The 144,179-nt window shown below is 42.3% G+C and overlaps 1 protein-coding gene across 1 annotated transcript in view; it reads left to right on the forward strand.

The window, feature by feature from the left end:
* The first annotated feature begins 135,241 nt into the window (after nt 1-135,241).
* LOC122810529 (piwi-like protein 2) overlaps nt 135,242-144,179 on the forward strand; it is a 709,331-nt gene continuing 700,393 nt past the window's right edge. Inside the window, exon 1 of the mRNA XM_044082112.1 lies at nt 135,242-135,394. Within this exon, the coding sequence (XP_043938047.1) occupies nt 135,242-135,394 (153 nt within the window). The remainder of the gene's footprint in view (nt 135,395-144,179) is intronic.

The raw sequence follows: 144,179 nt of genomic DNA on the forward strand, positions 1-144,179 counted from the left end.
CTTAAAGGGATTTTTTTTGTTGAGGCCTCCAGTCAAAGACATTGTACCACCTTGGGACCTATCTTTAGTTCTGCAAGCCCTTACTGCTCCTCCCTTCGAGCCTGCAGCGTCTACAGACCTGAAGTACCTTTCCTGGAAGACTGCCTTCTTAGTAGCTATCACTTCAGCCAGAAGAGTGTCTGAACTTCAGGCTCTATGCGTCAAGCCGCCTTACCTTTCCTTCTTTCCAGATAGGGTGTGCCTCAGGACCAATCCATCTTTTCTTCCAAAGGTCTCTTCAGAATCTAATATCAACCAATCAATCAACTTACCTGTGTTTTTCCCAAGTACTCAAACAAAGGAGAATACAAACTGCATTCCTTGGATGTTCATAGACAATTACGATTTTATATTCACAGAACAGCTGGTCACAGGCAATCAGATCAGCTGTTCGTCTCCTTTGCTAAATTTGCTTTGGGTAAAGCAGTTTCTAAAGTCACACTATCGAGGTGGATTGCTAATTGTATTCTGCAGGCTTATGACACTTCAGGTAGACCTGCTCCTCAGAGGGTTACGGCTCATTCTACTAGGGCAGTCTCCACGTCAGCCACCTTTAAGTCCCGTGTGTCATTGGATGATATCTGCGTGGCAGCCACTTGGGCCTCACCTCATACCTTTATTTCTCATTATAAGGTGGATGTTGTTTCCAGAGAAAGAGCATCCTTTGGCTCAGCGGTGCTCCGAAACATCCTTCCATGACGGCCGCCCAAGATTCAGGTAGCTGGGGACTCTGTCCCACAGGTTGCAGACAAATGAAGTCTGCCTACTTCAGATTTAGAAGTTATGTACTCACCATAACGTTCCATCTGAGTAGGTGACTTCATTTGGATGCAACCGTCCCCCCCCTCCATCCCCCTGACCTTTATACAGCGAGTATTTTTTTGCTTTGTTCAGGTACTGTTGTCAGTATAATATAGGCAAACTCAATCTGAGGTCAGTCAGGGATTGGCAAGGGGTTATGGGTAGAGGGAGGAGCTAGGAGCTCGGAGCCTAAGCTTTTGAAATGCCGGCTCGGATCCGAGGTCGGATCCGATACCCACAGGTTGCATCCAAATGAAGTCACCTACTCAGATGGAACGTTATGGTGAGTACATAACTTCTAATTATGTGGCTGTATCATTACTGCTGGAGTTGTTACCTTTGTCATTCTTATTATGACTGACATTAGTCTTTAGGTGATAGGATAGACATGACAAAAACCTGTTTGAAGAAGTTTGCCTTTGAAATTATTACAGTTAATGATGCTTTCTGAGCTCTTCTACTAGTGGAACTGATCTATTTATTTAATAGGAATACCAAGTCCCTTTTGTTGAACTCCAATGGATCCAACCAGGCTTCCTTTCCGGGGTTCCCCATCACGTTTGCAGTTTGGACCCATGCCAGGGCCTCGCAGACCAGTTCCAGCATCAGAGGAGCAAGTGCCAAGCAGGGGTCTTCCATTTTCTCGAGGCCCAAGATTCGATATGAAAGGAGAATGGACCAGTCATCAGGAAGAGAAGCGAGAAGTAAGAACATTCTTTTGTTATACTTGAGTTCTATAGACATTTCTCCCAGATGGAGGGTAGTGCTTGTTACGCTTGTGAATCAGTCTATTTTGTTAAGATTTTCATTTCTTTAGTTGCAGTGGTTTCACATGGAATAATGTAAAGCAATGTTACTGATGTAGCTTGGGTGTTGATGGGCAAATTGGTACTCTAGACTTTGCACTATATGCTTTATAGAAGGTGATTTAATAGAACTATCTTTTGACTTCTTGAAAATTGGCTAATATACTATTTAAAAAAAATGGAAGGGCCTATGTGTTTTGAAGACAGGCATTTAGTACCAAAGTCTTTTAAAGTGATTCCTAAATAGTGTAAGCTTGAATCAGAGGTGTATCAAGCAGCTACAGAATTTACAGTGGTGTTTTTATTCTTGCAGTAACACATTGCCATAGCTGCATTAGATTTGGTGGTAGAAGGTAGAGCTGTACTTATAAAACAGTACAGTCTACTTCTACACCTGGTAAGTCTTATGATGGTTGGATTATGCACATGAACATAACTGTGAACATGAGTACATCATGCTACTGTCATTGACTGTACCACTGAGAATTCCTGTACTACTTTAGGGGAAGTTCTAGGACTGTGCTGCTTTATTTAGGATGAAGGTCAGGATCGTGCTCACCAGTTGAGCTGGCACACTACATTTATAGGTATGCTGACTGTTGCACTGTTCATAGTTCTTGTTGTTATTAAAAAAAAAAAGAATTTAATAAAGATGTTCATCATTTATGACATTTGATTATATAAATGAAAACAAACCATATTGACATCTTTTTAGTTGCAAACATACATCACTTACATTCTATCCATTGTCATTCAAACAGTGTTTAATTCATTCAAATCCTTCTTTCTTGTAAACTTCATTCCTCTTCTAAAATGTTATTCTGTATGTACTGTTCCCATAGTTTCCATTTTTTTCTATGTAATTTGTTCCTACCCTTTTCCAAAGCCCCAATTTCCAGTTTCCTCGCTGTTACTATATTCACTACTTCTAATACAGTTGCTTTAGACTTGGATTTACATTTTCTAGTAATTGCTTTTTTGGCAGTCACCATAATTAGACTCATAAAGGCCTTACTATGTCTAGGCAATTCCGATTCTCTGTCATAGCACAAAAAAATTATTTCCTTAGCTACACCAACTTGCTCACCCAATATTTGTGATAGAGTAGTCTGTAGGTAATTTGTGAAGACTGCTAACTCATTACACTCCCAAAAAATGTGTTCCCAGTTGCATCTTTCTTCTCCATCAGACTTCTAACATTTATTATCTACCTGAGGAAAAATTCTTTGGAGGCTACTTTGGGTATAAAAATACTTGTGTAAACACTTCCAAGCAAAGATCCTGTATCTTCTAGACTTTGTTGCGTATTTGGGCAACCTACATATATCCCAATTGTTTGTGAATTGCTTATACAGACACTTTTTCTAATCCTTTCTATCTTCCTCTGATTGATTCTTGTAGTTATCATGCAATATTTTATATGCTCTACCAATTATCCTTTTTTTAACAGCAGCTTCTATTTTCGATTCTACTAAACTCTACCAGTGCTGGTATTTCACTTAGGAGCCCCCTATTTCTTTATCTTTGCCTATACTCATCAACCTTTGATAGGGAAGGCAGTCTCTAGCCTGCAATCCATGTAAATTATTGGCCTCTTTCCATTATATCACCTTTCCCTCTGTTTCTCCTTTCTGCATTCCCATGTTGGTTTAGTTCTTAGAATACTTTCTGCTGCTTTATGAATACAGTAATCTATCTGTATGGTTATTGTTATTCACCTTAAGGATCTGCATCCACAGTCTCTGTCTCTCCTTGTTTCTTGAGCCCCCCCCCCCATTTCATCATCACTTTCCACTTTGAAATAGAGCTTTCGGCTTGTGGTATGTATAGGAGCATTAATTATCTAGCTCTGAAATATCCCTTCAAATCAGGTAATCCTGAACCACCTTGTTCTATCAGACAAATCTGCTTTATAATCATGATTTAGGATTGAAATGGGCCTATATGCTAGATTTGATGGGTCTTGACCATTTATAGGTATTAACATCCACCACAGCTTTCTTCTAGGATGTTGGAGCTTTTCCTTTTAAAATACTGTTAAAACTTTCCAGATCTTCATCTTATTTTCCCTCCCAGCTTCCTAACTTCCATAGGAATGCCATTTATTCCTTGGGACTTTCCTGTAGATAGTTTGTAGATCACCATTTTTATCTCATCTCCTTCTGTCCTAACCATTAGTAACTGAGCCTTTAAATACTTCTAACCTTAGCATATTTAATTCTTCCATAAATGTTTCCATTTGTACTTTTTCTTTGTTTCCATATTTCTTTGGTGTATACAGATTTTCATAAAGTTTCTGAAATATTTTTAGAACCTGTGCAGGATCAATTATCTTCCTTGTTATAGGCTCCCTAAGCTTTAAGGTTGGCAACAACCCTTTCTAATTTCTGTTGCTTGAGAGTAGTTTTACCAAATTTTTTTGTGCTTTGGAGTTATCAAAAAGCACAGTTGCTTAACAGCAGTCTTTCTAAATTCATACATATTACTGAAGTAATCCCTTATGTTCTGTTTAACATTCTGCAATTGCACCTCTCTGGTCTGTGAGAGTCCCCTATTCTGCATTACTTTAACCTTTGTCAGTCCCTCTAAACAATTCTTGTTGCTTAACTATATCTCTTATTTCCACCCTATTTTTAAACTCCACATTTAATTTTATCCCAGTCCTTAGCCATATTTTCAGAAGAAATTTCTATACTCCTGAATAATTTCCACTACTCATTCCTCAAGTTCATCTCTTTTCAACAGATAGGTGGGAAAGCGCCAGTGTCTCATTTTTATTTCATTACCTTGCATTTTTTTTTCTCGTTATCGGTGCATGATCTGAAATAGGTATTGGAATCTTATCAAAACTTTGTATTAAATGCACATATACCTGCGAAATGTAAATTCTGTCTAGCCAAGTCCAGTTTTTGTACCTTGGGGAATAATATGTAAATTCACTCTGAAATACTACTTAAGTCACATCTTCTATCTGGCCATCCATCCATCCATCCATCCTCAACCCCTTTTTCTTATTTTGCACATGTGGTTGGGGCATCAGTTAAACAGTGACAATCATCTCAAGCCAAGGTTTACTCCACCGGGTGGCTAGCTCTGCCACAGAAATTCATTCATACCACTCTTTTGCACACACACACTGGCACCTATGGCCAATTTAGTGTGTCCAATCCACCTACTTCTTGCCTTTGGAATGTAGGAGGAAACCCACTCAACCGCAGGAAGGCCATGCAGACTCTGCACTGAAGGCAGGCCAGCCGAGAATTGAACCAGAGAACCTCTTGCTGTGAGGTGACAACGCTAACCGCTGCACCACTGCGGCTGCCCTTCATTTTTTTTTTTTTTTAAGAAATTTATGAAAATATTAGTCATGGAAGATGTGACTAAAGTCGCATCTTCCATGCCAAATATTTTCATCAATTTCTTCACAAGTATACCCTCTTTTGTTATACTTTCCCTTCTGGGCCCCCCGATACATCCTCTCTGTTGCCAATAAAATTCCAGTCTCCATCTATAAGAAGTAATCCCTGCTGAAAGCTGATGATTTCTTCCAGAATTAGTATAACTCCATTATAGCATTTTTAGGTGGAATATAAATATATGCCAATGTAATCCTCCTCCCTTGCCAGTAGCCCCTTTAGTGCTACATATCTACCGTTATAATCTTTTTCCCTCTCTTCTATCACGTTTGGAGCTCCTCTTGAAATTAATATAAATACTCCCCTTTTGCCCCAGATATCCTGTTTAATAACCATCCTGAAATCCTTCCTTTATCCAGTTTCACATGTTCATTTCTTTCCAAATGTGTATCCTGTAACATAGCTATTTGCACTCTACATTTTTTAATGTAGTTCACTACCCTTTTTTTTTTTGTGCATGTCTGACAGGTCATTTACATTTAAAGATGGTATAGAAGGTGCTGTCATTATGTTAAGAAGTTATTATTCCCACCTGTTATGTGTAACAGTTGTTTTAAATGTGTAGTTTCAGGTTTTGTATTGCATATATACACTAGTGTTTGGTAGGTTGATCTTTTTTTATAAGTTCGGTTCAAATGGATATGACAAGAAACAATGTCACATCTTACAAAATGTGTTGTAGTGAAACCCTCAACCAAAAAAAAAAACCTCTGCAGAACACCCCTAAACCCTATTAATACTAACACCTCACAACTATGTAAATCTTCAAATGTTGAAACTTGACTCTCCTAATAGGAATGATTGTCCCAGATTGACGGCCTCACTTAGACTTTAACCTATAAAAAGAAATGGTCTTACCATAACGTTCCATGTGTGTTGTCTGTCTTCACTTATCCTTGACAGTGGGCTCTGTTCCAAATCTCAGAACAGACTCTGCAGTTATTCCGGCTAGTGCCCTCCAAAAACTCGAGCTTCTCTTTACCCAGAATGTTCCTCTCAGTTACCTCAGATAGAGTTTGCACAGTACAGTGACAAACAAAAAAAATAACAGATCAGAGACTATGTCTGTAACCATAAGGGAATAATACATTTCCTGTTAGGATAGGTCCGTTACACCAAGAAACTTGAAAAGGGCAGGGGGAATGTGGGTGGGGATGTCAAGGATAAGTGAAGCTCGACAACACAGATGGAACGTTTTGGTAAGACAAAACTTCTTTATGTGATGTCAAACTTCACGTAATCCTTGACAGTAGGGCAGCTATGAAAAACTTGGAAGTCTTGTGAAAGAATATTCCTAAGAACCATCAAACCAAATGATGCTTGTCCCATAGAGACCATATCCAGTTTGTAATGAGTAATAAAGGTATGAGGCGATGCCCATGTAGCTGCTGCACATATATCATCCATATAAACTTTGGTGTGAAAGACTGCAGAAGTGGCTGTTGCTGTAGTAGTATGTGCAGAAGTGGCTGTTGCTCTCATAGATTATGCGTAGAATGTGTCCTGGCAGTTTAACTTTGTTTGTTATAAATTAAAAGGTTATACAGTCTTTGAGCCATTTAGCCATAGTAACCTTAGAAACTGGTTTGCCCAGAGCAGTGGGAGAAAAGGAAACAAACAACTGATCGGATTGTCTGAGTTCTCTTGTTCTTTGAAGGTAAAAACATAATTTTCTGTGAACAACTCTCATATGGAGGCAATATTCACTTCTGTTTGTAAAAACTGGGGAAGAATACGAGATGTTGTACAGTTTGTGTGTGTCAGAAACCACCTTTGGTAAAAAGGGAGGATTTTTGTTCTCAAAGCCACTCTATCTTTATGGAAGGTCAGGTAAGGGGGTTTGCTAGATAAAGCTTGCAATTCCCAAATTCTCCTAGCAGAGGTAATGGCGATAAAAAAATAAGGTCTTCCGAGACGAGTACTGGAGTTCACAACTTGCTGATGGTTCAAAAGGGGAAACAATTAAAGATTGTAACACTAAGTTGAGGTCCCAATGTGCAGTGGGATTCTTGATTGGAGGCCTGAGCAGTAATGTCCCTTTCAGACAGGCTTTACAAAGCTTGTGGGATATTGGGGCATAATTATCTAGACCGTTATGAAAATTTGAAATTCCAGTTAGATGTGCACAAATAGTCAAAGATCGAGTTCCTGCATTGAAAAGTGTTGCTAAAAGACTATTTAAATGATAACTGGCTATGCCACTGTATTGCTTCCAGCTAATATTCGTCCTATTTTTCCACTCCTCTTACACATGTTAGCCCAAATAGTGCTCATCTGACATAGGGCTATCCCACGGTCTGTCTTATCTTTATTAATCTTTGTTCCTTCAGATGACCTAACTTGTAAAACTACATGACCTAATTTGGTCTTTCAGAAGTGACTCTCCTTGTAAAGCTACATGACTTGTACCTGATATATATTGGGAAAAAAAAGTATTCCTGTATGCCTGAAACATGCATGTTTATATTGTATTTCTGTTATATGTTGCTATAATATTTTAAGCTCATTTACATATTGTTAGCAATGTACTACTTTAAACTAAGTTTACTGTGCTTGTACCTTAATATACTGTTCTTTATGTTGTGGAGCTTTTCTCCCTGGGTCTCCTCTGAAAACGCTTTTTTTTCAACCCAATCGGACATTACCCAGTTAACAAATGTAAATAAATAAGTAATTCCAACGCTTCATGAACTGGTGCAGAATATGGATCAAGATTTTTTTGTTGCCCATTTTGAAAAATGTTGGTACTTGCTGCTGTAGAGTCATCTAGTAGAAGGTTTGTGGGAGGCTGGGACAGTTTGTTGAACTGGGGCAGTGAGGGTAGCATGCTTTGCTATCATGGGCACTGGAGTAGCCACTCAGTGAGCTTGAGATTTTGAAGGTTCTTTTAAATTAGTCTGTCTGGATGGGACAGCAGATCTGCATCCGGGTCCATTTTCCAAGGTTTCTGAATTAGGTGAGGCCAAAGATAGGGGAAACTATATTTGTCGAGGCTAAAAGGGAGCGATGAGAATTATTCCTTTCTCCATTTTGTGGAATTGGGAGAAAGGCGTAAAGTAGAATGGAGGGCCAATCGTGAAGGAGAGTGTCTGAAGTGGGTGGGACTAGAGCAAAGTAGTTGCTGCATTTTTTGTCGAGGGGGGGATACAAATAGATTGTAGCACGGCCGGTCCCATGGATGGAATATCTTTTTCTCCACCAAAGTGTTGAGACACCAGTTGTGAGGCATTAGAATGCATCTGCTGAATTTCTCCACAATCATGTTGGAACTCCCCGGAATGTGTCGCAGCAAGAAAGCGGCCAGATGAAATTGCCCATTGCCATTCCCTGACTGCTTCTCAACAAAGAGGATAAAATATGGTTCCTCCTTGCTTGTTGATGTACCAAACCACTGACATGTTGACTGGATTGCAGTCGTTTTCTAAGGGGAGGACGTCTTGGAGTGCTTGCAGCACTAAGAGCACTGCCTCCTGTCTAGAACATTTATATGCAAATTGGCCTCAACTGGGTCCAATTGCCTTGGAATGTCTTTACCAGATAATGACCTCCCCCACACTCTATCCGGGAAGCTTCCGTGGCCACTACAGCTTGGGGTGGAAGAAGAACAAATGGATGTCCCATTAGAATCTTGTTGGAATGAAGCCACCAGCTCTGGTCCTTCTTGCATAAATTGATTGGAACTTGATGGCACAGTGGATGGGTCAGAAGCGACCACTGTGACACTAGAAGCCATTATAGAATCTGCATGTGAAACCTGGCAATAAGAACCAAGGTGATGCCGCCATAGAACCTAGAGCCTGTAATAGTCCTGGAGTTGCTGTTCTGTTGTGAATGATCTGGTTGACTTGGTGTCTTATTCTATGAAGCCTTTCTTTAGGGGAGAGAAGCAATGCAAGTGTTTGTGTCTAATACTGCTCCAATGAACTCTAAATGTTGAGTTTGTTCTAAATGGGATTTTTCGTAGTTTACTGAGATTCCCAGTAATGATAATGTTTGAGGGGCATAGGGCCTTGCCTGTAGTAGTAGATGCCTAGTGGTTGCAGTAACGAGTCTGTTTTCTAGATACAGAAAAACCCAGAATTCTTGCAGTCCAAAGTGGGCTGCTGCCACTGCCATGCATTTGGTGAACACTCTGGGGGAGACAAAAGGGCAGGGCTGTGAACTGGAAATGACTGGCTCCCAGCCAGAAGAGCAGAAATTTTCTGGAGCGTTTGTCTATTTTTATGCGATAAAAGACATCCTGAAAATTTGAGTGCATCCAATTGCTTTTCCTGAAAACTGTATAGACTGGACCGTGACCATCTGGAATTTGGTATGTTGAAATGATTTGCTCGGCACACAGAGATCCAAAATCTTTCTCCAGTCCCGTTTTCTTTGGCACTAAAAAGAATCTTGAGTAAAATGCAGATCCTATCTGGTCTGGTGGGACTGTTTGGATGACTCTCTTGTTGTTGAGCAATTTTTGTATTTCTAAAACTGCTGCATCCCTGTGACTGGGCGGAACATCTGGGATTCTTTTTTAATGATTGGAATGATTTGAAAAGGGAATGTTGTAACCTTTGGATATAATCCTCAATTGTTGGATGATGTTTGAAGCCAGGTAGATAAGTGTCCCCCCTGACTGCCTCCAGAGGATGGCAGTCGGGCCTCCATTCAGGAGCGCTGGTAAGAATTAAAAGGAAAGGAGTGCTTTGAACCCTGATTATGTGGGTCACCTGTGCCTCTAGCATGGCATCTTCCATTGTAAATTCCCCCCTCTGCCCCGGAGAGAGTCGCTGCCACATGAGTCCTGCAAAGGTCCGTGGGACTTTTAGAACCATAGATGTTCTGTAAGTCCTCTCTCGCCTTCATTCTTACACATGGGTTTGGAGGTGATCCTTTGCTCCGACTCTACCTTTTTACAAACTCAAAGTCTTCTAGTTGGCTCATGGCTAAGTAGGTATCCCATGGTGCACCAGTACAATCCCCAGATCTCGTTTGCCGCGTCTGAGTTCGGATGTGCTTCTTTTTGGCCGTGACTAAGTCGAACACATTTTGCTAATTTTTTGGCTAATTTATGCTGTTGTTTCAGATTAGATAGGTTCATATAGCTTTGCGAGTGTCGTTTCTGTAGTTTAGATAGATTAGCTATTTACTGTGTGTTTTTCCTGTGCGGATAATTATTGCTGAGAGCAGTTGGCCTTATCATTCTCGTTGGTATCCTGCATGCCAGTTAGTTTCTTCTGGGCGTTTTGCCCTAAGTTTTTCTAGTAGTTTAGATATTGTTGATTATTAGTAGTTTAGGTGCGTTTGCGCTTAGTTTAACCGTGTGTGCAGTACTTTGTAGAACTTGGATATAGAGTGTGCTGTGTTGTTAGCTTAAACTAGCTTTTTCTTGCAGAGTTCTCCGCATAGTTGTATTGCATTTGCAATTAGCTCAACAGGGTTTCTGACCTTCGTTCTTTATTGTTAAGGTGTGTGTGCAAGTGGTTAAATTTGACATTTCTAACCCCTTTCCTCTCCAGGTCCGTTAGAGGACCTATGTTTCTCCCTTCTCTTTCTACCCAGGGCTAGGCCGGTTTAAGTTAGAGGACCTAGTCCTCATGGTTGTATGTCTGCTGGTACTTTAAGGGCTAGGCCCGTTTAAGTTAGAGGACCTAGTCCTCTCACACTTTCTTTTTTTCTCTCTGTGTGTCTGTCTGGCTTAATCTTCTGTGAGCTGTCTAAGGAAGTCAAAGATCACAAGCCCTCTGGGTTTAAAAAGTGTGTGAAATGTTCGCAGATGATGTGTATTACGGATGGCCACAGTAACTGTGTATACTGTCTAGGGGCCATCCATTTACAGGAAACATTTCTATTTTGTCACTCATTTAGTGCCAGGGTATTGTAGGAGAGAAAGAATAAACTTTTACATTAAAAGGTCTCCTTGAGCCCTCCTTTGAGGAAGATCTGGCCAGCTCTTCCTCCTCTTCTAAGTTGCATGGATCTCAAAAGGACAAATCAAAACCTTCTAAGAGGCATTCCTTGGTGCCGGCTTGTGCATCAGAACCGCCTCTCAAAATTTCTAAAACTGACAAGTCTGCTTCCTCCTCGGCTCCACTGAGTTTGGAGCCGATTGAGGGTACTACTACTATGGCTACAGTGTCGGAACCAGGCAGTTTGGAGCTGACCAGTGATGGCAGACATCGGAGCCAGTCTACGGATCCTTTGCCGGTCTCCCCTACATTAAGGTCCCCCTTACTACATAGATCTAGATCTCCCCACTGCCTTCCAGATCTTCCAGGAGCTTATCAGAAGAAGATGTGGAGAGAGTAATGCAGAGACTCCAAAAGTCCTCTCCTTACCTAAAATGCTGTTGGCTCCAACCCAATCAGTTCCGGAGCCGCTTGAGTCAGTTATCCCTTCTGTGATTCCTCCTCCAAGCCGTGCTGGGCTTTTGGAGCTGGAGTACTCTGTACCACTGGTGGAACCCTTGGATCCAGCTCCCCCTGAGGTTGTCTCAGAGCAGAGTTCTGCTCTGACACCTTCGGTGCTGTCCGTGGTGTCTAGGAGCTGAAGCTCCCCAGTCGGCCCCAAGTGGGACGCCTGGAACTGGACCTCATCGGTTCCGAGCCTTCCTCTCAATGCGTCGGTTAGTGATCTCGGACCCTGCATCTATCTAAGCTGATGGCGTCCTCAGTCTCTTCGGAGCCGTGGAGGTCTTCGGAGCTGGAGAGGTCGGCCTTCGAGATAAGTGTGCTGCCCCGATCATCGGCTCCAAACAGGGGTACCGATACTCTTCCCCCTTGGGCACCTACTTCCGTCTCCGCACCTACTCCCTCTCTGGACAGCAGAGACCCACAGCCTCAGGAACCTCCAGCTGGTGGTCCCCACTCTTCCAAGATCTCCCCGGAATACCCTTCCGAGGAGCCCTCACAGAAGATGACATGCAAGAGGAAGCATGTAGACTCCCATGATGAGTCTCTTACCTCCAACACTGACCTTGTGGAGTCAGAAGGGTCCACCAAGTCATCCTCTGATGTCTCCTTTGTAGACAACTTGGAGATCCTTAAGCAGAGATGCGGCTGGCCCACTGTTACCCCTTCTGATGAGGAGTCTGTATACCTGAAGGCTTTCGGGTCTCAACCTTCAGCCTCTTGGGTGTCTCCACCCTTTGACAAACTGTCCGAGCTTGTTAGTCGGAAGGTGTGGGAGACTGCTGATGCCGTGGAGCCAGTCTCCAAGAGACCAAATAAATTTGTCAGCTCCCAAGGAGAGGGAATTTTTGTCAAAGGGTGTTCCTGTAGATACCATGGTGGTGGCGGCAGCCACTAAGAAGGAGCTAGCGGAGACTTCTTTTTTCTGTCCATCCACCGAATAGAGTCTCGAATGATGGACAGATATGGGAAGCATATCTTTTCATCAGCGGCATTTTCTCTTAGATCGCTGAACTACCTAACGCACTTTACAAGGCTTCAGAGAGATCTCCTTAAAGACTTCGGAGAGACTCTACAAGGTACATCCACTGAGGGAGTCCCGGAGAAGGTGTCTGCTCAGTTGTCCACCTTGAATTCTGTTGTCAGCTCATCATGAGGCTGATCTCTTATGCAGCTGATGAAGCGATCAGGGCAGTGGGTTCAGGAGTTTCCCGAAGGAGGCACTCCTGGATGCGCTTCTGTAATTTTGCGGAGCCGTTTGTCTACCTTTGCCAATGCCCCCTTTAACGGTTCTTCATTGTTTGGACCTAAGGTAAAGGACACACTCACCCGGTGCAAGCAAGAAAGAAAAACGCACACTGCCGTGGGAGTACAATTTACCGTTCCCTCTAGACCATATCCCAAGGGTCAGAGAGGTGGTAAAATGTGGTTCAAGAAGTCCCAGAGGTTTTTCCAGGATGCACAGGGTGACTCCTCCTTCAAAGGCTGAGGAGTAGGAGGAAATGGTAGATGCCCTAGAGGCAGGGACGGACCGCAAAACCTGGGAGGCCGTGATTCGTTTTGGGGCTGGCCCTACCTGCACTCCTGATGTGGGGCCCAACTGTGCTTCTCTGGAGCCAGTCGGGGGGTCGCATTTCTTTGTATCCGGAAGTCTGGCTAAGTATCACTCGAGACAGATGGGTACAAAGAATTATCACCAGAGGTTATTCCATACCCTTTTCTCTGCCACCTTATGTCCCCAAGAGGATCCCGGATGTTCCACCCAATCACAGGGATCAAGCAACTGTAGAAGTCAACAAGTTGCTTGCAAACAGAGTCATCCAAGCCGTCCCCGCAGACCAAGTAGGATTCGGAACTTACTCCAGATTCTTTTTAGTGCCAGAATGTACAGGGGACTGGAGGCCCATCTTGGACCTCAGCAAATTAAACGAATCCGCAAAGAAGGACAAGTTCTAGATGGTGACACTGTAGTCTATACTCCTCTTACTAGGGAAAGACACTTGGATCTGCTCAATAAACCTCCAAGACGCTTACTACCACACAAAAATGAACAGAGAGTCGAGGAGTCATCTACGCTTCGGCTGGTAGTTGGTCACCACCAGTTTTGTGCTCTGCCCTTTGGTCTCACCACAGCCCTCAGGGTATTCACCAAGTGTATGGCAGTGGTGACAGCTCACCTGAGACGTCTAGGATTTCAGGTGTTCTAGTATCTGGACGACTGGCTCCTGACCAGCCCCCACCAGGCATCTACTTCTTCAGACCAGGGACGCCACTATTCAACTTTCTGCCCAGTTGAGGATTACTATAAATTGGGAAAAGTCTGCCTTATTGCCCTTTCAATTTGTGGCTTTTATAGGCGCAGAAATAGACACAGTAGCTATGTTGGCTTGCCTTCCAGTCGAAAGGTGACATAATCTTGTACAACAAATTCACCATCTTCTCCCTCTCTGATAACACAAGGCCAAGACTGTTATGAAGCTTCTAGGGACCATGGCTTCTACCATACTACTAGTGCCTTTAGCCGGACTACACATCCGGATTCTTCAGTGGCTTCTGTCGTCCCAGTGGTCCTTCCAACAACTTCCCTCAACTCGCCACATTCTGTTAAGAGTCCTGCACGAAGGACCTCAGTTGCTGGATTTGACCCAATCAGTTTACTACGGGCACGCCATTCCTCCCTCGCCAACCTGTTGTAACTGTGACCACGGATGCCGCACAGATAGGGTGGGGGGGGCATTATCTAGGCAGGATTGTCCAAGGCACATGGCAAGATCACGAGGCCCACCTGCATATCACTGTTGCAGAGATGAGGACGGTGCTCCTGGCATTGCAAGCACTTCACGGCCTTCTTCCTCTCGGGACGATTGCAATACAATCGAACAACATGTCGGTAGTGTGATATCTCAACAAACAAGGTGGAACCAGATCATACCCACTCTGTCGAGAGGCCATTCGGGTTTGAAAATGGGCGATATCTTCCCAGCGCTTTTTTGTGGCGATGCGCATCCCAGGGACAACCAACGTTATAGCCGACAAACTCAGCTGGGCAATTTTGATGCTTCACGAGTGGTCTCTGAAGCAGGAAATAGCGGAACAGATTTTCCGCAGATGGGGACAGTTTTGCTGCGATCTTTTTGCCAGCCCTATCAACTCCAAATGCAGCAGCTATTTCTCCCTCACCCCCCCCCCCCCCTCCGGGGGAGTCACCGAGAAAAGCACTTGTTCACGATTGGCCCCTGGGTCTTCTTTATGCTTTCCCTCCCTTTCCTCTCATATCCAAGGTTATTCAGAAAGCGAAACTGTTGGGAAGCAAACTGATCCTCATCACTCCTTACTGACCTTGTCAGGTTTGGTTCCCCTTTCTCGGGTCTCACCTATTAGACGATCCATGGACTGTGGACCCAGTGTCAGATCTCTCGATGCACATGTCAGGCTCTCTTCATCCTAGCCTACACACCCTCAATTTGGCTGCTCCATTTCCATCCCTAGTCAGGCTTCATGATTTCTCACCCTCTGTGACTCGTATCCTTACATCTTCTCGTAAACCCTCCACTAGGAAATTATGCACCAGTAAATGGAGAAGGTACTCCATCTGGGCTGAGGAAAGGAATGTTGATCCTTATACTGCATCTATTCCGGTGGTATTAGAAATCTTGTCTGAGCTTTTCCAACAGGGATTTGTGGCTGCCACAATCAGTGTTCAGTTGGCAGCGATTTCCAATTTTCATCTGGGTCAACAGGATTCCAGTTTGATGCCACATAGGTTGTGCAAGACTTTCCTTAAAGGTGCCACTTTATGACCCCCCTCCCCCTTCAGGAACCGGTTGCTTCATGGGACTTGAATTTTGTTCTGTCCAAATTAATGTCTCCACCCTCTGAGCCTGCCCATTCGTCTCCTTTGAAGTTTCTGTCTTGGAAGACTTTGTTTCTGGTGGCAATCACATCTGCTAGAAGGGATTTGGAGTTACAAGCACTATCTGTCAAACCCCCATATTTGATATTTCACAAAGACAGAGCATCTCTTGTACTAATCCATCCTTTGTCCCCAAGGTATGCTCCCATAACACTTTGAACCAATCCATAGAACCTTCCGGTGTTCTTCCCTAATCATTCCAACGTAGCAGAATACAGATTTAATCAGTTGGACATTCACAGACAGTTACGGTTTTATGGTTTTATTTGCACCAGAACAAGGAATTCAAGAAGTCAGACCAATTATTTATTTCCTTCTCCGACTCCAGATTAGGTCTCCCAGTTTCCAAAGTGACCCTCCCTAATTGGATCTCTAGCTGTATAGCTTACATTTACTCTTCTGATGGTAAGCCTTTACCTTTCAAAGTTAAAGCTCATTCTACGAGATCTCAGTCTACTTCTGCAGCCTTTCAAGCCAAGGTTCTGTTTGATAATATCTGTGCAGCAGCAAGTTAGGCTACCACTCACACATTTAGTACTCATTACAAATTGGATTTGACCTCCAGGGGTAGAGCATCCTTTGGTTCCACGGTACGCAGAAGTATTTTTCGTTGAGCCACCCAAGAATAAGGTGCTAGGGACGCTGTCCCATGTGTAAGAATGAAGGCGCAATAGGACTACAGAACCTAAAGAAGTTATGTACTCACCATAATGTTCCATGTTTGTAGTCCATCTCGCCCTTTATTCTTACGAACCCACCCTCCTCCCCCCATCCTGGAAGGATCTGGAGACAGAAAAATTGCTATTATTGAGTGGAGACCTTTTATTATTGGATTCTTTCTGCATGATTTTTTTGTTATTTCTCCTTAGTTAGCAGCAAACAAGATCTGGGGATTGTACTGGTGCACCATGGGATAACTACCTAGCTACAAGCCAACTAGAAGACTTTGAGCTTTTAAAAAGGCCGAGTCGGAGCCGAGGATTGGCTCCGAACCCATGTGTAAGAATGAAGGGCGAGATGGACTACAAACATGGAACGTTATTCTGAGTACATAACTTCTTTTTTTCCCACTCCTCTGGTTTCTGGAATAGGGCTGTTTTGAGGAGTGGAAAAATGCATGCCCATGACAGATAGGGTCTTTCCATCCTTCTTGCATCGGGCAAGGGCCTCTCTAACTTTAGGGCCAAAAAGAGATATTCTGTCAAAAGGAGCATTGAAAAAAGATGACTTAAATGGCTCTGCAAATTCACATAAGCGCATCCAGCTGTGTCCTTTTATAGCTCTGCCTGAACCCGCTGCCCTAGTCAGCCCTTCAGCTGCATTTGCCACAAGCCTCATGGACAAGTTACAAGTTGACTCAAGGTTTGCCAGCTTTGAAGCTACCTTGACCTGCAATGCCTCAGCTACGGCTCCTGCCAGAGAATCTGAAAGTTCCTTTATAAGGTCTCGCTGGAGTCTCGTGAAGTGTGCCATATAGTTCAAGGACCTGAGCACAAAGTTGGTGTATAATCTCTTCCCAAATCTGTCCGTAGTCCTAGACTCCTTGTTGGGAGGATGAATAGTGGGACTCCTTGGTGGCTGCTGCAACCATCATAGCATCTGTTGGAATACCTTTAGACCAATGTTGACGAAAAGTAAAAATAAGCAGTATCGATTATGCATTACTTTTGTTTTCACTGGATTTATCAGCAAACAAATGATATCCACTGGAACCACTCAAGCACAGAATGTTGAAGGCACAAAAGCTCAAAAATCTCAGGTTTTCCTCTAATTCTACTGTTTTTTTAAACATATTTTCTTGAGCAGTCTCGTACTCGGCCAGCTTTTTCTTCATTTCAGCCTCTGATTTTTGTAGTTTTATCACCTCATCTGAATATCTGTTTAAAGCTTCTTACATTTTTCTAGCCTTTTGTTGTTCGAGTTGATGTACTCAATCAGTGTTATTTTAATCCGCGAGTACAGTTTAATTATTTTTTTCTGTAGGTTACTGGAAGTCATGTCTTTCAGCAAAGCTGGAGTTTGCTCTGTTTTTTACTGAACATTTGCAGAATTCTTCCCAGTCAGTGTTTTCTCCTCATCTTTTGTGATCGATTTTCTTTCAGGTTGCCTGAATTTCTCTTATGCTGGCGTCTAGGCAGTGCACTTACCAGCCAGTTAACTGAAATTTATTGAAAGACAAGTTCATTCTCTCTTCTGAATTTCTGTGCTTACACAGGAAGAGCTGAAATTAAGCTGTTATTCAGTGTCCAGCCTGCCAATTTGGAAGTCCCTGCACCTCTCAAATTTCTTTGGCTAAGAATGATTAGAGCACAGTGGGATTTAAAACCCCTTGAGGAGTACTGGGAGTGGCATAGTGATGAACAGTCCTTTTGAGAAGCACAATGATGAATTTATATTCTGTAATGACAGGACATGAGAGCAGCTGAAGATCTGTAACATATCCTTCTATTCTCATGTTGCAGTATTCATAACCTTTGGGGGGGGGTGCTGCCTGCAGCACTGGGCAGCTGACCTGTAAGTTTGTATTGGAGGAGGAGTGAAAGACTAATGGTAGTTTGTGCCATTGCAGATTTTTGAGGAAAGCTTAAAGTAGTGGTCAACAGATGGTACTATTAAAACTTTTGTTGGAGTGTTTAATTTCCACAGCTATAAAAAGTTACCGCCAGTGGAATGGGACACCACTAAAATGGGATCTGTGGGTGAGTTTTCTTCTGTGCAGAAAATCTACTTAAACTGTCTGATGTAGAAGACAAAATAACACATGAAACTAACTAGCAAGAAAGGAAGGAATAGTTTGCTGAGTATTTTGGTATTATTATGGCATTTCAGCTTAATTCTAATTAAAAAAGAGCTCATGTGGTTGATTAACCAGACTTGTTTAGAACCACAAAAAAAGAGTTGAGTTGTGAAGTTTGAGGACTAGGGACCAAGGAAACTATCAGACTGATATGATTGTTAGCAAAAGAGGAAATTTCATAAAGGATGCGGACACCTCCAGACTGGTAGCCCAACATAACGTATCAGAGATGCTTCAGGTGCAGCTAACATATTGAGTAAGACAGCTTTTCAGGTCGTAGCCTGCTATAGGTCCCCAACCATGTCCCAAGATTCACACTCCACGTTCCCAAGCACCCTGGAGAATATTAGGGTCCAACCTAACATGCTCATACTAGGTGACTTCAACTGCCCCTCCACTAACCGGGAAAACTACTAGTGTACCAGTACACCTGCCCAACATTTCCTGGAATTCATTAATTCCAATGCCTTGGACCAGCTCGTTCTTATCCCCACTAGAGATAGCAACATCCTTGACCTGGTCATTACTAACATTACTAACATGGGGAACTGTTGCACTATACCAATAGTCATCTCCTCCCTAGATAGGTCCGACCACAAACTAATCACCTTGGAAATCCCCCCCCCCCCCCGCAAAGGTAACCACCATGAAAAACGTCTCCAAAGCTAACTTTGGGGTCCTAAAAACAGAGGTGGCTAACTTTACAACACCCATGCAGTTGGAGAACAGCTGCACGACCGCCAAATAATGCAGTAATGCCCTGTATGAACACATGCACAAATGCATGGATCTCGCCATACCCAATAGAACCAAGGTGCTTTCCTCCAATCTGGTGGTCTCCTGCCATAAACAAATTCTACAACATGAGGAGGAAACAGATGCGAAATAAGGTAAAGTCCCAAGACTGGAAAAACTCCCTTATCAGCCTCAACAAAAATTTGAGATCCCTCATCAAATCCTCTAAAGCTAGTTATGAAAACAGAATTGCAGCAGATAGTAAAGACAACCACAAGGCCTTCTATAGTTATGTAAAGAATCTCCACGGCAATACCCAGATTTGCTAGCAGCTATTGCACAATGGCACCTCCTATACTGAGTCAGCAGATATTACCAATGTACTAGCCGACAGATTCAGTGCCAACTTTACCCCTCCCCCCCCACCAAAGGACCAATCACAGTACCAGTAGATTGCCAGGCATCCAGTATTACTGCTGCACAGGTTAAAACAGCACTGTCCAAGGCCAAGAATACAGCTTCTAATGGGACCTGACCATATCCCTGGATGTGTTCTACATGAACTACAGAGTGAACTGGCACCTCAACTGTGTGTGCCCTGTTCAATCACAGCCTCACCTCAGGTGTTGTTCCTACTGAATGGCGCACTGCTACAGTCATTCCTCTCCACAAAGGAGCGACTATAGCCCCATTAGCCTGACGAGGCTGATATGCAAAGCTATGGAATGAATCATGGACCTAATAAAGAAGGATATAGGGAATCTCCAAGCTCTGGATCCCACACAGTTTGGTTTTGTGAAGGGTAGATCATGCCTGGTCAACTTCTTTGAGTCAGTCACCAGAGCTGTGGATGAAGGCAAGGTGATTCATACAGCCTACCTTAATCTGGCCAAGGCCTTTGATATCATTCCCCACTCAGGAATCATAGAAAAACTCACTAAGATAGGCATCAACCCCTATATCACTAGGTGAGTTTCAAACTGGCTCACAGAACCCCCAATGTGAAAGTAGCTGACTCCAAGTCAGACTGCCGACCAGTCATGAGTGGAGTCCCAGAGGATTCGGTCCTGGGGTCTTCTCCAGTTTGGTATCTACTTCTCTGAAGTCCAGGCCAACATGAAGGGACTCTGGCTGATAAAGTTCTCAGACAATTGCAAGTTGGGAGCCACAATTAATTCCCCAAGTGATGTTGACATCCTACAGAAAGGCCTCACTGAGACCAACGACTGGTGTCAGAAACATGGCTGAAGCTCATTGCTAAAAAGTAGTCATCCTCTTTTTGGGAAAAACCCAGTTCCCATGAATTACCACATCAGTGGTAGTCCACTGAACACAGAAGGTGTCGTAAGAGTTCTGGGAACACAGGTTGACAGCAACCTCTCTTTTGATCATCACATTGCCACTGTGGTTAGAATGTCCTTCTGTGTGGCACATCTCATTACTAAGGGTTTTGCATCCAGGAAAAAAAGGTCATTGTCTCCCACTACTCTTCCCTCATTAGGCCAGTCATAGAGTACCGTTTGGCATGTACCTCACTAAACACCTGCAACCACTGGAGAGGCTGCAAAAGTACCTCATAAAAGAGGATCCTAGGCCTTAAACACTTGTCCTATATGGGCACACTCAAAAAAACTCCAACTACACTCTGTCTCATATCGCCTACTTAGAGGCGATCTCTGCTTGACTTACAAAACCATGTCTGACCCAGCTCTGTTAGAAATGCTACATCTAAAGAAATCCCAAACTCTCTGCACTACACGCTCCAGCAACCTCAGCCTCATTACCACAATCAACAGAACAAGCTGGAGGGACAGGTTCATAACCCAGAGACTGCTCATGCTATGTAATAGACTTTCCCTTACATATCAAGCGGAGCGCTTCACTGGCCCTTTTCAAGAGAAATCTTGGTGAGTGGATGGGAAATAGAAAATTCACCTTGGGGATCACTCCAGTGGCTCTACTCGACAGAGGCACTGGGGAACTAAGGTCTGGTGGCACGATGCTAGGGTAATCCTGTGGGCTAGGCTTGTAAAGGTTCCAGGGCCATTAGCCTAGTACACACCTATAAAACCTGTACAGGGCTTAAAGCTGGGGTGAGATCGATAGGTTGAGCTCACAGGGACTTAAGTCTAGCCAACTATCGAATGAGAGGACACTGTGGCACTTAATTTCTTATATTTGATTTGTTTGAGCAGGAGGAGATGCATAAATTCTGTGGTTTGGTAAAGTGCCGATGTGAAATGATACCATAATATTTTCAGAACACTTCTGCTGGAGGAAGAGATGCATATTTATTTGTGATGCAGCAATATAGACTAAAAAGGTTAGTCTAGCATTATCTATCTGGCAGATTTTAATTTATTTTCCACCAGTGTCAAAACTTTCCGTTTGCAACTGGTGATGAACGGGTAACAATGAGGATTTCACTTGGCTACCACAGGAAGAGAAGTTACAATGGGCAAAGAGCCCTGAGCAACCATTTGTAGGCTTTTAACCAATGTATAATCCCGAAGGAGAGGATCAAATACTTGCAGAAATCAGTGATGGTGTGGCATTTAACAGTATGGCCATCAGATTTTTTGTTTGTTTTGGGACATCTGTGCTGTTTTTGTAATGGTGCAGTCATAGAATATGATTTGATACCCCTCCCATCACTGAAATATACTAGCACACCCAGAAGTTTTTGTGACAGTGAGCGTTTGATTTAAGGATTAAATGATGAGCAGTGAAGATTTGAGAGAGGTTACCATCATGGGTCCAGCATACAGTTTAGAGTACCATATGGTTCAAAGGTTGTAGAGAATTAATCTGGTGTAGGTTGTGGATAATGGGTCAGAAGAACTGTGGAAGCCTGATTGTAAAATGGATTGGGGTATGCTCGGCAGCAGTTATAGCTTCAAGGTTAGTGTCACTCACCAGGTCAGGAAGAAAGAGGCAAATGTTGTGGGTTCTTGTTCAAGCAGCTTTATTATATACAGACACATTGTTAAGTTAAGTAACTTTAACTTATAAACAAACTAGCTATCGTACATATAGATGTTAACACTCTGGCTGCACCTTCAAAATGGCAATGAAGTTAACACACACTTGGAATTTATATGCACGCACAGACTTAGAAAAGCTTCTTAAAGGTACAGCACACCTGTTATTCTACATCCTCCCTCTTTGAGAAATGAGTCAGTCATTGTCCCTGGAATTGATAAATAAAACCAGGGAATAACCACTGGTTTAAGTTCTTGATTTTGGAAATTTATCCTTCACTACTTAGAGGTGGTGATATTAAAACACAGACAGAATGTGTGGAGATTAAGTGGATGCATTTGTTTAGGGCAAATGAAGGGAGAGGGTTAAATGATGTCATCCCTATTAAACCAATTTTGAAATCATGTGATCTTAGACACAGATATATAGCTACCTGTGTTATGAGTAATTTTAATGTTGGATCTGATGAAGTGCCTATGTGTATGAAAGCGCTTATCTAGTTTTTGAGTTTTATGTTTTTGTTTTACAGTTTATTAAAAAAAGTTTTTGTTCATACTCTTACTGCCTAGCCAGCTTTTTACCAAAGGTTGAGCAGTTTCATTCTGGATATCTTGACCATGGATATAATCATGAAACTTGGAATATGCAAAGACTATTGTCAAAAGTTCCTTCTCAATTTGAGCATACTGCATCTGTCTGGGTAAGTGTTCTAGATGCATAGGCTACTGGCCTGCCCTCTTGAATAACTGCACCTAAACCAAGATGTTAAGTTGTCTATCACGCCTTCATTCTTGCTGGATGGGTTCGGAGCCGACCTCGGCTCCGACTCGGCCACTCTAAAAGCTCAAGAGTTGGTTCCACCGGCTCGAGGCTCCCCTTATATCCCACAATGCTAGGCGAGAGTTACCTCAGATCTCGTTTGCTGCTACAGCTTCGAGGTTGGTTGTTTCTACCGGTTCCTGGTGAGTACTATTTTCTTGTGAAATTAGTCTTATAAACCCCTTTAATTTAATATTTTTACTTAGTCTAGAGTAGGTTAGAAAACTTTTATTCCCTACCCAAAAAAAATTTCCGTTTCTTTTCCCCAAGAACCTTTGGTTCTTCCCTTGGGCCTATAGGCCTTTCCTTCCCTAGTGGAGTGTGTGTGTTTTATTGTAGTTTAAATTACTAGTACTACTATTTCCTTTATTGTATTAATCTGACAGGGTATAACTAGTGTGTTTGTGTGCGTGTTTGTGTACACCTGTTCAGACAAAAATGTCTAAAGAAGCAAAGGTCTCCGGATTCAAGAAGTGTGATGCGTGCTGTCAGAAAATGTCTCTGACAGACGCTCACACTTCTTGTGTCTATTGTCTGGGGCCTTTGCACCTGCAGGACTCCTGTGCTGTGTGCCATGGCTTCAGCCACAGGGTCCTGCAGGAAAGAAAGAATAAATTAATTCTTAGAGGCTTACTTAAGCCAGAGGATTCCCTGTCTGTTTCAACAGGGAAGCCCTCTAAGGCATCTAGGTCTTGGCCCGCAACTGAGCCGAGACCTAAGGTTTCTCAACCTTTGCCTTCATCGGCTCTGGCTGGAGCCGATAAGTCTCAGTCCACAGTTTCTGTGGCCCCTTCGGCTCCGGCTGGAGCCGAGGTAATAGAGTTCCGTGTCGGCTCCGACCAGACCTTCGGAGCCGACAACTAGGAAGAGGTCCAGGTCACCATCCCTTGGCTCCCTTCATTCGGCTCCAGGATCTCCCCTGCTGTCTGAACGGAGCCAAAGGTCTCACTCCTCTAGGTCATCGAGGCTATCGGATCATGACCTTCAGAGGGTAGTGAGTCGACTACTTAAGTCCGAGGCACTGGCCCAGATGCTTCAGAGCCCGACTCATCAGTCGATGCCTGCCCCGTCCATCAACATATTCCTCCTTCGACTCTCTTGAGCTCGGAGCCGGGTCGTGTCGGAACCGAGACTGTGATTGCGTCGGAACCGATACAATTGTCTTCGGCTCCGTCGGCTCCGTTTTCTTCCTTGGAAGAATCTCGGCGCCGGACTTCCCTCGTCGGCTCCGAGGGGTGAGTGGCATCGGACCCTTGTCCGACCCCTCTCCCTCTCGGTGCTTCGGCGCTGGTGAGTTCGGCTCCGACATCGGCCTCGGAGCCATCACTGTCGGTGCCGAGGGGGGTTCTTAGCTTCTCGGAGTGGGGACCTCTGGCTCTGCCTGACAGGGGTGCATTCGAGGTCATGCGGAGTGTGTTAGAGCCTGGCTCTACTCCACAGTCGGCTCCGTCCGCCCCTCCCTCTATGGTGCCTCAGGCTAAGTCGACTCACTCCCTCATCCCGGACCGCAGAGAGCCAGCTCCTCAGGAGCCCCTGTGGGGATTTCATCCTCTTCCGAGGCCTCCTGATTTGGCAGAAGAGCCCCTCGGAAGAGGAAGTGTAAGAGGAAACACATTGTCACACCTGAGTCCTTCACGTCAGACACAGATTTGGATGATTCTGTGGGTTCAACCCGTTCCCCTTCTGAAGATGTCTCATTTGCAGACATTCTGGAGATCCTGAAACAGAGGGGAAATTGGCCAGCCCTCAACCCTTCGGAGGACGAATCTGTGTATCTTGAGGCGTTTGGCTCTCGTCCTTCCACCTCCTGGGTGTCCCCCCCCTTCGACCCCCTCATGCAGGTGGTTGCTAAGAAGGCATGGACGGCTCCTGATTCAGTGGACCCCACTCCCAGGAGACCCTCTAAGTTCATAACAGCTCCAGCAGACAAACAATTTTTAACAAAAGGAGTTTCTGTGGATGCTATGGTGGTAGCTACTGCCACTAAGAAGGAGTTGGCTGATCCTTCAGTACCTGTCCATCCACCTAACAAGGAATCTAGGTCCATGGATAGGTACGGGAAGCGGATGTTCTCCTCAGCGACATTTACCATGCGTTCGCTGAACTACCTGTGCCATTTTACTCTTCTTCAAAGGGACTTGATCAAGGAAGCGAGTGAAATGTTAAAGGATCCTACAGCTGCGGGTTTCCAAGACAGGATGAACACGCAGCTGGCTACCCTTAATTCCATAACCAACTCCTCCATGTGCCTTCTTTCTTACGTGGCTGATGGAGCGAGCAGAGCCGCAGGGACAGGTGTAGCCTTACGTAGGCACGCCTGGATGCGGCTATGCAATTTTGCGGACCCTTTCAAGATGTCTTTCACGAACTCCCCTTTTGATGGATCATCTCTCTTTGGTCCTCAAGTGAAAGAAACCCTGACTAGGTGCGAGACTGATGGCAAGACCCTTTCTGCCGTCGGAGTCCGTTTTTCTACTCCTTCCAGGCCTTACCCCAAAGGCCAGAAGGGTGGAAAGATGTGGTTCCGTAAACAATCTCAAGGGACTTCGCCTGACGCACAGAGTCGTTTTCCCACCAGAGGCAGAGGTGGGAATAACAATGGTAGACGCCCTAGGGGGAGGGGGGGTCTGCAGAACCAGGGCAAACGGGAAGCCTTACCTGACAAGCCCTTTCAGCAACCCTGAGATGTTGCCCCACTGCCCATCTTCGGAGGCAGTCGGGGAAGATTGTCACTGTACCCAGAAGCCTGGCTATCCCTGACTCAAGACAAATGGGTACAGTCCATCATTTCGAAGGCTATTCTATCCCCTTTCTTCGCTTTCCAAATCAGTCAAAAATCCCTTCCAGATGTTCCACCCGCTCAAAGGGATCTAGCAGCTTTGGAAATTTCAAAACTGCTTGCAAAAGAGCAATTCAGCCAGTGCCAGCAGACCAACAAGGATCCGGAATCTACTCAAGGTTCTTTTAGTTCCAAAGAAAACAGGGACTGGAGACCGATATTGGATCTCAGTGTCTTGAACAAATCAGTCAAGAAGACAAGATTTCGGATGGTCACGCTGCAATCCATCCTTCCCTTTTGGGCAAAGGAAACTGGATGTGCTCTATAGACCTTCGATGCGTACTATCACATAAAATGAACAGACGCTCCAGAAGATTCCTCCGCTTCAGGCTAGGAACCAGTCATTTTCAGTTCAGGGCCCTGCCCTTTGGTCTCACCACTGCCCCCGGTGTTTACCAAATGCATGGCAGTGGTAGCTTCTCACCTGAGACGACAAGGATTCCAGGTGTTTCCATATTTGGACGACTGGCTCCTCACAGCTCCCACCAAGCATCTCCTTCTGATGGCCAGAGATTACACTTTTCGCGTTTGTCAAAAGCTGGGTATTTCAATAAATTGCGAAAAGTCTGTTTTGTCGCCTTGTCGTACTATTACCTACATAGGCGCAAATCTAGATACGACAAACATGTCTGCAAGGCTAACACATCAAAGGATATCAGACATTCACAAATTGGTATCACTCCTTCTCAACAACAACAGAATCAAAGCCAGGTTAGTTCTAAAGGTGTTGGGAATTATGGCAGCTGCCATACCTCTCCTTCCATTAGCCAGATACCACATGCGGATCCTTCAGTGGATGCTTTTACTCAATGGTCATACCAGGAACTTCCAATGTCTCACACCATTGTGATCACGCAGGCGTGCAAAAGCATCTCATGTGGTGGATGTCTTCCCCAGCTCCTGTCAGGAAGACCCTTTGTTCCACCTCCTCCGGTTGCTACACTGACAACGGATGCCTCCCTGATCGGGTGGGGGGGGCATTATCAGGGCAGGACAGTCCAGGGCACATGGCAACCAAACGAATGCCACTTGCACATAAATGTTCTGGAGATGAGAGCAGTGCTTTTAGCGTTGCAAGCCCTTCAAGACTCTCTTCCCGTGGGAACAATTGCAATCCAGACAGACAATATGTCTGTAGTGTGGTACATCAACAAACAAGGCGGAACCAGATCATACCCCCTGTGTCGAGAAGCACTCAGACTGTGGCAATGGGCGATTTCTTCTCAGCGTTTTCTGATAGCAACGCACATCCCCGGGAAGTCCAATCATATTGCGGACAAGTTGAGCAGAGCTATTCTCATGCCTCACGAGTGGTCTCTGAAAGACTCTGTAGTGAGAGAAATTTTTCTCAAGTGGGGTCAGCCTTGCTGCGATCTTTTTGCTACTCCCCAAAACAGCAAGTGCAGAGAATATTTCACTCTATTCCCTTTACCAGGCCAACCCAGCAGAGACGCTCTAGTCCAAGTTTGGCCCGGGACTTCTGTATGCATTTCCTCCTTTCCCACTGATCTCTCAAGTAATTCAGAAAGCTATCGCTCAGAAGGCCTCTTTGATCCTCATTGCTCCTTACTGGCCTCGACAAGTGTGGTTCCCCTTTCTACATCGTTTTCTCTTGGAGCGACTGTGGAATCTGGACCTAGTTCCAGATCTTTTGATCCATCAGTCGGGTCAGTTTCATCGCTCCCTCCCCTCTCTGAACCTCACTGCTTGGTTCCTCCAGTTCCAACCTTAGCCAGGCTTCCTCAATTATCTCACTCTGTTAGAGATATATTGATAGCTTCACATAAATCTTCCACTCGAAAGATTTATTTGAGTAAGTGGAAACGCTTTTCATATTGGGCACAAGGAAAGGACATAGATCCTTTCACCGCTTCCATCCAACTAGTCCTTGATTTTCTAGCTGAACTCTTCCATGCAGGTTCATCTCCCTCTACACTTAAAGTTCAATTGGCAGCTATTTCTAATTTTCATGTGGGTATTTCTGAATCTGCCCTAATGTCCCACAAACTCTGCAAAGCCTTTTTGAAAGGAGTTTTTCTTCTCAGACCTCCTATAAGAAATCCTCCTTCTCCTTGGGACCTAAATTTAGTGCTTGCTTCTTTGATTCTTCCCCCTTTCGAACCTGCAGCCTCCTGTTCCTTAAAATTGTTATCATGGAAAACTCTTTTTCTGGTAGCTATTACATCAGCTAGAAGAGTTTCAGAGCTTCAAGCACTCAGTTGTCGTCCTCCTTATCTTTTGTTTCATAAGGACAGAGTATCCTTACGAACTAACCCGTCCTTTTGCCTAAGGTGGTCTCGACATCAAATCTAAACCAAAGCATTGACCTCCTGTCTTTTTTCCAGAGTATTCCAATAGGTCTGAACAAAAATTACATTGCCTGGATGTTCATCGTCAATTGAGGTACTACTTGGATAGAACAAAACAATTCAGAAAATCTGATCAGCTGTTTCTCTCCTATGCGGAAAGCAGAAAGGGACTTTCAGTTTCAAAGGTATCATTATCCAGATGGCTAACATCTTTGATTTCCCTGGTATATGAAATGAGACAACAAAAATTGCCTAATAAACCTAAAGCCCATTCCACCAGAGCTTTGGCTACTTCTTTAGCCTTCCAAGACAGACTGCCTATTGACACCATTTGTGCAGCGGCTACTTGGGCTACTCCTCACACTTTTATTTCTCATTATAAGTTGGACTTAGCTTCTAGGCATAGAGCTAATTTTGGTTCCACTGTTCTCAGGAGTCTGTTCCGTTAGGCCACCCGGGATAAGGTGCTAGGGACGCGGTCCCATCCAGCAAGAATGAAGGCGAGATGGACAACTTAACATATAGAAGTTATGTTCTTACCATAACGTTCCATGTTAGTTGTCTTCTTCTCGCCTTCTTCTTAAGGCCCCACCCTCCTTCCCCCTGGCCTGGACAGACCTAGAGGAGTTGTGATCGTGACCTCTCTTTCTACCACCTCTTTCTTAGGCATATGCTGTTGTGCATATTTTCCTGGATCAGGATGTAGGTCACCCTTCTTTCTTCCTGTTGTTAGAGGTGGACTCTGTTTAGAGTTATTCTGTTACTATTATAAGCTGGGGTTAGCTTACAAACAAGATCTGAGGTAACTCTCGCCTAGCATTGTGGGATATAAGGGGAGCCTCGAGCCGGTGGAACCAACTCTCGAGCTTTTAGAGTGGCCGAGTCGGAGCCGAGGTCGGCTCCGAACCCATCCAGCAAGAAGAAGGCGAGAAGAAGACAACTAACATGGAACGTTATGGTAAGAACATAACTTCTATTTTTGAAGCATCGCAGGAAAGAATTGCTGGTTTGTTGACATCATAGTACCTTTAATGTTGGTGGGGTAGCAATTTTCTGCTCAAGTAATTCAAATACTTTCTGGTGCTGTACTAGCCATGACCATGTAAAATTTTTACATGTGCACTCTCTGACGTGCTATCAGTTCACTGTAGTCTGGTATACACTTGCCTAAATAGTTGACCGTGCCAAGAAAACTTTGTAGAGCTTGCACATTATCTGGTGCTGGCATTTCAAGAATGGCTGCTTGCTTGGACTGGTCTGGTCTCAAGCCAATACTTGTAAACAAATGACTTGCATATGTAACTTCTAATCTGAATTTGCACTTCAGAGGATTCAGCTTTAAGTTCACTTCACGTGCTCTGTCTAGAACTCTCTTAAGGTTTCTGTCCTGCTGTGCCTCACCATTGCTTCCGACTAATATGTTATGGCTCAAGGATAACCCGAAAAAATTTGCTCCATTGCACGTTGAAAGACTTCACTTGCAGAATTTATTCCAAATGGCATGCTGAGGAATGTATATCTTCCAAATGGGGTATTGGATGTAGTCAGTAGTGAAGATATGCATCAAGCAACATTTCCAAAATGCTCTCTGCATCCAAGACAGAAAAAAAAACAGTGGCATTAGGTATCAGAGCTGCGACTTCTTTGACTGTACATAGGATGATGTGGTCTCTTCAGTGCTTTGTTAAAATCTCTTGGGTCAATGCATATTCTGATTTCATCTGAGCCTTTTTGAGCTGCTACCATAGACAACACCCATTCGGTAGGTTCTGTAACTGGACAAATTACACCCCTTTTATCAAGCTGAGCTTTGACTTTATGCTGCATAGCTATGGGAACTCTTCTTGCTGGTCTATCCACTGAACTGATCTCTGGGTCTAGTTTCATAGAATATACCACTGGAAGTTTCCCCAACTTGTCATCGAGAACATCAGCACACACTGAAAAAATTGTGTTGGTGAAGCTGGAACTGAGACACATGCTTATTTGATGAATTTCTTTGGTAAAAAAAAGCAGATTCATTCTCAAACTGTTAAGAAAACAAAATAACCAACACGAAAACTCTCTCAAGTACTTCGGCAAAGCCTTCAAGGAGTATAAAACTAACATATACCATCCATTTTAAATATTCACTTCAATTAATCCATTATCCTATCAAAACACACAAACTAAATTAACAACCTCCAATTGCATTCCAAATTAAGACCTGAAGGAGGCAAAGTACCATACTGTAAAATGAATATACTTTCCTTCTGTAGCAATCTTTTTCTGTGTACTCTTTCAGAACAAAAAACAGAATTATTTTCAAAAATAGCTTTTAAGCCTTCTGGATTGGAATTATGAACTTGTATAAAATGTGTTGGTACAAGACTATCCTCTTTGTTTTTTTTTTTTTTTTTTTTAATATTACTTACATGTTCTTGAAGTCTAATTTTAAACTTTCTTTTACTTTCACCTATAAACACAAGGGCACATGGGCACTGAAGAGCATAACTATGCCTTCAGTATTCCAATTAAATCTGTCACACGGACAATAAGTATGACCATTACTAAGAGGAAAAGTCCTGACTATATAACTGCATACATAACGGTGACCATAAGGAAAAGTACCCATTGAATTTATAGAGCTAGCAGAAGCAGCACTTAAAACAGGAAAATTGAAATGACTGCACCAAAATGTCCTTCTGATTTCTACCCCTTTTTATAAGAGATATCTACAACAGGTGAAATTATATTAACTAAATCTTTAAACTTAAACAAATAACCCCAATAATATTATACTATATTAATCACTGTAGAACTGAAAACACGAAATGTAGTCTCAAAACAGACTTGTCTTATGTCTTAAAAAACAAAAAGAGGATAGTCCTGTAGTAAAACATTTTATACAAGTTCATAATTCCAATCTAGAAGGCTTAAAAGCTACTATTTTGGAAAAAAATCCTGTTGGTTTTTGTTCTGAAAGAGTACACAAAAAAGATTGTTATATAAGGAAAGTGTATTCATTTTAAAGTATGGTACTTTGTCTCCTTTGGGTCTTAATTTGGAATGTAATTGGAGGTTAATTTAGTTTGTGCGTTTTGATAGGATAATGGATTAATTGATGTGTATATTTAAAATGGATGGTATATGTTAGTTTTATACTCTTTGAAGGCTTTTCTGAAGTGCTTGAGAGAGAGAGAATAAAGTTTTCATGTTGGTTCCTGCTTGTTCCTTTTTCTACGCTTTTATTTTGAGTTGTTTTTTTTAATAATTTTTATGGCGAGTGAACAGACATTAAGTATACAGTGTATTTTCAGAGATGATGTGGGTAATTCACAATGGACTATGTGTAATTCTGTGACTAACATTGACATTGGCAGCGTTGATTTAATGGCTGGTGCGATGGGAAGGGGTAATGCTACTTCTGTGTCTTCTAATTTTATGGATAGACTTGAACAAGTACTCGGGGCGAGAGTGGAGAATCCATTTTCACCAGCTGGCGAGCATGCTCGTTCCCCTTTGGTGAATATGGGGCTTTACTGGATAAATTAGAACATCTGCTGCATAAGGAAACCGCTACCTACTTTAATATTCTTGGTCTTCAGAGGTACCTGGATTTAGAAATTATGCCTAGGGGTTTAAGGGCTTTTAAAACCCCATCTACCCTTTTTGACATGACTGATGAAATTGATTTAAATTTCTCAAAAAGATGGTTAGCAGCGGCACACCATTTTACGGCTGAATGGGTTTCAATTTTGGTAGAACGTGGCCATATTAAAGTAAATTAAGCGGTGAGATTAAATCTACGTACAATGATTTATTGAAGTTATTAACTCCAGGAAATTTGGAACAACAGTTGTCTGATATTAATGAGAGATTTAAAAAACATTAAAGTGAGGTAATTTGAATGTAAAAGTGTAAAGCTAAAGGGAGACCTGAAAGATTATGAAGGTGGGCGTGCCTTTTTATGGCAGAAAAGAGATTGTGTGAACCGTAAAGGGGACTTCACCTCCTCAAGAAGATCTTTCACTTCATCTAAAGATGTCTCTCTTGCATCTGACGTTTCAGGCGCTTCTGGTGGATTGGAGAGAGAACAGTTATTTCCATGTTTACCAGCCCCGCAAAACCCTTCTAAACTAGCCAGTGATTTTTGGAAAGAGCAGAGAAAATGAGATATCTGTAGTGACCGAAAGAGAGGGCATTTTCCAGCAGAGGCAAAAACAATACCCGGGATGGCATGTGACCACATAAGAAGAGCAAATGGTATTAATTTGACTGAACTCTTGTATATAATATTTCGGATGTGACTCTATCGGACTCTCAGCTTAAAGTATTAAACTATGGTTTGAAATATGTTCCGACTGTTGTACCACGTCTCTGTGAATTGAAGTGTGATGTTTTTAGACTATGTTGAATACTACATTTAAGTTTCTCTTTTCTAATAAGGAAAGTTTTGTACTAAACGAATGTTTTAGTGATAGTAATATGAATGAGAGTAATGAAGATAGTTTTTATTCGTGTGTTTCTGACCCTGGAGGAGACTGATGATGGTACTTTTGTTAATTTGTATAGCTTATTTGATACTAGTAAAGTTGCTTATAAAAGTGATTTTTCCCTGCATATGAGCATGAGGGAATTGGTCAGTTTTCACATACTTTAAATTTTGCGATAGAACAGGCTTATAATGTGTTTATGCAGAATAAATATAAAATTAAATATAACCTGACTGCTAGAGAGTGGAAAGCCAAGTTATTAGCCAAACATGATAGTTGTAATTAAGCCTTCAGATGAAGGTGGCAAAATAGTGATTATGAATGTTGATTGTATTTACACATGTGTATGCTGCATTTGCAAGATGAAAAAACACAAAAAAAGTTATATGCGTGCATATGAGAAAGCTATATCCGAGTATGTGCTCTGAGTTACAGCACAATGGCACTAAATATACACAGCCAACTGATATTGCCAACATCCTGTCAGGTTCAGTGGTAATTTCACCCCCCCCTCACCCCCTAAAGGGCCCATCTCAATACCAGAAGAATGCCAAGTCCCAGGAGTCACGGCCACACAGGTAAAAACCGCACTCTCCAAAGCCAAGTATAAAACATCCATGGGACCAGACATCCTGAGCTGTGTTCTGCACAAACTAGAAAATGAACTGGCACCCCACCCAAGTACTTTGTTCAAGCATAGCCTCACTTAATGCTTTGTGCATACTGAATGGTGCACAGCTACAGTTATCCAACTCCACAAGGAGGGATCCACCACGGACCCCGGGAACTACTGCCCCATTAGCCTGACGAGTATGATTTTCAAGGCCATGGAACGTATCATCATGGAACTTATAAACAAAGACATAGGTAACTTTCAAACTCTGGATCCCACCCAGTTTGAGTTCGTGAAAGGGTAGATCATGTCTCCTAAACCTGATTGACTTCTTTGAAGCAGTCACCAGAGCCGTGGACGAGGGTAAGGTGGTCCACACAGCCTATCTAGACCTCGCCAAAGCCTTCAACACCATCCCCCACTCTGGAGTACTAGATAAACTCAGGAAACAGGGCATAAATCCCTGTGTCATGCGATGGGTTGCCAACTGGCTCACTGACGGAACCCTCACCGTGAAAGTAGCTGACTCCAAATCCAACTCCAGACCAGTGACAACTGGAGTATCACAGGGTTCACTCCTGGGTCCCCTCCTGTTTGTCATCTACTTCTCTGAAGTTCAGGCCAACACGGAGGGTCCATGGCTAACAAAGTTTGCAGATGACTGCAAACTGGGAGGCATTATTGAATCCTGAAATGATGTGGACATTCTACAAAAGGGCCTCACTGAGACGGATGCCGGGTGTCAAAGCCATGGCCTCAAGCTCAATGCCAAAAAATGCAGTCTTCCCCTTTGGGAAAAACCCTGTGTCTATGAACTACCACATATGTTGTAGTCCACTCAACACCGAAAGTGTGATGAGACCTAGGGACACATGTGGACCGTAGTCTCTCCTTTGATAATAACATAACCACAGTAGTCAGGAAATCCTTCTACATGGCACACCTCATCACAAAAGGTTTCTCATCCAGAAAAAAGGTCATTGTTCCTTTATACCCATCCCTCATCAGACCTATTATAGAGTACAATGACTCGTTTGGTGTGTACTTCACAAGACATTTACAGCAACTGGAAAGGCCTCAGAAATACCCCAAAGAAGATCACCAGTTCAAACAGATGCCCTATGCAGACTGTCTCAAAAAAACTCCAGCTCTACTCCATCGCGTATCTCCTACTCTGAGGCGATCTCTGCCCAACATACAAAGCCATGTCAAACTCAGAGCTGTTGGACTTGCTACACTTTAAAGAAATCCTAATCCCTTCGAGCCACACACTCCAGGGACCTAAACCTTGTCACCACAATAAACAAAACATGTTGAATAGGTTCCTGTCCCAGAGACTTTCCATACTCTGAAACAGATTGCCCATTCATGTCAAGCAGAGCACCTCATTAGCCCATTTTAAGAAAAATCATGACGATTGGATGGGAAATAGGAAATTCACCCCGGGGATCACTTCTGTGGCTGTGCTCGACAGGGGCACAGGAAAATACATTTTTTGGGTGGTGAAAGCCAGGTAATCTTTATGCCAAGGCTTATATAGGCCCCAGGGGCAATAGCCCAGTACGTACCTATGCGCCTGTTAATACAAAAGGTTTTTGATTGGGTTATTTTTCTGGTTTAGGTATGGATATAAAATTTAACCCACAGGCTGGGGAGTTGGCTGTCTTCTATTGTCTATGTAAAATTCATAAGAACAAGCTTAATCCCTCTGGTAGACCAATAATTTCTACCCAAATAGTCTTTCTGTCTAATATAGGTTTATTTTTACATGAAGTTGTTACCTTTATATGTTGAAATTTTCTTCCTATATTAGAGATAGTACTGACTTTTTAGATAAACTACCTGGTTTGGAATGGTCCAATGATATTTTTTTGATGAGAGTAAATGTGGTCAGTCTCTACACTAATATCCAGCATAGATTTGGTTTGGAAGCAGTTAAATAATTTATGGGTTCAATCCTGGGTCTAATTGTTTTAAAATTGAGTGTTTGTTTGAATAATATTTTTTTTTTGTATTTAATAATCAAATTTATAAACAAATTCAAGGTACAGCCATGGGGGCATCTGTTGCCCCCATGTATGCAAACTTAATGATGGGCCTACATAAGATGGAATATTTATATTGTAGCGCTTTTTTCTGAAAAAAAAAAAAAAAGTTGTTATCAGATATTACAGATTCATAGATGACCTTGTTTTTGTGTGCAAAGGAGGTTTAATGGAAGTATATTTTTTAAATGGATGCAAAAAAAAAAAAAAAAAAGATTTAAACTTGCTTTTGATGGTCTTCAGGTGGAAAGACTGATTTCATTCTTGGATATTGATTTAACTTTAAATGAGGAGAATGTATTATTAACATCTATTCATAGAAAGAAAGTAGTAAATATTTAGAGGGTAGTAGTTACCCTCACATACCATTGCCTCTCCCATATGGAGAATGTTTAAGTCTAAGAAGGTTATGCAATAATGACAATGATTTTAACACTGAAGTTAAAAAAATGTGTTCTATGTTTGAATCTAGGGGTTATAGTAAACATCTAATGCAGGTGCCGGTGGACAAGGTGATTTCCAAGTCCTATACTAATCCCTGAAAAGATATTTATTTAATCAAGTACATTGGGATATTAAAGTTCATAATAAAGCTGTAAGACAAGTCTATCTTGTGACTACATTTAGTGTTTTCAGTTCTACAGTGATTAATTTAGTAAAATAGCATTGGGGTTATTTGTTTAAGTGTAAAGATTTAGTTTAATATAAATTCACCTCTTCCAGGTATCTCTTGTAAAAGGGGTAGAAACCTGAAGGACATTTTGGTGCATAGTCATTTCCAGTTTCCTGTTTTAAGTGCTGTTTCTGCGATCTCTATAAATTCAATGGGTACTTTTCCTTGTGGTCACTGTAATGTATGCAGTTATATAGGCAGGATTTTCTCTTATTTATGGTCATACTTACTGTCCGTGTGACAGATTTAATTGTAATACTGAAGGTGTAGTCTGTGCTCTTCAATGCCCATGTGGCCTTGTGTATATAGGTGAAAGTAAAAGAAAGTTTAAAATTAGACTTCAAGAACATGTAAGAAATATTAAAAAAATAGAGGATAGTCCTGTAGTAAAACATTTTATGCAAGTTCAGGATTCCAATCCAGAAGACTTGAAAGCTACTATTTTGGAAAAAAAATCCTGTTGGTTTTTGTTCTGAAAGCACACAAAAAAAGGTCATTGTACAAGGAAAGTATATTCATTTTAAAGTATGGTACTTTCTCTCCTTCAGGTCTTAATTTGGAATGTAATTGGAAGTTGTTAATTTAGTTTGTGTGTTTTGATAGAATACTGGATTAATTGATGTGTATATTTAAAATGGATGGTATATGTTAGTTTTATACTCCTTGAAGGCTTTGCCCAAGTGCTTGAGAGAGAATAAAGTTTTCTTGTTGATTCCTGCTTTTTGTTCCTCATTGTCAAACTGTTCCTGAGACCCAATAATAACTGCACAGGTCTTTGAACTGCATAGAATAGTGGGCAATAACAGTTGTTGGTCACTTAGCATGAAAGCAGTACTGAGCCTTGGATTTCTTCATCTCCATAAGCGACAAGTTTAGCACAGCTAGTCACATAGTTATTCAGCAGCTGTGACCCTTGCAAAAGTATCAGCAGACATAACGTTATACTTTGAACCAGTGTCTACCTTGAGCTCGGTGTTACCATTGATCCGAACAGTACAAAGCATTTAATTTCTTGCCAGTAGATCTACTGTGTCAATCTTTTCACCAGTCACTGACACACCATCTACATGGAAAGCAGACGGTTGCAGGTTTGCTTGATCAACTTGCTTTTTTGAGTGACCTTTCTTTGTAACTGTGTTGGATCTACTTGATTTGCAAAATCTTTGAAAATGGTTCTACTTCTTACATTTGTGGCATTGCTAACCAAATGCTATGCACTTTTCTGTTCTGGACTCGTGGTTTGCACAATTCTGACAGTTAACAAAAAAGCTTGATTTGAGTTTTGCTGATGCACCTCTGTACTGTACTGAGCAGCATCTGTTCTGCACTGGATAGCCTTGGTTCTGCACTGAGCATGCTCCTTTAACTGAACTGATCTTGGTGCGTGCTGGAAGACTGCGGGCTTTACCTGGAAGTTCCACAGGGGCTGCTGCCACCATGTGCTTAGGCCTGTTTCTGGCTGTCACATGTTGCATATATTCGCTTTGGAGCCTGTAGAAACCATGCTCTTATCACTAGCCAGCATAATTTTGTCTCTTTCTTTAACTTCATGTATCTGACAAATCTCATTGGCTTTGCTCAATGTCCAGTCATTGTCACGAAGCAAAATCTTTCTCACAGCAGCATTATCAATACCACACAAGAGTCTGCCCTTTATTTACTCCTCTTTTACATCACCAAACTGACATGTTTTAGCTTTGTTTCTTAGGTTAGTTATGTAAGCTGCAAAAGTTTCCCCTTGTTTTTGATCACTCGTGTAAAACAAATGCCTCTTTAATGTAACATTAGTCTGGGGGGTTACACATTCTCTTAATTTGGGCTTCATACACTCAGGGGTCTTCCCTTGATTCAGCCTGCACAACAACACAAGTTTCTCCTTCACCATTATACACTGCTGGTGCATATACAAATGTACGCTTCCTTTCAATGCCATCTGACCCTGCTAGATTTAGTAAAATGACTGGCCTGGTGCGTGCATCTTTATCAGAATAAACTGCTTGTATAAATATATCATACTTTTGCTCAAATATTCTCCAGTTCTGTGCAGTATTCTGATCAAATACAAGTGGCTATGGCTTGTGAACTCAGTCTGCCGTATTAACATATGTTAGTGAAGATTTGCAAATGTACACAAGCACATACACTTGTACACGTGTATATACACACACACATGCTTGAAATTTATGCCAGTACTTGCAATAGCATAAGGATCTGTATAACTGAACTTTATGAAGTCTGTTGGGGACTGTGTAATACTCTGAAGTCACTTTACTGTAAAAGTCACTTGTCTTGAAATCATTATACTGTACGAGCCATTTATCTTGAAATTATTTGACTGTAAAAGTCATTGATCATCATTTTAAGAAACCTTTCGAATAACTGCATAGAGTGAATAAACTGGGCAATAGAAGCGGAGGGCTAGAAACATTTCAAAGCAACTGTACTTTATGAATAAACTGTTTCAAAGTAATTTGTACTTTTCGAATAAGTTGCGCAAAAGAAACTCAGAGTGAGAAACACCTAGAAACAATGCATTTTGTGAATAGCAGTACACAGCACATTGAAATTTTGTAATATGGCTACACTTTGCCAAATACGCTGTACCGTGCAAGAAATGCTCTGTAATGGCAGCACTCTGTGAACAGACACACCCATTCACAAGAAACTTCTCAAAATGGCTGTATTTGACTGCACTTCACAAAATAGTTGCACTTTGCTCGCAACAAACTCCTTGGAATAAAAGCACAGTAATAAACACACACTGTAAGCACTTTTACAGACTTGGAGATATTTAGAAAAACTCTAGTTATGCAGTTCAAGGCTTCAATTAATGTGAAGTAGTAATTTATGCCAAAACACATGGAGTTGCCTTGCTTTATTTATGCTGAATGTACCCTTTGTGCTCGTTTTAACTGTAGACATGCTCGTTTTACATGCTAGTTTTATCAAATAACCTTGTCTCAAACATTTCTTTTGATTAATGAACTTTTTTTATGCTTCTCTTTTGCTTACTAAATATTTGTGCTATTTGTTTCTTAAGTTTTGTGCCTTTATAATGCTCTGTTTCATCTCTTTTAATAAATCTTTTGTGTGTATTCTCTAACTTTAGGCCCTTTTTTTTCTTTTTTTATACTCTTAGTTCACTTAGTTTGCCTTCATTGTTACCTTGTGGCTCGGAAGAGTAGTCTTCACAATTCTGGTTCTGACACCATGTCGCTCGCCAGGTCAGAAAGAAACAGGCGAACATTGTGGGTTTTTGTTCAAGCAGCTTTATTATATACAAACACATCATAAACTAAGTTAAGTAATTTTAGCTTATAAACAAACTAGCTATCATGCATGTAGATGTTAACATTCTGGCTGCACCTTCAAAATGGCACTGAAGATAAGTGCTTCGAGTTTATATGCACACAGAGACTTGGAAAAGCTTCTTAAATGTAGAGCACACCTGTTATTCTACAGTTCAAATAAAACAAAAGCACTGGAGGTATAGCAATTGATACTATAAGCCTTCCATTTTCAGAAAAAAAGCAAAAGGACATTGACACAGGTAAATTTGAGATAACTAAATTATGAAGGGGATTGGTTAGACTATGTTTTAAAGAGACTTGATAAAACATAGTTAAGCTTCGCTTTGGAGGAACAGCAACAGTGGGTCAAGCAGGTGTAGGTAGGAACACAAGTGAGGGGGGAGATTGGTTTGGAAGCTGATGCACAGAAGGGAAAAATGGAGAGAAATTCATAGACAGGGTATTGGACACTCCAGTAGTTTCCCTTGGCTTTTCTCTAAGGTCTCTGTGGGCATTTGCTTTTCGATTGAGGCAACTTAAGTCTAGTTTTGATACATCAAATCTGAAATCCCAACAAATGATTAGTTGAAGAAAACCCTGCAATTTTTTCAGTTTTCCAGGATTATTTGCATTGCTTCATGCTGGGAGGAGATGTCTTTGAATGGGTTGTATTGATGTATTTGGAATAGGTTTTGATGAGAGTGATGCTGTTCCTATAGCAAATAAGGCATGTAATTGCCATTAAGCATGCATGAGCCAACATTGACTAGTGTCCTAGGTGGCAAGTTCATAAATGGCATTTTGTATAGGTGAAGTAGATGGCCACATATCATGTCTTTTGGTTAGGTATGCCTTTCTGGCGTTTGTTTTGTTATCTTAAAGGAAACAAAACATGTCAGCATTCCTTTACATAAAAATGCTGCGGATTTCCACTGTTGAAAGTTGGAGCAGTGTCCTTTTGAGGATTTCTTGCCAATCAGTTGCATCTTTCTCCCTTTTACTATCGTGCACAGTCTGTGAATTTCATAAGAAGGTGAAGCAGTAGCAGGTGAGAGTATGTTTTCTTTTTCTTTCTTTTTTTAAACCTCGCAAGCAAATTTGTAAGAGTAGTGGACAAATGTAGTACTCTCACATCAATGACAGATATATATATATTTTTTTAAGTGTCTAGTTTTAGCTTTTTTTTTGTATTTTTACATGCATACACTGTTTGACAGGTTGATTTTTTTATGCCGTTTCTTGTCATATCCATTTGAACCTATGTCACATCTTAAAATAATTTTTGTTTTAATGAAAACGCTCAAAGAAACCCCCCCCAAAAAAAAATGTTAATACAAACACACAGAATTATGTACTACTTCAAAAGATGAAGTGTAAGCCTCCTGTTAGGAACAATTGTCTCAGACTGGCAGCTACACTCAAAAGTTTTAGTTAACCTATATATTAGGTTATCCATCCTAAGATACGTGATAAGCCTGTGCTTCTATTTACACTAAGTGCTGTCAGCTTTTGCCTTATCTCTCTCTCTCCCAGATGTAGAAAACAATTTTGAATGCTTACAGAAAACATTATCTTTCAGCCATTGAAAGAAAAAAGTATTTTATTATTACCCTTAGCTTTTCTCCTTGGAAACATAAGGTTAATACACAGTTGCCTTCATCTACAAGCTTCTCATGTTGCACTGAGAACATTTATTTGCTAAAGGAAAACTTTCCATTACATGCATATTTTTTTATTTATTCGTTTCCACTTAAAACTTTTAAAATCAAGCCAAAGGCCCTAATCTAGACATTTGCCTATGCAAAAATAGAATACCAATGTTTACATTGTAGTGCCTGTATTTCTTAAAACAGAACAAGGCCATCTCTCTTGCACACAAAAATAACTGAAAAAGCTTTTCTATACAAGGTGTATTATATGTTACATTTTATAAAAATACTGTGAAAAACAAAAATTGGATCCCGCTGTGGTGGTGCTGCGGTAGCATTGTCGACTCACAGTAAGACGCCATCCAGTTCGATTCTCAGCTAGAGCGTCTTCTGCGTGGAGACGTACCTTCGTTGAAGGTTGTGCGTCAGGCCTGGCAAGCCGGTATGTAAAAATCAACTGCCAATCATTAGCGGACCGGAGTTCCGCTGTGGCGACCCCTAACCGGGAAAAGCCGAAAGAAACAAACTGTTAAGAACAAAAATTGTTCTACACAAGATACCAAGTCTCAGTGCAGAGACTACTGAAAGCGCTTAATCTCCTATTTAACTTTTGGTACACATTTACCGCTTGGTGTCTTGTGAATGTGATTCCAGCTTTGTTGTGTTTGTTGCAGTGGAATTTTTTTACTTAGTTACCCTTTCCTTCCTCCTTCTCTTTATTGTTCTAGACATTAATGACATGAAGTAGGGCATATGCTTTGGAATCCTGTACAATTTAGAGTCAAGTTAAGTCCAGTATTTCCAGGTTTTCTTGTTCTGCCATATTTTACTAATGGGGTTGATGCTTTGTAATCCCAAAGTTATTAATTTCTGAGTTGCTGCTTTTCTGCTGTTCATCTCCATCTCACAACTCTAGTGTCTGGTTCATTTACAAAGTGTACCTGCTGCTTAGTCAACTCCTGTGCTTTTTTTCTCACTCTCAAGCATTTTCCTTTGGAAGATTAGTTTTATTATCAAAAGAATAATAAACAGAATCCACTTCTGTTTGATAGTTCACTTTTGTTGGACATATTTTGTATTTCCTCCTTAGCATGTGCATCAAAAAAATGACTTTGGAATATTTTTTTCCTGGAGGGTCAAAGATAGCTGCATACATCAACTTGAATCTCGTACCTGCTTTATGACCTTCCCTGATTGCTGAAATAAATTTACGAGCTGTACACCAGGCAGAAGAGGAGTAACAATTTTCTGCAAATCTCTGCTGCCTCCCACTTTTAGTTCTTTCGTTCTGCGACAGTTTTTTTTTTCAGTATCTTTGTGCTGGTAGGATAATATCTTTGCTATATCAGAGGTCTTGGCTGCTTTCTCATGGCCATAGACCATACACACGATCTGATTATCTGTTTAAAGCTTCTTCCATTTTTCAAGCTTTTTGTTGTTTGAGTTAATATACTTCTTGAGTGTTTAGTTTATTTTAATTATTTTCCTCTAGTTTACTGGAAGCCATGCCTTGCACCATAGCTGGAGCTTGAACTGCTTTTTGCTGAACAGCTGTAGGATTCTTCATAGCCAATGTTCCCTCCTCACCTTTTTTCTTTTTCTTTTAGGTTTTCTAAATTTTTTTCTTTGCTGGCATCCAGGCAGTACACTTACTAACCAGTGATTGAAATGTACCGAAAAAGACAAATTCATTGGTTCTCTCTTGAGTTTTTGTTTTCATACTGGGAGAGCTTGAAATGAAGTTGTTACTCAGTGTGCAGCCATCTTGGAAGGCAGTCTTTCTCATCGACCTTAAGGAAATCAACACGTATTCCAAATTCAGAATGCATCTCAAAAAGCACTTATTTATCCAAGCCAAATGCTCCTGCTTCAACACACGACATATCGCTTAACCTATCTCCTTTCAGAGTCTGTTCTGTTCTCTCTCAAGATTCACTAACTGTTTTTGTTTACCATGAAAGTTTGTCTTGGAACAAAACCAATTTTTCAGAGGAAGCCTGGGGAAAATGCTCCAGATGCATGTCTTTGTAACTTGGAGAAAACCAGAGTACCTGGAGAAAACCCACACGAATGCAGGGACGATATGCAGACTCTGCACAGAAGGCACTCCAGCCAAGAATCAAACCAGAAAACCTCTTGCTGTGAGGCGGCAACACTACCGCTGCACCAATGTGTCGTCCAATAGACTATAGACCCACTTTTGAATCTGTGTGTAATATATATGCACACACACACACACACACACACACACACACACATATAAACCCCTAAATACCGAAAGACCAGAAGTGCGAAATTCAAAATCTCGAACACTGCACTACACATACACCACACACATACATATACACATAAATACATCTTCCTCCAACACACACACACACACACACACACACACACACACACACACGCACTCAAACCTATACAAGCAGGGAGGGGAAGCCCCTCTGCACCTCCATGTGGGGGGGCTTTGCCCCCCACACCCCCTACTTAAATATACTAACTGCAAGGTCAAACTACACAGAGACAAACGCACAAAAACACCACCACACACCTACAATCCCCTCGCGCACACTCATTACAGTCGCAACACACTTACACATAGATACCTACTTGAACTTCCACCTAGCCATCAGCAAACCACAACACCAGAAGCGCTACTTCAATATTGCCGAACCTCGGGATTTTGAATTTCGCACTTCTGGTCTTTTGGTATTTAGGGGGTTTCGGCTATATAGTCTTGAGTTTTTGAAATTGAGTATTTCAAAATTTCGAGATTATGTAGTGATCCCATATATATCTATGTGCGTGTGTGTGTGTGTGTGTGTGTGTGTGTTATATATATATATATATATATATATATATGTGTGTGTGTGTATAAAATAGAGTACACTGCACTCTACTTGATTGTACATTGCACTGTTTTTGTTCAGTGGATTGTATATGCACAGTTTTTTTTTGTGTAGTTACTCTGAATTCTTCTGCTACTGCTTACATTTCTATGTTTATTTGTAGAATGCTTTAGGCTCAACCTGAAATTGGTCAGTACTGATCAGTGCACTACCCTGGTAAACAAACAAGGCTTCATTTTCAGCTTGACGATGGAACAGAGTGCCTTTCCCTTGGTTGGTTCTTCTTCCAGCCACAAAGAAAAAAATTAAGCAGATAGCCTTTGCCACCAGATCTGCAGGTGGGTGACTCTGCTGTGGCCATTTGTTGTACTTCAGTCCACTCAGCTTTTGCCCTGGATCTGTCTGCTGTAGCACCTAGAACCACTATGGATTGGGACTTAGCCACGTCCTTTGCATCAATTGAGGTGCAATCAGTGGGCAAGGGAGAACCAGTGTGGTCAGTCCAGGGAGAGGGAGTAGGGGAAGGTTTACCTGTTGCGTCAGAATGCTGTATCCTTACCTGAGGAAGCTGCTCCTGCCATTAGTAACGCTGTTGGCCTCATTTTTCCAGTCGGAATAAAAGAGAAAACTAAGCATGTATCATCTTCTACTCAGATTTCTTTGGATAGGATTTGTTTACTGGGTTAAATTCAGGCTGGTGATCCTTCTTGTAAAGTAGTTATTGGTAAAGGAAAGAGGAATACCTCTTTTTCTGAAGAGATACAAGATTTTGAATCTGATAAGATGCAGGTATGGATACATGTTTTTTCTTCTGATTTCTGATTCAGACTCCAAGGAGAGCTCAGTTTCTGATCCTCCCTGTGAGGGTTTCTCTTTCTCTGATACTTTAGCTAGAATGTGCTATAGTTTTTTGTGGAGAAGACTGAGGTTTCTCATTACCTCCGAAAATGTAATGAATTGTTACAGAAGGATTTTCTGCCTGTTCTTGACAGCTGTTTTTAAAAAGGCAGAGATAATGTGTAAAGTTCTGCAGTCTTACATTTTTATACACTGTTCCCAAACCTGACCCAGCAGTTGCAGCTCTATTTGATCCCCCTGCTGCTAAGCACCTTGTCAATTCCAATCCTACAGTTTCTGTTAAGGATGGGAAAATTATTGCTGGGTATTAGTGAAAGTGTATATTTCTGCAATTTTGATTTTTTTTTTTTTTTTTTTTGAATTGTCAGGCACATACTTTTGTTCTAATTGTGAATGTATAGGGAATGTTTTATCTGCAGTATCTTCTTGTGATGAAAAACCTGCTGTAAATAACTTGGTTTCTCCTACTGCACAGGTCACTACTCATTGCTTACAGTGTGCGTTTGTCTCTGCTGATAGCTCTTCCAGGACTGTGGGCTTTGGTACTGTTTTGCATTCTCGCACCCTTCCATATGAAAATGAGATTTAAAATTCATCATTAGCTAGAGATTTACTCTCTATCCTTTCTGATGCAGAGGTGATCAAAAAGTGTAGTGAAAGGAGCAGACTGATCCAGGGAGTTTCTAAGGTTTTTCTAGCATCCTTTTCCAAATTTTCCAAGGGATTTTATTCAGCTTTTTTTGCCAACATTGGATTAGGCTATAGAAACAGTCTCGACAAATATAGGTAAACGGGTGTTAAGAAGAAATAGCACTGGGGGGAGGGGGTCCTCCCAAAACAAAGAACAGTCCAGCAAGTTTGACTATTTAAGAAGCTTTGTGACCAACACCCTCCTTTCCTAGCTTTTTTTCTTCCAGAAAGTGTGAATTTCAATTTTTTTCTGGTAACTGGCAGTTTTGGACAAATGAGTTTTGAAAAGCATTTTTGTTAAGGTTACAGGTGGCAGTGGGATGAATTTTCCTCATTTCCAGGGAGTCATTCCTCGTCCTCCAGATCAGACTCTCTCTACCAGTTTTCATGACATGTTTTCCACGGAGTGATAGAATCAGCACCTCCTCCTTGGGTGGAGAAAGACCCCCCCCCCCAAGGATGACCCTAGCTCCAAAGAAAGAAAATGCTTGGATATCAGTTCTGGATCTTTCTTTCCTAAATCTGGTTGCGATAGTGCCCAAATTCAAATTGTCTCTTTATAGCCTGTTACCAGGAAATTTGAGAGGGGAAGAAGAGGTAACACTTAAGATGTTTTTCACATCCCTGTTCATTCAGACTATTACATTTGATAAGGTTTTGTATGATTGGATTGCATTCTCTCTCTTCCTTACCCTTTGGACTATCCACTGCACTAAAAGTATTCACAAAGTGTCTAGGTCCAATTATAGCTCATTGCAGGCTGCAGGTTATCGACATTTTTTCCATATTTCAGAGACTTTCTTATTTTTGAAGTAGATTATCTCAAAGTTTCAGGAAACTCTTGGGTGAGAGATCTCTTGCACAGGCTGGGATTCCAAGAGAATATTCAAAAGTGTTTCTTGACTCCTCTACATAGGATTGTGTTCCTGAGATGTCAGTCTTTGACATGAAATGTCTTTCTTCCACAAGAAAAATAGAACTGTATCTATTTTTAAGATTTTCCAATCAGACGTTGGTCACTGCAAGGGAATACCTGAGGTTTTTTAGTCTCATGGCATCTGTGATTCATTATTCTCCCATTGTACTCTGCCCTTATCAGACCAATCATAGAGTGTAATGCTCCTTTTAGTATGCATCTGGCCAGGTATATGCAGCAACTAGTGCCCTCAGAGGTTCTTTGCAAAGGAGTAACAAACCTGCCTTATGCAGAGAGCCTTAAAGCCCTTTCCCTCTACTCCATCTCTTAGAAATTCCTGTGGGTGTTCTATGACTGGCTTAAAAGGTATCCTCTAACCACACACCTATCTCCTGCATATCCGCAAGTCAAACAGTACCACAAATACAAGGTTTAAGGACCTGAATTTTGTCAGTCACTTAAATGGAACGTGCTGGATACACATGTGGAACAGGCCTCCCATCATGTGAAGACGAGTTTGTCTATTACCCAGTTTAAGAGCAACCTAGACCAGTGGATGGGAATAGAAAAATCTGAAGTACTTAACTTCATTTGTACAGCAACCTATGGGAATCTGATCCGGCCTCGGATCTGAGCCGGCAGTTTTCAACAGCTTTAGATCCGAGCTCCAAGCTCTTCCCCCTACCCATAATCCCCTGCCAACCCTGACTGACCTCGGATCTAGTTTGCCGTGGTTTACTTCAGCAGCATGATCCAACGAGTTCCAGGCAGTTCATCACTTTGTGAGAAAAATTTAACCTTTTTGTCCCTTTTCTTAAACTTTTGGTGTGAGAGTGTGTTTAGGTCCCTTTTCTAATTTTAAACTCTTAGTTTACTTTATATTTTTCATATTTAACCTCCCCCTTCCTTCGTGGTTCCGTAAGGGTTGTGTGTGTGTGTTTAGGGCCTAGTGTGTGTGGTTACCTTTTTTAGTTAATATGTCTGAGGCCTCAAAGCTGATTTTTTTCTAAGTGCACCGAGTGTGGCCATAAGCTATCACCGGCGGATGGCCACACTGTGTGTGTGTTGTGCCTTGGGGTTGAGCACCTGTCCTCTGGTTGTACCATTTGTGCGGCGTTCAACCCCAGGGCACTCAAGGACTGGAGATCTAAGCTGATTCTGGCGGGTCTTCTGCCCCCGGACTCGGCTTCTACCTCCGGTCCTCCCGTGGCTCCCACTGCGGCTGCCACTCCTGCTTCCCTCCCCCCGGCCAGGACTTTACCTCCCGCCTTAGGCCCGGAGGAGAGGGAGGCCAGGAAAAAAAAAAGGAGGGAGAAATGCCACAAGTGGCGGGCCGAGGCCTCCGCTTCGGCCCCCCCCCCCGGCTAAGCGGTCTTCTCCCTCCAGAACGTCTGGGTCTCCTCCTTCTCGAATCCGGTCCCCGTGCTTTTCACCGGGCCCTGAGGAGGAGGAGACCCGATCTCCTTCGAGGTCACTGAGGCGACACTCCCGCCCCGCCTCGGTGGCCTCGTCGAGATCGACCAGAAGTCTCACGGATGCAGATTTGGACCGGATGATGAGAAGATTCCTCCAGGCCCAACTGCAGATGGGAGTGCTCCTGCCCCCCCCTCCGGGGGGGAGCTCTAACCCCTTCTTTGCCCCGATAGCTCCTTCTCTGTCCCGTTTCCCGGGTTCGGAGTCTTCAGAGCTGGGCAGCCTTGGAGCCGGGGGTGTGTCGGCGCCGATAGTCTCGGGTACTTCAGCGCCGACACTTCCCTCGAGTCTGTCGTGTCCATTTTCTTTTTCGGATCCGAGCTCTCTGAGCCGAGGGCTGAGCTTCGGATCCGGGGGTATCGGTATGCCTTCGGCTCCATCCAAGTCGGAGCATACTGGTCCATCGGATCCGATCGCTTCGGCGCCGGCCCCGATCCGTCCGTCTGATCTGAGCGAGGGTCTGCTTTCAGATCCCAGAGAGAGCAGCTCTCCCTCGGCATTCGATGTGGTGGAGAGGGCCCTGTCGAGACAATCCAGGCTCCCGGCCCTTGCCACAGCTCCACCCTGCACTCCTTCTCTGTTGGGTCCGACTTCTATCACCCGGCCCCAGGGACAGCCTGCTTTGACGTCCCAGGTAGTTCCATTGGAACAAGACGTGGCTGGTGAAACCTCCTCAGACAGCCCCCCCGAGGAGGTTCCTCACAAGCGAAGGTGCAAAAGGAGGCACCTGGACTCCCCCCGAGTCCTTGACTGAGGACACGGATTTGGAGGAAGGGGAAGGCTCCCCAAGATCACCCCCCAAAGATGTCCCATTTGGTGACATCATGGAGATGCTTAGGATAAGGGGGGGGTGGTCTGCCCCCAAAGCCTACCTCGGACCAATCCGTGTTCCTGGAGGCGTTTGAAGCAGGCCCGTCTACCTCTTGGGTGTCCCCTCCGGCCGACCCCCTGGTAGACCTGATTACTACCAGGGCGTGGAAGGAGTCTGACACTGTGGAGCCAATCCCCAAGCGCCCGGACAAGATTCTCAGCCCACCCTCTGACAAGTCCCACTGGAGTAAGGGTCCCCCTGTAGATGCCATGTTGGTGGTGGCGGCCACCAAGAGGGAACTAGCTCAGGAGAGTCCCTCAATTCATCCCCCGAGCAAGGAGTCTCGGTCGATTGACCGCCTAGGGAAGTGGGTGTTTAGTTCGGCTACATTCTCTGTGAGGTCGCTAAACTACTTGGCACGTGCTTCGACTGCAGCGGGACCTTATCAAAGAGTACGCTGCGTCGACCCCCTGAGTCCATGTCGGCAGAGGACAAGCAATTCCACTCCACCCGGTTGGCCACTCTAAGATCCATCTCTAACACCTCTATGCGGCTACTGTCCCATGCCACGGAAGGAGCCGCTAGAGCCAGTGGAGTGGGCCTAGTCATGAGATGTCAGGCCTGGCTCCGGCGCTGTGATTTCGCGGAATACCTTAAGGCGTCTTTCGCTAATGCCCCTTTCGATGGTTCTGTCCTTTTTGGCAAAACCGTGCAAGATACCTTGGTCCAGAGTGAAAAGGACGGGAAGACGTCTGCCGTCGGAGTCCACTTCTCTGCTCCCCAGAGGTCCTTCTCTAAGAACCAAAAGGGTCAGAAGAAGATGTGGTTCCAGAAGTTGCAACAGTCCCGTCCCGCTCTGGACTCCCAGCCCTTCCGCAGCAGAAGAGGGCAGGGTGGACGCCGCCCTAGAGGCAGAGGGGGCCCGTCAAATTTTGGATCCAGAGAACCCTTCTTTGACCAACCCACACAACACCCCTGAGGGGTTGCCCAACTGCTGCACTCTGGAGGCAGTCTGGGGGCGTTTCTCGAAGCACCCAGCAGCTTGGGAGTCCATCACAACAGCTGGGTGCTTCGCTTTCTATCCAGAGGATATCAGATTCCCTTTTCTTGTTGCCCACGCAGCCCCAGATACCTCCCCGATGTTCCACCCAATCAGAGGGAGGCCACAGCAATGTAAATCCAACATTTGCTGGAAAAAAGAGCCGTCCAACACGTCCCGCCAGAACAGTGCGGGTCCGGGTTTTACTCCAGGTTCTTCTTGGTGCCAAAAAGACGGGGGACTTAAGACCAATCCTCGAACTCTCTTCCTTGAACCTGTCAATAACCAAAGAGAAGTTCCGCATGGTCACTCTTCAATCCATTCTCCCCCTTCTGCGGGAGAATGATTGGATGTGCTCTATAGACCTCAAGGATGCTTACTACCACATTCTGATGGACAGACGATCCAGGAGGTTCCTCCGCTTCCGGCTAGGAGCCAGTCATTTCCAATTCAGGGTCCTCCCCTTGGTCTCACCAAAGCCCCCGGGGTGTTCACCAAAGTGATGTTCTTCGTCTTCCCTTGCTGCAGTCCTGACAAACAATATAGGTCCGTCAGCGTCAGTGGCCCCAATACCAGAGTAGGAGGCTGGCGTCGGTCATGCTTTCAGACTAGACGCTGGCACGTCAGATACTAATGCGCATGACCGCGCGTCATTTTTCATTTTCTTTTGCCATCATTCTTTGCAGTGTGGTTTTGATGCTGTTCGCTGTTCAGGCCGGGGGTGGCTGTAGCTGCTACTAGTTCTGCAGACATGCATGGTTGAAGGATCAGAGGCATTCAAATTTATCCTTACTTGGATGACTGCCTGATTCTCAGCTCAAGAAAAGAACACCTTCTACAGCTGGAATATATGTCATACAGTGCTAAGAGCCTATAATGCCAACATATGAGGAAGCTGCAATGGTATCTCAAAAATGTATGGACACAACACTGCCAAGATTTGGACAAAGTAATTCAAATAATACCTTGCCTTCAAAGGAATTCTTGTGGGCTCAGAATGTCAAATGATTTTTGGGAGACTGCGTAGCCTGCAACTGACTCTTCAGGTAAGGTTTCTTCTGCAGCACAGACTCCCTACTAGATGTATTAAGCAGACAAATCATGGATCCCTCCCCCACGGTGGAAACTGGATCTTCATGTATTTCAGAAATTGACAGTGTCATGGGGGGCTGGGCAGAGATCTGTTCTTCTCTCCACTAAACACCCAGCAGCCAAAGTATTGTGCACAAAGGGTTTCATCACACAGCTTGGAAAGTGGATGCTCTGTCTTTCAGTTGAAAACCTCTTCATGTGCCTCTGCACCTTCACCTCTCTCTCTTCTTCCAAGGTATAAAGGTCAGACAGGACAGGCCAACAGATTTTGATAGCTACTCTTCAATATCTTACTGAGTTATTGGACAAGGTTTTGTCTTCTCTTCCATAAAGAAGATTCATGCAGCAATCAGCTCAGCACTATGATTGTGACCCCTTTTTTTCGTTTCGCCTTTGTTGTTCAAGCGTTTCTAGCAGGGGCAAGAATATACCCAACCCAGAGCTCCCCTCCTCTGCCTTGGGATCTCAATTGTGTTGGAAAAAAACTACTCTACAACCTTTTGAGCCTGCAGCTACTGCTGAATTGAAATATCATGGAAGACTGCTTTTCTGTTGGCTGTTCCAGCTGGGATTAGGCCTCATTCCACTAGGGCTACTGCCACTTCAGCCAGCATTTCTAAGGGGGGGTGGCAGAAGGATATTCTGGAAAGCTGGGAGTTCAGTGCATACTTCATACTTCTTCTAGGCATTATATATACCCTATATACTCTAAGACTAGAGCTGGTTTGCCACAGCTGTTTTACAAATGTTGTCTCCTCCCCCTACTTTTTTTTTTGCTCCCCCTCCTCTCACTCTTTGGGGATTCTACTAATTTGTCAGGACTACCTTGAGGAGAAGAGGTAAGAGAAACAGTTTAGTTTGTACCTATACAGATGTTGTAGATGTTTGCTATTCCCTTATACCCTCCCTCCTTCCCTCCCTGTTCCCTCTGTGTTTCAGGTGGGTGGCTGTGTAGGTGAGCATACATGCTTTTATGTATGTATATTATTATATATATTGTTGGTTTTTTTTGTTTTGGGTTTTGTTTTTCTTGGTCTTCTGTCTTCTGACTGGGGAATCCTCGAACATCTACATTTATGGTAGGTACAAAACTGTACTTTAGTAGTGATAGCGGCCCACCTGAGGCTTCAGGGAATTCAGGTCTTCCCGTACCTGGACGACTGGCTCCTGACCGCCCCGACAAGGCATCTACTCTGTGCAGCCAGAAACTACTTTCTTCGTCTAGCTCCTCGGCTGGGGATCACTATCAACATAGAGAAGTTGTCGCTTACTCAGACCATATACTTCATAGGGGCCAGATTAGATGCAAACAAACTCCTAGCTTTCTTGACCACAGACAGACTACGAACCCTGAGGCTACATGTGCGGGCCATTCTACAATCTCCAGCTCCTCCAGCGGAATTGGTCCTGAGGGCTCTTGGCTCAATGGCGGCAGCAATCAACCTGTTGCCGATGGCACGTTTGAACATGAGGGTCTTACAATGGACCCTTCAGGTCCAGTGGTCCTTCCTTCAGTATCCTCTGAGCCATCCCGTTCCCCTCAGTAGGGCTTGCAGGAGGGCCCTCCTATGGTGGCTCCAATCTCCAGACCTCCAGCAAGGCCGCCCCTTCTCTATGACCCCTCCACTAGCCACGGTGACCACGGGCACCTCCCGCCACGGGTGGGGAGGGCATTGTTCGGGCAGGACAGTCCAAGGCACGTGGGACCTCACGGAGACCTCACTTCATATCAACGTCCTAGAGATGAGGGCAGTGCTTTTAGCGATGCAAGCACTTCAGGACCTTCTTCCTGTAGGAATGATTATGATTCAGACAGAAAATATGTCTGTTGTCTGGTACATCAACAAATGGGGGAACCAGGTCTTACCCACTCTGTCGAGAGGCCATGAGGGTGTGGGAATGGGCGATCTCCACCAACCGCTTTCTCATAGCAACGCACATTCCGGGGCGGTCCAACATCCTAGCGGACAAACTAAGTCACACCATCTTGTTACCATACGAGTGGTCTCTGAATCCCGAGATAGTGAATCGGATTTTCGCCAAATGGGGTCAACCCTGTTGCGATCTCTTTGCCTCTCCCTCGAACACAAAATGTTACGACTACTTTGCTCTCATTTTCCCCTCCGGGGAACCCCCGAGAGACGCTCTGGTGCATGCTTGGCCCCCTGGTCTTCTTTATGCTTACCCTCCTCTTCCCCTGATGATGAAGTTTCTTGAGAAAGCCAGCCAGTTGGGGAGCAGGGTTATCCTCATTGCCCCATTTTGGCCTAGTCAAACCTGGTTCCCTTACCTTTGGTCTCATCTGGTGAATCCTCCTTGGATTCTGGATCCCCATCCGGATCTAATATCATACCCCCTAGAGCTCCCAGTCCCGAACCTGGACAATCTCAAGCTCACAGCTTGGCTGCTCCAGTTCCACTCGGAGCTAGGACTCCCTGTATCTCTTCTCCAGTTAAAACTATTCTAGTAGCAGCGCACAAACCTTCTACTAGAAAGATCTATAGTAGCAAATGGAAACGTTTCTCCATTTGGGCGGAACGCCAAAAGTTGGATCCTTTCACAGCTCTTTTTCCCACGGTATTAGACTTTCTGTCAGTGCTGTTTCATCAGGGGGCTAGCTCCTCCACAGTCAAGGTTCAACTAGCAGCTATCTCTCATTATCACGTGGGAAATTAACTGGGCCCTTTGATCACCACGAAAGTGTATAAGACCTTTTTGAAGGGCATCTTTTTGCTCAGACCTCCAGTGAAGGATGTAGTCCCTCCTTGGGATTTAACACTGGTGCTTCAGGCCTTGACAGCTCCCTCGTTTGAGCCTGCAGCTTCAGTAGATCTTAAATTCTTGTCATGGAAAATGGCCTTTCTTGTCGCTATCACCTCAGCTTGAAGGGTCTCTGAACTACAGGCCCTCTTTGTAAAAACTCCATACTTGACCTTTCACAAGGATAGAGTTTACCTCAGGACCAATCCCTCTTTTCTTCCCAAGGTTGCCTCTGAATCAAATATTAACCAGTCCATTAACCTGCCGTTTTTTTTTTCCAAATTATGGTAACAAAGGGGAATACAAATTACACTCATTGGATGTGCATAGACAACTTCACTTCTACATCCACAGGACATCTGGTCATAGGAAATCCGACCAGTTGTTCGTCTCCTTTGCCAAATTTAACTTGGGTAAATCGGTGTCTAAAGTTACACTGTCTAGATGGATTTCACAGTGTATCCTTCTAGCATATGAAAGTTCTGGCAGGCCCGCACCTCAGGGAGTCCATGCCCACTCTACTCGATCTATGTCTACCTCTGTGGCTTTTAGAGCTAGAGTCTCTTTGGATGATATTTGTTCGGCGGCTACTTGGGCCTCATCTCATACCTTTATCAATCACTATAAATTGGACATTATCTCCAGAGGGAGAGCATCCTTTGGCTCTGCAGTGCTCCGGAACATCCTTCCATGAAGGCCGCCCAAGATTCAGGTAGCTGGGGACTCTGTCCCATAGGTTGCTGCACAAATGAAGTTAACTACTTCAGATTAAGAAGTTATGTACTCACCATAACGTTCCATCTGAGTAGGTAAACTTCATTTGTTAGCAACCGTCCCTCCCTCCTGCCCCCTCACTTGCGAATGTATTCATTCTCAGGTCCATGGGTTTTACCCACTTTTTCTTGAATAATATTTTTTCTAGCAGTTTCTGCTGTTGGGCAAACTTGATCTGAGGTCAGTCAGAGTTGGCAGGGGATTGTGGGTAGGGGAGGAGCTTGGAGCTCGGATCTAAAGCTGTTGAAAACTGCCGGCTCGGATCTGAGGTCGGATCCGATTCCCACGGTTGCTGACAAATGAAGTTTACCTACTCAGATGGAACATTATGGTGAGTACATAACTTCTTATTTACACAGGAACTGGCACCAGTGTCCCTTATGGACAGAGGTAGTTTATAAATGCCTGGCCCTCGGTGTTATCTTTGGTTACAGGATGTCCTTATTTCAGGAAAACATAACTAGGCTTAGAAAGGACCTCCAGGGTCATTAGCCTAGTAACAGTTTATGTATCATGATACCCCTGGCAAGATTCCACATGAAAGATACAGTGATATCTGAACTCTTTTTGGTATCAGCACCAGCAAATTTTAATTTCAAATCCCAGTGTTGGGGATTGTCGGAAGAGAAATCATTTGGTGGAGACAACAGTTATCCTTAAATCCAGATTTCCCTATCTCCCTCATAGCTCCAAAGCAGACAATTGACACAGATGCCTTTGACTTTGCTTGGGGAGCAGTGTCAGGAGGGGATAAAAGTGCAGGCTGTGTGGGACACCAAAGACAGACTGAAATGCACAAATATCAAGGAGATGCTTGCCCTGATAAAGACATTCAACTATCTGAACCATCTTTGGTCCCAGTGACCCCTTATGATGGTTACAGAAGTACCACAGTCATATGGTGTATAAACAAAGAAGGGGGAACCAAATTAGTGTCAGCCTTTGAAGTTTTGAAGAGGATTCTGTCACTACCAGTTTTGAGAGTTGCCCTTTGGCCTCACCATAGCTCCGTGGGTATTCACCATATGCATGTAGTGTTAGCAGCTCAGGCTTCAGGGATTCTAGTCTTTGTGTCTGGATGACTGTCTCCTTAAGGTGACTTCTAGGGCATTGCTGATTAAAGCAATGGACTTCTTGCTCCATTTGTCCACTTCTTTGGTATTTCAGTAAAGTTCAACACTTCCGATCTAGGACCCAACCAGGTTCTGGAGTTTATCGGCTGCCACGTAGACATCTGGACAGTTGGATTGCGAGACTTCTCTTTCACAAGGTTATGTCTACATTTTCAGGCTTGTTGGGTCCTTCTCCAAAGTTCTCCCAGCTTCTTATGTTTTGCATGGAATATAACAGCCAGCCAGCTTCCAAAGCTTTAGTGTACACTCCACACCCCGTACTGCTAACTTGAGCTGAGTTGAGAAAAAAAAAAAAAAAAGATTTGGGTGCTGAGCCCTTCAGAATTTTCATGCCAGCTGGATACAGGGAGGCTAAGCACTGATGTGACATAGCAATGAAAAACAACTCATGTCCACACTCTGGCATTTAAAAAACACTCAAAAAAAGTGCCTACTTTAGCATGTATAATAGGCTAATATCCACTAGCGTCAAATCTCTGACAAGTCCTGATAGCCTTGGGAAGTGTAAGCCAGGGCTTGGGTGATGGAAACATTTACAAGCTGCCTTTGTCCATTAGAGGCATTGGTGCCAAACCAGGAATGAATTACCTGTTCTCTATCCAGTTCTCCAAGTTGCACATGAACTGATGTAGGGACAAAGTCTCTGCTCCATGTGGATGGGGAGCCTGTTCCAGAGAAGAAGTTTGTGGTATATATACCTGTCTCTCCATTAAGTAATATTTATATCACAAACAAGGTTTGTCTTCAGAACGGTAATTCTGGTGCTCTGTTTTGCAAATGTGCAGGAGGTCCAACAGGTTGGAATCCAACAATGCCTTGTATGCCAGGCATGGATCTCCCCTTAACAGCTTGTACGAGACATAATGGGGGATAGGGCTTTGAGACAGTCTGCAGAGAATGTTATTTACGCCTTGTATTCTTTCAGTGAGGAACCTCAGACATTTCAGTTGTAGGATGTACCTGATTAGGTACATACCAAATAGAGGGTTGTATTCAATGATAGGTCTAATGAATGTTGAATGCAGTGAAATAACCTCCTTGGGGCTAGATGGCATACCTTTGTAAGTTGCACAACACATAATGATGTCCTTACTACTGCAGACATGTGATGGTCAAAGGTGAGCTTACTGGCTAGTTGTGTCCCCAAGTACCTGACTACTGGGTTGACTCTTAAGGGTGTGTTGTCAATATTAATGTACGTATTCAATTTAATCTATTTACCTATCTTTCCTTTTGTTGACTTGGTCAGACCCACTAAGCTACTAGCTTTTTTGGGGAAATTTGGCCAAGGCATTGGGGAACTTTCCCTGCTCATCGGTGTCGGGGACTGGTTTGATTGTGGTGCGGCTTTCTTCCTGTTTCTGTTCTAGACGCGTAGGTGGCCCAGAGAAACAGGAGAGAACATGGTGAGTGCGAGCAATCAAAAATTAAATGAAGTTAAATAAATAAGAGTGGAGATGGCTAAACCTTTACATGAAAAACTGCAAAAAAATCGGAAGAAGCTTAAAAGTAATTAAATACCAGAGGAAAATGAAAAAATAAGCAGTGTGGTCAGAGAAGCTACAGATTCGGAGAGTCTGTTCAAGGAAAAGGAAGGGTGATGGGAATGTATTATAGTCATCAAATCCTGAGGGTTGCAGAATGTTTACCGTAAAGAAATGATTAATCAAAGTGAACAGGAAAGTGAGGTAGCAGCATCCTGGGGAGAATTGATGGAAAAAATCTAAGAAGAAACAGAAAATCCTATGCACAGAAAGTAAAGGAAGGAGAAAAGAAGGTCAAAGAGGTGAAAGAGATAAAGAAAAAGATTGTAAGTATAAGCAGTAAAGAAGAAAAAATACTGGCAAGGTATTAAGTTAGGGACTGGGTGATTGCACTATTGGGTGTTTCACGCACAGAGGTAAGAACATTCATTCTTGGAGACATTTTGCAGGCCATGGAAAACGTCTTGGATGAGAAGAAAAAAAGAACAGTAATCCATGGTCAGAATATGTGATGCAGTTTTACAATGAAACAAAGAGAATAATGATTGTTTAAAACCGAAATTGAAACAAAAGGCTTAAAGAACAGTAATCCATGGTCAGAATATGTGATGCAGTTTTACAATGAAACAAAGAGAATAATGATTCAGTTTAAAACCGAAATTGAAACAAAAGGCTTAAAGGAACAGTAATCCATGGTCAGAATATGTGATGCAGTTTTACAATGAAACAAAGAGAATAATGATTCAATTTAAAACCGAAATTGAAACAAAAGGCTTAAAGGAACAGTAATCCATGGTCAGAATATGTGATGCAGTTTTATAATGAAACAAAGAGAATAATGATTCAATTTAAAACCGAAATTGAAACCAAAGGTTTAAAGGAACAGTAATCCATGGTCAGAATATGTGATGCAGTTTTATAATGAAACAAAGAGAATAATGATTCAATTTAAAACCGAAATTGAAACAAAAGGCTTAAAGAACAGTTACTGTCTTTTGTGTAAAGATGTTTTGACACAACCAAAATCTATGCTGAAAGAGGCTTGTGGACTGGGGGATGGGGATGTGGGGTTATATTAAAAATGGTAAATGACAATGTGATGTATATTCCTAGTATAATTAATGTACATGGTAATAGAGGCTTTGTGAAATATAGAGGACAGCCCAAAACCTGCTAGTTTTGTGGGAAAGATGACCATCTGATAAGTGAATGTGATAAAAGAAAATGTTTCATGTGTGGTAAAGCAGGACACGAGGCAAAGAAAAGGGATTTGAAATGTAGGAAATGTGGCAACACTGATATGGTTAGAGTGCAAGTAAGATGAGCAACTTATAGAAGAAAATTCACAAAGCTTAGTTCAGGACATAGATGCAGAAAAAAAATGACATGCAGAAGAATAGACATTGCAATACATACAAAAGAAGGGGATAAAGAAATGGAGGTGACATTTGATGTAAGTGAAGAAGAATATGTGAATTAGCCATAGGAAAGAGCAAAGGAAAAGAAAATTTAAAAGTGTGATGGCAAAAGGAAAAAAGTAAAGAGTAAGAAAGATGCTAGAACCACTTCACCTAAAAGTTGAAAATTCTTTCTTTCAGTGTTAATAGTAGAAAAATATGAAAAGACTAGAGATCTTGGAATGGTGTACTTCATTAGATGCCAGTATTAAACTAGTAGATATAAGATCAGTGACTGAAGAAGAAAGGATGCAAACAGAAAAATGATGGGGTAGACCAGTTGTTGGGAACATGGGCAAAGACGCATGTTCACAGATATGTATTTTATGTCAAGACAATATTAAAATATTAGATGTCACTATAGTTGAACTAGGACGGATATTAATACTAGATGCAAGATGGAATACATATGTATATAGGATTATAGCTATACGTGGCTATGTTGCTGAGAGATGATGATTAAACAAATTCTTAACTATGTCTGTGTAAACATGGATGTAATATTGGTAGGATACTTAAATTGCAGTTTAAGGATAAATAAAAAGAATAGTAGTGATATCACAATTGTAAATGAAATAATGAAATATGGTGTTATAATGGGAGGGCTGCCACAGTGGTGCAGTGGTTAGTGTTGTCACCTCACAGCAATAGGTTCTCCAGTTCAATCCTCGGCTGGGGTGCCTTCTGTGCGGGAACTGCATGTCCTCCCTGTGGCCGCGTGGGTTTCCTCTGGGTGCTGCAGTTTACTCACACATCCCAAAGACATGCTGTAGGTGGATTGGACACTCTCTAAATTGGCCCTAGGTGTGAGTGCGTGCATGTGTGTGCCTTCTGTGGAAGGTTGGGCGCCGGGCTGGCAACTCAACACCATAGAACTCCACTGCCAATCACGAGCGGACAGGTGATCCGCTGTGGCGACCCCTAACCGGGAAAACCCGAAAGAAGAAGGTGTTATATTTATGGGACAATAACCACTAGACATAAAAGTGAGATTTGAACTGAAATTTATTATTTTCTTGTATCAGTCTAATTGTATAGAAAGAAGTAAAAATAACAGGATTCTCAGATCATATAGCTACACTTATTTTATTTATTTATTTATTTTACATTTGTTGACCGGGAGAATCCGACTGGATGCATGTCCATTTTCAGCAGAGGCCCGGGGAGAAAAGCTCCACAGTTTAATATACAAAGCCATTTAACACATACAAAGTCATTTCAGATATACAGAGAACAAGTACAAAACATAACATTTTAGCTTACAGAGAAAAAATATTTTTAGCTTGTAAATTGTAGTAGAAGGACACGTTAGTTGTATGCCCAGTAATTTCTACTTGACCAGCAGTGACATAAATGGGAGTGTGCATAATTTACCCAGGAGTATGCTCAAATTCACAATATTGTGTTTGAGTATGGTGGTAGAAAGAAATGGGGAGTACAAAGAATAGTAGAGATTTATTTAGAGCATAGTAGGACTGCTAATAGATGAGGTTAGCATAGTAAGATTACTAGTAGATGAAGTAAGTTACTATGAGGAGGTTGACAGAGCATTTACTGAGGAAGGAAACTAGTATAGAGGGTCAACCTGGGGGAAGGCATTGGCATTGTCTTTTGATAAATAGGGGTTTCTTTAGTAGTAGTTTAATGATTGAGTTTGGATAAAAGTACACAAGAAGAATACATAAAAATAGGTAAAGTAATCAAAAGGTTGAATAAAAGAGACTTAAAACTAGATGAAAGGAAAGAAAGAAATTATGGAAGGATCACATAGATATGAGAAGAGTTTATGAAAACTGGACAAGTTTCTGGATAAGTTTTAAAGAAAATTTAAAAAGTGCTGTTTGGAATGTTTATAGAGATTAAAAGGAAAAAATAAAATACAAGACATTAAAGATATATTTAGAAAATATTGCAGGATAAGAGGACTTTTTATGAAAAAGAAAAGGAACTACCAATAGTATTAAATAATGTAGATTACAAAATATTTATGGGAATAGTCACTAAGCCATTAACAAATTAAACAAGCTATTTGATCAAACAGTATTCTGAAGGAAGTTGAGACTTATGCAAGATAAGAGGTAATGGATATTGTAAATAAAAAATAGAGGCAAAAATTATGGTAGGAGGCTTGAGTAGGGCATTTGACAAAATACAGTATGAATCTTTGTGGGATATTCTAGAGGAATATAATATAAGGTAGGAAAACGATACAAATAGCTTTAGTAAGTCATATGAAAGAATGTAAGAATCTGGTAGAATTTTGTACTATATAAATACCCATTTTTTTTGGAAAAATGGAAATGGGAAAGGACTTGGAAGTTATGAGTGAAGATATACAAGAATATCAGCATAAAATGTTATGGACATTAAAATTGAATATGATCAAAAAAACTCAGAAAGGAGTGGTATTTAAATATTATAAGACCATTTTAATTTATTGATCCCTGGAAACATTTAGAAATAAGGAAAAAGAAAGCAATATTAAGATATAAATGGTACAAGAATATTCATGAATATAAAGATTTTTTTATGGTTACTAAGTAAATTACGTATCAGGACAAACGTGTTATAAGAAAAGACAGAATGCATAGTAATTGTGGAGAATTTGAAATTACAGTGCATGTGTTTATGAATTTTGAGAGTTAAGAAGAAATATGTAAATGTAAAATGTTGATTTACAGAAATGGAGCATATCAGTATGTACATGATCAAATATGGATGTCCTTCGTGTTTCACTGTTGCAGTCATTACATTTGGATAATCTGCTGGCAGGTTGCCCTCAGTCGACCTGAATTCCAAAGTCTTGGGTCCTGCGTCGGTTGCTGTCTCTTCTTCCATGACGTCAGGTCGTCAGGAGTATGACATGAAGCCAACGCCATTTTCTTTAGTCTTTCTTGTCACGTGGTGCCCGAAGCACAAGCATTTCGCAAGTGCCGGTCGGCTGACTACTAAAAATATTCGAGTTTGAGTTTCAGAACCGAAGTCTTCACTAAAGCTAAGTACCACGTTGGGGAAACTTTTTTTTGCTCCATACCGATGTTTGTGGGAAGCAAATACCTCCATAAGGATTTCCATTTATACTGTATTCCTTGCCTAGGCCCTGATCACAACGTGCCTGGCTGTCGGTTTTGTGCTAGATTTAACCAACGCACTATTAAGCGTCTGTATATTTTTGCCTCAAAGTATTTTGGAAACAGATTTAACTACCCAGAAATGTTGTCTGATAGCAATCCGACTACCGGCGTACATAAAAAAACACAAAGAAAAGGACAGAGAAAGGCAGCAGAGATCCAGAACCGACAACTAAGCTTCTCCTAAGCCAGTCGCTGGTTCGCCGGTACTCAGTGAGGTGCTTTCGCAGCCCCTGATACCCGCTACTTTCAATTCGCAGGCCTCTACCGACATCCATGTGGAGTCAGGCATGCCACAAGATACTCAAGGTATTGGACCAACGGATGTATCTCCCTCTGATGGGTCCAGAGCTGCTGAGCAGGCACAGGCTTCTGAGGATGTATTCGGACCTCAACATTTGTATATCAAACTGACGACAGCTGCAAAACCAAAGACAAAAGCAACTTCTAAAACTAAAAAACCGACGCATGAGCCACATGCACAGGCCTCTATGCCTAAAAAACAGATGATCAAAATGGCTGAAGACCTTATTACCTTGATCAGGGGTACCCATCCCCCTCCAGATAAGAGGCCTAGGCAAGACACTGATGATGAATCTTCAGATCAGGTTTCTATTTCTTCTGATCAGGAATTATCTATACCTCCCAAAACAACCAAGTCGATGAAGAAAAGTAACAGCCAGACTGTAATGAATAGATCCGTTTAATGAATTCTGGTACCTCGGCCTTCGCCTTCTTATGGAATAAATTTAATGCAAAATACAGTCACTTATAAATCATCCAAACATTTACATAATTAATTTACTTCAATAAATCAATTAAATAATTTCTTAAAGCCACAAATGCTTCCTAACCCATAAAAACTTTTCTTAAACATACATTATTAAACTTATCTTAAATGAAATATTTCTTAAATAAAATATTTGTATTGCACATATTATGATTTTATGATTTTATATTTCTAAATTCATCCCATTTGGAAATAGAGTGTTGTAATTTATAATAAATCTAGATTCCATTTCCAACAACCTGTTTTGGAAACCTATATTATTACCACCCATGTCATTTGGTTTACCCAAAACACTGAAAACTAACCCATCGGAAGATCCCCCATGCTGTTCACAAAAATGACTGGCCACCGGACTTTCAAGCCTACTATTCCTGATATCACCCAAATGCTCAAGAATTCTAAGCTTAACTCTCAGTTTAGTTTGTTCAATATACCATTTCTGGGGTGCACAATTGCACCCTATGATATAAATCACCCCAGAAGAATTGCAATTAAAGAATTCCAAAGCATTATATCTCACATTATTAATTCTTGTTCCATCAAAATTTCTAACTCTAGCACATACCTTGCATCTCCCACACTGGTAAGTCCCTACCTTTCTAGTTCTTGTTATCCTACTTCTAATATTCAATATTTTCTTTAAGTTCTGAAATCTTCCATAAGAAAAGGTTACTGTATTGGGAAACAATTTTCCTACCTTATCTCCGACATTGATAGGCTATAGTGACAACACTACCTTCCTTAAAATACTAGAAAAATCTGAAAATTTGTTGACAAAAAATATGCTGTCCTCGTATGCATTCCCTCTATTATGCATAAACTGGCCCCTAGTTTCTTCCAAATTGATAGTTGTTTTATATCCATGCCTTTTTCTCATTGGTCCCCCCATTCCTAATTCATGTTCAACCTGTTCTCTAGCTTGCTTTATCATGCTCTTAGAATAGCCTCTCGCATCAAGTTTTGCCTCAATTTTATTAAATTCAATGCTCATCCTATCCATTTCCGATGTATTTGTCGCAATTCGCTTAAATTCTCCTAACGGTAAGGAATTTTTGAGATGAACACTGCATACTAGATGCATGTAAAAAATTGTTAGCCGCTGTAACCTTATGATATGGCTTATATTGACTTTATCAGACCCTACATAAAATTCTATATCCAAAAACTGAATCCTATGCCTGCCTATGTTGTAAGTAAAATCCAGGCCACATGGATTATCTTTTACTTCAAGAATAATTTCTTATGGAAGATTTCAGAACTTAAAGGAAATATTGAATATTAGAAGTAGGATAACAAGATATAGAAAGGTAGGGACTTACCAGTGTGGGAGATGCAAGGTATGTGCTAGAGTTAGAAATTTTGATGGAACAAGAATTAATAATGTGAGATATAATGCTTTGGAATTCTTTAATTGCAATTCTTCTGGGGTGATTTATATCATAGGGTGCAACTGTGCACCCCAGAAATGGTATATTGGACAAACTAAACTGAGAGTTAAGCTTAGAATTCTTGAGCATTTGGGTAATATCAGGAATAGTAGGCTTGAAAGTTCGGTGGCCAGTCATTTTTGTGAACAGCATGGGGGATATTCCGATGGGTTAGTTTTCAGTGTTTTGGGTAAACCAAATGACATGGGTGGTAATAGTACAGGTTTCCAAAACAGGTTGTTGGAAATGGAATCTAGATTTATTATAAATTACAACACTCTTATTTCCAAATGGGATGAATTTAGAAATATAAAATCATAAAATCATATGTGCAATACAAATATTTTATTTAAGAAATATTTCATTTAAGATATGTTTAATAATGTATGTTGTTTGAGAAAAGTTTTCATGGGTTAGGAAGCATTTGTGACTTTATGAAATTAATTATTTAATTGATTTATTGAAGTAAATTAATTATGTAAATGTTTGGATGATTTATAACTGACTGTATTTTGCATTAAATTTATTCCATAAGAAGGCGAAGGCCGAGGTACCAGAATTCATTAAACGGATCTATTCATTACAGTCTGGCTGCTACTTTTGTTAATCAGCTTGGTTGTTTTGGAATATATTTTGTTCTTTTGTGTGTTTAATTATCTATACCTCCCTATGAGGATTCAGATGCAGAGGAGTCTATACCATCTGCATCACCTCCTGAGGATTATTCATTTGGAGAAACCTTGCATACTTTTGAGGGAGTATTTTCACTGGGAGAATCAAGATTTCTCACAATCAAAAATGAGGCTCAGGGATTTCCTTCTCCCTCAGCACAGGCCTTTAGCCATACCCCTTGTTTTAGACATTGAGGATGTTGGGAGGGTGGCCTAATGGTTAAGGTGTTTGCCTTACAAACACATGGTGCAGGGTTTGAGTCTCACAAGGGGATAATTGGCTAGGCTTAAAATGGCTCGCATGGGCAGTTAGCTTAGTACTAATCTATGAACCTATGAACAGTAAAGCAAACTGTAGTTCAAATATTCTACCCCAGGGATTACCTCAGTGTCACTGCTCAACAGAGGCACAGCAAAATAATGGGTATAGTTCCCCATACTAAAGGGGTGGTGTAAGCCACAAAACTATGGCCTAGGCTTGTAAATGCCCTCGGGCAGATAGCCTAGTATGAACCTATGTGTTTTTGAAATCCAGCTTGACCCATGACTCCTTACCTCCGGCTCACAGCAAGCCTGACCAATATTACAGGGTCCCTGACTCTCATAAATTCCTATTTAGAAACCCTGCTGCTTATCCTGAAACTATTTCACAGGGTCCAAAGGGAGTTAAGGCCTCAGCAGCAAAAAATCCTACCCCCATTGACAGAGATTCAATAGCACTGGATAGATGGGGAAAAAAGGTTTATACATCTGCTACCTTGGCAATAAGGGCCTTAAACTGTCAATTTCATATGCTCAAGTATCAACAACATGTTATGGGATTGCTGAAACAGAAAATTATGTTGATTTCTGAATGTGCAGAAAATAAAGAAATGCAGAAATTATTGCATGCAGCTGAACAGGTTAGAAAGCATACTTTGCAATGTGGTTTTGATTCTTTAGAGGCCTCCTGCAGGGCCGCAGTTACTGGATCTGTGATTAGGAGACATGCCTGGTTAAAGGAACAAAACTTGCCTGATAATATTAAAGCTAAATTTTTAGATGCCCCCTTACAGCATGATACTCTTTCTGGAATTAAGCCAAAAGAGGTTTTAAAGAAAATGCAAGACAAAGCGAAGTCTATGCAAACTGTAAAAGACTTTTTACAAGTGCAGCCACCAAGATTCAGTAGACACTGACCTACAAAAATTAGTCCTTTTCTGTATCAGACAGAGCTCAAAGGGACAAATCCAGATGCTCTAAGGGTTCCAGATACCAGGCGCAAGATTCATACAGGTCAAAGCAATGGGGCGCTTCTACCTCCAAATCTGGAGGAGATAAAGCGCAAACCTACAGAAAACGGTCCCAATGACTTCCCCCTACCTGTACCAAGCACTTCTCTTTTGACGGCACCCTTAGGGGGAAAATTAGCACTTTTTGCTCAGAATTGGCAGTTAATAACCCATTACAAGTGAGTGCTAAACATAGTATCACAGGGATACAGATTCCATTTCCATACTTTGCCAATGACAAACGGTTGGCCAGATCTGCCAAAAAAATCAATGGGCAGAGGCACAGAAACAGGTTACGTCCCTCATGGATATGGGGGCCATTCAGCCAGTACCAGAACAGGAAAAAAAACAAGGTTTTTACTCTACTGTTCTTGGTACCCAGAAAGGACAAGGCCTGGTGGCCAATACTGGATTTATCGATTATGAACACATACCTGGACATTCCAAAATTCAAAATGCTGACTTTGCAGCAGTGTCTGCCCATGCTGGGCAAGAATGCTTGGCTGGTGACATTAGACCTAAAAGAGGCATACCTGCATGTCCCATTAAGACAGTCGTGCAGAAGATACTTCAGATTCAAGGCTGGCTTAATGCATTACCAATTCTCTGCATTGCCCTTTGACGTATCTACTGCGCCCAGGGTCTTTACAAAATGCCTGGCACCAGTAATTGCATATTGCAGACAAAGAAGTATCCAGATATATCCTTACTTGGACGACTGTCTCATTCAAGCAGAGAACAAGGACATTCTTCAACACCTGGCATTTGTGAAAAGGCTTCTAACATGCCTAGGGTACACAATAAACGAAAATAAATCACAATTGGTTACCCTCTCAAAAGATAACATTCCTGGGTGCAAGCTTGAATACAACTGTCCAGATGGCTTACCTCACACCAGACAAGCAAAGGCAACTGACTACTTACTTCAAACTGATGGCAACAAAAACCCAGTTATCTGCAAGACAAATTCTGCAGGCTTTGGGCTTCATGGCATCCTACTAATTCCATATGCAAGACTGCATATGAGGAAACTTCAATGGTACCTAAAAAGTTTATGGAGTCACCATTGTCACAGTCTAGAAACAATGATTAATCTCATTCCCTGCCTACAACAGGAGTTTCTATGGTGGGCAAAGGCCCATCACCAAACCATGGGATGGGTCTTCACTCGACCCCCTGCCACCAAATCTTAAGGGATTGCATCAGATTATGCCTGGGGGGGCCCACATGGCGGGAAGATGCATTTAGGGCATATGGACCCTAAAACAAATACATCTACATATCAACCAGAAAGAGATGCTAGCTGTTCAAAATGCCCTGACAGCCTTCAAGGGCTTACTTCATCCAGGACAACTACTGATGGACAACACCACGGTCATGTGGTATATAAACAAGCAGGGGGGGTACGCACTCATACCCCCTTTGCAGATTAGCCATGACACTGTGGGACACAGCTTTGACTTACCAAATACATCTTCAAGCTCAGTTCCTGCCAGGAAAGCAAAATACTCTGGCAGACGATTTAAGCAGAAACCTTATGGATCCACAAGTCTCCAGCATGATAGCAAAAAAATGGGGGAGCCCAGACATAGATCTATTTGCCTATCCTCAAAATTATCAATTGAAAAGATTCTGCACAAGGACTTATCACAGACACGCATGGAAAGTGGACGCCCTATCCTTCAGTTGGAAAAACCTATCAGTTTACGCCTTTCCTCCTCTGCCTCTTCTTCCCAAGGTCCTCCTAAAAGTCAGACGAGAAACCAAAGACGATACTAATTGCCCTGGACTGGCCCCAATACTGGTACCCAATCCTAAGGAATTTGTCTCAATACCCAGCTTGGACCTTTCCTGAAAGACCTCAACTACTGTCCCAGCAAAACAATCTGATCCTGCACAATCCACTCCAGACACTGAACCCGGCAGCATGGCTGATCATATAGTTATACAAGCAACGCCTCTTAGTAAGGCTGTGATGGATGTCATTTTGGAAGCCAGAAGGCCTAGTACTAGAAAATCTTATGCTGATAAATGGAAGAGATTATGTGCTTGGAATCGAGCACAAGGAACTGAAACAGCAGAACCAAATATTCCTCCGATATTACAATATTTAACTGCAATGCTTGACAAGGGCCTATCTTTTTCATCAATTAAAATGCATACCTCTGCCATTTCGGCTCATTACAATACAGAGCCACCAATCTCTTCTCATCCTTTACTAAAGCAGTATCTTAGAGGAGCCAAAAATGTAAGGCCTCCTAGAAGATCACCAATACCTGCATGGGACCTCAGTTATGTGTTGGAAAAGCTCACCCTGCCTCCATTTGAACCAGCTGCTACCGCTGATATAAAGTTCTTATCATGGAAAACAGCTCTGTTACTAGCAATTACTTCAGCAAGAACAGTTTCAGAGCTACAGGCCCTCATGGCTGTAGATCCTTTTATCATATTTTACCCAGACAGGGTGTCTCTAAGGACAAATCCTACATTTATGCTTAAGGTGGTTTCCAGTGTGGCTCTTAACCAGACTATTCATCTGCCAACCTTTTATCCAAATCTGCAGAACAAGGGGGAATGAATTCTGCATTCCTTGGACATGCACAGACAGCTGAGATTCTACTTGAGCAGGACTAAAGCTCAAAGAAAAACTGAGCAATTACTAGTGGCATATGTTAAAGGATCAGAAGGAAAGGCTATTTCAAAGCAGACCATATCAAAGTGGATAAGCCATTGCATACGTTTCTGTTACTTACACCATGGTAAATCTGTGCCCAAGGGCATTAGGTCTCATTCCACTAGAGCTGCAGCTACTTCAGCAGCCTTTTTCAGAGGAGTACCAACCAAAGACATTCTAGAGGCCGCTACTTGGAGTTCAGTTCACACCTTTACAAAGCATTATCATTTGCCTCTCTACTCTAAGTCCAGGGCAGGCTTTGCCACTGCAGTTCTGCAGGGCCTTATAGCCGCACCTAATGCTGTTTAGCTCCTGCCTCCCAACCATAGCTTTGGGATTCTACTCAAATGTAATGAAACAGTGAAACACGAAGAATATAGTACAGTTGTGTACACTTACCATAAATGTAGATGTTCAAGTTTATTCACTGTTTCAGTCCAGGTTACCCGCCAGAGTTTCTTTCCTTCTCTATCTTATACAACCTATGTAGTGTATTTGCTTGTAGATGAAGGTAAAGTTTATATTGATGCATGTATTTATATATACATAATTTTGCTACCTTTTGGGGGCACCTGACATCTGGGGCAAGAAAAACGAAAGAAAATGGCGTCTGCTGCATGTCTTATACCCCTGACGTCCTGACGTCATGGAAGAGGAGACAGCAACCGACGCAGGACCCAAGACTTTGGAATTCAGGCCGACCGAGGGCAACCTGCCAGCAGATTACCCAAATGTAATGACTGCAACAGTGAATACACTCTAACATCTACATTTATGGCAAGTGTACACAACTGTACTTTTTTATGATGCTAAAAAACAAGAAGTGAAGGATAATTGTTTCATGGACATTATGGAAAGAAAGACTGAAGGAAATTGAGTTTAATGGAAATTGGCACTGTGGCAGACTTTCTAAAGAAAAGTTTTTGGTTGTGGAAAAAAGGATGGGGGAGAATGATCATAAAAATGAATTTTAGTAGTATCTGTATAAAGTATATATAACTGGAAATATTGTAAAATTGTAAATAATCACTACTGTGTAAATAAGTGATGTTTGATTAAAAAAAAAAAAAAAAAACAGTGCGAATGGGACCCATTTTGGATGAGCACTTCCCGTTTCCATTCCAGGCATGTAGGTGACCCGGAGAAACAGGGAAACCGATGGAGAGAAAAGGATATGATAAAGTGGTGAAAGAAATGGAGGAGAAAGCAAATATTGAGATTGTAGAATGTGTGCGGGTTTCTGAGGAAATGTTTCCACAAAATCTGTTTTATGGAGATGAGTCAGGAAATCATAGATGTATAATTACAACCCTCCAGTCAGGAGGGTTGTGGGATGAATTACTTACATGATGGTGCAGATTGAGCCAGAGACTGAAGCTGTTTCCTAGGGGGGACATTATGGAGAAAATTCAGAGAGTCTGGAAAAGAAAACGTAAGCAGAGAAAGTTAAAAAAAATGGAGTAGCAGAAACGAAGGTGGAAGAAAATAAAAAACGGAAGTACATGGTAAGGATTCAAAGTAAAGAAGACAAAAGTAGACAGGTGTGAAGTGTGGGGACAATTTAATAGTTCTTTTGGGTGTAAAAGCTCAAAAGTAAGAACATTTATGCTTGTTAACAGAAGGACATTTTGTGGCATTATATCTAAGACTTTTTATTTTTTCCAAAGGAAGTTTTTCTTGGAGAATATGAAAACAAGAGACTGTAACCCCATGGAATCTTTGTGATAAGAGCATTTAACATGGAGACCAAAAATAATCATGTAATTTTGAACAGAGGTAGAAAGAGAGACTTTGAAAGGACATTTGAAAACTTTATGTAAATAAGTACTGGACATTGCAGAAAAAAAGTTGACAGAAGAGGTTTATGGACTGGTGACTGGATTTGTAGTTTATTAAATATAGAAAAAAATTGTACATATACTAAGCATGATAAGAGTGGAGGGAATAGGGGAATCGTAAAATACTGGAGACAGCCCAAAACATGTTTCCACCAAAAAAAGGACATTTATTAAGTAATTGTGACAAAAGAAGTGTTATATTTGTTGGGAAATGGGACACGAGGCTAAAAAGATGTGAACAGAAATGTTATAAATGTAACAAAACTGGACGTGTTTGGCTGGATTGCAAAAATACATCAGGCAGAGCTCCTCGCCAACCCTCTTCAAGAGAAACCTTGACGAGTGGATGGGAAACTGTTTTCACCCCCGGGGATCACTTCAGTGGCTCTGCTGGACAGTGGCACAGGGAACTAATCTAAGGCGGTGGCGAAAGCCAATACATTCTGGCTAGGCTTATAAATGCCTTTGGGCAGATAGCCTAGTACCTACCTATGAAACCTATAAGAGTAAGGAAAGAGAAGAAAGTGAGCAAAGAGAAAACATTTTAGTTGTAGTTGAAATAGAATTAAAATTAGGTGAGATTAAAAATAGAGTATGTAGAAGAAGGTTCTGAAATAAGTGAGGACATAAATTGGGAGGTAGTAAAAAGAATCCTATTGGTAAAAGGGTAATAGACAAAAAGAAATCTTAAAGGGATAAGTACAAAAGAAAAATAGGAAATTTTATGAAAAATATATACAGCTAATGCTTCGGGGTTGGCATAATGGTTAAGGCATTTGACTCTGACAACAAGGTACAGTGTTTAATTCTCAGCTTTGTGAAGAAAATTGGCTAAGCTTAGAATGGCCTTTTAAGAAAGCTAACCTAGTAATTGGCTTTAGCTATTAACTTATGAAACCATGAATCTAAGAAAAGGAAAAATACCATGAATCTAAGAAAAGGAAAAATGAAAATTTTAGAGTGCTTCCTGTAAATGTGAGTACTATTAATAATATAGTAAGAATAGGAATTTAAGAGTGGTGTAATATATGATGTTCATCGTGTTTCACTGTTGGTTTATCCTGCTGGCAGGCTACCTGCAGTCGGCCAGAATTCCAAAATCTAGGTCCGGCGTTGGTTGCTGTCGCCTCTTCCCTGACGTCAGTGCGCCAGGGGTATAATAGATGCAGCCGACACCATTTTCTTTAGTCTTTCTTGCCGCGCGGTGCCCAAAGCAAAAGCAGTTCGCAAGTGCCGGTCGGCCGACTCCTGAGATTTTCAAATCTAAATTTCAGAACCAAAGTCTTCATTAAAGCTAAGTACTCCGTTGGGGAAACTTTTTTTTCTTGCTCCAGACTGATGTCAGAAAAGGTTAACAATTGTATTTCTTGTGGGGAAGCAAATACCTTATAAAGATTCTCACTCTTACTGTATCCCTTGCCTAGGCCCTGATCACAACATTGCAAGCTGTCTGTTTTGTGCTAGATTCAACCAACGCACTATCAAGCGTCTGTTCGATTTTGCGTTTCATTACTTTGGCTGCAGATTTCATTATATAATGCCGGTGGAACAGACAACCGGAGTTTACAAAAAACTCTGGGACAAGGATAGGCATCCAAGATCCAAAACCGACGAGGCCTCTTCCAGGCCAGTCGCCGGTTCTCAGTGAGGCGCATTCGCAGCCCCTTTCGCCCGCTACCTCAGAGCCACAGGCCGCTACCGACTCCCACGTGGAGCCGACTGGGCCTCTGGATACTCAAGGTACTGGACACTCTGAAATCAATCCCTCAGATGGGTCCGGAGGCGCTGAGCAGGCATCGGCTTCTGAGGGTGTCTTCAGATCTACACGACTATATGTTAAGCCATCTTCAGCTTCAAAGATTAAAGCAGCTCTAAAGACAAAGAAACAAGTACAGGATTCTCCTACTCAGACTTCCATGCCTAAAAAACAGATGCTCAAAATGGCCGAAGACTTGATTACTTTGATCAGGGTTTCCCATCCCCCTCCTGATAAGAGGCCTAGGCAAGAGACGGAGTATGATTCTTCTGATCCGGTATCTATTTCCTCTGATTCCTGTTCTGAACAGGATTACTCCATGCTTCCCTATGAGGATTCTGATGCTGAAGAATCCATTCCTTCAGCCCCTCCTCCTGAGAACTATTCTTTTGGGGAAACACTGCATACTATATGAGGGAACATTTCCACTGGGAGAGCCAAGATTATTCTGAGTCTAAGAAAAGGCTCAGAGACTTTCTGCTTCTTCCTCAGCACAGACCCCTTGCTATTCCACCTGTTTTAGACATTGTAGATGTATTTTCAGAATCCGGACTGTCCCGACTCTTTACCCCCTGCACCTGCTAAGCCAGACAGATACTACAGGGTCCCGGATTCTCATAAATTCCTATATAAAAACCCTGCTGCTGACCCTGAAACAATTTCTAAGGGCCCCAAGTGGGTTAAAGCTTCCACTGCAAAAAACCCTGTCCCCTCTGATAGGGATTCTAGGGCTCTAGACAGATGGGGGGAAAAGTTTACAACTGCCACTTTGGCTGTAAGGGCTTTAAATTGTCAATTGCATATGCTTAAATATCAGCAATATTTAATGTCACTACTTAAACAGAAAATGTTGACAAATACTGAAGGTTCAGAGAACAAGGAATTGCAGGATTTATTGCATGCAACTGAACAAGTGGGAAAGCATACTTTGCAATATGGTTGATTCACTGGAGGCCTCTTGCAGGGCCGCTGTTACAGGTTCTGTTATTAGAAGGCATGCTTGGTTAAAGGAACAAAATCTGCCTGATCATGTTAAAGCAAAATTATTAGATGCACCATTACAGCATGATACTTTGTTTGGTACTAAAGCAGAAGAGGTGTTGAAAAAAATGGAGGATAAAGCAAAATCCATGCAGACAGTCAAGAATTTCTTACAGGTACAGCCACCCAGGTTTAGCAGGAACTGGCTTCTAAAAATTGGTCCTTTCCAGTCTGACAGACCACAAAAAGGCAGATACAGGCATCCTAGAGGCAGATCTCAGCCCCACGGCTCATACAGGCCTAAACAATGGGGTGCTCCTACCTCCAAAAGCGGAGAAGACAAATCACAGCCTTACATGAAACTGTCCCAATGACTTTCCTCTACCAGTTCCAAGCAGTTTTCTTTTGAGAGCCCCCTTAGGGGGAAAACTAGCACTTTTTTCATCAAATTGGCAAATGATTACCCAAGACAAATGGGTTCTAAACAGTGTCCCAAGGCTACAGGTTCCATTTTCATACTCTACCAAGGTCAAAGATCATGCCAAACCTGCCACACAATCAATGGGCAGAGGCACAAAAACAATTAACAGCCCTCATGGACATGAGAGCCATTCAACAAGTACCACAAGAGCATGGGGGCAAGGATTTTACTCCAGACTTTTTCTAGTACCCAGGAAGGACAAAACCTGGAGACCAATTCTGGACCTGTCTATACTAAATACGTTTCTGGAATTTCCAACATTCAAGATGTTGATTCTTCAGCAGCTACTGCCCATGCTCGGCAAAAGGGCTTGGCTTGTAACTTTGGACCTAAAAGAGGCATACCTGCATGTCCCAATCAGACAATCTTGCAGAAGATTCCTCAGATTCATAGCTGGCTCAATGCATTACCAATTCTCTGCACTGCCCTTTGGCTTATGTACTGCGCCCAGGGTCTTTACAAAATGCCTGGCACCAGTTGTGTTTTGCAGACAAAAAGGAATTCAAATATATCCCTACTTGGACGACTGCCTATTTCAAGCAGAGAACAAAGACACTCTTCTAAAGCATCTGGCATTTGTAAAAAAATTACTAATTGGCCTAGGGTACACAGTAAACCAAAAGAAATCAAAACTAGTGCCCTCTCAAGAGATAATATTCCTGGGTGCAAGCTTAAATATAACTGCCCAGATGGCTTATCTCACGCCAGACAAGCAAAAACAACTGACTACTTACTTCAAGAAATTGGCAACAAAAACCCACTTATCTGCAAGGAAAATCCTGCAGGCCTTGGGTTTCATGGCATCCTGCATTCTACTAATTCCATATGCCAGACTGCATATGAGGAAACTACAATGGTATCTGAAAAGTGTTTGGACTCAGCATTGCCACAGCCTGGAGACAGTTATTGCACTCATTCCCTGCCTACAACAGGAGTTTCGATGGTGGGCAGAGGCCTGTCACCACAACAAGGGTCTGCCATTCAGTTTACCCACAGCCAGACAGACATGGACAACGGATGCATCAGATTATGCCTGGGGGGCCCATATGGCAGGAAAATGTATTCAGGGCACATGGCCTGCAAACCAGATGCATCTTATTTTATTTTTATATTTATTTTATTTTACATTTGTTAACCGGGAGAGTCCGACTGAATACATGTCCATTTTCAGCGGAGGCCCGGGGAGAAAAGCTCCAGGTACATAACAGACATATGAACATTGTTAATGCAAAAAAGGAAGATAGTTAAGTTCTAAATACAATATAAAGATACATCACATCTTGGGAAAAAAATAACAGCAGCATATAAAAAAAAACATAGGTCAGTTACAAAGGCGAGGCACCTTGTTAAAAAGCGGTTAAGGATAGTGAGATATGAGAAGGGTAAATGATGGTGGTTAATCAGGTTTGTAACAGGGACATTGCTAGAGAGTATCTTTACATCAATCAAAAAGAGATGCTAGCTGTTAAGAATGCCCTGACAGCTTTCAAGGACCTGATTTATCCAGGACAACTACTGATAAAGACAGACAACACTACGGTCATGTGGTACATAAACAAGCGGGGAAGTACTCATTCCTACCCCCTCTGCAGGCAAGCAATGACCTTATGGGACACAGCATTGGCTTTTCAAATTCACCTGCAAGCACAATTCCTGCCAGGAAAAACAAATACTCTGGCAGATGAACTAAGCAGAAACCTCATGGATCCCCACGAATGGAAACTGGATCCACAAGTCTTCAGAATGATGATAAGGAAATGGGGATGCCCAGACCTAGATCTATTTGCCTCTCCCCACAACAGTCAATTGCAGAGATTTTGCACAAGGATTTGCCACAAGCATGCATGGAAAGTGGACGCCCTAACAGTTTATGCTTTTCCCCCACTGCCTCTCCTTCCCAGAGTACTCCTAATGGTCAGACAAGAGAAGCCAAAAATTATTCTGATTGCACCAGACTGGCCACGCCAGCACTGGTACCCAATCCTAAAGAGCTTGTCTCAGGGTCCGGCATGGATATTGCCTCATACGTCTCACTTGCTGACGCAACAAAACAATCAGATCCTGCACAGCCAACTCAGGACCTTAAATCTGGCAGCATGGCGGCTAATGTAGCCATTCAGAAAACTCCTCTTTCAAAAGCTGTTATGGATGTTATCTTGGAGGCCAGGAGGCCCAGTACCAGAAAATCTTATGAAGAAAAATGGAAGAGATTCTGTGCTTGGAATCAGGACCAAGGCATTGACACGTCCATACCAAATATTCCTCAGATTTTACAATACCCAACTGAGATGCTGAACAAAGGCCTTTCTTTCTCATCAGTTAAGATTCATGCCTCTGCCATTTCTGCACATTAAAATACGGAACCACCTATCTTTTCTCATCCTTTAATAAGGCAGTACCTCAGAGGGGCCAAAAGCATTAGGCCTCCAAGGAGAGCACCAACTCCAGCCTGGGACCTCAATTATGTTTTGGAAAAACTCACACTGCCTCCTTTCGAGCCAGCATCAACAGCGGATATTAAATTCTTATCCTGGAAAACAGCTCTGCTCCTAGCCATAACCTCTGCAAGGCGAGTGTCGGAGTTACAAGCACTCATGGCTGTGGAACCTTTCATCATTTTTCATCCAGACATGGTTTTTCTGAGGGTAAACCCTACATTTATGCCTAAGGTGGTGTCCAGTGGGGCCCTCAATCAAACCATTCACTTGCCTACCTTTTACCCAAATCCACAGAACAAGGGTGAGAAAATTCTGCATTCTTTGGACATACACAGGCAGTTATGCTTCTACTTGGACAGAACTAAAGCTTTCAGAAAGACTGAGCAACTTTTAGTGTCATATGCTGCAGCATCACAAGGAAAGGCCATCTCAAAACAGACTATTTCTAAATGGATAAACCATTGCATCTGTTTCTGCTATTCTCAACATGGCAAATCAGTGCCTAAGGGCATTAGGCCTCATTCCACCAGAGCAGCAGCCACTTCAGCAGCCTTCCTCAGAAGAGTACCAACCAAAGAAATCTTAGAGGCTGCAACTTGGAGTTCAGTGCACACCTTTACAAAGCACTACCACTTGCCTCTCTACTCTTAAGTCCAGAGCAGGCTTCGCCACTGCAGTTCTGCAGGGCCTTATAGCCTCTCCTAATCCTATTTAGCCCAGCCACCCAACCTCAGCTTTGGGATTCAACCCAAGAGTAATGACTGCAACAGTGAAACACGATGAACATAGTACAGTTGTGTACCTACCATAAATGTAGATGTTCGAGTGTATTCACTGTTGCAGTCCAGGTTACCCACCCACCATCCCCCTTCTCTTTGCTGGGACTTATCTACACTTCTCTATCCTATACAACCTTTTTGGTGTATTTGCTTGTAGATGAAGGAAATGTTACTTTTGTGCATGCATTTCTTATTGCTATATTTTTCAGCCTACCTATTTGGGGTACCTGACATCTGGGGCAAGAAAAACTGAAGAAAATGGCGTCTGCTGCATCTATTATACCCCTGGCGCACTGACGTCAGGGAAGAGGTGACGGCAACTGACTCCGGACTTAAACTTTGGGAGTCTGGCCGACTGCGGGTAGCCTGCCAGCAGGATAACCCAAGAGTAATGACTGCCAACAGTGAAACACGAACATCTACATTTATGGTAGGTACACAACTGTACTTGTCGTCTAATATAAGTACATCTACATCACAAGATTATCAACAAATGAAAGATTACAAATGGAAAGTATGGGAAGGAAAGATTATCTGGAATTTGGGAAATGAAAGATGTTCAGGAATAGTCATATTCTGTAGAAATACAATAGACATTGGATGTAACTTTAGCAAAAATGGGAATATTAACCATTGTAGATTTAAAATGAAAAGAACAAGTATATAGAATTATAACATGTTTATATTAATTGTAAAGAAAGGAAAGCTTATTTCATCGGATTTTAGACTGTAGTGATAACATAAATAAATATAAAAGGAGAATTTAGTTATGATTTAAGAGGCACACATAAAGGAAATGATGCAAGAAAAATGTTAGAAGTTATAAGATGTGGTATGTTAAATCTTTATAGCAAAAATTCATTGACTTACAAAATGGGTATGTATAGAAGTGAAATAGATGATAGTATCTGAAACAGGATTTTCTGATCATACAGTATGGCTAGAGATTAAGGAAAACAAGGAGTATATATAAAGGAAATCTGAGAAAGCATGGAATGAAGGAAAGAGATTAGCATTACAGTTATGGGAATATTGTATTACAAAAATTGGTCTGAATTTGTGTCTTTCGGCTTTTCCCGGTTAGGGGTCGCCACAGCGGAACTCCGGTCCGCTAATGATTGGCAGTAGATTTTTACGTGCTGGCTTGCCAGGCCTAACGCACAACCTTCAACGAAGGAACGCCCATTCATGTATGTCGCCACACAGAAGACGGTCTGAGAATCGAACGGGCAATGTCTGTGAGGCGACAACGCTACCGCAGCACCAACACCGCAGATAAAAAAACAGTGGATGATATTTAAGGAAAAATAAATTTACAATGGCAATATGATGTGAGAAAAGTAGAGAGAAATATAAGAACATGTAACAATGCATTGGAAGATTTAGAACATAATTATAGAAAGTAATTTGACAAAGAAAAAGAATTGTATGAAAGAAATCAAGAAAAATACAAGAACTGTTATAAAGACAATATTTTTTTACAAGGAGAAAAGTATCGACTTTAGCAGATAAGTAAAGGAAGATGGTAGTGTAATGAGAGAGAGAAAAAATAATGTGAAAAGAGAAATAGAACTCGAAAATATAGTGTAGAAGAGAGGAGAAGATGGTGAGAGTCAAGTGGGATAAGCTGATTCTGCTAGTAGAACAGGGCAAATTGGGATTACTCTATTTGAAGGGTATTTCCGAGCTAAACAGTTAAGGGTGCTATACATAGCATGAGTAGAAAACTATAATTCAAAGTTGAAAGGAATAATGATGAAACGGGGGAAGCTTAAGAAACTAGGAGAGACTGGGATTTTAGATGCAGGCCTTTAAGGAGAATTATAATAATCATACAGAATATTATATCTATAAAGTAGCAGAACATATCTTAAGAACTAAGCAGACATGGGAATAGAGAAAGGATATTCTGCCAATGAGGATGACTGCAATTAGGGATATAGACAATAGGCAAGAGTGGGCTGAAATTTATTGGAGAGAACGAGCAAAAGATCCAAGGTATTGGGAGCAAATAAATAGAGAGTGAAAGATGATAGAATGGGAAGACACCAAGAATTTATTTGGACTGCATGTGGGGGATTGTTTTTCCTAATCAAGGACTGATATCCAAGTAAAGGCAGAGAGAAAGAAATAAGGGAGTCCTAAACGAAAGATCAGCACTGGTGGAGGTTTTAGTAGAATCTAGAACGGAAGCTGCCATTAAAAAAGGAATAATTAGTAGAGCATATAAACTATTGCATGATAACTATAGGAATTGGAGGAGGTTAGAAAGGTTTGTCGAAAGACGGGAGAAGCAATTCAAAAAGAAACAATGGGGAGGATATATGTATGCCACCCAAATGTGCAACTGAATCTAGAAGATTTAGGATTTTTGCTTGGAAATGTAGACTCCAGAGAAATTTTCCTTCGGTAGTCAGCAAATATTGGAGGTGTGACGTGGAAGAAAGGGGTAATTGGGAACACATTTTCGGGGAGTGCAGTTAGTTGGTAGACTTTAAGGATTCCCTGTGGGATGCACTGTCGGAGATGCTGGGTGGTCAGATTGGTGTGATGAGGGGGACTATTTTCTGAGCTGTGATACAGAATTTGAATTGCCTAAATATGGAGTAAGACCTTGCTGTGTCTGACTATGGTGGCTGCCAAAAAAGCAGTTACTAGAAAATGGAAATCAAAGTCTAAACCAGCTATACTAGAAGTAGTGAATTTAGTAACAAAGATAAAACAACTGGAATTGAGATCTTTAGAAAAGGGGAAGAGCAAACTATATAGGAAAAATGAGTATTGTGGGAACAGCACATATACAGGGGAGGAATTACGTTTAAAAGAAGGCAGGGCTTAAATGAGCTATGTAATGTTTGACTAAAAATGATTGGGTAGATTATAAGTGATGTGTAATGTTTGTAACTGGGAGCGCATCATTATGGTTTGTGATGTAAAATGCTTGCAGCTAGGATTGTGGTGCTGTGGTTTGTTTTCATTTATGTAAATGTATGATTGCCCATGTCATAAGTGATGGCATAAGTGATGGCCTAATAAACATGTTTCTTAAAAAGGCAGGAATTCAATGAATGCTGCTTAAGTTATGATGTATAGCAATAATGTGAACTATAATGTTTGCAAATGTGAACTTGTTAATGAAGTTTGCATACTTACATATAAATGTAAATTTGCCTATGTCAGAAGTGATGTAATAAAGGTGTTTAATAAAAAAAGAATAGTGTAGAACAGTTTGCAAGAAATGTTTAAAGAAAAAAAGACTGTAGTAAAAAAGACTGTAGTAAAAACTTGGAAAGTAAGAGTAAACAGAAAAAGAGCACTAGAGTATAGAAAAAGAAAAGTATCCAATTCTTTAAATGAGCTAGATGAAGTATTAGGGTAAGTAAATTTAGATTCAGCTGCAGGACCAGATGGAATGGGGTATGAAATGTAAAAAAAATTTAAGGGATTGGCAATTCTTTCTTTCAAGATTTTGCATGAATTTTTATCAAAGTTTCGTGTGTAAAGAATTGTGTAGTGGAATGCTTTAAATTTATTTATTATATATTGACATTTGATTACTGGGAAAGTCCGACTGGGTAGAAGCCCATTTTCAGCGGAGTCTCAGGGAGAAAAGCTCCAAATTATTACAAAACATTTAAAAAAAATAATTTTGGAATCTTCGAAGATAAAACAAAAATGTTTGCAGTTTAATTATAACAAATTGGGCATAATTTAAAAACATTGCTTAAAAATCATTGCAAGGTATGTGACAGTTATTCAATATTTAGACAATCTTTAGACAGTTTATAGAGAAAGTAAAAGCAAGTTAGTTTAATACAAATAAGAATTGTAGTTCGAGGTGAGGGAAAAGCAGGCTTAGGTATATTTAGAGAGAAGGTTGGGGAAGAGAATTATATAACAGTAAACAAGTTAAGAAGGGAGAGTAAGAAAGTATAAGGAATTAAACAATACTTGCTCACATTTAGGAATATAGGTTAGCCTGGATTTGAGCAAGAACAGAGTCAAATTTTACCTAGCAAGTCTTTCAGAGTGGTTTTGAAAGATGGGAGGAAATGTATGGACCTGATGGATACAGGTAAGGAGTTCCAGGCCTTGGTAACCTTCTATTTGTACAGACAATGCGTAGCAGATTTGCTATGCTTGCAGACAGACAGGAGTTTTTGGTCACTGGTTTGCAATGACCATCTGGGAGCATGGTTGTGTAGAATGTCTTTTTTAGTGCTGGACAGGCAGATGGATGCTGGATAATTTTAGAGGTGGTAAGAAGTGTGTGTGAGTTGTTGTGGCAGTTCTAACCAATTTAGTCTTTTCAGTGCTATACAGTGGTGGGTTCTGAAAGGGGTATGTGCTGCAGATTTAGTAACTTTGTTATAACATTGTTGAGGTTTTAATTTTTGTGAAGCCTGGAGGTTAGTCAAGGATGAGAGCACCATAAAGAAGAGTAGGGAGGAAATAATTAGTGGCAAGTGCAGCTTTAGTTGCGTCAAGAGTTTTTGGATCTGTAAAGCATCCCTAGTTTTGATGAGTTTTTCTTGCGCAGTTTTGTATCTGAAGGTCAAATTTAAGATCATCTTCCACTGTCATGGTTAATAGTTTGTGACAAATTACTTCAGTGGTTGTATTATCAAGAGAGAGAATGTTAAATTTTAGATGTTATGTAGTCCTATCTCTCCTACATTCTTCACCTGTGGGTTCTGAGCCGAATATCGGCTCTGACTCGACCTATTTACTAGCTCAAAAGTCTTTGATTGGCTGGGCTAATATGGTATCCCACAATACACTGCTCCACATCAAAAGATCTCGTTTGCAGCTTGTAGAGCTGGGACGTGGTCTCGACTTGGCTGTGGCTAAGTATTGCTAAAACCTTTTTCCTGTGAAAAATTTTGCTGATTGTTGTTATCCAAATAGAACTTTTTCATAGCTATTGTTGCTGCGTTAGTGTTTTGTGAGTTGAGTGTTTATGTGTGTTGTGGTATCCCTAACTTCCCTCGGGCTAGGCCCATTTCAGTTAGAGGACGTAGTCCATTGTGGTGTTTGTCTGGCTGTCGTTTTGGTGCGTTGTAGTTTTTTAAGTGGAGAACCGTTTTAGTTAGAGGTTCTCCCATGTGCCTTGGTTGTTTGTTGTACTTGTGTTGACTCTCGGTTTCTGTGTTAGCGGTTTCCCGCCTTTTGTCAGTGGTGGCTGCTATGGTTGTCGGCCTTAGAATGTCTAAGGAGCAGAAAGAGTACAAAGTGTGCTTATAAGATGTCCATCACAGATGGACACTCGGTCTGTGTTTACTGTCTTGGAGCCATCCACCTACAGGAGTCGAGCAGTTTCTGCCACGCCTTTAGTCCTCTGGTGCTCCAAGAGAGGAAAAACAAATTAATCCTAAAGGGGCTGCTAAAACAGTCCTTTGAGGAGGATTTAGGTTCGGCTCCCAGCTCCCAGTCGAAGTCTAAATCCTCAAAATCCAAGAAAAGGTCTCCGGCTCCATCTATTGCTTCGGAGCCACCTTCTAAAATCACTATTGTTGAGTCTGCTTCCTCGGCTCCACCGTCATCGGGGCCGCAGGAGGTAGCTGTGTCTAGTGAGTCTGCGTCCGCTCCGATCGTACTGGAACCAATTCGGAGCTGGTCGCCAAGTTTGAGGCAGTGTTCTCCAGATAGGAGGTCTAGGTCTCCATCCATCTCCTCCAAGTCCTCCAGGCTTTCCGATTTGGATGTAGATAGGGTGGTGCAGAAGCTCCTACAGTCGCCGGTGTTGGCTTAACTTTTCTCTGCTCCTACCCAGTCGGCACCGGAGCTAGCTCCTAAGGTTGTTTCTGCTATTGCTCTGCCGAGCGCATCCTTGTCATTGGAGCCGGTAAGCTCCGCTCAGAGGGACGTTCCTGCGCCAGCTCCGATCCCCCAGCGGGGTTTATTGGTGCCCGCATCGGCTCCGACCTTGTCAGTTCCGTCCACAGGGTTCGAGACTCTGGTCTCCTCGGTTGGGCCTGAGGGGGATGCCTCGGAACACCCTTTGGTTCAGAGCCTCCCTCTCGGTGCCTCGGCTATGGGGACACCGGTCCCAGTCCTAGCCTTGGTGGGCGGTCGGTCCTCTGATTCAGGAGGTCCCACCTTCGAGGCTATGCGGAGCGCGCTGGCTAGGTCAGCTACTTCTCTGATCGGTTCTACCTTCCCCCACAACACCGGCGAGAGCTTCTGACGCCCACCTATCCTTGGACAGCAAGAGCGCCAGGGCCTAAGGATACCCCCATGAGTGGTCCCCTCTTTCTGAGGGGCCCTCAGAGCCTGTGCCTGAGGAACCCCCCCAGAAAGAAATTGCGCAAGAGGAAGTACATAGACTCCGAGGACGAGTCCCTCACTCCTGGTACTGACCTCGAGGAATCGGAGGGGGGTCCCCTAAGTCTTCCTCTGAGGACATTTCATTCTCCGATATCCTGGAGATCCTGAAACCGAGGAGACTGGCCCTCCAAACCCCCCTCTGAGGAGTCGTCAGTATTCCTTAAGGCTTTTGGCGCTCAGCTCTTCGCCTCCTGGGTGTCTCCACCTTTCGACGAGCTCCTTGACCTTATTTGTCGAAGGGTGTGGGAGAGTCCTGACTCTGTGGAGCCTGATGTTCTTCATCTCACATTGCTGCAGTCATAACCTGTAGGTAGTCCGCTGTCCTCGGTCGGCCCGAATACCAAAGAGTTAGGCTGGCGTCGGTCATGGTCGTTTAGATCTGACATCAGTACGCCATGGTATTAAAGCGCATGACCGACGTCATATTCCCAGTCTTTCTTGCCGCATGGTCCGTAGCAGAAGCAGCGTTTGCAAGTGCCGTTCGGCGTTCTGAAATTTTCGTATTCTGAGTTTCAGACCGAAAACCAAGTTGGGCTAAATACCCCGTTGGGGAATATTTTTGTTTTTTCTTGCCTCAGTTAATTCCGGATGTCAGAAAAAGTGAATAATTGTATTTCTTGTGGGAAACAGATACCTCATAGGGATTACCACTCTCTCTGTATTCCTTGTTTGGGGCCGGAGCACGACGTAGTCGGGTGTCACTTTTGTGCTAGATTTAATAAGCGCACCATTAAACGTAGGTTAGATTGCGCTAGGCTTGTCTTCGGTAAGCGGTGTAATTACAATATGCCGTCAGATCCTCCGACGCCCGCTACCACTAAGAAGCGCAAGGAAAAATCGGTAAAGTCCAAGCAGGATGAGTCGTCCGTTCCGGACGCCGGTTCTTTAGAAACTACGGTGGAATCTGTGGATCCAGCTGAGGTTTCAGCTGAGTCTCAGGGGGAGACGTTAATTTTGCAAGATGTGGCCTCTCAGGAGTCAGGTCAGGCTGAGGGGGCCTCTCAGGTTGCTGTACTCCCTTCTTTGCATAAGGTGGTTAGGCCTTCCCCTTCTGTCTCTAAGGTACCTTCCAAGGTCAGGCCTGGTTTGTCTTCCTCTGGTGTCAGTCCTAGTTCTGCTGGTTCTGTACCTAAAAAACACATGCTAAAAATGGCAGAAGATTTGATTTCCTTAATCAGGGGTTCTATGCCCCCTCCAGATAAGAGGCCTAGGGTAGAGCCAGAGGTGGATGGTTTGGAACATTCTTCTGAGTACTCAGAGTCTTCGGCTGAAGACATTCAGGATTTTCCTCCTTATTCTGATTCAGACGCAGAGGATTTCTTTTTCAGAAACCCTGCATTCTATGAGGGAGCATTTTAAATGGGAAGGTCAGGATTTCTCGGATTCCCGTAAGAGGCTTAGGGAATTTTTGTTTTTACCACAACATCGGCCCTTGGCTATACCTCCTGTTTTGGATGTTGTTCAGGATGTTTTCTCTGAAGCTTCCCTTAATCCAGACTCTTTGCCTCCTGCACCGGTTAAACCATATAGGTATTACAGAGTGCCAGAGGCTCATAAATATCTGTATAAGAGCCCAAGGGCTGACCCAGAAACTATTAGCCAGGGACCTAAGGGTGTCAGGGCTTCTGTTGTAAAGAATCCAGTTCCTATGGATAAAGATTCTAGAGCTTTGGATAGGTGGGGTAAAAAAGTGTATACCTCTTCCACTCTAGCAATGAGGGCTTTGAATTGCCAGTTTCATATGTTGAAGTACCAGAATTTTCTCCTTACTCAGTTAAAATCTAAGGTAGATGCTTTGGCAGAGGGCATAGAGTGTAAGGAATTACAGGATTTGGTTCATGCCTCTGATCAGGTGGGTAAGCATTCTTTGCAGTGTGGTTTCGATGCTTTACAGGCTTCTTCCAGGGTGGCTGCCACTGGATCAGTTATTCGTAGGCACGCTTGGCTTAAGGATCAGAACTTATCAGAGCATGTTAAAGCTCGAATTTTGGATGCTCCTCTGCAGTCTGAAGTTTTGTTTGGTTCTCCTGTGGAGTCAGTCTTGAAGAAAATGGAAGACAAAGCTAAGTCTATGCAGACTGTTAAGGATTTTTTGCAGGTGCAGCCCCCTAAGTTTAGCAGAAATTGGCCTACTAAGGGATGGGCTTACCCTTCTTCTGATTTACAGTCTAGGGGCAGATCTAGACGTCGTAGGGGCAGAGCTCAGGGTTCTTTCAGGCCTAGAACGTGGAGTTCCCCTGCACAATCTACAGTTGAGGGCAGGGGCCAGTCCTTTCGTAAACAGACCCAATGACCTGCATCTTCAGCTGCCAGATCCTTCCTGTCTGGCAGCTCCTCTGGGAGGAAAGTTGGCACTCTTCAGGCAGAACTGGCTTTTAGTCACCCAGGACAAATGGGTGTTGGACATTATAGACCGAGGCTACAGGTTTTATTTCCACACATTGCCTCCTTTCAAAGGCATGCCAGACGTTCCTCCTCAGCAAAGGGTGGAGGCTCACAAACAGATTTCTTTACTTCTTCAAATGGGGGCTATACAGCAGGTTCCTCTGTCAGAAGTGGGCCTAGGATTTTATTCTCGCCTGATGTTCTTCATCTCACATTGCTGCAGTCCTTACACTTGGGTAGTCCGCTGTCCTCGGTCGGCCCGAATATCAAAGTATTAGGCTGACGTCGGTCAAGGCGCATAAGACTGACATCAGGACGTCAGGGTACATATGCGCATGACCGACGTCATATCCTCAGTCTTTTTTGCCGCATGGTCCGATGCAGAAGCAGCGTTGCAAGTGCCGTTCGGCGTTCTGAAATTTTTCGAAGTCGGAGTTTCAGACCGAGTCAAAGTTGGCTAAGTACCCCGTTGGGGAATATTTTGTTTTTTTCTTGCCTCAGTGGTTTACTGGATGTCAGAAAAAGTGAATAACTGTATTTCTTGTGGGAAGCAGATACCGCATAGAGATTATCATACTTTGTGTATTCCTTGTTTGGGGCCTGAGCACGACGTTGTTGGGTGTCGCTTTTGTGCTAGGTTCAATAAGCGCACTATTAAGCGAAGGTTAGATTGTGCTAGGTTGGTCTTCGGGAAGCGGTGCAATTATAAGATGCCGTCGGATGCTCCGACGCCCGCTTCTTCGAAGTAGCGCAAGGACAAAGCAGCTAAACCCAGGCAGGAAGAGTCGTCCGTATCGGACGCCGGGTCTTTAGAGGCGTCAGTGGAACCGTGGTTCCACCGAGGCTTCTCTGGAGTCCCAGGGAGAGACTTTGATTTTGCAGGATGTGGCCTCTCAGGAGGCAGGTCAGGCTGAAGGGGCTTCTCAGGTTACTGTACTCCCCTCCCTTCCTAGGGTGGTTAGGCCCTCTCCTTCTGTTTCTAAGGCTTCTCCCAGAGGCAGGCCAGGTTTAGCTTCTGTTGGTGTCACCCCTGGTTCTTCAGGATCTGTGCCCAAGAAGCACATGCTTAAAATGGCAGAAGATTTAATTACTTTGATTAGAGGTTCTTTGCCCCCTCCTGATAAGAGGCCTAGGGTGGAACCAGAGTTGGGGAGTTTTGAGCAGGTTTCAGATGTTTCAGAGTCTTCGGCTGAAGACTTGCAGGAGTACTCTCCTTATTCTGATTCTGATGCAGATGATTCGACTCCTTCTGCTTCTCCTCCTGAGGATTTTTCTTTTTCAGAGACTCTTCATTCCATGAGGGAACATTTTAAGTGGGAAGGTCAGGACTTCTCTGATTCCAGGAAAAGGCTTAGGGAATTTTTGCTTTTACCCCAGCATAGGCCTTTGGCTATACCACCTGTTCTGGATGTTGTGGAAGATGTGTTTGCAGAGGCTTCACTTAATCCTGATTCTTTGCCTCCTGCTCCTGTTAAACCGGATAGGTATTACAGGGTGCCTGAAGCTCATAAATATCTTTATAAGAGTCCTAGGGCAGACCCAGAAACTGTTAGTCAGGGACCGAAGGGTGTCAAGGCCTCTGTTGTAAAAAATCCGGTTCCTCCAGATAAAGAGGCCAGAGCTTTGGATAGATGGGGAAAGAAAGTCTATACTTCTTCCACCTTAGCTATGAGGGCTTTGAATTGCCAGTTTCACATGTTGAAATATCAAAACTATCTTCTTTCTCAATTGAAGTCTAAGGTAGATGCTCTGGCGGAAGGCATTGAGTGTAAAGAATTACAAGATTTGGTACATGTCTCTGAACAGGTGGGTAAGCATTCTTTACAATGTGGTTTTGATGCAGTACAGGCCTCGTCTAGGGTGGCTGCCACTGGGTCAGTTCTTCGCAGGCACGCCTGGCTGAGGGATCAGAATTTATCTGACCATGTTAAGACAAGGATTTTGGATGCTCCTTTACAGTCTCTTGTGTTGTTTGATTCACCTGTGGAGTCAGTCTTGAAGAAAATGGAAGACAAGACTAAGTCTATGCAGGCTGTTAAAGATTTTTTGCAAGTCCAGCCTCCGAAGTTTAGTAGGAATTGGCCTGCTAAGGGGTGGACGTACCCTTCTTATGATTCACAGTCTAGGGGTAGATCTAGACGTGGTAGGGGCAGAGCTCAGAGCTCCTTCAGACCTAGAAGAGGGAGTTCTCCTGCACAATCTTCGGGTGAGGGCAGGGGCCAGTCCTTTCGTAAACAGGCCCAATGACCTACCCTTTCAGCTGCCAGATCCTTCTTGTCTGGCAGCACCTTTGGGAGGAAGGTTGGCACTCTTCAAAGAAAACTGGAGTTTGATTACCCAAGACAGATGGGTATTGGATATCATACACCACGGTTACAGGTTTTATTTCCATACCTTGCCTCCTTTCAAAGGCATGCCGGACGTTCCTCCTCAGCAAAGACTGGAGGCTCACAAACAAATTTCTCTGCTGCTCCAAATAGGGGCCATACAACCGGTCCCTCTGCCAGAAGTGGGCCTAGGATTTTATTCTCGCCTGTTCCTAGTACCAAAGAAGGGGAACACGTGGAGACCAATTTTGGATTTATCTATCCTCAACACTTATCTGGACATTCCCAAGTTCAAAATGTTGACGTTACAACAGCTTTTACCTCTGCTGGGCAAAGATCACTGGATGGTGACTCTGGATCTCAAGGAGGCTTACCTTCATGTTCCTATCAGGCTAAGTTGCAGGAAGTATCTGCGTTTTCGGGCTGGGACTTCTCATTATCAGTTCTCTGCATTGCCCTTTGGCTTATCTACTGCGCCCAGAGTGTTCACGAAGGTTCTGGCTCCAGTGATAGCTTTCTTCAGGCTAAGAGGAATACAGATCTATCCTTATTTGGACGATTGCCTGATTCTGGCTCAAGGAAAGGACGAACTTCTTCATCATTTACACTATGTGATAGCAGTGCTAAGATGCCTGGGGTATTCTGTGAACGAAATAAAGTCCAGTCTAGTACCCTCTCAGGACATGTGCTTTCTGGGTGTGAGACGGAATACAGCATCCCAGATGGCCTTTTTGACCCCGGACAAACAAAAGAATCTTTCTCTTTACTTCCATCAGTTGTCTCATCAGTCCAGGCTGACTGCAAGGACAGTCCTTCAAGCCTTGGGGTTCATGGCATCTTGTATTCTGGTGCTTCCCAATGCCAAACTGCATATGAGGAAGCTACAATGGTATCTCAAAATGTATGGACACAGCACTGCCAAGATATGGACACTGTCATTCAGATAATACCTTGCATTCAAAAGGAATTTTTGTGGTGGGCTCAGGAATGTCACCTAAACAAGGGACTCTCTGTGACCCGCCAGAGGCGAGTCAGATTCTAACGACAGATGCCTCAGACAAAGCTTGGGGAGCTCATCTAAATGGAAAGTGGATACAAGACACGTGGCCTGCCAGACTTCTACATCTACATATCAACTTGAAGGAGATGTTAGCAGTCCAATTTGCATTAATAGCTTTCAAGGATTTACTTCTTCCAGGGCAGGTGTTGGTTCTAACAGACAACACAACTGTCATGTGGTACATCAACAAGCAAGGGGAACACATTCTTATCCTCTATGCAGACAAGCAATGATTTTGTGGGAGACTGCTCTCAGTTTACAGCTAAATCTTCAGGCAAGGTTTCTGCCGAGCACAGAACTCCTTAGCAGATGTGTTGAGCAGACAAATTATGGATCCCCACGAGTGGAAATTGGATCCTCATGTATTTCAGAAATTGACAGTGTTATGGGGAACTCCAGACATAGATCTGTTCGCTTCTCCACTAAACTACCAGCTGCCAAAGTTTTGCACAAAAAGGTTTCATCCCACAGCTTGGAAAGTGGATGCTCTTTCATTCAATTGGAACAATCTTCATGTGTATGCCTTTCCACCTCTGCCTCTCCTCCCAAAGGTACTTCTGAAGGTCAGACAGGACAAGCCAAAGATGATTTTAATAGCTCCAGATTGGCCTCGACAACACTGGTACCCACTACTGAGAAGTCTGGTACAGGAGCCTCCATGGCCTTTACCTTCGATTCCACACCTGCTGTCTCAGGAGAACAGTCATTTACTCAATGTCAAACTTCACTCTCTTCACCTGACAGCCTGGCATATTCTGTTTTAAACCCTGGAGGGTCTCAGCTTCCACAGCAAGTTTTGAATGTTATTTTGGAGGCCAGAAGGCCTAGTACAAGGAACGTGTACGCAGATAAATGGAAGAGATTTTTATTTTGGAGTGCAGCAAAGGCATTTGATGTTTCTAAGCCTAATTTAAGTGTGGCTCTTCAATATCTTACTGAGTTACTGGACAAGGGTTTGTCCTTCTCTTCTATTAAGGTTCATGCTGCAGCAATTTCTGCTCACTATGACTGTGACCCACCATTGTTTTCTCATCCTTTGTTTAAGCAATTCCTTAGAGGGGCAAAGAATATAAGACCCCACGGAGAGCTCCTACTCCTGCTTGGGATCTCAATTTTGTGTTGGAGAAACTTACTCTACAACCTTTTGAGCCTGCAGCTACTGCTGAGTTGAAATATTTATCATGGAAGACTGCTTTTTTGTTGGCCATTACCTCTGAGAAGGGTTTCTGAATTACAGGCCCTTATGGCGGTTGAGCCTTTCTTAATTTTCCATAAGGATAGGGTATCTTTGTACTAATCCTTCCTTTATGCCTAAAGTGGTTTCTAGTGTGGCTTTAAACCAAACTATTCATTTGCCTACTTTTTATGCAAACCCCCAAAATAAAGGGGAAAAGATTTTGCACACTTTGGATATACACAGGCAGTTGCGATATTATTTGAGCAGAACTAAAGGGTTCAGGCAGTCTCAGCAGTTATTTGTTTCATTTGCTTTGGGTTCTCAGGGCAAGCCTGTGTCAAAACAAACTATTTCTAAGTGGATTGGGTTTTGTATTGCTTTCTGTTATTCCCATCATGGTAAGGAGATTCCAGCTGGGATTAGGCCTCATTCCACTAGGGCTACTGCCACTTCTACAGCTTTTTTAAGGGGGGTGGCCACTAAAGATATTTTGGAGGCAGCTACTTGGAGTTCAGTGCATACTTTCTCAAAGCATTACCACCTTCCACTTTACTCTAAATCTAGGGCTGGTTTTGCCACTGCAATTTTACAGGGCATTTTGGCAGCTCCTACTGCTTTATAGTTTTGCCATCCTCCCTTACCTCTGCTTTGGGATTCTACCCAAGTGTAAGGACTGCAGCAATGTGAGATGAAGAACATAGTACAGTTTTGTACCTACCATAAATGTAGATGTTCGAAGATCCACATTGCTGCAGTCCAATTTACCCTCCCTCCTTCCCCTCTGTAGTTAGAGGCGGTTGTGTGGTTTGGGTTGTACATATTGTGGATATTGTATATATTGTACATATGATTAGTACTAGGGTGGTTGGTTGTTTTTTGCTGTCTTTTGGTTTTGACCTTTCTTTTTAGGGTCTTCTGACATCTGGGGCAAGAAAAGACTGAGGATATGACGTCGGTCATGCGCATATGTACCCTGACGTCCTGATGTCAGTCTTATGCGCCTTGACTGACGTCAGCCTAATACTTTGATATTCGGGCCGTCCGAGGACAGCGGACTACCCAAGTGTAAGGACTGCAGCAATGTGGATCTTCGAACATCTACATTTATGGTAGGTACAAAACTGTACTTTTCTTGTACCAAAGAAAGGAAACACTTGGAGACCAATTTTGGATTTATCTATCCTCAACACATACCTGGACATTCCAAAATTCAAAATGTTGACTTTGCAACAACTTCTGCCTCTGTTGGGCAAAGATCACTGGATGGTAACTCTGGATCTCAAAGAGGCTTATCTTCATGTTCCTATCAGGCCCAGTTGCAGGAGATTCCTGCGTTTTCGGGCTGGGACTTTACATTATCAGTTCTCTGCATTGCCCTTTGGCTTATCTACTGCGCCCAGGGTGTTCACAAAGGTTCTGGCTCCGGTGATAGCCTTCTTAAGGTTAAGAGGAATACAAATTTATCCTTATTTGGACGACTGCCTGATTCTTGCTCAAGACAAAGACAAGCTACTTCACCATCTACAGTATGTTATGGCAGTGTTAAGGTGCCTAGGGTATTCTGTGAACGAAACAAAGTCCAGTCTAGTACCCTCTCAGGAAATGTGCTTTCTGGGTGTGAGACTGAATACAGCCTCTCAGATGGCTTTTTTGACCCCGGACAAGCAAAGAAATCTTACACTTTACTTCCAACAATTGTCTCTACGGTCCAGGCTGACTGCAAGGACAGTCCTTCAAGCCTTGGGGTTCATGGCATCTTGTATTCTGGTGCTTCCCAATGCCAAACTGCATATGAGGAAGCTACAATGGTATCTCAAAAGTGTATGGACGCAACACTGCCACGATCTGGACACTGTCATTCAGATAATACCTTGCATTCAAAAGGAATTTTTGTGGTGGGCTCAGGAATGTCACCTAAACAAGGGACTCTCTGTGACCCGACCAGAGGCGAGTCAGATCTTAACGACAGATGCCTCAGACAAGGCTTGGGGAGCACACCTCAATGGAAAATGGGTTCAAGACACGTGGCCTGCCAGACTTCAACATTTACATATCAACTTGAAGGAGATGTTAGCAGTCCAATTTGCATTGATGGCTTTCAAGGATCTACTTCACCCAGGGCAAGTGTTGATTCAAACAGACAACACAACTGTCATGTGGTACATCAACAAGCAAGGGGAACCCATTCGTACCCTCTTTGCAGGCAAGCTATGATTTTGTGGGAGACTGCTCTCAGTTTGCACCTCACTCTTCAGGCAAGGTTTCTGCCAGGAGCACAGAACTCCTTAGCAGATGTTTTGAGCAGACAGATGGTGGATCCCCATGAGTGGAAATTGGATCCTCATGTATTTCGACAGTTGACAGTGATATGGGGGACTCCAGACATAGATCTGTTCGCTTCTCCACTAAATTTCCAGTTGCCAAAGTTTTGCACAAAGATGTTTCATCCAAAAGCTTGGAAAGTGGATGCTCTATCATTCAGTTGGAACAATCTTCACGTCTATGCCTTTCCTCCTCTGCCTCTCCTTCCCAAGGTGCTCTTGAAGGTCAGACAGGACAAGCCCTCCATGATTCTAATAGCTCCAGATTGGCCACGGCAGCACTGGTACCCTCTGCTGAGGAGTTTAGTACGGGAGCCTCCTTGGCCTTTGCCATCAATTCCACACCTTTTGTCTCAGGCAGGCAATCATTTTCTCAATGTCAGGATACAGTCCCTGCATCTGTCAGCCTGGCATATTCTGTTCTAGAACCTGGAGGGTCACAGCTTCCTCAACAAGTTTTGAATGTCATTTTGGAGGCCAGAAGGCCTAGTACAAGGAAAGTTTATGGTGATAAATGGAGGAGATTTTTTATTTGGAGCCAAGCAAAGAGCTTTGATGTTTCCAGGCCTAATTTGAGTGTTTCCCTTCAATATCTTACAGAATTATTGGACAAGGGTTTGTCTTTCTCCTCTGTCAAAGTTCATGCTGCAGCCATTTCTGCTCACTATGACTGTGACCCACCATTATTCTCTCATCCTTTGTTTAAGCAATTTCTGAGAGGGGCAAAGAACATAAGACCCCCGCGTAGAGCTCCTACTCCTTCCTGGGATCTCAATTTTGTGTTGGAAAAACTCACTTTACCTCCTTTTGAACCTGCAGCTACATCTGAGTTGAAGTTTTTGTCTTGGAAGACTGCTTTTTTGTTGGCCATTACGTCTGCTAGAAGGGTATCTGAATTACAGGCTCTAATGGCAGTTGAACCCTTCCTGATTTTTCATAAGGATAGGGTATCTCTGCGTACTAACCCTACTTTTATGCCTAAAGTTGTTTCAAATGTGGCCTTGAATCAATCTATTCACTTGCCTACTTTTTATGCTGATCCCAAAAATAAAGGGGAGAAAATTTTGCACACTTTGGATATTCACAGGCAGTTGCGTTATTATTTGAGCAGGACTAAAGGGTTCAGACAGTCTCAACAGTTATTTGTTTCTTTTGCTTTGGGCTCTCAGGGGAAACCCGTTTCAAAACAAACTATTTCTAAGTGGATTGGCCATTGTATTGCTTTTTGTTATTCTCATCATGGTAAGGAGATTCCGGCTGGAATCAGACCTCATTCCACTAGGGCTACTGCCACTTCTACTGCTTTTTTAAGGGGTGTAGCTACTAAAGATATTTTGGAAGCAGCTACTTGGAGTTCAGTGCACACTTTTTCTAAACATTACCATCTCCCTCTTCATTCCAAATCTAGGGCTGGGTTTGCCACTGCAGTTTTACAGGGCATATTAGCAGCTCCCAATGCTTTATGATTTTGCCAACCTCCCTTTACCTTTGCTTTGGGATTTTACCCACAGGTTATGACTGCAGCAATGTGAGATGAAGAACATAGTACAGTTTTGTACCTACCATAAATGTAGATGTTCGAAGATCCACATTGCTGCAGTCCAATTTACCCTCCCTCCTTCCCCTCTATAGTTTGGAGTGGTTTTGGTTGTAAATATTGTTTGTACATGGGTTTTGGAGGTTTTTCTGTTTTTGGCTATGGCCTTTCTTTTTAGGGCCTTCTGACATCTGGGGCAAGAAAGACTGGGGATATGACGTCGGTCATGCGCTTTAATACCATGGCGTACTGACGTCAGATCTAAGCGACCATGACCGACGCCAGCCTAACTCTTTGGTATTCGGGCCGACCGAGGACAGCGGACTACCCACAGGTTATGACTGCAGCAATGTGGATCTTCGAACATCTACATTTATGGTAGGTACAAAACTGTACTTTCCTCGACGCCCCAACAAATTTTTGTCCGCTCCCCAAGGAAAATAATTTTTAACTAAGGGAGTCCCGGTAGATGCTATGGTGGTGGCGGCAGCCACCCAGAAGGAAGTTGCTGAGTCTTCCTCTTCGGTCCATCCTTCTAACAAGGAGTCTAGGACTATGGACCAGTATGGGAAGCGTGCCCTGTCTTCAGCTACCTTTACCTTGCCATCACTGAATTATCTGTCTCATTTCTTGTGGCTCCAGAGAGATCTCTTTAAGGAGTTAGGAGATACTCTAGTGGGTAACGTACCTGAGGCGGTGGCCCAGACTGTCAATGCTCAGCTCTCTACCCTCAACTCCATCACTAACTCGTCCATGCGACTTATTTCATATGCAGCCGAGGGAGCAAGTAGGGCGGCTAGCTCAGGGGTGGCCCTCAGGAGGCAAGCCTGGCTACGCCTGTGTCACTTTGCGGAGGCCTTTAAGTCTTCCTTCACTGATGCCCCCTTTGATGGTTCCTCCTTGTTTGGGACCAAAGTGAAAGACACCCTCACCAGGTGCGAGCAAGAGGGAAAGACCTTGTCTGCCGTAGGAGTCCGTTTTTCCCTCGCGTCAAGACCTTATCCCAAGGCTCAGCGAGGGGAAAGATGTGGTTCAAGAAATCACAAAGGCCTTTTCCTGCTGCACAAGGTGAGACCTCCTCCCGAGGCAGGGGAGGGGGGGTTGTGTTCAGGGAGACTTCGCTCCAGAGGCAGAGGGGGCCCCTGCAATTCTGGGGACAGCGATTCCTTTCATGGTTCCCCATACTCTCATTCCTGAGGGTGTGCCCAACTGTGCTTCTCCGATGCCAGTCGGGGGTCGAATTTCCTGGTATCCGGAAGCCTGGGTCAGCATCACCCAGGACCGATGGGTATTAGGGATAATCGCCGGAGGTTACACCATCCCGTTCTACTCCGTACCCCCTCCCATCAAATGGATGCCAGATGTTCCACCCAGTCAAAGGGATCAAGCAGCATCAGAGGTTTCTCAGCTGCTAGAAAAAGGAGTCATCCAACCAGTCCCCCCAGACCAGATCGGATTAGGGACTTGCTCAAGATTCTTTTTGGTGCCGAAAAGAACGGGGGACCCGAGACCCATTTTGGATCTCAGCCAACTCACATTACATATGCAAGTCCAAATTCCAGATGGTCACGCTACAATCGATTCTCCCATTGTTGGGAAGAGAAGTATGGATGTGCTCCATCGATCTGAAGGATGCTTACTACCACATCAAAATGGACAGTGTATCCAGATGTCATCTACACTTCCGGCCGGGAGCCAGGCATTTCCAATTTCGAGCCCTGCCCTTTGGTCTCACCACAGCCCCCAGGGTGTTCAAGTGCATGGCAGTGGTGACGGCTCACTTGAGACGTCAAGGATTTCAGGTGTTTCTGTACCTGGACGACTGGCTCCTCTCCACCCCCAACAAGCATCTACTTCTTCAAAACAGAGATACTGCCATCAATCTATGTCATCAGTTAGGCATTACAATAAACTGGAAAAGATCTACCTTGCTACCCTCACAGCGTGTCTCATTTATAGGAGCAGAGTTGGACACTATTCGATTGAGGGCATTCCTACCACTGGAGAGGATCACTGGGTTGCAACAACAGTTTCGTACGATGATGCCTCTGAGACGTGTGAAGGCAAAGCTAATTCTTCAATTACCGAGGACAGTGGCGTCTACTATCATGATGGTCCCGTTAGCGAGGTTACATATAAGAATCCTGCAATGGCTCCTATTCACCCAATGGTCCTTTCAAAGACCACCGCTATCCCATCCAATCTTAATCACAGGCAAATGCAAGCAGGACTTCAGTTGGTGGCTATGCACCAACAACTTAAATATAGGAAAACCATTTGTACCACCAAACCAGTAGCCACAGTGACCATGGACACCTCCCAGATAGGGTGGAGGTGGGGCATTATCTCAGCAGGATGGTCCAAGGCACGTGGCAGGAGCACGAGATAGACTTGCACATAAATGTCCTGGAGATGAGGGCAGTGCTTTTTGTGTTGCAGGCAGGATGTCCTCCCTCTAGGGACTATTGCAATACACTCAGACAGCATGTCAGTAGTGTGGTATCTCAACAAGCAAGGAGGAACCCGATCTTACCCTCTGTGTAGGGAGGCCATGAGAGTGTGGAATTGGGCAATAGCTTCCCAACGGTCCTTGGTGGCAACGCACATCCCAGGGAAAACCAATGTGATTGCAGACAGGCTAAGCAGAGCGATCCTCATGCCCTAAGAGTGGTCCCTGAACCGCCAGAAAGCGCTATCCTTGGGAAGCAGGTTGATTTTGAACGTGCCACACTGGCCTCGTCAAGTATGGTTTCCCTTCCTTCAACCTTACATTGTGGATACTCCTTGGATTCTGAAACCTCGTCTGGACTTGCTGACACATATGTCGGGACAGTTCCACCCCTCCCTGGGGACCCTCCGGCTGACTGCCTGGCTACTCCACTTCCATCCATAGTCAGATGTCATGATTTTTCTCCAGACGTGGTCCATATTCTTTCGTCCTCTCATAAACCGTCCACTAGGAAGATCTACTCTAGTAAGTGGAAAAGGTTCTCGATATGGGCACAGTCCAAAGGTATTGACCCCTACACAGCGCCCATCGATTCTGTTTTGGAATTTCTGTCTGCTTTGTTCTACCAAGGGTCTGCCTCAGCCACCATCAAAGTTCAGCTGGCGGCTATTTCAAATTTTCATGTAGCTTATGAACCTAGCTTAATGGCACACAGACTTTGTAAAGCATTCCTGAAAGGCACTCTTCTGCTTTGTCCCCCTGTATCTCAACCTGTTATGCCCTGGGACCTCAGTTTTGTTCTGCAGTCTCTCACTCTCCCACCCTTCGAACCTGCGGCCTCCTGCAACTTAAAATTTCTTACATGGAAATCTGCCTTTTTGATAGCTATCACTTCAGCTAGACGAGTCTCAGAAATCCAGGCCCTATCAGTCAAGCCCCCATATTTGATATTCCATAAAGATAGTCTCTCTGAGACCAAATCCGTCCTTTCTTCCCAAGGTGGCTTCCTTATCTAATAATCAGTCCATTGAACTGCCGGTCTTCTTCCCCAATTTTTCCAACAAGGCAGAGTACCAGTTTCATCTGTTGGATGTTCATAGACAACTGAGCTTTTATCTGCATAGGACAAAAGATTGGCGGAAGTCAGACCAGCTCTTCGTTTCATTTTCAGAGAATCGCCTGGGGTCTGTGGTTTCCAAGGTCACCATCTCTAGGTGGATAGCTGGTTGCGTCTCCTTTATTTATCAGGCAGGGGGAAAGTGTCTACCCTTTCGAGTCAGAGCACATTCTACAAGAGCTGTTTCCACCGCCACAGCCTTTCAGGCTAGGTTATCGATGGATGATATATGTGCAGCTGCAACGTGGGCTTCTCCTCACACATTTGTCTCCCATTACAAATTGGATGTGGTGTCCAGGGGCAGATCATCTTTTGGCTCCACAGTGCTCAGGATTATTTTCTATTGAGCCACCCAGGATGTAGGTGCTAGGGACGCTGTCCCACAGGTGAAGAATGTAGGCGAGATAGGACTACATAATATCAGTAAGTTACGTACTCACCATAACGTTAGATGTATGTAGTCCATCTCGCCTGACATTCTTCATTACCCTCCCACCGTCCCCTAGGCCTGGAGGATTTGGAGGAACACCATGTCCTTCTCGTATTGCAGAGTCCCTTTGTATAATTTGTTTTTCCTCTCTTGGAGCACCCGAGGACTAAAGGCGTGGCAGAAACTGCACGACTCCTGTAGGTGGATGGCTCCAAGACAGTAAACACAGACCGAGTGTCCATCTGTGATGGACATCTTATAAGCACACATCGTACACTTTTTAAAGCCCGAGGGCTTATGCTCTTTCTGCCTCTTAGACATTCTAAGGCTAACAACCGTAGCAGCTGCTACTGACAGAAGGTGGGAAACCGCTAACACAGAGACCGAGAGTCAACACAAGTACAGCAAACAACCAAGGCACAGGGGAGAACCTCTAACTAAAACGGTTCTCCACTTAAAAAAAACTACAACACACCAAAACGACAGCCAGACAAACACCACAATGGTGGACTAGGTCCTCTAACTGAAACGGGCCTAGCCCGAGGGAAGTCAGGGATACCACAACACACAAAATCACTCACAACTTACAAAACACTAATGCAGCAACAATAGCTATGAAAAAGCTCTATTTGGATAACAACAATCAGCAACATTTTTCACAGGAAAAAGGTTTTAGCAATACTTGGCCACAGCCAAGTCGAGACCACGTCCAAGCTCTACAAGTGGCAAACGAGATCTGGTGATGTGGAGCAGTGTATTGTGGGATACCATCTTAGCCCAGCCAATCAAAGACTTTTGAGCTAGTAAATAAGCCGAGTCAGAGCCGATATTCGGCTCCGAACCCACAGGTGGAGAATGTGAGGCGAGATGGACTACATACATCTAACGTTATGGTGAGTACATAACTTGCTGTTTTTCATGAGAGAAGGATTTGGGGAAAAATAGTAGTTTGGTGTTTTTTTGTTTGAGCATGAGCTGTGAGTTATGAAGCCATGTTTTAGTGGCTGTTAAAGCTTCTTGAGTAATTTTTTGGAGGTGTATCTTGTCATATGAGAGTGGAATCCTCTGCATATTGTATTGGGGGGGGGGGGGCTGTTGTGTGCAAGTATAGTGTGTGTTGGTGAAAATGTTAGAGGAGGGCACCAAGGAAAACGGTTAAACTGGAGACCAATAGTATTGAATAATAATAATTATATGATCTTTATGAAAATACAAAAAGAGATTTGAGACTAAAATGGAAAATATTATGGAAGATTGTGTGCATGTATGTATGTATATGTGTGTGTGTGTGTGTGTGTGTGTGTGTATGTATATATGTATATATATATATATATATATATATATATATATATATATACACACACACACACACACACACACACACACACGCACACATATGCATAGAGGTTTACCATCAAAATGTCGAAGGCAAAACATTTTTTAAGCAAAAGATTGAACTACAATGTCAAAAACAAAAACATTATCTAGCCTAATTCTCGAATGTCAAACACGACGATCAACATTCGAAATAACAGTCTTCCGATTTTGAAAGTCCATATGTCTGTTTACTTTTTAGCAGGGGAGGAAGCCTGCCCTGCACCCCCCCCATATGGGGCCTATGCCTCCACACCCCCTGCACTTTATATATACCAACTCCGAGATCGCACTATAGGTTCATAGCTAGGTACCTATATAAGCCTAGCCAAATGGTACCCTGGCTTTTCCCACCCAAGAAAATTATTTTCTTGTGCCCCTGTCAAGCAGAACCACAGAAGTGATCCCTGGGGTGAATTTCCCATCTCCCATCCAGTCATCAAGATTTTTCTTGAAGAGTGCTAATGAGGTTTGTTTGATATAGATAAGTAGTTTGTTCGAGAGTATGGGAAGTCTCTGACACAGGAATCTATCCCTCCAGCATGTTTTGTTTATTGTGGTGACAAAGTTTAGGTCCTTAGAGCGTGTAGCTTGGAGGGATTGGGATTTCTTTACATGGAGTATGTCCAACAGCTCTAGGTTTAACATAGCTTTATATGTTAGGCAGAGATCGCCTCTGAGTAGGCGATATGCGACAGAGTAAAGCTGGAGTTTTTTTAAACTGTCTGCGTAGGGCATCTGTTTGAGGCTGGTAATCCTCTTTGTGAGGTATTTCTGTGGCTTTTCCAGTTGTTGTAGATGTCTTGTGAGGTACATACCAAAAGGGCCATTGTACTCTATAATGGGTCAGAGTGATGAGTAGAGGGGAACAATGACCTCTTTTTTTTTTTCCTGGATGAGAAACCTTTTGTGATGAGGTGTGCCACGTAGAAGGATTCCCTGACTACTGTGGTAATGTGATTATCAAATTAGTGACTACTGTCCACCTGTGTCCCAAGGTCTTATCACACTTTCGGTGTTAAGTAGACTACAGCCTATGTGGTAGTTCATGCGTACAGAGTTTTTACCAAAAGGGATGACAATGCACTTTTTGGCATTGAGTTTGAGGCCATGGCTTTGACACCAGGCATCTGTCTCAGTGAGGCCCTTTTGTAGGATATCCACATCGTTAGGAGATTTGATTATGGCTCCTAGTTTGCAGTCATCTGCGAACTTTGTTAGCCAAAGACCTTCTGTGTTGGCCTGTACTTCAGAGAAGTAGATACCAAACAGGAGAGGACCTAGGACTGAACTCTGTGGTACTCCACTTGTCACTGGTCTAAAGTCGGATTTTAGAGTTTGCTACTCCCACAGTGTGGGTTTGGACAGTGAGCCAGTTGGCAACCTATCTTGTGACATGGGGATTTATACTTAGTTTAGTGAGTTTGTCTATAATTCCAGAGTGGGGGGACAGTGTCGAAAGTCTTGGTGAGATCTAGATAGGCTGTGTGTACCACCTTACCCTCATCTACAGCTTTGGTGACCGCTTCAAAGAAGTCTATCCGGTTTAGGAGACATGATCTGTATGTTACAAACCTAAACTGGGTAGGGTCCAGAGTTTGGAGATTACCAATGTCATTGTTTATAAGTTCCATGATGATACGCTCCATAGCCTTGCAGACCAGGCTCGTCAGGCTAATGGAGAGGTAGTTCCTGGGGTCCGTGGTGGCTCCCCCTTTGTGGAGTGGGATAACCGTTGCTGTCCGCCATTCAGTGGGCACAGAGCCTCAGGTGAGGCTATGATTGAACATGGTACTTGGGTGGGGTGCCAGTTCGTTCTGTAGTTCATGTAGAATGCAGCCTGGGATGTTGTCAGGTCCCATGGATGCTATGTTCTTGGCTTTGGAGAGTGTGTTTTTTACCTGTGCAGCAGGTACTTTGCATTCTTCCAGTATAGAGATGGTACCTTTAGGGGATGAGAGAGGGGTAAAGTACTGAACCTATCTGCCAGGATGTTGGCAATATCATTTGGATCTGTATATTTAGTGCCATTGTGCTGTAACTCAGAGCAGATCTGAGTGTTGCCATTGTGATTCTTGACATAGGCATTGAATGCTTTGTGGTTGTCTTTAGAATCCAGTGGTGAATTTGTTTTTGTAACAAGCTTTGGAGGATTTTATGAGGGATCTCCGCTTCTTACTGAGGCTGACCACAGAGTTCCTCCAGTCATGGGATTTTACTCGTTTTTTTTTTTTTTTTTTTTTTTTGCAACAGTTTCTTTCTTCTGTTGTAGAGTTTGTTTATAGCAGGGGACCACCAGATTGGCTTCCTTTTTTTGGAGGATAGCGTCTTGGTTCTGTTAAGGATTGCACGATCCATGCACTCGTGTAAGTGCTTATAAAGTGCAATTGTATAGAATTCAGCAGTCTTATCTCTATTGTCCGTCAGCATGGGTGTCGTGAAGTTTGCCATTTCTGTCTTCAGAAGTTGGCTTTGGAGAAATTTTTTACGGTGGTTTCCCTAATTGGGGGGGGGGGGGGCTGGGATGTGGATGTCTAGGGTGATTTGCTTGTGGTCGGATCTGACCAGCGAGGAATTGACCTCTGGTGTGGAACACCGGTTGCCCATGTTGGTAATGACCAGGTCTAGGATATTGCTGCCCCTGGTGGGGGTGTGGATAAGTTGATCCAAGGCACTGGAATTTATGAATTCCAGAAAACGTTGAGCACAAGAGTTGGTACATGAGTAGTTTTCCCAGTTAATAGTGGGGTAGTTGAAATCGCCCATTATTTGGGTGTTAGGTTGTACCCTAATATTTTCCAGTGTATCAAGAAATGAGGAGTGGGAATCCTGGGGCATGGTGGGGAATCTGTAGCAAGCTACAATTTGCATTGCTGTCTTGCCCAGTTAATGGTGGGGTAGTTGAAATCGCCCATTATTTGGGTATTAGGTTGTACCCTAATATTTTCCAGTGTATCAAGAAATGAGGAGTGGGAATCCTGGGGCATGGTGGGGAATCTGTAGCAAGCTACAATTTGCATTGCTGTCTTGCCCAGAGTTAGTTGCACTTGAATAATCTCAGATGCATTATGCTGAGCAACTAGCCTGGAGGTGTGGATATCCTTAATGAATATGGACACGCCTCCGCCTTTAGTGCTTCGGTCCAAGTTAGGTGGCCGAAAAGTGTGGCATGAATTATAGTCTGGTAAAGCAGGGGTGCTCTATGGAGCCTTGAACCAGGTCTCTGTCACTGCACAGATGTCTATGTTCTTCATTTTGAGGTTTAGACTTCTAGCATTGAGTAGCATTACCCTTGCTTGCTTGTACCTGTTAATGGTGGTGAATTTGTCATTTGAATTTTGCCTGAAAAAGGCACTGTAGGGGTGGCAAGAACCTTAGCCAGTATCCAGAATCCCAAGGGCGACAGGTGCAGGCCATCTCTGGCAAAGCACTGTGGTTTGTTGATCATGTCATCCCAGGCAGACAGATACTGGATCCCCTTAGAATGACACCAGAAGCTTAGCCAATTGTTGAAGTCAATCATTTTGTCCTTGTACTGTGGTATCATTCTGGGTGATGGCAGGATGCTACTCAGGGCAAGGGTCATACCTGCCTGGGCTACAAGATCAGAAAGCTCCTCCATGTCTCTTTTCATGTAGTCCAGGGAGGTGCGTCTTAGGTCATTCACACCAACATGGACAATGACAGAGTCATATTTGTACTTGCTGTGGAGTGACCCGAGTGCATGCGTTATGTGGCGGAGCCTGGCAACTGATAGGCAGCTGACAGTGACTTTCTCCTTGTTTAGCCTGGTGAGTGGAACATCAGTGTGCCTGACTATAGAGTCACCTATGACTAGAGTGTTAGGTATGTTGTTATGCCTTATGGACTGTGGTTGAGTGGCACACTTGAGTTTGTGGGCTGTGTGTCATTTGGGTTGTGTTGGGGGGGGGTGGAGGTTGCTTGCGTTTTTGCTTTGGAGGTCCCTGTTGCTTGGGTAGATTTTTTTGAGAGCCTCCACGAATGTAGGTGTGTGTTTTGTGTTTCTATGTGTGTTTTTTGGTGGTGTAGGTTTTGAGGGACTATGTGATGAGTGTGGTGTGGCGCAAGTGTTTACCTTCTCCTCTTGACTGTCTAGTCCAGTCTTTGGTGAAGAGAGCTTTGCTTCCAGTTTGGTTATATAAGTGTATCTCTCACAGGTTGTAGTGTTGGGTGGTAGGAGGAGAGTGTTGTCTGTGTACATGAGGCAATTGCTGCATTGCCCCAAGATGCCCAGATTCATCAGGTAGACAGGAGAGAACACTGGGAGCTGACCCTTAGACATGCTAGGATAGGTGCTTATTTATTAAGTACTAAAACGGTTTTCCTCTAGACAAGTGAGGAAAGTTGAATGCTGTAGTAATTTGTAGCTTATTTTGTGCTTACATTGAGTTCTGAACAAGTGCTTAGCTCAAAGAAACAGATTTGAATGCTGAAACTAGAAAACTGGCTAGTTCTAAGAAACAAAATTAAGCTAGAAGGCTTCCCTCCAACACAGAAATGCTTGGGGTCTCAGAAGCTTACAAACAGACCTGGATACAGCAAATCTGTATCTGGACTAGACAATTTATAGGAAAGGCAGGAAATAAGCTTAGAAAATATAAATATTTTTATTTTGTAAAGGGGATAGGAGGAGCAGAAGCTAACTGGGTTGGCCTTCTCAAATGTTTTCCCTGGAATAGGTAAAATGAGGTAATGACACTAGACTGGGAGGAGTGTCTCAGATCAAATTTACAGTAGGGGTGGGCAACTGCAAAGCCACCAAGTATAAAAATAGGATGCCAAGAGGGAGGAAAACAAAAATCAGAACAAACAAACCCAACCAGATACTCAACAATTGTAGAAAGTTCTACTTAATACCTCACACACAGCGAGTAAAATAAAATTGCTATAAATAACTCAGAAATAAGCAAGAAACAGGATACTTAATGTTTTATATCTCAGATTCATTAGCTCAAAGCCCTTCCTTCGACTTCCTCCGATTAGCTCAGTGTGAAATGGCAGAAACGGTCACAAGTTAACTTCTAAGTAACAATGTTGAAACCTGAAATAACTTTAAAAAAAGCTTGAAAGAACAAATGAGGTGCTTATTCCAAGGAATAGTCCAAGCAACCCCAGTCAGCCAATGACTACAAACAATTCACTCTCACTGAAATGCTATACTGGCCTTTGCTAAGCTATGATGGCCTGGGACATGTGCTTAGACACACAGCCTCTAATAACAAACAACTAGGCCCAAAACACAAGCCCGAGTATGGGCAATGCTACACTACCAACACTACGGTATAAAAAAAAAACTGCAGAAATGTTTAAACAGATAAAGGATCAAGGAGACTCTAGAGAATGCTTTTAAATGCAAACAAGTTATATGATACACTCCTAGCAGGAAATCAGAACAAACAAACCCAACCAGATGCTTAACAATTGTATAACATTCTACTTAATACTTCACACACAGTGAGTAAAATAAAAGTGCTATAAATAACTTGTAAATAAGCAAAAAACAGGATACTTAATGTTGTTATATATCTCAGATTCGTTGGCTCAGAGACCTTCCTCCGATTAGCTCAGTGTGAAATGCGCAATGTATCGTGAAGAAAAGGGTAAATTTCCAGATCCACATTGTAACGCAATTTCCGTTCACAATGCTGAGCTCATAATAACGAATCAAGCTTTACTTTGATTGTTACGATTTCATATTGTTCCAGTTCAGCATTATGAAACTTTGAAAACGTACTTTCGGCCACACAGTGTTCAAGAACGAGCCTTTGAAATTTTCATGGCAAACCATACACACACGCATATGTGTGTGTGTCGTTTGTGTGTATGTATATGTATAATATATATGTGTGTGTGTATTTATATTAATTATAGTTACATTGTGAATGACCTTATGAATAGAAATGAAGCAGCGAAAATCGTGATAGGAGATCTTCATAAGGTAGATGACACAGTTGGAGATGAAATCTTATGGGTAATAAAGAATATAATGAAGTGAAAAAGTTAGGAAATTACTACTATACACTGACATGCGTAAAGTAAAAATGCTTGTAAATGGTTGGTTAAGCTAAGATGTGCATATGAAGAGTGGTGTAAGACAGGGATATCCTAAGAGTTGTATACGCTTTGTATTAGTTATGAGCATGATAGTAGGTGAAATAAATTACAAAATGAAGGAGGTGGGATTTTTAACGCATTCCAGTTCTGTTAACGTATGCAGATGACATTATAATAATTGCAGAAAACAAAATTTGGAAAAAAGTTGTAATTTGCACAAATGAGTGTGTAGATGTGATAAAGATGACTTTAAAGACAAAAGTAACTATTTAGGTGATAAAGATGGGGTATGTACGTTGCAGTGAAAGACATGTGTGTGTTTGGTATAACATTTTGGAATAAAGATGCAACTAGAATTCAGTGGAAAAAAATAATAGAGTAAATAAAACAAGAGGTGTCCTTTCTGGAGAAGATGTATATTATTATTTGGGAAAAAAAGGCTTATTTGATAAATTCAGTACTTATGAGAAAATATCACACTTGGCAAATGTAGTTATGATGCCTGCAGTATTTGAAAAAGAACTGGTGCAGATATTTTTTTCATTTGTGAGGTTTTAGATTAAACCCAATAAAAAGAGGTAATTTTTATGTAAGTAAAGGAGGAGGGGGTAGTTTAGGGTTAATTAACCCAGTGGTTTATGCTGCTTCATTACATTTGTACAAAGTAGTATAGTGGATAAATGAAAAAGATGAGAGATTAGTGTAGAATTGTATAAGTATGATAAATTTGGGGATATGCAATGGCAAAAGTGTATAAATGAAATTGCCAAGAAAAAAATATTTTTGTGGAAAATAATGATATAGAAAAAGATAAAGTATGGTATAAGAATGTGATTATAAAACACTACTATGTAAAAACTAGGGAGACTGAAAGATGAAAAATTAAAGCTATAAAAATAAGAAGTACATGGTTTAATCAGAAAGTAGTGTCAAGATTTTTTGTGGATACTGGTATTAAGTTGCCAGTAAAAACAGAAATGCCGTATAAGTAAAGTGAAAGAATATGTTTACATTGTCAAGAAGAAACTATGGAACATGTGCTTTGGAAATATAGAAAATTTAAGTTGTGGGGGAAAATTATGCAAAGAATATTTTTTCGAAGATTAACATGCATATTTTAAGAATAGAAGTAAAGAATATGCTAAAAGAATAGATAAAAAGTTTGGGTTATGGAATGAAAGAATAAATGAAAATGTTTAATGGATTTCCACAACAATATTAAGTAAAATCAGTGGTCATCAAAAAAGGAGTGGGGGGTCTAATAGGGATAAAAATTTAGTACGCTTGTGTAAACAGATGTGTATTTATCTCTATCTGTACATTTATAAATAATGTAAATGTTTTGTAAATAAGAGTTTTATTTTTGTACACAAATAAGAATTTTACTCTTCTCTGTAGGTGCCTGGGTATCTTTTAGAACCACTTTAGCTCTGTCAACTCAAGCAGATGATGCCTTGGTTTAACGTTGCATCTGAAGTACAACACACCCAGAAGTGCACCCACCTTGTGCTGCACAGCATTGTCAGTAATTGATCTACCTGGTGTGGGAATAGAACCCACAGCCTTCTGCGCCAAAGGCGAGTGTGCTACCTGTTACACCACTGAAGATGCTATCCAATACATATTGGTTATCAGGGCTGGATGACTTCCCAAAGGATACTGTTATGCATTTATTGGCATTTAGTTTGTCCATGGCTCGGATACAAGTTTTGTTTGTCAGACCTTCCTGGAGAATATTGATGCTGGTGGATGGATTCTATGACTGCTCCAAATTTGCAGTAGTCTACAAATCTGGTTAGCCACAGGCTCTTGACATTGGCTGTGACTTAAGAGAAGTAAATGCTGAAAAGGAACAGTCCCAAGACAGATTTTTGAGGGTCTGTGCTTGTGCCTGTCTTCTTTGTACAGGTGGACTCCCCAGTTCTAATATCTTGGGTCCTGTCTATGAGCCAGCATGGCTACCCATAGATGACATAAAGGTTTATTCCTAACTTTTTGAGTTTGTCAATGCCCGTGTGGAGTATTGTGTCAAATGCCTTCACCAGGACAAGATAGGTTGTGTGAACCATTTTGCCCTCCCCTATTGCTTTGGTTGTCTTTTCAAAGTCGTCCACCAGGTTGAGTAGGCATGAAGTGCCCTTGAAACCAAATTTTTAAATAGTGATTCCTGAGTCGCCCGGACTTTTTCCGTTAGTATAAAACACAGTCTCACTATGTTAAGAGTTTAACATAGCGACACAGGTTTAAAAAAAGCAACGGAGATCTTAAACTCCTTTAACATAGCGACACAGTGTGTAAAAAGCAACCGTTGCTTTTTTTTTAAAGCTGTCTCGCTATATTAAATGGGTTTAACATAGCGAGACAGCTTTAAAATAAGCAACGGAGATATCCGTTGCTTATTTTAAAGCTGTCTCGCTATGTTAAACCCATTTAACATAGTGAGACAGTTTTTTTAAAAAAAAAGCAACGGAGATCGCAAGATCTCCGTTGCTTTTTACTGTTTTGCTATGTTAAATGGGTTTAACATAGCGAGACAGCTTTACAATAAGCAACGGAGATCTCCGTTGCTTATTTTAAAGCTGTCTCGCTATGTTAAACCCATTTAACATAGCGAAACAGTGCTTTTGCCCACAGCTCTGATGTACTGCGTAGGCATGCGCAGTACATCAGAACTGCCGCAGAATACCAGACAGCTGCGGAAGGGCAGTAAAGAGGCATTATACAGTGCCATTATTTAAGAAAAGTAATTATTTCTTTTCTTAAATAATGTCATTGTATAATAGCAATAACCCACTTCTGGGTGTGGGTAATGCTGTATTTACCCACGGTTGGCTTTGTTTGGTCCCTCGGGACCAAACCACGCCAACCGTGGGTAAATCCAGCATTACCCACACCCAGGCATGGGTTATTGCTATAATGAATTTCTGCTATGACTGACTGTTTAAGATCATTTAGCTTCAGTATGATGTTGAGTAATGATGTTGAGTATTTAAACCAGCTTACATTTTTTCATAGTTCTTAAGAAATCCATAGTTATGTGAATTGGACGAAAGTGTTAAACTAACTTGTTTTACTGTTTTGATAGATTTCATTAAATTAGTTTTTTACAGTTCATTATATTTTTATTTTTTTGTTTTATCTTTAAGAAGCCTGGCTCTGTTTTTTTTTTTGGGGGGGAGCCTACTTTGTACCCCGCACAGTCCCCCCGTGAAATTTGGAAGGTTCCTTGAGTGCAGCAGTGCCCCTTCTGACCTGCTCTGGACTGCCCGTTTTCAGGTTGCTAGTCTATGAGAATATACTTAATGCATTTCTCCATATATTTTACTAAGTTTGGTTGTTGCATCTCATGGTGGTTGACTGCTTGCCATGTCTCCTCAGGACATCCTGTTTTTCTTCCCCACAATACAGTGATCATGGCATTTTCTTTCCTGGAGCTGGTGGGGAACATTACAAGGGGAAGACTGTCCTAGGTACCCTGTCCCCGTCAGAGGCCCATCTGCACATCAGTGTTTTGGAGATGAAAGCAGTATTCTTGGCATTGTAAGCTCTTCACAACTGCCTCCCAAAGGTGTAATTTTAATTCAAACCAGCAACATGGTAGTGGTTTGGTACATCAACAAACAGAGGAACTGGATTCTATCCCTTGTGTAGAGGCCTCCATGTTGTGGCATTGTATGATGTCTTCTCAACATTTTGTTATAGAAACACACATCCCTGGAGGGAAGTCTAGGAGTCTAGTGGACAAATTGAGGAAGAGCATTTTAATTCCTTATGACTGATCCCTAAATCCGTAAGTGACTGCGCACATTTTCAGCTGGTGAGGCCTTGCTGTTACCTGTTTGTGACCTCTTACAGCATGAAATCCAGCAGCTTTTTCCCCCCGATCCCTCCTAAGGGGTCATTTACTGAGGTATGCTTTAGTGCTTGTTTGGCCCCTATTTCTCCTCAATACTTAACGTCTGACACCTCTGATGATCAAGTTCTTAAGAAAGCAGCTTTGTTTCAAAGTAACTTTAATCCTCATAGCCCCCTTCAGACCCACACATGTCTGGTTCCCCATTTCAGTAGCCTCATCAAGTGCACCTTCCTTGGGTTCTGAATCCATTTCCAGATGTTACCTGTTCCTCAGGTCAATCTCACCCCTGTCTAAAATCCTTCAGATTGACTGACATTTTTCCACTTCTAACGATGGCCAGCGATCCCAAGCAATTTGCTAGAGTTGTATTTATTTTTTTCTTTATCTCAGAAGTCCCCCCACCAGGAAAAAGCTATGTTAGTAAGTGGAGAAGATTTAGTATTTGGGGCATCTTGAAGGGTCTTTATTTAACCTGTTTCAGATTTTTTTTAACTTGCCTTTACGAGTTTGGGGCTAGCTACTCTGTTAAGGTTCAACTTGAGGTCAGTTGCAGTTACCATGTTGATCAGGACCATCTTCCCATAGCTTCCTTACGGTTATCTAAAGCCTTCTTGAAAGGTATCTTTCTTCTCAGACTTCCTTTGAGAGACACGTTTCCATCTTGGGATCTGTCCCTTTTATAGCAAGCCTTAACCAGGGCACCCTTTGAACTTGATGCCACTGTGGACTTAATTTTCCACAGTAAAAATTTCAGTTGCAGCAACTTCTGCCACATGAGTCTTTGAACTTCATACTTTCTCCTCTAGTCTGCCTTACCTTACTATATTCATCATTCACACTACTACAGTGGCATATGGGTCCTGTACCTGTAGAGATCCACACCGGCAGCTTTCCAGAGCTCAGAATTTCCTCCTCTGACTCTTGTTACAGGGGATCGGCTAAGCCACTCCCAAAAGAAGAAGCCTAACCTTTGTCACAGGAAGTCAGTTTTTCAGCCTTTGAGTCAACTGTAGAAAGCACACAGTTACATCTCCTAAGTAGCCTGCATTGGTGGATTTCGGATTCCAGAATCTGATAAGATCCTTTTGGGAATTTCCCTTCTTATATTTTTTTGTTTGTTTCGTTTTTATTTGAAATGTGTATATCTTTGTGTGGGGAATTTATTTTAATATACTTGGCGTTTACTACTGCTAATTAATTTATAAATGTAATACAGTTTCTCTGGGAATTCTTACTACTGTATTGCTTGTATGCTTAATACTGCTTTTAAGCAGTTATGGGGCTTTTCTAACATTTTTACTACTGAGAAACTGAAGTTCTTGGTGTCATTTGCTTGCATAGTACTGTCTCTTGCATGTAGAGCCATGTTTTAATCTCACCTGTTTCTGGTGTTTTGTCTGCTTCATTTTGAAGTTCTGATAGGAAAAAAGTAATTACTTTCACTTTTTCTTGTTTTTTTTTTTGTACTATTTACAACTCTGTTAACACTGCTGTATATATTTTTTTCCTAAACATATTTGTTTTCCAATTGAATTGTACAAGTTATAGGTCACATTAAAGGCGGGAAATATATATATATATATATATATATATACACACACACACACCTCGGAAGCTGGCACAATAAGGAGACTGAGACCAATAGTTCAAATCAAAAATTCCTTCATTAAAAACTACTTTGATACAAGCAGTCCAAAAGATAGTCCAAAATCGTCTGTAAAATATGAAAATATTAAGCGCTTTTGTTCATTAAAATAGTGTTAACCAGTCTAACTTCATCAGAATAATGGTGGAATGAAATAAGAAACTAGTGGGAAAAACATTTTTACATTCTGGGGGTTCCTCCCTGTCTAATCCAATTAAGGATGCTTCTAACATTAACGTTCACATTGAGTCCAGGGGTCTTGTCTGCTTGTAATTTAACTTGCCATCTCAATTCTTTAACTTCTGGAAGGGGATTGCAGTCACCAAAAGGCAAAGAAACTTTTTAAGAACCACAAAATGGAAAGTATTGCACTGTGCATTATTAAGGGTGTTTAGCTAAAATCTTCTTAATGTCTCTAAGTGCTTGTCTATATTCTTTAATATGATCACTTAATTTCCTTGTAGTTTTGCCCACATAAAATGCTTTGCAACAGTCACACTGCTAGGTAGACTATATTCATGGAGTTAGTTAAAAGTTTCTTGAAACCGACTCTCTAGTTTGGGATTTTACAAACAGGAAACCTCCCCTTGAGCAATGAAAGGGCAGCACACACACTTGCCACAGCAGAACATACCTGTTCCCTGGGAAGGGAGACTGGTAATCAAAGGGGTATTCTTTTCAAAAGCTGACTTCAGGGACAATACAGTCTTTCTATAGCAAAAACTAGGACTGGGACCCAAGATTCTTTCCAGATCTGGGCTACTGTTAATAATTCCCCAGTTACTGGACAATCTCTCTCTAATAGTCCCTCCATCAAGTGAGATGGAAAGCAGGAATAGGTTCATAGGTTTGTACTAGGCTAACTGCCCTAGGGCATTTATAAGCCTAGCCCAAAGTTGTGGCTTACGCCGCCCCTTATGTTAGAAATACTGTGCCCATTAGTTTGTTGTGCCTCTGTCCAGTAGTGACACAGAGATGATTCCCGGGGTAAACCTACGATCTCCCATCCACCGGTCAAGATTTCTCTTGAACAGAGCCAGCGAGGTGCTCTGCCTCACATGGACCGGGATTTTATTCCACAGCATGGGGAGTCTCTGGGTGATAAATCTATCCCTCCAGCACGTCCTATTTATATCCGTGCTAAGGTTTAAGTCTCTTGCTCTAGCGGTTTTGGTGAATTTGGATTTTTTTGAGGTGGAGCATGTCCATTAATTCCGGGTTGGTCATGGCCTTGTATGTCAGGCACAGGTCACCTCTGAGCAGACGGTATGCAACTGAATAGAGTTGGAGTTTCTTCAGTCTGGCAGCATATGACAGGTTTTGGAGTCCCTTTATCCTTTTGGTGAGGAACTTTTGGGGTCTCTCCAATTGCTGCAGGTGTCGGGTGAGATGCATCCCAAATGGGGCATTGTACTCTATCATTGGTCTGATAAGTGAAGAGTACAGGGGAACAATGACCTCACTTGATCTGGATGTGAATCCCTTCATGATCAGGTGGGCAATGTAGAAGGTCTTTCGAACCACTTTAGCAACGTGAGCGTCAAACGAGAGGCCACTGTCAACCTGGGTCCCCAGGTCCCTGATAACCTCTTCTATGCTTAGTGGGTTGCCACCTATATGGTAGCTTGGGGTTACCTTGTTTTTCCCGAAGGGTATGACTATACACTTTTTTGCGTTTAACTTCAGGCCATGGCTCTGGTACCAGCTATCAGTTTCCGTGAGACCCCTCTGAAGGATGTCTGTGTCCGATGTACTATCCACTATGGCACCCAGTTTGCAGTCATCCGCAAACTTTGTCAGCCATAGTCCTCCTATGTTTGCCTGTACTTCTGAGAAGTAGATGCCAAACAATAGGGGGCCAAGGACTGAGCCCTGCGGGACTCCACTTGTAACCGGCTTGGAGTCTGACATGGCTCCAGCAACTCTAACCCTGTGGGTTCTGTCCTTTAGCCAGTTTGCAACCCATCTTGTGACATATGGGTTTACATGTAAGCTGGTAAGTTTCTCTATAATACCCGAGTGGGGTATTGTGTCGAAAGCTTTTGCAAGGTCAAGGTAGGCTGTATGGACTGCCTTTCCCTCATCAATGGCCTTGGTGACTGTTTCGAAGAAGTCGACCAAGTTCAAAAGGCAAGATCTGCCCTTGACAAAGCCAAACTGGGTTGGGTCAAAGGTCTGCAAGTCCCCTATGTCCTTGTTTGAGTTCCATTATGATCCTCTCCATAGCTTTGCAGACCAGGCTTGTTAAGCTTATGGGGCGGTAATTACCAGGGTCCGTAGAGGCACTGCCTTTGTGGAGTGGGGCCACAGTTGCCGTATGCCACTCCTTGGGCACATATCCTGTGATGAGGCTAAGATTAAACAGCTGCCTTATGTGCGGGTTTAGTTCTTCATTGAGTTCATGTAGCACACAGCCGGGGACCCCATCCGGTCCCATTGATGCTGTGTTTTTAGCTTTAGAGAGAGCAGCTTTCACCTGCGCATTTGAGATGTCTGGGAGGCTACTCTCAGTTGGGATAGTTATCTCTTCTTTTGGGGAGAGGGGGTGAAGTTTGCGCTGAACCTGTCTGCCAGTATGTTGGCAATGTCTGTGGGTTCAGTGATTTTTGTATCATTTTGGACTAATTCTGAGCATATCTGGGAGTTTCCACCCAGGTTTCTGACATAGCTGAAGAAGGCCTTATGATTGTCTTTTGAATCTATGGCAATTTTTCTCTCAAAGTTGGCCTTGGAGGATTTTATGAGGGATCGTAGTTTCTTGCTAGTGCTGATCAAAGATGCCTTCCCTTTTTGGGATTTTGCTCTATCATGTAATAGCTTTCTCCTCTTATTGTAGAGTTTGTTTATGGCTGGGGTCCACCAGACTGGACGTTTGCCCTTGGTGGAAAGAGTCTTGGTTTTATTTGGGATTGCCTGATCCATGCAGTCCTGAAGGTGTTCATTGAAGGCATTTGTAAGGGCTTCCGCAGCTTGGGTTGTGGTTTCCATTGGCTCGGGGGGCTTGAAGGATACCACACCTGTCTTGAGTAGTGTGAAGTTTGCTTTAGAGAAGTTCTTCACTGTGGTCCTTTTTGTTTGGGGTGGGGGGATGTGGATTTCTAGTGAGATTAGTTTATGATCTGATCTCACCAATGAGGGATATACTTCGGTGTGGAGCATTTTGTCCCCATGTTCGTGATGATGAGATCTAGTATATTTTCTCCTCTTGTGGGGACGGTGACTAGTTGTTCCATGGCATTTGAATTTATGAACTCCAGGAACCTTTGGGCTAGAAAGTTTGGGCTTGAGTAATGTTCCCAGTCTATATTCGGGTAGTTGAAGTCACCCAATATGATGGTGTTTGGTGATACATTTATACCCTCCAGTGTCTTCAGGAAGGCTGTGTGGGTTTCCTGAGTTTGAGAGGGTGGCCTGTAGCATGCTACAAATTGTAGAGCAGTTTTGCCTATGGTTAATTGCACCTGGATGGTTTCCGATGCTTCGTGCGTAGCCACCAACCTGGAGGTGTGGGTATCCTTGATGAATATGGATACACCCCCTCCTTTTGTGGTGTGGTCCGGGTTTTGGGGCCAGAACGCATGATATGAGATGAAACCTGATAGTGCCGGGGTGCTCTCGGGAGCTTTGAACCAGGTTTCAGTCACAGCACAGACATCGATGTTCTCCATACTGAGAAGGGCCTCGAGTGCGTGCATTTTGAGATTTAGACTTCTGGCATTGAGCAGCATTTCCCTTAGTTTCTTCACGTTTTTGTTTTCTAGGGTGGTAGGTTTAGAATTTGAGCCTTGCCTAAAAAAGGCACTATGGGGGTGGCAAGAGCCTTAGCCAATATTCGGAATCCCAGGGGTGACAGGTGCAAGCCGTCCCTTGCGAAGCAGCGTGGCTTGTCGAGCATGTCATCCCAGGCAGACAGGCACTGGATCCCCTTTGAATGACACCAGAAATTAAGCCAATTGTTAAAGCTGATCATCTTGTCACTATATTGTGGCATCATTCTTGGTGAAGGAAGGATACTGCTCAGGGTCAGGGTCATACCTGCCTGGGCTACATAATCAGAGAGCTCCTCTATGTCTCTTTTCATGTAGTCCAGGGAGGTACGTCTCAGGTTGTTCACACCAGCATGGACAATGACTGTGTTTTTTTGTACTTGCCGTGGAGTGACCTGAGTGCTTGTGTTATGTGGCGGATTCTAGCGCCTGATAGGCAGCTTACCGTGACCTTCTCCTTGTTCAGCCTGGTGAGTGGGACGTCAGTGTGTCTGACTATGGAGTCACCTATGACAAGTATGTTTGGTGTTGTATTTGGCCTTAAGGGCAGTGACTGCTTTGCACACTGATTTTGTTGTTTATGTGTTGTTTGTGTAGTGTATTGAGTTTGCAGTTGCTTGGGTGTCTGCTTTGGAGGCCTCTGCTGTTTAGGTAAATTTTTACTCAGAGCCTCCGAGTATGTCTTAGTGTGTTTATGTGTTTGATTCAGTGGTGTGGTTGAGTTATGTGAGACTGGTATTGTGGTGTGTGTAGTTGCTTTCTCCTCCTGCCTGGTCTTGCCAGTCCTGAGTTGAGAGAGCTCAGCCTCCAGTTTGGCTAAATAGCTGCATCTCTCACAAGTGTTAGTGTTACGTGGGAGGAGGAGAGGGTTGTCCATGTACATGAGGCAATTGTAACATTGTATCAGAATTCCCAGATTCACCAACTGGGCAGGAGAGGATGCCAGCATCTGACCCTTCGACATGCTAGAAAGATTTATGAGTTGGTATGAGACAGAAAAGTAGTGGGCTTAGCAGGGAAGTGGGCACTCCTGAGGGTTTTGCTAGTGAGAGATTTGTATAATATAGGAGTGCTTGACCTGCAAAGAGAATGCTTATAAGACAAGGGATATGCTTATAAGACAAGTGCTGAGCTTTTTGAGAAGAAAAAGCTATTTGGAACAAGTGCTGCACTTTTTAGTGAAGGTGTAAACTGTTTAGGTTCCTAACAGAGCAGTTCTAAGGGAAAAATTGAAGAACAGACTTTCTGGAGCCACAAAGAGTTTAACCTTGTTGAACCGGCGCTGCCCGATGCTGCTCTAGTGGCAACTCTGCGCTAAAGCACGTTAAAGCGTGCTTGATAGCAGGGGCTGGAAAGAAGCAGGAATAGATCCAAAACGGACAATAAAACTACAGTTTCAAGTCAGTAACCACCTCTACGGGGGGGCAGGGAAGCTGCTCAATGTTATTCACTGCCACTGATAAACAGAGAGACTTTCCTTTAGCCCAAGCAAAAATGGCCTCACAGAAACTTTCAAATAGTTCAGGAACAGCAAGCCTGTAAATGAACTTTTTTAACTCTCAGAAAAGTGGGAAAAAAGCAAGATTTTTTTTTTTTGTTTTTGTTTTTTTTCAGAGATAGCAGAGGTTCACAAGTAATATCAAGTTATAACGGTGCAGTAAATGACCCCACACAAGAGTGCTAGGTCAAGGACAGAAACTATGCAAGTTTTAAGAAAAAAACGATTTACAATTAAGTGCAAACAGGAAATTCAGCAAACCGCTTTTGGTTGTGCTCTAAATACAGCTACTAATACAGAAATCAAGTTTAACAAGCCAGCAAATGCTCAAGCTAGGCAGCTATGCAGAACAACTTAGCAAATAAACAGAGAAAAACTACTTAAAATCTCAAAAGTGGCTCCCTTCTTCTCTCAGCGTTTTTTCCTCTTGGAGGGTGCTTCACCAACAGCCAACAAGCCTGAAAAGACGCCCAAACCACGAGGCAACTAGGTTTTAAGAGAGGAAGATGAAGGATTTTGGAAATTACCCCTAGTGGCCAATAAAACTACAGTTTCAAGTCAGTAACCACCTCTACGGGGGGCAGGGAAGCTGCTCAATGTTATTCACTGCCACTGATAAACAGAGAGACTTTCCTTTAGCCCAAGCAAAAATGGCCTCACAGAAACTTTCAAATAGTTCAGGAACAGCAAGCCTGTAACTGAACTTTTTTAACTCTCAGAAAAGTGGGAAAAAAGCAAGATTTTTTTTTTGTTTTTGTTTTTTTCAGAGATAGCAGAGGTTCACAAGTCTTTCAGATGGAGTGGTCATTTGAGGAACCTGTGGGTTTAGGGCTGAAACCAGATTTAAGTATGGGAGGATATTTGTTTTGCCTGTGAAAAATATCAGTGAAGATGTCATTGACCAATTTTTTGGGGGTAATTTTTTTTTTAAAATAACCATTTAATTTATTTTAGTTATATAGTTATCTAGAGAGACAGAGTTCAGATGCATCCAACCTTTTTATGTTGTTGGTTGGCTTTATTTTTGTTGGTTGGCTTTATTTTTGTTGGTGTTTTGGTTTTCAGGTAATTCTTGCTTATGATCCGTGGTTCTTCCTACTTAGCACTAAAAGTCAAAAGTTTGAATTGACTTCCTGCGATTTGGGGTTAAGCTTCCCCTGATGGGAGGGGTTTAGCCCAGTCACCTGTCATAGGGAGCCAGAAGAGGGAAATCTGAGCTCTGGGAGGCTGCTAGTGTGGATGTGTGTGCAGACACAGTACCTATGTAGCACACCCACAGGTGTAGCTGAATAGTGTATGGGTTCCTTCCTCCCTGACTCTGACACCCCACACACCAAGGTTGCAAATAATAGATTTTATTCTAGAGGGAAACTCTAGTCTTAACAGGCAACAGCACCGTAGCAAACAAATTATTGCAGTAGCACAAAGTTCAGCAATAAGGCAATATGAGGTATACATACAGTGAAATCTCACCTCCGAGAATTCAGTAAGAAAGATCTTGTCATTTAAATATGAGCAAAAATGCAATGTCATTAAGCAGTAAAGATTCTTTAATGCAACAATACTAACAGCAGCTGTAACCTTGATCAGTTCTAATCAGACCAAACTGTGAAAACACTCTGTTATACCCTGTTTACTGGCCAGTGACTACTTACAGTCGTAATGCTGGCATGATGGGGCCCGAAGTTGGAGCTCGCATGAAACGAGGGAGTTTGTAATCCACAAAGCAGCATTTAAGGGGAAATCCACACTGAGGGGTGAGCAACATGAGAGCCACAAAACATCTAGTACTATTTCAAGATAAATCTAAACAGTTTCAGTTCAGAAAAGGGAAAAGCCTAGGCCCACAGTCCTAGTTGAAGCTGTCGCACAATCTAATGAAAGTATAAAATGGCGTCCGAAGCCTCTCGCCACTCTGTCGACAATATTCTGGATGTCGGGCACCGCAGTTCCGCTAAGTGTAGAGATCACCCAACAGCCGTCTGGTAATCGAAAATGGTTTCTTTATAGTAGGCCCAACAGTATTCCTGTCCTTGCTGATCAGATGCAGGCATGGGACTACTGGTTCCAGACTTCTCTCCTGATTCCACAGATCACTATCGACCAGGTTTTCAGGGGAGGGAAAAACACTATCTGCAACTTCACTTCCCTCTCCCAATCACTAGAAAAATAAAATTTTAATGCAAGGCCCCTTATTCCTTCTGCCTGTGTTTGTCTCCTCTCTTTCACTTTTGTTTCTCTCTCTCGTATCAAATGAAAAGGAGCTCCACCTTGAGGTGTATCAGAAAACTGCAGTCTGTTAACCCTACAGTGAAATACACTTTCCCACTTGTTTCACTTGGAAACTTGGGTCCTCCCAAATCAGAGGTAGATTAGCAGCAATCTATATACAAACACTAATGCACCATCAACTGAACAGTATTTCTGCATTCAAAAGGTACATCCCACCAAGGGTGATCAGCATTATGCTTAGCTTGGGATGGGGTGTCAACAACTGAGCAGAAGGCATGGGGATCATGGGCATAGACTCTCCGATGAGCAGTTTTCACAGGCTTTTGTGTACTATGTCCCAAACTGTCATATGTAAGCCTCTGTGGGGGCTGAATCAGTCTCTGAGGCTTTGGTTCGAAAGAGACAACTGGGGAACTCTGCTCTGAGGGTTGGTCACTCACATCACACTCGCTGTCCAGTTTCTCAGTAGGCATATTGTCTACTTCTAAGATTTCCTCTCGTATAACTTCACTTCTTCTCCATAGCTGTACAACTGTCCACAGCACCATTATCCGAAGTTTGCATAGCAAGGCCTCCATCAGCATCCAGTTCAGCAAGAGGCACAGAAACATCACTCAGTCTAGTGTTGGTGCTCAACCATTCAACGTGACAAAGGGCAAATTCCGGTGCATTTACATTGAGATTGCAGTCCATGGGGTCGCGAGCATCCTCATAGAAAAGTCCATTGAAACCCCAGTCATCATCACTGTCGTCTTCTCCTTCAGCAGGAGGAATCATAGGCTCTTTAACATTTGGGAGGATATTTCCTCTCCACCTTAGTCTTCTGGATCGCCTTGTTAGGTTTTTGCTGAGCCATTTTGGGCTCCGGATTCATAAGTCTGACTGATTCTGCCAAATGCATTAAGTTGTTGCGGTGCCTGATTTTGTTGCGGTGCCTGATTTTGATGGGTCCTTCTTTCCCCTCGGGGCAGACTTGGTAAACAGGGATGTTAGGTAGCTGAGAACAAATTATGTAGAGCTCAGATCCCAAACGGTCAGCTATTTTTTGTTTTCCTTTCAGGCCCAAGTTTCTCAAGAGAACTCTGTCCCTGGTTGCAAGTCATGCATCTTCAATTTCTTACCATAGTGAGCCTTCTTTTGCTTATGTCTTTATCCTGTTGATTGTTCAGCTAGCTCGTAGGCCTGTCTGAGGTGCTTCTTGAGTCTCTCCACATAACTGCCATGAGATCCCACTGGCGTATCATCAGCTGTGACTCCAAAGGTTAAATCAACAGGAAGATGAGCTTCTCTTCCAAACATTAGAGAATAAGGTGAGAATCCTGTAGCATCATTTTTAGTACTGTTGTATGCATACATCACTGTGGCTACATGTCTACTCCATTGACTCTTCTCAGCAGATTGTGTTCCCAACATGTCTAGTAAAGTTCTGTTGAAACACTCAGGCTGAGGATCCCCTTGAGGATGATAAGTGGTGCGAATTTTCTGAATTCCCAAAAGAGCGAGTAGTTTGTGGACAAGCTTGCTCTCTGTCACGCCCTTGATCAGATATCTTTTTTTGGCAGGCCGTAGTGTACAAAGAACTTCTCAACAAGTAGTTTTGCCACTGTAATAGCTTTCTGATCGCGAGTTGGAAATGCTTGAGTGTATTTGGCATAGTGGTCTGTCACCACCAGCACATTACTGTTCAATGCAAAGGAAATCTATGCAGACCAGTTCCATGGGCCCACTACTGTCCACTTGACCCAGTGAGTCAGCTCTGGTGGGCAGTCTTTCTCTGAATGCAGCGAAGACTTGTACGATGATCTTCAACATCTTGTTTCATGCATTGCCAGTAGAATCTGTTTCGTACAGGTCACAGAGTTCTGTCATAACCAAGATGACCATGTTCATCGTGCAGTGACCGAAGTACTACTTGATACTTTTGAGGAACCAACAATTGCCATTTTTCACTGCCAAGGGCAGTAGGAGATCTCCTATACACCAGTCCATTTCTTATCTGGAGTCTGTCCCATTCTTTAGCCAAATGTCTTGCCAGTGGATGAATATCTGTTTGAAGCATATCAACTTGTTTCTTCTCTAAAGCAGCTACCACCAGCTGACCTAAGGGGTCTTCTCTTTGCTTTCTCCTCAGGTCACTTTTACTCAAAGCTGGTAGCGATGAAGCCTGAAAAGTGACCAGATTACAGTAAGCTTGGGGTATGCTTTTTGCAGAGAGCCCCAACATCTGGGCCCAACATTCAGTTTGTTGGTAGGTTGCAGTCTGGCACACAGCTCTCACTCCTGGTGCTGGAATTTCCACCCATTCATCATCTGGGTGTAAATCCCCATGAGGTCTTCTGGACAGACCATCAGCATCTCCATTTTCGTGTCCTGGGTGATATTTTAAACTGAAGTTGTATTTGGATAAAGCTGCCATCCATCTGTGGCCAGGAGCATCTAGCTTTGCAGTAGTGTGGATGTATGTCAGAGGGTTTGTTGTCAGTCTGAACTTTGAATTTGGCCACATGGAAGTAGTCATACAGCTTGTCTTCTACAACCCACTTTAAAGCAAGGAATTCCAATTTTTGTGTAGGATAGTTCCTTTCTGTTGGAGATGAACTTTGACTGATAAAAGCCGCAGGTCTCAGTTTCTTGTCATGCTCCTGGTAAAGGACTCCTCCTAAACCATCTCTGCTTGCATCCACATGCAATGGGTATTGCTTTGTTGAGTCAGCATATGCCAGCACTGGGGAATGTGTGAAACAATACTTAAGCTATTCAAATGCTTCTTCGCACTCAGGAGTCCCAACGTCTCTCATTCTTTAGAGCCTGTCGGCCCCTTAGGCTTCTTCAGAAGGATGTCTTCATCTGTTTCATCTCCTTCCTCATCATTTCGAAGCAATTGATTGGTCTTGCTGTCTTTGAAAATACTTCCACAAACCTTCTATAGTAACTGCAGAACCCAAGGAAAGATCGCAGCTCTGCGATGGTTTTGGGTCTGGGCCAAGATGTCACAGCTTCAACTTTGCTGGGGTTTGTGGATATTCTATTTGCAGACACTACATGTCCCCACATAGGTCACTGAAGGTTGGAAAAATTTGAATTTGTCCAGTGACAACTTCAGTCCTTTCTTCTTAATTCTGTCCAATACTTTCGTCAGTCTTTCTTCGTGCTCCTCTAGGAGCTTCACAAAAACAGTGATGTCATCAAGGTAGACTAAGACTCCAGGAAGATGCAACTGTTCTTTCCATGCTACTCTGGAAAGTTGCTGGTGCATTCGATAAAACTTGAAGGTAGGTGATCAAACTCGAAAAATCCCAAAGGAGTGATGAAGGCGGTCTTCTCTTTATCTTCTGGGTGCATAGGAATTTGATAGTATCCACTCCTTAAGTCTAGCAGACTGAACCACTTACTGTACACCAGGCAATTTTAGAGGATCTTCAAGTCTGGGGTGTTGTGTACTGGTCTGAAATGGTTCGCTGATTCAGAGTACGATAGTCAACACACATGCAAATTCACCTATTCTTCCTGACAACGACAATGGGAGAGGCATATGGACTTCGTGACTCTTGAATTATCCCTGTGGCTTTAAGTTCCTCCAGATGTTTTCTCAAGTCCTCCAGATCTCCTGAGGCTACCCTTCTGGAATGTTCTCTGAAAGGCCGGTCTTCTTTTAATCTTATTTGGTTTTTTGCACTTTTTGCACAACCCACATCCAGCTCACTTGTAGAAAAATAATTTTACTTCATCAACCGCTCTTTACCCACTCAGGGGACAGAAGACCACCTCCTAGATCAGTATCTTCCAGCTTTAACGCATTGACACTGCCCTCGTCTCTTGTCAAAACAGAAGCAGGTAAGGGAGTGGCAGCATAAACATTTCCCAAATGCACTTGCGAACGCAGGATAATGGGGGTACTTCCTTTATTCTTCAATCCCACGGGCAAAGTATCATAGGGATGCTCCTGCTTGTCAGCAGGCCAACCATCAGGGACTAATTCCAGCCCCTGTGGCAAGTCTATTTCTGGATCCATTTCCATCATGAGATGAGAGGAAGCTGTTTGTCCACACATCCTCACTTTGGCCCTCAAGCAGGTGACTTGACCAGGATGAATTATATGATCTTGCCCAGAAAGGGTCCATACATGACCGATTTCATCTTTTTTACTATCCTTCTCCTTCTGAAGTGCACAAAAGGCTGGTTTCAGGTGTGGATGTAATGTTGGGTGTTCCTGCGTCAACTGAGGTTTCCGCATTCTTCTGACGAGGTCAGTATTTGTCCCCACTAAAATAGATGCTGAATCCTTTCCTTTTGGTCTGGGGCACACAACAGCGAGAGTTTCAAAAACTTCTGTTGACTCAACAACTGAGGTGGAAAATTCATAACCATCAAAAGGGAACTTTGTGTCACTTGGTCCCTAGATCTCAAAGTCTTTTAATGTTCCAATTGGCAAATACTTTAAGTATTTCTGGTAGAAGTCTCTGAACAGAATGGTGACTTGTGCACCAGTATCCAACAATGCTTTATTGCACACTCCCTCCATCTTCACTGCCACGATAGGGGATGGTCCCACTAAGCCATCGGGTACTTTGTTTCCAGTGTTCAGCCGTACGGCAGTCAGCATGTTGTTGAGGTACAGTCAGTTGGCTTCGCCATTTTAAAGGATGGAACTCTTTCTTAGTAATCCTTTGTGGTTTCAGATGCTAAGACTTTCACTGAGATGGCTTTCCAATTTGGTTGTTAATCTCAGATGAGCTAGAAGTGTGCACAGTGGGTAGTTTCCCCTCCTGTATTGCAAGGAGTGGTTGGGAAGTGAGATGCAGGGAGACTTCTCTTGATGTTAGATTTCATGGAACTCTTGATAACTGGGCGCTCAACTGGCTCCTTCACTGAGGCCCTTTGAAGTTTTCCTGCATCACACTTGCCACTAATAGCTTGTTCACTTTTTTCCACGTTTTCTGCCTTTGGACTCTCGCTCGATATGCCCTGCATCTCCACAGCGAAAAGAAAATCTAGTAGGAGCTCTGAACATCGGCTTGTTTGTTTCTTCCCTGAGTCCCTTCGTGGAGGTTCTAGCAGATGTATTCCTCCCTTCAGCTAAAGTTACCACTGCTTTCTGTAGTTCTGCAACTGTCTTGGTAACTTTATGGGTTGCAAACTGGCTAAGTGACAGAACCCACAGGGTCAGAGTTGCTGGCGCCATGTCAGACTCAAAGCCTGTCACAAGTGGTGTCCCACAGGGCTCAGTCCTGGGACCACTCTTGTTCGGCATCTACTTTTCTGAAGTACAAGCAAACACAGGAGGGTTATGGCTGACAAAGTTTGCAGATGACTGCAAACTGGGCGCCATAGTCGAAAACGCATCTGACACAGATATCCTTCAGAAGGGCCTCACAGAAACGGATAACTGGTGCCAGAGCCATGGCCTAAAGTTAAACGCCAAGAAATGCATAGTCATACCCTTCGGGAAAATCAAGGTTACCCCTAGCTACCATATAGGTGGCAATCCACTGAGCACAGAAGAAGTCATCAGGGATCTGGGAACCCAGGTTGACAGTAACCTTTCGTTTGACACTCATGTTGCCAAAGTAGTTAGGAAGACCTTCTACATTGCCCACCTGATCATGAAAGGATTCACATCTAGATCTAGGGAGGTCATCGTCCCCCTGTACTCATCACTCATTAGACCTATGATTGAGTACAATGCCCCATTCGGAATGTATCTGACCCGACACCTGCATCAGCTGGAAAGGCCCCAAAAGTTCCTCACCAAAAGGATAAAGGGTCTCAAAAATATGTCTTATGCTGCCAGACTGAAAGAACTCCAGCTCTATTCAGTCTCATACCGCTTGCTCAGAGGTGACCTGTGCCTGACATATATAAGGCCATGTCAAACCCAGATTTGATGAATATGCTTCACCTCAAAAAATCTAGATCCCTCAGAACCACAAGGGCGGGAGACTTAAACCTTGACATGGTTATTAATAGAACGTGCTGGAGGGACAGATTCATCACCCAGAGACTCCCTATGCTGTGGAACAAAATCCCGGTACATGTGAGGCAGAGCACCTTGCTGGCCTTGTTCAAGAGGAATCTTGACCAATGGATGGGAGATCGCAGATATACCCCAGGGATTACTTCAGTGTCACTGCTTGACAGAGGCACAACAAAATAATAAGGCATAGTTTTCTTCAAACTAAAGGGGTGGCGAAAGCCACACAACTATGGGCTAGGCTTATAAATGCCCTTTGGCAGATAGCCTAGTATGAACCTATGAACCTATGTATGGTGTCAGTTAGGAAAGACACCTGTGCCTGCAGCTGTGACACCTCTACATTGTGGACACTCTGGACCATGACTCCCATTTGAGTAGTAAGCACTGTTGTAGGCTCCTGCTTGTGTTCCCTCACTGCTTTAGTTGATGTTGAACACAGATTTGGCTTCCAACAGGGTTTTTTCTTCCCTCGTCTCTTTAACCAATTGAGAATAGGTTGGTCTCTCTTTCCTATCTCTCATCCTCAGTTTTCACATAATGGGATCCATAGCTTGAGCTCCTTGTAGAGTCTGACTTTACTCGTACTTGGTCAGCTACTTTCAGATCCATCCCCTTCTTTAGGATGATCTGATGGAGCATTTTATCTAATCGCTTAATGTAGTCAGTTTCTCACCAATTTCTTGGTATGTATGTTCAGACTGATGCAACAGCCCTCTCTGTTCTTCGAAACACATCCTGCAGTACTGCTAAATAATCCTTGGCTGTGCAATCTTGCTTACTCATCCTTACGTTGCATATGGTATCTGCAGCTTATACTTTCAAACTTTCAGCTATCTGCTGCTTCTTCTGAGTTTCTGGGATATCCCACTTCTCTAGGGCTTGTGAAGCTTGATCTGTGCAAGATGCAAAATCTACCTCTCCCTGAGGTGTAGGTTGTTTGCCAGAGAAGAAAAGTAATTTCCGTACCCAAACCCAATGAATAGCTGTGTAGGCCCTAAGCATTTTTCTACAAGACTTCCCAAAGCATTCAAAACTTCAGGCTCTATAGTATTTGTGGACGGTGAAGCTTCAGTTCCTGGTGTAAGGTTCTGAACTGCTTGGATAGCTTCCACAGGTATTTGTTTTGTTGCTGGGGTAGTGCACTTCTCTGGGATTACCACACAGACTGCATTCTCGCCTGAAACTGATGCACTTGAAAGTGTATGCCCATATACTAGAGGACTTTTTCATTCTAATAGGGCCAATGTGCTCTATTCTGTAGTGTTAATGGGGCTGTCTTATAAGAATCCACGGCCTACAACTGGTAAGGATACTGTAATTTGATGTATTTGCATGTCAGTCCATGTGACACCTGGCAGTACGAGAACTAAGCAATGCTCTGGCTGAGCAATGTGCTGTTTGCACCACTTAGCGGCTACTTCTGGGTTCATCTTGCTGCTGGTGTTTCTTTACACATGTTCAGGGGAATAGAGCGGAGTTCTAGGCAGTACAGGCACGTCTATATCATATTATCGTATGATGTAAATAGCGAACGCTATTTCATCATACCGATAATATCGAAACAAAATATCAAACAAATGGAACAGAATTTTTCCCAGGGAAAAAATTTGCTGCTCCGTAAAAAAAAAAAAAAAAAAACTTAAACACAAATTTAAATGGGGGGCTGTGCACCCCACACCTCCCTACTTAAATATACCAACTCCGAGATCGCAACATAGTGGAGGAAATGGCAAAGTCCCAAAGACGGCCCACTGAATTTTTTCCCTGGGAAAAACTTCGATGTTCCGTGACTTCGCTATTTCGACAGTATCAGATAGACTAAATAGCATTTGCTATTTAGTCCATTCAATAGAGTCATATAGACCCTTACAGGCAATCCCGGAAGAGCCCCCAAATGTAGTGCACCCGCAGGTGTAGCTGAATAGTGTACAGGTTCCTTCCGACCTGACTCTGGTGACACCCCTATGTACACCCAATACACCAAGGTTGCAAATAACAGATTTTATTCTAGAGGGAAACTTTAGTCTTAACAGGCAACAGCATTGTAGCGAACAAATTATTGCGGTAGCACAAAGTTTAGCAATAGGGCAATATGAGGTATACATACAGTGAAATCCCACCTCCCAGAACTTGATGAGAGGTCTTGTCATTCAAATATGAGCAAAAATGCAATGTCATTAAGCAGTAAAGATTATATAATACAACAATACTAACAGCAGCTATAACCTTGATCAGTTCTAATCAGATCAAACTGTGAAAACAGTCTGTTATACCCTGTTCGCTGGCCACTGACTACTTATAGTCTTAATGCTGGCATGATGGGGCCCAAAGTTGGAGCTCATATGAAACCCGGGTATTTGTAATCCAGAAAGCATTTAAGGGGAAATCCACACTGTGAGGGGTGAGTAACATGAGATCCACAAAATGACAGCTAGTACTATTTTGAGGTAAAGGTAAACAGTTTCAGTTCAGAAAAGGAAAAAGGGAAAAGCCTAGGCCCACAGTCCCAGTCGAAGCTATCGCACAATCTTATGAAAGTATAAAATTCTGGCTGAAGCCTCTCACCAGTCTGTCGACAATATTCTGAATGTCAGGCACTGCAGTTCCGCTTATGAGAAGTGTAGAGATCACCCAACAGCCGTGTGGTAATCGAAAATGGCTTCTTTATAATAGACCCAACAGTATTCCTGTCCTTGCTGATCAGATGTAGGCGTGGGACTACTGGTTCCAGACTTCTCTCCTGATTTCACAGATCACCATCGACCAGGTTGTCAGAGGAGGGAAAAACACTATCTGCAACTTCACTTCCCTCCCCCAGGCACTGTTCCTTCACCCTGTGTTTGTCTCTTCTTTCACTTTTGTTTCTCTCTCATATCAAATGAAAAGGAGCTCCACCTTGAGGTGTATCGGAAAACTGCAGTCTGTTAACAATACAGTGAAATACAGTGGGAGCTTACACCTACATGCTACTGAGGCAGGGTGAGATCTGAACATATCCTGTTACAGGTAAGTAGGACTTATAAAATAAAACCTTGTCCTAGTGAAAACTACAGTTGCATACTAACTCGGCTTTTTTGCCTAAGGTGGGCTTGGAATCAAATCTGAATTAGCCATCTGCCAGTATTCTTTCTGAATGTCAGTAATAAGATTTGAATACTCCTTCATTGCTTGAAACTTTGTTAGCTGCGATTTCAATTAGACACGACCAAACGTTTCAAGAAACTGCACCAGGTCTTTGTATCTTTTTCCAAGACCCTGGTTGGTAAAACAGTTTCTATGGTGACTCTTTTCAGAGGCCCTTTTGTATAAACTAAACTATTAATGGCTTATCCTTACCCTTCAAATTCATACCAGCATGGCACTGCCTACTATCACCAGCCCTTTTTGGTGTTGCTTCTTTGCATAATAATGGCTTAGTGGTTGTCCGGTTGAACACTTGTACCTTTGTGTCCCATTACAAGCTTGACTTCCAGTCTAGGTCAAGGGTTTTATTTTGGCTATGCCATTCTACAGAATATTTTCTCCTAATATCACATATTTAGTTGGTCTGGAGTCTGTCTCACAGGTTGAGACAGATTAAAAAAATGACTTCTGATACGAAATTTACACATGCAACATAACGCTAGGTCTCTGCTGTCGTCTTTTATCAGTTCTGTACCATTTCTCCCTCTGTCCCAATAGCAAATTGTCAGTGGCATTTTGTGGTTCTCAGTGAGCATTCAGACCTGCCTGAAGTTTTGTTTTATGGACCTGGGATTTTTATGGGACATACTAGGTTAAGGTCAGGTATGGGAGGGGCATACTCAGTTTTAGGAGGTTTGGGACTACAAGACCATCATGGGAGGGGCCAAGAGTCATAATCATAAGTGCTGTCCTCTGATTGGGTTAGAGCAGATAAACAAGTTGAAAATGACAGAAGGCAACATGCATCTACCATTATGGTAAGTACATAACTTTCATATTGGCAAGGGCACACGTTTTATTCCATTGTAATGCATTGTGGGGTATTCTTGCCAGACTTGTTTCCAAGTACCAGACTTTCCACATCCATGTCAGTGACCTTTAGTTTGATACAACCATCTTAAACATTAAGGTTTGGACAAGCTGCCTGCATAATGTTTTGCTGACTAACTATTCCTATATATTTTTGTAAGCTGCATTGTTGGATCCATAGAAATAAAAAATCTAAGAATTGTAAGCTTGAACTCAGTTTGCTGAGAATTCTGTCTAAACCATGTAAGCTGGTGTTGCATACTCTTGTAATAATAACAGTACTTTCTTATTCTTTTTAAAAGGTGCATCATTTGTCAAATTTTGATCAAAGTAAATCTTAATATTTTTAATGCTGTCTAGCATAGTTTATAAATGGGATTATAGTTGATCAGTTTTTGTCCTAATTTAATAATTACATTTTTAAATCTTCAGAAAGATATTTGCATAATCTTTTTCTTGAGTAAGCCTTCCATTTAAACATTATTGGGTGTGGAGATGAAAGGAAGAATTCAATGCAAGGAACCTGAAATTTAGGTTACATGCTACTGTAGTTTAATGTGTTTATAGACACGGTGTTTGCATGAAATTTGTTTTATGTGTTGAATTGCCTCTCCCACCAAATGGAGAATCTTAATGGCCATGCTGAATTTCAGTTTTGAAAAAGAGTGCTGCCAGAAAATATTTATTTTATAATAATTTATTCAAATCTGGCATAAAGCCGATAGTTTAGGGCTTATAATATTGGGTACCCAAAATTATTATTTGATCTTAGTTATGGATTTTGAGCAGTTCTTAGACTCCTTTCTTTCTCTCTCAAAAAAAAAAAAAAAAAAAAAAAAAAAAATTGGACCTGATCAATCTAACCTTATCATACCACAAAAATTCAGGTGGAATCAACATCATTGAATAAATTAAACCCAAAGGAAGTATACCTTCATTAAAAAAACACAATGTTCAGTAGAAGACATTTTTAAATATGTGTAGAAAAGTATGACATTAAGGTTGACTCCATTCATTTTTGGTTTCTTTTAGCTGAGCCAAGGCAATATAATTAAATTGGAACAGCCTGTCCGTCCATGAACTGTGACATTTGCTAATGTTTAGTAGAAGCTTTCCATTATTTCTTTTAATTAACATAATTGTGGAATTATTATTACTAATGTGAAAATTGGTGACCTGGTATGTAAAATTTAATGATTCAAATATGTGCTGAATTGAATATGCTGTTGGAAAGCACATTAGCATATGCAAAAATATTCGCTGGAAACGTGTGTAAAATAACATTTTTACTAGGGTTGATAGTCAGAAAAATAGGCAGACTTATCTTAATCCCTAGGGTTGAAGATTTATTTCCAAATCCTGCCTATTAGCAGTTGAAAAGAATAAAGCTAATACCAACCTCTTAAGTTTTACTTGAAATCCTATATGTTGAAGAATATAAAACCTCTCCTGCTAATCCTATGAAATGCCTTCTGTACATCCAAAGAGCATAATGCTGCATTTGACAAATTATTTCTGCAGAATAAAATAAGTGCTTGAAGTAATTCAGTCAGTGCTATCATTGAACAGCATGGTTTAAAACAGTGATGTATAGGTTCATAGGCAAGTACTAAGCTAGTTGTCCTTTTGGCCCATTTTAAGCCTAGTCAGTTTCCCTTTTGTACTCAGAATAATCTGTCCCATGTGGTTCTATACTGACCTTACCCATTCCATGTTAGATAATTCTATTTTATTCCTAATAAGAATAGCTAGGATCATAATATAGATAATTTGAGGGGACCCATGCATGTGGTAAAGTATGTAAGAAATTCCTCTGTCCATTAGTAGTAAAGGGGGCAGCCCTGGGGTAATTTTTATGTTTCCTATCCATAGATCTAAGTTGCATTTGAAAATGGACCACTGCAGCGGTATTTTCTTTGAAATACACCTCTCCCTCCAAAACATTGATGTTGCAGAAGAAGTTTAGATCCGTAGAAGGAGTATTTCTGATGTCATTCATGCCTCTTAAACTCTTTGAACAGGTAATATGGACTAAGCCATAAATAATGGGGGGGGGAGACAAAGGCCCAGAAATAGGGGCAATTTTTAAATATTGATCTTAAAAACTTAGAAAGTTAATAGGTTTTGCTTTAGTGTGAATTTTCTGAAGGGTATGAAGTGTGAAACTGAAATGTCTTATTTTCTATTTTCAGTCTTTATTGACTTGTCAATAATTTGTGAGAAATCCACAGTGTTGTGAAAAACAGACCAAAATATGAGGCAAAAATCTATACATTTGAGAGGTATGATGCCATTTGATTTGCTGATGTGCAATAAATTGATCAATGATAAGTCAGAGGATGCCTTGCATGCCAGACAGAAGTTGCCTCTAAGCAGTACCTAGAATATTAAGTATAGTGGCAGTGTTAATGAGTCAGTCCATGTAGGACATGTTTGTTGTTTAGGCATTTTATTAAGGAATCTTTCTGGGTATTCCTGCTGTTGCATGTGTGTAGACATAAACTTACCCAATGGGGGAATTACTTTCAATGATTGGCCTAATTAGGGCTCCGTGTAGGGGGGATAATGTCATCCCCAGATCTAGACACAAGCCCTTTGTTTATAAGCTGTTCAGTATAGAAGGATTTTCATAAAAATGTTGGCCAAAATGTAGGTCACTGTCCACATAAGTTCCCAAATCCCAAACAGCTGGGTCAGCTCTTAGGAGAGTATTGTCAATGTGGTAGCTCCCTGGGGTAGAGAACTTCCCACAGGATACATTAATACATTTTTTGGCACTAACTTTCACACCATGATTTTGACACCAGTTATTTAATTGAGACAAACCTTCCTGCACGATGGCCAAGTCATTTGGGTTCAGTGACTGCTCCGAGCTACAATCATCTGCAAACTTAGTCAGTCAGAGCCCTTTGATATTGGCTTTTACTTCTGATAAATATATGCCAAACAGAAGAGGTCCCAGTATATATCCCTAACTGATTCCACTGTTGATTGGTCTATTTGTGGAGCTAATCTCCCCTTTTTGATTGTCTTCGCCTTGTCTTTGAGCCAATTTGCAATCCAGTGGGTGTCCTGTGGGTTTATTCCCAATTCATGTAGTATTATGCCAGAGTAGGGAATTGTAAAATGCTTTGGCTGGATTGAGGTATGTGCTATGTATTGTTTTGCCTTTTTCCAGTGCTTTGCTGACTTTTTCAAACAAATCCACCAAGATCAGTAAGCACGACCTGCCCTTGATGAAGCCAGACTGAGATGGGTCCATTGCTCAGAGTTTCCCTATGTCCTGATTGATTCCATGATGATTCTTTCTATGGCTTTGTGTAGGAGGCTGTTCAGACTTGTGGGTCTGAATTTGCCTGGTTGTGAAGAAGGTCCTTTCTTATACGGTGGAATGACTTTAGTTCTCCATTTGCTAGGTACAAAACCTGTATGGAGGGCTGAAATTGAAGTGTTGTAGGGGTGTGGCTAAATCGTGCTTCATGCTATTTAAGATGCATCCAGAGATACCGTCAGGACCCATCAGTGCAGTGTTTTTAGCTTTTGATAACACTTTTAGGACTTGTACTTGTGTGATAGCTGGAGGTGAGACAGTTTCAGGTATATTGTGAAGAGCAGATGGAGGGGAGAGAGGGGTAAAGAGAGAACAAAATGTATTTGCCATTAAGTTCTCTACATCTTCACTCTCAGTGTAGGTAGCATTATTCACAATTGGCTCAGTACATTATGTAACATAATTAAAAAGTGCCTTGTGATTGAACAATAGTTACCAAATCCAAAAGACATAGGTTCCTAGGTGTCAGCTAGGCTAACAACCGCAAGGGTCTTTTTAAGCCTAGCCATGCATCCCAAATCTCTGACAAATTCTGATGCCCTTGATAAGTGTAAGTGGGGGCTTGGGAGATGAAACATTTGCAAACAGAGGCCTGGGAGATGATCCATTTACAGGTTGCTTGTGTCCATTAGAAACATAGGTGCCAAACCAGGGATGAATTTCCTGTTCTCCATCCAGTTGTTAGGTAGGAACTCTGCTTCACATGAGGTATATTCTCTCCAGCAGGTCTTTTTTATATAATAGGAACGATTTACATCTTCAGAATGGGTAATTCTGGTGCTGTTTGTTTTGTGGATATACTGGAGGTCCATCAAAGTGGCGTCTGACAATGCTGTTGATGCCAAGCATAGATCTCCCCTCAGTAGCCTGTAGGAGACTGAATACAGGGATAGCTCCTTGAGGTGGTCTGCATAGGACATTTTACTTAATGTTCTGTGCTGTTTTAGCGAGGAACCTCTGTGGACATTCCAATCGGCTGATATACCTGGCTAGGTACATGTCAAAGGGAGCATTGTACTCTACGTTGGGTCTGATAAATTTTGCTTACAGTGGAACAATGACTTCCTTGGACTTAGATGCCACACTTTTGTTTGTTTATAAATTGTGCAACATGGAATGATTTCCTCACTACTGTAGACATGATCATCAAAGGCTAGATTACTTTGTGTCCCTGAGTCCCTGACTACTGGGTCAGCTCTAAAGGGGGGTGTTTTCAATATGATAGTTGCCAGGTGTGGATGACTTCCTGGAGGATACTATTATGCATTTCTTGGCATTTAATTTTAGTCCATGGGTCTGACACCAGTTATTGGTCTGTGTCAGCCCTTCCTCGAGAACATTTGTGTCAGTGTGGGATTCGCTGACTGGTTCAAATTTACAGTCATCTGGAAATTTAGTCAGCCAGAGTCCATTGACATTGGCCTTGATGTCAGAGAGGTAAAAGCCAAAAAGGATTGGTGTAAAGACTGATCCCTGGGGGACTCCACTTGTGACTGACCTCTTTGTAGAAGTGGACTCCCCAATTTTAACTTCCTGGGTCCAGTCTGTGAGCCAGTTAGCTATCCATCCAGTGACATACGGGTTTGCACCTAACCTCTTGAGTTTAACAATGCCCGAGTCTGGTTTTGTCAAATGCCTTGGCCAGATCAAGTTGTGTAGCATGTGAACCATTTTGCCCATATCCATTACTTTGGTGATCTTCTCAAAGAAGTCCACCAAGTTGAGTAGACATGATCTGCCATTGACAAAAACAAACTGGGTTAGGTTCAGTCTCTTAAGGTTTACTATATCACTGTTGATCATTTCCATGATTCTGTCCATGGCTTTATGTATAAGGCTAGTGAGTCTTAAGGGTCTGTAGATGGCCCATCTTTGTGCAGAGGAATGGATGTTGCTGTTCTCCATTCATGAGTCATGAAGTCTGTTTGCTGGCTATAGTTAAATAGCAGTTCCAGAAAGCCTGATGGTTCATGTTTCATGCTGTTTAGAAGGCATCCTGAGATATTGTCTGGGCCACAATGACCACAAACACAGAACAGCACTATATATATTCCACAGAACTCGCACGAAATATAGTGCCAACAAATTTAATACGATAAAGCTTTCGGGCTAACAACCCTTCATCAGTACAGTTAAAGTGAAACTTTCATTCTTTTTAAATAGGAGATCATTAACATCACATGATCCAACCAGCCTATCCAGAACTTTCTTTTACAAAAAGACTTCTTTAAAAAAAACTCTTAAAAATTCTAAAATCATATATTAACTGCATTATATAAAACATAAAATATGATAACAATATAGTAACAATATAATAAACAACATAATGAACAACTGCAACTGATTGTCAGAACTTTTAAGGACAGACAGAAAAGAATCTCTTATATTATTCAGTTAAACAATTTCTCTCTGTCTTTTTACCAATACTGTTTTCAAACTTACTGCATTATTTAAACCTGGATTTTTGTCGATTTGTAATCTAATAATCCACTCATATTCCAACTCCAAGGCATTATTCATATCCCCACCCCTATTCTCCATTACTACCAAATCAGTTACTCTAAATTTAAATTGATGCTTCGGGCCAAGTCAGAAATATGCTTACTTAGAGCATTCGTCAATATTATCCTTCTAATTTCTGACTTGTGTTCCCCTATTAATTCCTTCAATTTTCGGATGGTTTTACCGACATAAAATCCAGGACATGCATCATATGTTGCTAAGTAACCCACTTGAATTGTGTTGCATGTTGCAGAAACATTGAAAAAATTTTCTTTACCTGTTATTGGATGTTTATAAATATCCATTCCTTCATAAATATTACAAAAAATACAGTTTCATATTTTGTCCTTCTTCCATTTAAAATCTTTATAACATGATTTCATTTTCAATGTTTCTGAGTTTCTATAAGAAAAAAATGTTTTTTCTCCGACTATACTCTCTATTTCTGGCATAGCCATTAAGATAGTCCAGTTTTTTCCAATAATATTTTTTACTTTTTCAGTATTTTTATTAAATGTAGTAACATATCGAGTCATTTGTTCTTCTCCTTGTGGAAACTAACCTGCTGTATTGGACCGAAAGACATGCGTGCGTAAATGGGCATGCCTTCGTTGAAGGTTGGGCGTCGAGCTGGCACCTCGGCGTTTCGTAAAAATCTACTGCCAATCATTAGCGCACCGGAATTCTGCTGTGGCGACCCCTTACCGGGAAAAGCCGAAAGACAACAACTCATCCTGTCGACCTTTTACTACATTTTAATAAATTTCATCTACTAATGATGGTGAATAACCATAACCAATAAATTCTTGTATCATACTATTTGCCTGCATTTCAAAATTTGCTTCCTCAGTGTTAAGTTTACTTACTCTAATTAATTGAGCTTTCAAAGTTCCTTTAAAAGTGTGCGGTGCATGCATACTATGTCTATTTATATACCTACAGACAGCCACTTCCTTTTTTATGTATAGTTGTTTCTACTCTATTTCCTTTTTTATATAGTTGAATGTCTAGAAACGTTATTTTCTCTTCTGACGCTGTCATTTTAAACCTCAGAAACTGTGTTGTAGAGTTCAAATAACTCAAATATGTATCCAATTCTCTTTTATCCCCCTGCCACACAAGAAAGCAGTCCTCTACAAATCTTTTATAAAGAGCGACTTTACTATTAAGATTGTTAAATTTACTAAACATATACTTCTCCCATTCATATAATATTAGATTCGCATATGTATCTGCCCCTGGTGTTCCCATTGCCTCTCCAGTTAGTTGCAGATAGGGTGTATTGTCAAAAACAAATACATTTTGTGTCAACACCGTTTTAGTAATGTACAAATATTCTCTATCTCCCTTGATTGCAACTTTATTTCCATATTAAGAAAATTCAGTATGGCTTATATACCGTACTCATTTGGTATCACCGTAAAAAGTGAAGTAATATCCAGAGTGACAAATAAAAAATTATGATCTTCTTGAATTATATTATGGTAATATAATTCAACAAGCACTGCTGTACCTTACCATGATATAATTCAACAATGAATCTAACTGAAAATTAGTTGAGAATGTATTATTCTAAGGTTGAAAGAGATAGGAAATATAATATGACGTTTGATGAATATAAAGCACTGCAATTATTGGAAAGAAATGATAGAATTGTTATAAAACAGGCCGATAAAGGGGGGTGCAACTGTTATAATGGATCGTAAAAAATATTTTGAGTCATTTAAAGTGATGTTAAGTGATGAAAATACATTTAAACGTATTTCTTTTGGTGGGGTGAAGAAGCATATATCAAACATAAATATGGCCATCTATGACTTACAACTAACAAATGATATAAACACTAGAGTAAATTATTTTACTCTCTCATGTCCTAGGATCCCTCAGATATATGGGATCCCCAAAATACATAAAGCTGTCGATAACCCACCCTTGAGGCCTATAGCCTTGGGGGTGTGGTTGGTCTACACAACCAATCTCAAAATACTTGCAAACAGTATTGGCGGGGCATCTAGCTAGTTGTACTAGTATTATTAAAGATACTGATAGTTTCTTGGTTGACTTATTTGAATGGCATGACGGATATTGTAATTTTTTTATTTGTCACTCTGGATATTACTTCACTTTTTACGCTGATACCAAATGAGTACGGGATAGAAGTCATACGGAATTTTCTTAATATGGAAATAAAGTTGCAAGCAAGGGAGCTAGAGAATATTTGTACATTATTGGAAACAGTGTTGACACAAAATGTATATGTTTTTGACAATACACCCTATTTGCAACTAACTGGAGAGGCAATGGGAACACCAATGGCAAATACATATGCGAATCTAATATATAAATGGGAGAAGTATATTTTTAGTAAATTTAACAATCTTAATAGTAAAGTCGCTCTATATAAAAGATTTGTAGATGCCTGCTTTCTTGTGTGGCAGGGGGATAAGAGAGAATTGGATACATATTTGAGTAATTTGAACTCTACAAATCAGTTTCTGAGGCTTAAAATGACAGCGTCAGAAGAGAAAATAACGTTTCTAGTTGTTAAAAAAAAAAAGGAAATGGAGTAGAAACAACTATACATAAAAAGGAAGTGGCTGTAGGTATATAAATAGACATAGTATGCATGCACCGCACACTTTTTTAAAGGAACTTTGAAAGCTCAATTAATCAGAGTAAGTAAACTTAACACCGAGGAAGCAAATTTTGAAATGCAGGCCAATAGTATGATACAAGAATTTATTGGTAATGGTTATTTACCATCAGTAGTAGAGGAAATTTATAAAAATGTCGCAAAAGGTCGACAGGATGAGTCTAAGCCAAAATTTGGTCTAATATAGCAGGTTAGTTTCCACAAGGAGAAGAAGAAACAAATGACTCAATATGTTACTACATTTAATAAAAATACTTAAAAAGTAAAAAATACTATTGGACTATCTTAATGGCTATGCCAGAAATAGAGAGTATAGTCGGAGAAAAAAACATTTTTTTCTTATAGAAACTCAAACATTGAAAATGAAATTATATTATAAAGATTTTAAAGGGGGATGGAAGAAGGGCAAAATAGGTAAAGTAGGAACAAAGAAATGCTATAATTGTATTTTTTATAACGATATTTATGAAGGAATGGATATTTATAAACATCCAACAACAGGTAAAGAATATATTTTTTCAATATTTCTGCAACATGCAACACAATTCAAGTGGTTTACTTGGCAACATGTGTTGCATGTCCTGGATTTTATGTCTGTAAATCCACCCGAAAATTGAAGGAATGAATAGGGGAACACAAGTCAGAAATTAGAAGGAAAATATTGACAAATGCTCTAAGTAAGCATATTTCTGACTTTGACCCGGAGCATCAATTTAAATTTAGAGTAATTGATTTGGTAGTAATGGGTAATAGGGGTGGGGATATGAATAATGCCTTGGAGTTAAAGGAATATGAGTGGATTATTAGATTACAAGCTGACAAAAATCCAGGTTTAAATAATGCAGTAAGTTTGAAACCAGCATTGGTAAAAAGACAGAGAGAAATGTGTGTAACTGAATAGTATAAGAGATTCTTTTCCCTCTGTCTTTAAAAGTTCTGACAATCAGTTGCTGCTGTTCATTATGTTTATTATATTGTTACTATATTGTTATATTTTATGTTTTATATAATGTAGTTAATATATGATTTTAGAATTTTAAGAGATTTTTTAAAGAAGTTTTTTTGTAAAAGAAAGTTCTGAATAGGCTGGCTGGATCATGTGATGTTAATTATCTCCTATTTAAAAAGAATGAAAGTCTTATTTTAATTGTACTGATGAAGGGTGGTCAGCCCGAAAGCTTTATCGCATTAAATTTTTTGGTGCTATATTTCATGTGAGTTCTGTGGAATATATATTGTCTGGGCCCACTGATGCAATGTTCTTGGCCTTAGAGAGAGCATTAAGGACCTGTTCCCCAGTGATAACAAGGGGAGTTATATTTGAAGGTATGTACTGAGGGAAATTACTGAACCTACACACATTGCCAACATACTGGCTGACAGGTTCAGTGCAAACTTCTCCCCCCCCCCAAAAGGAGAGATATCTATTCCAGAGGATTGTAGCCCCCCAAACATCTCCAACGCCCAGGTGAGAACTGCCCTCACTAAGGCAAAAAACACAGCATCCATGGGACCGGATGGTGTCCCCGGCTGTGTGCTTCATGAACTCAATGAGGAATTAAACCCACAGTTAGGACAGCTGTTTAATCTTAGCCTCACCTCAGGATACGCACTCAAGGAGTGGCGCACGGCGACTGTGGTCCCACTTCATAAGGGCGGTGCCTCCACAGACCCTGGAAATTACCGCCCCATTAGCTTGACAAGCCTTATCTGCAAAGCCATGGAGAGGATCATAATGGAACTCATAAATAAAGACATAGGGAACTTGCAGACTTTGGATCCAACTCAGTTTGGCTTTGTCAAAGGCAGATCCTGCCTCTTAAACTTGGTTGACTTTTCGAGACAGTCACCAAGGCCATTGATGAGGAAAGGCAGTCCATACAGCCTACCTCGACCTGGCAAAGGCCTTGACACAATACCCCACTCAGGTATCATCGAAAAACTCATCAGCTTGAATGTAAACCCATACATCACAAGATGGGTTGCAAACTGGCTAAGTGACAGAACCCACAGGGTCAGAGTTGCTGGAGCCATGTCAGACTCAAAGCCTGTCACAAGTGGTGTCCCACAGGGCTCAGTCCTGGGTCCACTCTTGTTCGGCATCTACTTTTCTGAAGTACAAGCAAACACAGGAGGGTTATGGCTGACAAAGTTTGCAGATGACTGCAAACTGGGCGCCATAGTCGAAAACACATCTGACACAGATATCCTCCAGAAGGGCCTCACAGAAATGGATAACTGGTGCCAGAGCCATGGCCTGAAGTTAAACGCCAAAAATGCATAGTCATACCCTTTGGGAAAAACAAGGCTACCCCTAGCTACCATATAGGTGGCAATCCACTGAGCACAGAAAAAGTCATCAGAGATCTGGGGACCCAGGTTGACAGTAGCCTTCGTTTGACACTCATGTTGCTAAAGTAGTTAGGAAAACCTTCTATATCACCCACCTGATCATGAAGGGATTCACATCTAGATCAAGGGAGGTCATCGTCCCCTGTACTCATCACTTATTAGACCTATGATTGAGTACAATGCCCGTTCGAATGTATCTGACCAGACACCTGCTGCAGCTTGAAAGGCCCCAAAAGTTCCTCACCAAAAGGATAAAGGGTCTCAAAATATGTCTTATGCTGCCCGACTGAAAGAACTCCAGCTCTATTCAGTCTCATACCGCTTGCTCAGAGGTGACCTGTGCCTGACATATAAGGCCATGTCAAACCCAGATTTGATGAATATGCTTCACCTCAAAAATCTAGATCCCTCAGAACCACAAGGGCGGAGACTTAAACCTTGACACGGTTATAAATAGAACGTGCTGGAGGGACAGATTCATCACCCAGAGACTCCCTATGCTGTGGAACAAAATCCCGGTACATGTGAGGCAGAGCACCTCTCTGGTCTTGTTCAAGAGGAATCTTGACCAATGGATGGGAGATTGCAGATATACCCCAGGGATTACTTCAGCGTCACTGCTTGACAGAGGCACAGCAAAATGATAGGCATAGTTTTTATTCAAACTAAAGGGGTGGCGAAAGCCACATAACTATGGGCTAGGCTTATAAATGCCCTTGGGCAGATAGCCTAGTATGAACCTATGAACCTATGAACCTATGAAGGTTGAGGGGGGAGAGAGCAGTAATGTTGGAGATGAATTTTTAAACGCCATCTTCTGGCTCAGTATAGAAGTGGCTCCATATATAGTTAGTTCTGCAAAGAATTGTCTGTTGCCTTTGAGGTTGTGGACATAGCTAAAGAATGCCTTGTGGTTTTCCTTGGCTTGGGAGGCCAAATTTACTTCAAATTTGGTTTAACAGTGTTTTAAGAGGAGGAGAATTGCCAGTATCCTGGAAGAAGGCGGTGGTAATGGTAATACCTGAAGAGGGTAAAGATCCATCGGAGCCAGCTTCATACAGGCCTATTTCAATGCTAAGTGATGATTATAAAGTATTTGTCTATAATAGCTAAAATAATGGCAAAAGTGATACCAAAATTGATAGCTATAGATCAGTGTGGTTTTGTGGAGGGGAGGCAAACATTTGACAAAATTAACATAACCTTGATGATCCAGGGGGAAACAGAATGTCGGAAAATGCCACCTTTATTGGTTGGTCTTGATGCAGAAAAAGGATTTGACAGAATAAGTTGTGACTTTGAGCAGGGCAATGGAAGGATTTGGATTTCCTGATAAAATTATAAGGTTGAATAGGAGCATATATGAGGGATCAGAGGCAAAAATTAATGTGGGTTGGGTCCTCTCTGATAATTTTTTCTTGAGTAGAGGAACCAGGCAGGGTTGCCCACTTTCCCTTTTGTTGTTTGCATTATATTTAGAACCATTGCCAAAGAAAATAAGTGACTCAGAAATTCAAGGATATAATTGGTATGGTAGTTAGGAAAAGCTGGCTCTATGTGCATATGATGATATTGTATACATGACATAACCAGAAAGGGACATTACAGTGTTGTGGAACATTTCAAGACTGTATTAAATCTTTTTGGGATGCGAAATTAATGAAGCTAAAATAAAGGCAGTAAGTATCCATATTTATGGGGACATGATAAAATGAAGTATTTAGGAATGTGGATTAGAAATGACTCTGTTGTGGCAGCTAAGGATATGAGGGAAGAGACTAAATAGAAGATGATACAAAAATTGCAAAAATGGAAGCTTTGTGATATGGATACTAAGATTCAAGCAATTAAAATGTTTTTAGTCCATTTAGTGTTACACACAGGTCAGGCATATTTTTATCAACCAGAGGAGAAGCTTTGGATGGCAGTTAATAAAGAGTTGAAAGATTTTTATCTGGGAAGGGAAGACGACAAGGGTCAAGTGGGATATGCTGATTCTTCCAATAGAAAAAGGCATACTAGGATTACCCAATTTGAGGGGGTATTATAGAGCACCACAGTTAAGGCTGTTATTCATAACACAAGCAGAAAACTATAATTCAAAGTGGAAACAAATGGTGATGATGCAGGGAGGTAGCTCAAGAAATAAGGAGAGACTGAGATTTTGAATACAGACTCTTAAGGAGCACAGAAATCGTACAGAGTATTATATTCCTAAAATAGTATGGAGTATTCTAAGAACTAAACCAACACGAGACTGGAGAAACGCGATTCTACCAACAGGGATAACTGTGGTTAGAGATACAGATAGTAAGCAAAAGGTAGTAGAATGGGAAGAGACCAATAATTTACTTGGACTGCAGGTTAAGGATTGATAAGAGTATGAGCAGAGAGAAAGAAAAAGGGGGGGGGGTCATAGATGAAAGGCCAGCACTGGTAGAGTTTTTAACGGACTCGAGAACAAAAGCTGCCATTAAAGGAATAATTGGTAAAGTATATAAAATATTGCATGATAATTATAAGAATCAATCAGAAAAGCTTGGAAAGGATTGGGAAGAGAGACTGGATAAGCAATTCACAAAGAGACAATGGGGGGAGATAGATGTACATCTCCCAAGTATGCAGCCAAGTCTAGAAGATTTAGGGTCTTTGCCTGGAAGTGTAGACTCCAAAGAACTTTTCTTCACTTGTATAGCAAATGTTGGAGATGTGACGGGCAAGAAATAGGTGGCTAGGAACATATGATGTTCTTCATCTCACATTGCTGCAGTCCTTACACTTGGGTAGTCCGCTGTCCTCGGTCGGCCCGAATATCAAACTATAAGGCTGACGTCGGTCAAGGCGCATAAGACTGACATCAGGACGTCAGGGTACAAATGCGCCTGACCGACGTCATATCCTCAGTCTTTTTTGCCGCATGGTCCGATGCAGAAGCAGCGTTGCAAGTGCCGTTCGGCGTTCTGAAATTTTTCGAAGTCGGAGTTTCAGACCGAGTCAAAGTTGGCTAAGTACCCCGTTGGGGAATATTTTAGTTTTTTCTTGCCTCAGTGGTTTACCGGATGTCAGAAAAAGTGAATAACTGTATTTCTTGTGGGAAACAGATACCGCATAGAGATTATCATACTTTGTGTATTCCTTGTTTGGGGCCTGAGCACGACGTTGTTGGGTGTCGCTTTTGTGCTAGGTTCAATAAGCGCACTATTGCGAAGGTTAGATTGTGCCAGGTTGGTCTTCGAAGCGGTGCAATTATAACATGCCGCCGGATGCTCCGCGCCCGCTTCTTCAAGAAGCGCAAAGACAAAGCAGCTAAACCCAGGCAGGAAGAGTCGTCCGTACCGGACGCCGGTTCTTTAGAGGCGTCAGTGGAACCGGTGGTTCCACCGGAGGCTTCTCTGGAGTCCCAGGGAGAGACTTTGATTTTGCAGGATGTGGCCTCTCAGGAGGCAGGTGAGGCTGAAGGGGCTTCTCAGGTTACTGTACTCCCCTCCCTTCCTAGGGTGGTTAGGCCCTCTCCTTCTGTTTCCAAGGCTTCTCCCAGGGGCAGGCCAGGTTTAGCTTCTGTTGGTGTCACTCCTAGTTCTTCAGGATCTGTGCCCAAGAAGCACATGCTTAAAATGGCAGAAGATTTAATTACTTTGATTAGAGGTTCTTTGCCCCCTCCTGATAAGAGGCCTAGGGTGGAACCAGAGTTGGGGAGTTTTGAGCAGGCTTCAGATATTTCAGAGTCTTCGGCTGAAGACTTGCAGGAGTACTCTCCTTATTCTGATTCTGATGCAGATGATTCGACTCCTTCTGCTTCTCCTCCAGAGGATTTTTCTTTTCAGAGACTCTTCATTCCATGAGGGAACATTTTAAGTGGGAAGGTCAGGACTTCTCTGATTCCAGGAAAAGGCTTAGGGAATTTTTGCTTTTACCCCAGCATAGGCCTTTGGCTATACCACCTGTTCTGGATGTTGTGGAAGATGTGTTTGCAGAGGCTTCACTTAATCCTGATTCTTTGCCTCCTGCTCCTGTTAAACCGGATAGGTATTACAGGGTGCCTGAGGCTCATAAATATCTTTATAAGAGTCCTAGGGCGGACCCAGAAACGGTTAGTCAGGGACCTAAGGGTGTCAAGGCCTCTGTTGTCAAAAATCCGGTTCCCCCAGATAAAGAGGCCAGAGCTTTGGATAGATGGGGAAAGAAAGTCTATACTTCTTCCACCTTAGCTATGAGGGCTTTGAATTGCCAGTTTCACATGTTGAAATATCAAAATTATCTTCTTTCTCAGTTGAAGTCTAAGGTAGATGCTCTGGCGGAAGGCATTGAGTGTAAAGAATTACAAGATTTGGTACATGTTTCTGAACAGGTGGGTAAGCATTCTTTACAATGTGGTTTTGATGCTGTACAGGCCTCGTCTAGGGTGGCTGCCACTGGGTCAGTTCTTCGCAGGCACGCCTGGCTGAGGGATCAGAATTTATCTGGCCATGTTAAGACAAGAATTTTGGATGCTCCTTTACAGTCTGATGTGTTGTTTGGTTCACCTGTGGAGTCAGTCTTGAAGAAAATGGAAGACAAGGCTAAGTCTATGCAGGCTGTTAAAGATTTTTTGCAAGTCCAGCCTCCGAAGTTTAGTAGGAATTGGCCTGCTAAGGGGTGGACGTACCCTTCTTATGATTCACAGTCTAGGGGTAGATCTAGACGTGGTAGGGGCAGAGCTCAGAGCTCCTTCAGACCTAGAACAGGGAGTTCTCCTGCACAATCTTCGGGTGAGGGCAGGGGCCAGTCCTTTCGTAAACAGGCCCAATGACCTACCTTTTCAGCTGCCAGATCCTTCTTGCCTGGCAGCACCTTTGGGAGGAAGGTTGGCACTCTTCAAGGAAAACTGGAGTTTGATTACCCAAGACAGATGGGTATTGGATATCATACACCAAGGTTACAGGTTTTATTTCCATACCTTGCCTCCTTTCAAAGGCATGCCGGACGTTCCTCCTCAGCAAAGACTAGAGGCTCACAAGCAAATTTCTCTGCTGCTCCAAATAGGGGCCATACAACCGGTCCCTTTGCCAGAAGTGGGCCTAGGATTTTATTCTCGCCTGTTCCTAGTACCAAAGAAGGGGAACACGTGGAGACCAATTTTGGATTTATCTATCCTCAACACTTATCTGGACATTCCCAAGTTCAAAATGTTGACGTTACAACAGCTTTTACCCCTGCTGGGCAAAGATCACTGGATGGTGACTCTGGATCTCAAGGAGGCTTACCTTCATGTTCCTATCAGGCTAAGTTGCAGGAAGTATCTGCGTTTTCTGGCTGGGACTTCTCATTATCAGTTCTCTGCATTGCCCTTTGGCTTATCTACTGCGCCCAGAGTGTTCACGAAGGTTCTGGCTCCAGTGATAGCTTTCTTCAGGCTAAGAGGAATACAGATTTATCCTTATTTGGACGATTGCCTGATTCTGGCCCAAGGAAAGGACGAACTTCTTCATCATTTACAATATGTGATAGCAGTGCTAAGATGCCTGGGGTATTCTGTGAACGAAATAAAGTCCAGTCTAGTACCCTCTCAGGACATGTGCTTTCTGGGTGTGAGACTGAATACAGCATCCCAGATGGCCTTTTGACCCCGGACAAACAAAAGAATCTTTC

Source organism: Protopterus annectens, chromosome 9.part0, assembly GCF_019279795.1.
Source record: "Protopterus annectens isolate FY-2018-M chromosome 9.part0, PAN1.0, whole genome shotgun sequence".
Lineage (NCBI taxonomy): Eukaryota > Metazoa > Chordata > Ceratodontiformes > Protopteridae > Protopterus > Protopterus annectens.